The sequence below is a fragment of the Lynx canadensis genome, chromosome A3, assembly GCF_007474595.2.
Source record: "Lynx canadensis isolate LIC74 chromosome A3, mLynCan4.pri.v2, whole genome shotgun sequence".
NCBI lineage: Eukaryota > Metazoa > Chordata > Mammalia > Carnivora > Felidae > Lynx > Lynx canadensis.
Genome location: NC_044305.1, coordinates 14893095 through 15035989, shown reverse-complemented (window position 1 = coordinate 15035989; position 142895 = coordinate 14893095). Strand labels below are relative to the sequence as shown.

At 44.5% G+C, this 142895-nt stretch overlaps 6 protein-coding genes across 6 annotated transcripts; 2 read left to right on the top strand and 4 right to left on the bottom strand.

Moving 5' to 3' along the window:
• Nucleotides 1-13780: 13780 nt before the first annotated feature.
• On the top strand, nt 13781-20005 carry WFDC2 (WAP four-disulfide core domain 2). The gene is made up of 4 exons (XM_030309509.1): nt 13781-13879; nt 14444-14587; nt 17371-17523; nt 19841-20005. The coding sequence occupies exons 1-3, from the start codon at nt 13801-13803 to the stop codon at nt 17520-17522; spliced, it is 375 nt and encodes a 124-aa protein (XP_030165369.1). The 5' UTR covers nt 13781-13800; the 3' UTR covers nt 17523; nt 19841-20005.
• An 18799-nt stretch (nt 20006-38804) lies between these two features.
• On the bottom strand, nt 38805-43636 carry LOC115509628 (WAP four-disulfide core domain protein 6B-like). Its single transcript, XM_030308960.1, has 4 exons — nt 43076-43636; nt 41521-41652; nt 39721-39888; nt 38805-39070 (listed from the first exon to the last, which is right to left on the bottom strand). Coding segments are annotated over exons 1-4 (393 nt in total). The 5' UTR covers nt 43167-43636; the 3' UTR covers nt 38805-39068.
• Nucleotides 43637-45453: 1817 nt separating this feature from the next.
• On the bottom strand, nt 45454-52396 carry LOC115510042 (eppin-like). Its single transcript, XM_030309508.1, has 4 exons — nt 52072-52396; nt 50016-50147; nt 46245-46412; nt 45454-45761 (listed from the first exon to the last, which is right to left on the bottom strand). The coding sequence occupies exons 1-4, from the start codon at nt 52154-52156 to the stop codon at nt 45754-45756; spliced, it is 393 nt and encodes a 130-aa protein (XP_030165368.1). The 5' UTR covers nt 52157-52396; the 3' UTR covers nt 45454-45753.
• A 7676-nt stretch (nt 52397-60072) lies between these two features.
• WFDC8 (WAP four-disulfide core domain 8) lies at nt 60073-80324 on the bottom strand. The gene is made up of 7 exons (XM_030309100.1): nt 80307-80324; nt 74774-74865; nt 68430-68539; nt 65461-65601; nt 64008-64175; nt 61192-61332; nt 60073-60212 (listed from the first exon to the last, which is right to left on the bottom strand). The coding sequence occupies exons 1-7, from the start codon at nt 80322-80324 to the stop codon at nt 60073-60075; spliced, it is 810 nt and encodes a 269-aa protein (XP_030164960.1).
• A 9771-nt stretch (nt 80325-90095) lies between these two features.
• WFDC9 (WAP four-disulfide core domain 9) lies at nt 90096-92134 on the bottom strand. The gene is made up of 3 exons (XM_032592738.1): nt 91981-92134; nt 90888-91035; nt 90096-90376 (listed from the first exon to the last, which is right to left on the bottom strand). The coding sequence occupies exons 1-3, from the start codon at nt 92069-92071 to the stop codon at nt 90346-90348; spliced, it is 270 nt and encodes an 89-aa protein (XP_032448629.1). The 5' UTR covers nt 92072-92134; the 3' UTR covers nt 90096-90345.
• Nucleotides 92135-99555: 7421 nt separating this feature from the next.
• WFDC10A (WAP four-disulfide core domain 10A) lies at nt 99556-100904 on the top strand. Its single transcript, XM_030308959.1, has 2 exons — nt 99556-99828; nt 100759-100904. Exons 1-2 carry the CDS (start codon nt 99732-99734, stop codon nt 100902-100904), a joined length of 243 nt encoding a protein of 80 aa, XP_030164819.1. The 5' UTR covers nt 99556-99731.
• The last annotated feature ends 41991 nt before the right edge of the window (nt 100905-142895 follow it).

Sequence of the window (142895 nt, the reverse complement as noted above, 5' to 3'; positions counted from 1 at the left end):
TCAAAGGTCAACTGTGAGTGCCAGGTCAGCTCTCAGAAGTGAGCCAGGGGCTGCTTTGTTCTGTCTTGTATCAATCTCATAGAATTATGGGGAGGATTAAAATGATATGACGTTTGTAAAATGCTTTGTACAAGTGGCTGGCAGAGTACGAGAGCTCTGATAACAGCAATAATACTGCTATTAATAAATGCATTATTTAATTGCTAATTTAAAACTGTGCAATAAAAAACAGATTTGATACTAACGAGGAGTAGCTCTGGATGTTGCTGTGTGATCTTGGGCAGTTGCTTCACCTCTCTGAGCCACAGTTACTTTCTTTGTCAAACAGGGTGGTGGGATCTGCTTTCTGACATTCATGAGTTTGGTTATTTTTTTTTTTTAATTAAAAAAAATTTTAACGTTTATTAATTTTTTCAGAGATAGAGAGAGCACGAGCAGAGGAGGGGCAGAGAGAGGGAGACACAGAATCTGAAGCAGGTTCCAGGCTCTGAGTTTTCAGCACAGAGCCTGGCTCCAGGGGCTTGAATTCATGAGCCGTGAGATCATGACCTGAGCCAAAGTTGAACACTTAACCGACTGAGCCACCCAGGCGCCCCGCAAGTTTGGTTATTTTTGAGGACTATGATGATTATGGTGCCGAAGTGCTCTGAACACCACACACCAAAACAACTTACCCAAAAGCACATATGTGTTTAGTTTCTTTGGTTCTTGACTGCTTTTTAAATGTGCCATTGGTGGCATTTAAGAAAGGAACAAATAAACTTTTTTTTTTTTCATAGTGTCACCTCCCGGAAGTCTGCCCTTGGAAAGTCCCTCCAGTGCCCAAGGAATGTCACAATCTCTCTTCCAAATGGGTCCCAGGCTTCCTCATGGGGTAACTAAAGCCCTCTTGCTTCAGTGATAGGCCTCACCCAGGTCTATTCTCGCTCTCACCCCACCTTGCCTTTAATTTGACTTTCCGGTCTCTCAAAAGTGTGAGCAGGAGGTGGAAGATACCTCTGATTTTCTTTGGGATCAAGGACACCTCATCTTCAGCGGGTAGGAACCTCTCTTTGAGGAAAGCTCTGCCTGCCCCCTGGTGGCAGCAGGAGGAAGTGCCGCCCCTCCCCTGTGACAGGGAAGATTTAGCTCTTTTGGTATCTGCTTTGAAAAAAGTGTGTTTTTTTGTAGAGAAAGTGAGTTCATAAATCATAAATTAGTAGGAATAATTAATATACAATACTTGTTGTGCATCTGCATGCAGGACAATCTCTACTCTCACGGTCTTCACCTTCGAGCAGGAATTCCCGTGAGACATTGAACAAGTGATTAACAATGAATGTGGTGACCATTTGTGAAGGGGAAGGGCAAGGTGTGACGGGAAAGTTAGCAAGGGACCTGGTCAAGTGTGGAGGCTGTAGTGGTGGATGGGAGAGATGCCCTGGGGACGTGAACTTGCAGCTGAGACCCAAGGGGTGAGCAAGAGTTACTTGGAGGAAGGTGTGTGTGATGGGGGAGAGTGTTCTAAGCAGATGGGAAAGCAAGAGGTGGCTTGCAGAAGAGAAGACACTGTGAGAATAAGCAGGAGGCCAGGATGAGATGGTAATGGGAGTAAAAGTAGGGACCCAAGGAGTCTTGCAAAACAAACTAAGAGTTTGGGGCTTTATCCAAAGGCCAGAGAAAGGGCCTGGGCATCTCAGAACCTGTTGGCTGGATGGGAGGAAGGGTGGGGCCTGTGGTGTGGGGGCATGACAGTTGTCTAGACAGCAGAGGAGAGTGGCCTGCACTCAGCAGAGAGCAATGGCCTGGGGAGGAGATGGTGAGAAGTACAGTCAACAGGCTTTACTGATGGATTTCTCACAGGGGAGGTTAGGAAAAGGAAGAATCAAGGACAAGAGTCTGCTTTCTGGGAGAATGGGGAAGCAGGTCTTTGGGGGAAGGATGTGAGTTCAGTCTTGTAAATGTTGAGTCCGTGGTGCCTGTAGAGCATTGAGGCGAAGATGTTGAGTCGATTTTGATTCAACCATTCACTCGTTCAGCAAATGTTTATTAGGGAGAGTATATGTGGTGATTGAAAGCAAAGACCAGACTCCATGGCCTCAAACTCTGGCTCTGCCAACTCACTAGCTGTGCGAGCAAATAAACCACTTCACTTCTCTGTCATCGTCTGACTCACCTGCAAAGCAGGACGGGTAGTAAGATTACCTACCTCATTGGTTCTTAGTGAGGACCCAGGGAGTTAATCCATGTAAAGACATCAGTGTCTGCACTCAGGAAGGACTCAATAACCGTGTCCTAACTGAGTGCCCACTGTGTGTGCCAGGCACTGTTCTAGGCTCTGGGTCATAGCCATGGAGCTGACCTTCTAGGTGGGGCTGGGGGATGGTACACAAGTAAATGATAATGAGCAAGATACGTTTCAGATAGTGATAGCTGCTAGGAAGAAAGGGACACGGAGTACAGGGCCAAGAGGGCTACATTAGTCCAGGTGGTTCTGGATGGAGTGAGGGAGGAACCATGTGAGTACTGGGGGGATGCGGGTGGGAGAAGGAATGCAGAGATCCAGGATGGTCGAGGAACACAAAGGCCTGCATAGAGACAATACAGAAGTAGGCAGGGGCTCGCTCACAGGCTGTGGCACCACGTTAGATTGTGATTCCAGGTGTGGTGGGCAACCACTGAAGGGCTTGGAGCATGGGAGTGTCATGGCCTGATTTAATTTTTTCCAAGTCACCCACTGGCCACCAGGAAGAGAATATAATGCACCAAGAATGGAGACAGGTCCGGGTTAGAGGTGAATATTGGAGATTCTTCTAGATGGAAGACGGTGTAACAGGGGCCGATGATATGGCCTGGGGACTGAGTTGAACAACAGCAACAACAGGGAGAAGGCAGCCCTGTTCTTGCCGTGTCAGGTGACCCTGGAGACGGGTCTATTTACTGTGGAGGGTGGTGCTAGGTGCCCCCATGAAATAACATGAAGAACAACCACCATGAAAATATGCTGTACATGTCTGCTCCTTCCTTAGACGATTCTGTGAAGCCTCCCCCACGGATTCCTGGACTAGTGGCTGTGTATGTAGGCTGCCCTCAGGACCTGTGTGGTGCTGCCTGACCTCGAGATGCCAATTCCTCCTTAGTTCTCTCCTCTATGAAGTGGGTGTGATAAAACCTGCCCTGCCCACCTCCCAGGAATACATGGAGGATATGATTAGATAAACCCTGGGGAAAGATGTTGAGGGGAGGAAGGGAGGGTTTCCTTCTTCCTCTCTTTCTACTTCACATCATGGATGTTGCGAAGGCAAACAATTTTTAGGTGTCGTGACCTAGTGCGGAGTGAGTGCACAGAGTATCTTGGTCCAGAACTTGAGGCTGTCTGAGTGTGACGGAAGATAACATTGGAGCCCGAGGGGATGAAGCAGAGCCAGCTATAAAGAGCCCAGGGCACCTACATGGCATTTTGACAAGAGCTCTTGCTCACATGTTGGTGCTATCTTGGTTGCTTTGCAAAAAACTATCCCTTAATCCATGTTGACCTTATGAGGCTAGAACTATTATCTTCACCTTAAAATGAAGGAACTGAGGCCCAGAGAGGTTACAGAACTTGCCCAAGGTCACAGAGCGAGGAAGTGGTAGATTTGGACTTCAAACCAGATCTTGACTCCAAATGGCCGCCTCTTAACTATTCTCAAGGGATGGGGAGTAGATGGCCATTTGCCGATGATGAGCCCACTTGCTGGGTGTCTCTTCTTCACTTCTGCTGCAGAATGATTTCTGTGGGTTAACTTCAGTAACTGACAGAGAGCCTATTCTAATTCTACACAGTTCACTGACAAGGCCAATAGGATTATAAAAAACCCTACCAACATTTTTCACCTGTTCAGTTACCTATTGGCATGGTAAACAATCCTAAAGCTAGTGTAAAATAACAATCATTTTACTACGTTCACGGATTCCATGGGTCAGGATTTTGGACAGGGCACAGCGGGAATGGTGTCTCTGTTCCATAACGCTTCGGGCCTCAGCTGGGAAAACTCAAACGGCTGGAGGTGACTCCATACTGGGGCTGGAATCATGTGGTAGAGGCTTCTTCACTCGTGTGGGCTCAGATTACAGTAAGGCTGGGCTAGCTGGGATGGTGGCCCAGAGTGCTTACATGTGGTCTCTCCATGTGCCTTAGGGTTCCTTACAACATGGCAGCCTCAGGATAGTCAGACCTCTTCCATGGCAGCTCAGAGCTCCGTGAGCTAGTATTCCGATAGAAACTTCCAGGAGAAAAGGTAGAAACTGCATGACATTTTATGACCTAGCCCCAGAAGTCCATAGTATCACTTCTATTTAGACTATTGATTGAAGCAATCACAAGCCTGCCAAGATTCAAGGGAAGGGGACATAGACCCTCACTTCTCAAAACAAGGAGTTACAAGGAGTGTCAAAAATGTTGCAGTCGTGTCTAAACATTGCCACGTTACTCTTAGTCTCGAGGTAGGAATATTTCGTGGTTCTCCAACATGCTTCCATTTGGGATGCCCATGACATGCATGACAATTATGTGGATCTCCATCCTTTCTGTCCCAGGAGGGCCCAGAAAGAGCAATAGATTGATTGTTTATGTCTCTCCCAAATTCATATGTTGGAAGTCTGATCCCAGTGTGATGAAATTGGAGGTTGGGCTTTTGGGGGGTAACTTGGTCATGACGGTGGGAGCTTTCGTGAATGGGATTAGTGCCCTTCTAAGGAGAGGCCAGAGAGCTAGCTAGCTCTTTCTACCACATGAGGCTAGAATGAGAAGTTGGCGGTCTACAACCTGGAAGAGTGTCCTCACCAGAACCTGGTTGTGCTGGTGTCCTGATCTTGGGCTTCCAGCCCCCAGAACAGTGAGAAATACATTTTTTTTGTTCATGGTACTTTGTGATAGCAGCTTGGAGGGGCTCAGACAAATAACGGGCATCCCAGCAGATGAATCGGTCACCACACAGCACCTCTCTGTGGCTTTGTCTTCCTTTAGGGTGACAAGTCTAATAAATCAGCCCTGTGTTCTGGATGTTCTGGATGGACTGACCACCACCAAGTGATTCAGGATCCTTTGCCTAGTATAAGGAACAATTACCATTGATACTTTGCTCAGTCGACTGCAAACAAAATAAAACAAAACGAACAAAAAACCTCACACTGTATCTCCAGTTTCCACAGCTGCCCTCTGACAATCCATTTGTTGAGAGCAGCTGGAGTGATTTTCCTGAATTATAAGTCAGATGATCTCATCCCCCTACCTCCTAGCTGAAGTTAGCCCATGACTTCCCATTGTGCTGAGAAGACATCCTGGATCACAGGGCCCTGCACAATTTTGTCTCTGCTCCAGCCACACTGGTTTTCTTACTGCTCTTGGCATTCATCAGGCATGTTCCTGCCTTAGGGTTTTTGGATTTACTTTGGACTTTTTTTTTTTTTAAACAATGGAATTTTATCTTGTTGAAAAACTCAAGTTTACAATCCCTTAGGAAATGGTGAACAAACACTTCATTTCTTACCCCATGACTCTTTTAAACATCGTTGGTAGATAAATATCCATGAACAGATGAAGGGTAAGGCAGACTGATGAACGGCTCTGCACACGACTCACTCCACAAGGGTGAAAACGGCACTGGTGAGAAGTGATATGGCACAATATGGGCATTGGATCGCATGCGAATCATTCAGATCAAGCCGGTGATAAATACTCATGTTTTGCTCATCCTGGGCAGCCAACTATACATGTTTTACTGAAGAAGTATTTTGAGAGTCCTTATTTCAGTTATATTGTGAAGCACAACTATAAACATGGCTTGAACCGTTCCATTTAACCATCATCTGTAAAGTACAACTATATAACATTCTGCATTAGATCTGAGGTGTGATGAGTATCAGTCTAGATGGAAAGTACCCCAGCTGCCGATTTCCACCATTTCTGAAAAGATCTAGATGTGTCAAAAAGGACTGTCCCCCACTCAAAGAGGACTGTGTCAGGAATTTAAGCTTTTTTTTTTCTTTCTGTTTGTAGTGCCCATTCGAGGGAGGAAAAGAAAATTTCACACAGTGCCTTCTTTCCAAATCCAGACCCATTGGCTATTGATTTTTTGTCTCCAAGAGATAGCTACTGTCTTCTTGCCTCGTTGTCACTGGGCTTGGCTTTCTGCCTGCCTGTCTGGGACGGACAGGTGCCTGGTTCTTTCTTTTGGCTCTCATTGGGACTGACTCTGGATTTCAGAAAGGTAATACTCTCTGCACTCTCCTTTGGGGACCCTTCTGACGCCAAAGGGGGGGCTATTCAACACTGCCAGAAATATTTAAAATGACAACTATGTTCTCAAAGGGAAAGAAGCAAGGTGAGGAGATTGGAGCTGGAAGAGGCGGATCAACTTACGATGGCATTTAAGTTACGAACCAGTTCTTTGAGGGTTGAAAGCAATTTTCCATATTTTACAAATTTTACAAAACTGGAAATACAGGTCTGAAGGCAATTTAGGGTTCCCCTTTTCCTTTCCCAATCCCTGAACTTGACCCATTTGTCTTGAATTTACAGCTTGTAAGTTACAGGCTTTAGAAAACCAAAGTCCTTAGGAAAACTTGCATTCTTTCTCCGTCCCTTAAAATGATACATCTTATCATGTTTTTTGAAATGTGAACACAGCTCACAATCACTGAAGACTGGAGGAAAAGAAAGGGAGGGGAGGGGAAGAGGCCTCTTTAAAACACGAACTGCTAAAAGGTCTCTTGTGCCCAAATTCTCCTATATATATCTCTTTAAGAAGAATTTTAGGGACAAGTACAAATTTTAAAAATCTTCTTCACAAATATTAGTAACTACAAAGACTTTAAATCAGTGTGTTCATGTGCATGTTGTACATGTGAGATACTGTTCTACTTTGGGATGATATTGCTAAAATTAATTTGTAAAAGAGCCCTATTTAGTATGTTCGAAAGTAAGCACTTGTAAGGATTGGACATTCTAAAACTCTTAGAAAAATAGAAACTAACCCCTATTTTTTTTTTCAAGTTCACCTGATCTGGGAAAACATTTTGATTGTTTGTTTAGTTAAAGTAGACATGGCTCAGGGTGCCTGGGTGGCTCAGTTGGTTGGGCAACCAACTTCAGCTCAGGTCATGATCTCACGGTTCGTGGGTTCAAGCCCCATGTTGGGCTCTGTGCTGACAGCTCAGAGCCTAGAGCCTGCTTCAGATTTTGTGTCTCCCTCTCTCTGCCCCTCCCCTGCTCATGCTTTACGTCTCTCTGTCTCTCAATAATAAATAAACATTAAAAAAATTAAAAAATAAAATAAAATAGACATGGCTTAAGCCTGGCTGGCTCAGTCAGGGGAGCATACAGACTCTTGATCTTGGGGTTGTGAGTTCGAGCCCCATGTTAATGTAGAGATTACTAAAAAAAAAAAATAAAGTTAAAAAATAGACATGTCTTCAGAGTTATCAGCATCAAAATTAAAACTTTTATTCTGCCTGGGTTTACTTAAGTTAAATAAGTTGATATGATCTCTGTTACCCAAAAAAAAAAAAAAAAATTTTTTTTTAAATAGCTTGGGAAAATGACGGACTTTGATGTCTTATAAAGTTTCTATGGGTAATCTAAGCACAATTGTTAGTAACAAGTATGTAGGGGTAAATCAAATAAAACAATTTTTAAGTAAACTTTAAACAATCTCCCAAATCTTTTTGGTAATCTAACACCTTCAAGTTTTGCTGAGTTAGGTTAAGCAATAAATTAAGTTAAATTCACTAAATATCTAGATAATTTCCAAATAAGATGAAATGCTGCAACATTAATTACTGAACTTAAGTTTATCTACTTTTGGCTTCCTTATTACAGGGAAACTAAAGATAAACTTGGGTCTGTTAGTAAACATGTTTTGTGCTTTATTAAAAGACTATATGGGGCACCTGGGTGGCTCAGTAGGTTGAGCGTCTGACTCTCGACTTCAGTTCAGGTCATGATCTCACGGTTTGTGAGACTGAGCCCCACATCAGGCTCTGTGCTAACAGCATGGAGCCTGCTTGGGATTTTCTCTCTCTCTCTCTCTCTCTCTCTCTCTCTTCTCTCTCTCTCTCTCTCTCTGCTTCTCCCCTGTGCACACTTTCTCTCTCTCTTGCAAAATAAATAAATAAACTTAAAAATAAAATAAGACTATACTATGAAAAAGTACATGTCTAAAAATTATGAAATGTATTCATCAATTTGCCAATCTTCAGAATGCTGGTATACAGGTCACAGCTGCTTACTTATTAGCTTTCACTAGAAATGAAAGTTTCTAAGAGTTAAAAATTTTAATAAGGGAAACAGCTCTCTATGCAAGAAAGTAAGATGTGTGTTTTTGGTAAAAAAGAAAGTATGAGGAATAGAAATTCATTTTTGTTGAGGAAAAAGAAAGTAATTTTGTCCTGAAGTGAGGCTCTTATTTAAGGAGAGAAAGCTGAAGACAACATCTGGATGTGAAAAAAGAAAGTTGTAGAAGTTTCATGAAAAAAAAATCGTTGGGAAGGAATTTTATGTGTGGTCAGAACTGAGGAAGATTGGAATGAATAAGGTGGGGGTTTTGAGGGTTTTGTTTGGTTGGTTTTTTGTTTTTTGTGTGTTTTTTTTACATTACTTACTGGTGAATTGCTTATTTGTATCCTTTGCACAATTTCTTTTGGAATGAGCTGAGTTTTAATATCAAAAGTAAGCTGGTGCAACATTAGAATTTGGTTTTCTCTCTGTTAAAAGGACAGTGTTTTTTGTTTTTTGTTGTTTTTTTTAGACTTGTGTTCTGCGTAAGTCTTTTCGACCTCAAACATTCCAAAAGATTTGCTAAACTCATTAGGCTTACTTGTCGTGTTCAATTGCTTGGGGAGATTTGTCCAATAAGAAGTGACACTAAGTTTTCTTTATGTTGTATTTGTAAGATTGTGGCACCTCCATTCTGCTTCTATAATGATGGTCCCTCATTGCCAGACCTTTGGACATCCTGATGTCCTGGTAACATGGCAATAGTCAGCAACCCAAGCAGAGAAATTGAGGTGGGGAAACAATGGCTGTAAAATTAAGCAGACAGACAGGGCTATGGGAAAACCCAGACAACTGCTTGGTTCTTCCTAGCTTTCTGACAAACTTCTTTTTTTGGTGTTTGCATTCCTTCACCCATCAGAGGCCCTTTAAGATGACTCAAATTATAAACGGACGTTGGTGCAGAGACTTGTATAATATAGCAAAAAATAGTCTACCAGCAATGTCTGACTTGTCGGGTCCATAATCCTGGAAAAACTCTCTTTGTCTCCAGAGACCTCAGACCTCCTTCTTCCAGACACTTTGAATACTTACAGCGGGATTTCTTTTTAACTGCTGCCAAGTATGGGTTACCGATGCATTTTTGTCATTGTTTGTATGTTTTCTGGATGGGTTGAAACTTTTCCCTCTTGCAAGGCTGATGCCCTCACTATGTAGGGAGAAAACTGTTAAAAATGTGTTTCCCACTTGGGATATACCTTCTATAATTTCCAGTGATTGGAGCACCTACTTCATTGGACAAATCATACAACCCTTAATGAAAATCTTGCAGACTTCTTGGAATCCCATCTGTGTATAACTTTCTGCCAATCCCTTGTCTCATGCCAGTATGCCCAGCTGCTGTAAGCTTCTAAAGTCTTATGCTCAAGCCTATCATCAACAGGTTAAGGGAGACTTCCCAGATCCCAATGCAAAGGAAATTGCTGGTCACATTCTAAGGCCTGGTAACTGGGTATTTTAGAAATGTCAGCAGAGGAAGACAGCCCTCGAGCCCTGTTGGAAAAGACCCTACCAAGTGTTCCTGATGACTAACACTATTGCAAAACTAGAAGGCATTGACCCTTGAGTCCACATTACACAGCTAAATGAGACTCCACCTGTCACCTGATCCTGTGCAGACACCGGAGATCTCCAAATCAGGTTGGCAGAGGAAGAGAAGTAACTCTAGGTAGACTACTTCCTCCCAAGATGACTGATCGACTTCATACTTTTTTTTTTTTAATTATTTTTAACGTTTATTTTTGAGACAGAGAGAGACAGAGCATGAATGGGGGAGGGTCAGAGAGAGGGAGACACAGAATCTGAAACAGGCTCCAGGCTCTGAGCTGTCAGCACAGAGCCCGACGCGGGGCTCGAACGCACGGACCGCGAGATCATGACCTGAGCCGAAGTCGGACGCTCAGCCGACTGAGACACCCAGGCACCCCTCGACTTCATACTTTAATTAAACGCAACACTCTTTCTCCTTCTTTTCCTTTCCTTTGCTCTGGCATTGGCCTGGAAAGTAATGCCCTCATCTGTATCTCCCAGGTCACTGCTAAGGGGATTAGCATCTAGTTTTTACCTCAGGATAGCAGAAAATCTAACTGTGCTCCTAATGTTTCATAAGCAAAATAAGACATTCCCTAAATTTACATCATGAGTTACAAGGACCTACCAAGAGGCTTTCATGACTCAGGACTCACTCCTTTTGGCAGGTTCCTACCTCCCTGGTTAAGGATAAATATAAATGAGGCTGTGATCAAGAACGTATTAATTCTTCACTTGATCTTAGCCAAAAGGCCGAGAAGCGATGAGAACGTATTAATTCTTGAAATTGTTGCAAAATCTGCTGCTAAAGCAACAGCTGCCCAATGAAGATCCCTTAGACTCTCTGCCCAAAGTTGTTCTTGATAATAAAATAGCACTTGATTATGTTTTATCTGAACCAGGGGATGTCTGCTGTGGCCGACACCACCTGCTATACCTGGATTAACACTACTGGGGAAGTTGAAATTCAATTACATAAGATCACTGAGTAAGCTACTTGGCTTGAAAGAGCGATTCCTTCAGTGGGGTCTTTCTTTCACTTATTTAATTTTGATTGGCTTGAGTCTTGGGGACCACGGCTTCGAAGGGCAGACCAAATATTGGGAATTATCCCGTTTATAGTAATCATAATCATACTCTCTCAAAAGCTTTAAATGTGTGTTCATAGCCACTAACCACCAAGCAAATGATCTCTCTGAGACTGAAATGTCAAAAAAGGAACAAAGATGACCAATTGAAAGCATGTGAACCTGAAGTCATAACCTGTGAATATCATAGCGATCGACCAAAAACATCATGACCTGTGATACCACCCAAGGAATCAGCAGAAGCTGCAAGAACTATAGAGTAGCCGAGAGTAGAGCTAATGCCTTAAATTTTGAGCCCATTTCTCAGTTAAGCTGAGATTCTGGTCAAAAGGGAGTAATTTTAAAAAGAAAACCACAGGCCCCAAGTGGCTTCACCTAGGTTCAGGCCCCAAGTCAGTAAACCAGGACTTAACACCCAACCTGACTGCAGTCTCAACCCCCTAGAAATGTAACTTTTCACTAGTCAACATGGGAATTTCCTGCTCAGCCCTAGGAAACTGACCGATTCACCCCTTCTACTTCTCTTAGGAGGGTGACCCTTGCCCAAGACAATAAATAGATACTTTGTTAATGATTTCCTTTTTTCTGCTCCTTCTTTACCTTTAAAAACCTTTCCTTTTCTGTAGCCCCCTTTGGAGCTCCCCTCTACTTGCTGGATGGAATGCTGCCCCATTCATGAATCAATTAGCAAAGCTAATTAGGTCTTTAAAATTTACTCCATTTAACTTGTGTTATTTAACACCAGGAAGTGGCCAACCCCTGACTCAGACCCAAATGTATTGGCTCTAAAGCCTCTGCCCTTATTACCTTTTACGGAGAAGGGAAATACATATATGCATGCCCTTAGCACAGAGCCTAGGATCACAAAAGTGAAACATCTTTTCATGCTGTGGGCCATTGGCAGAGGAAACTCTTCTCCATCTTCTGGCCTACCCAACCCCCTCAGCTTCAGACTAAGTGGCATTCCTGCAAGCAGCCGGAGCCAACCAGTAGGGAAGGTGGGGCGGGGTTGGGAGGTGGGGGGTGCAAAGGCTGGGGAGGAGCATGGCTGGGCAGTTTCCCTGCCTGGGTAGCTGTGTAAGAAAGAAGCTGTGCCCAAGGCTGAATACAGCCCAGTAGCCAACTGGGTCCAAAGGCTTTTAGCCTTTGGTATGCCCTAGACTGAGTTTCAGGAGTGTGCCTAGTGCTGTCCCCCCCTGGCTCCTGCCTCATTGCTGCTGACTGTTCTCCGACCTCAGTAAGCAGCCCTGGCCCCTTGCAACCATGGCACATCTCTATTCCCCAGGACGGGCATGGGAAGGTGGGGGAGGCATTCTCGGCCTCTTTTAGCAGGGGACAGTGGCCTGATATATTCATGTCACCAAAGCCCTACTCACCGGTCATCCCAATGGTCGGTGCCCCAGATACCCTCTAGCCTCCAGCAGCAAAGACCTCCTGGGGCTTACAAAGCCTCAGATTGTTGGTGCAGGTAGGGTCTTGTCTAATGCCCTGGCTAACCCTAACCTTTGCCAGCCTGGATTCTAAAGCTTGGGTATATACTTATCAGGCTCGTTGGTTACAGGAGACACCATTTATCGAGCTCTCACACTCGCTGATCTACAACGTGCTGTGTGTCCAGGCTGGAGTTCCTATGTCAATCAAGTGGACCCAGCCCTCAGTGAGTACACAGCGGGTCCATGGCAGTAACATTACATTCATGTTCTCCCTGAATTCTTATACGGTCACCATCTTTGTGGATGACAGAGTGGAAGCTCAGAACAGGGAGGTGATTCATTCAAGTTTCCTCAGCTGGGACATAATGAAGATGAAATCATACCCAGACCCCACCACCGCGCAGTCAACGCCAGATGGCTCCTTCCATTTCTCTGCACCAACTGTCTTGCCCGATATGTGTCATGTGGTAGGCACCTAGTGAATATTTATGATGGAATGGGAAAAAACACAAGGGCTTGAAGGGAAGGAGATGTGGGTCCAGAACCTTGTCTCTAGAGCTTTGCATGGGACCTTGAGGGAAAGGTCGAAATCTCTGACTGGCATATACAGCTGATGATAATAGTAATTCTCGATTCATAGCTCTGCTGGGAAGATGGATGAGACTCCATGAGACCATGAGTACTGATCCTGGCACACAGTCAGCCCTGACAGAGTGTTGGTGTGGAAAAGGGATGGAGAAAAGAAAGAAAGAAAGAAAGAAAGAAAGAAAGAAAGAAAGAAAGAAAGAAAGAAAAAGAAAGAACGAACAGACAGGACAAGACAAGGTGAGGGAGAGAGAAACATGTCCAAAATGGTTTGAGGCTCTTAAAAGGGGTTTCACCTTCATGGGCCTCAGTTTCTGTGCCAAATGGGTTCATTTACTTAAAACAACTGCTTTTTCTGTAGCCCCTACGGTGTGCTCTGTATCACTACACTAGCCCTCCATCACTAACCCTTCAACCCTTCAACACGCTGATCTAGCTGCCCCAAATCTAACCACTTAATCCCCAGGCTCTACTGCTTTTCCTGTGGGCCCTGCCCTTCCCTCTCCGGGCATTACAGGGAGACTCAGGAGTCAGGGGCCCGGCCCTCGCCACCGCAGCCCGGTGCTCAGGCCCCAGGGGGTAGGGGGAAGGGAGGAGAGGGACAAGGGTCTGGCCGCAGCTGGTCTATAGCTGCGCCAGGCCTGGAAGCTGCTCAGGTTCCTGGTTCCCACCGGGGCCAAGAGTGACATCTGATCCTGGGGGATTGTGAAACGGAGTGAGGTGGCAGCCCGCCCGCGGTGGCCGCTGAGCCCTCTCCCCCCCCCCCCCCCCCCGGCGTCGCCCCACCCCTGCCCCACTCCTCCCCGCGCGCGTCGTTAAATCCCCGCATCCCGGCGGCGGCTCACACTTGCACCCCGCCCGGCGCAGCACCATGCCTGCCTGCCGCCCCGGCCTTCACGCCGTCCCCCTCCTCCTCGGCCTGCTGCTGCTGGGCCTCTCCCCTGTCCCAGGTGAGCCGGGCGGGGGTACCCCGGCGCCCAGAGGGGCCGCTCCCGGAGCGCCAGGACAGGCCCGGGGCTAGCTGCACGTAGCCTGAGAGCTGGAGGAATGGGGATTCCTGGGGGCGGAAGTGGGGACACCCATGAAGACCAAAATTTGAGGATTCCCTGGTGCCTGAAGGTGGTGACCCTTGGAGCTGAAGGTGTGGGGTCCAATGTGCTGGAGGTGGGGGAGACCAACGAAGACTGAAATTTGGGGCAGAGGCTCTGTGCCGAAGGTGGAGACTTAGTGGCGGGTGGGGGGACCCTCTGCCGACAGACACATGGGAAGCTTCTAGATGCTCAGCTGTGCGGGGGGGTGGTCCCCCGAGGATTGAGGGCTCTGAGGACAAGGGTTAGGTAAACCCTGTACTCACAAGTGTCGGGGACCCCGGGCCTGGAGGTGGGGCCCTCTGAAGGCTGTAAGGGGGGCGCCTAGGGCCAGAGACTTAATTCCTAGGAGCTGGAGATCTGGGGCCCCAGGTGGGCGTCTTCCGGGACTAGGGCTCCTGGCCCCACTGACCGTCGGCCTCCCAGGCAGAGAAGCGGAGAAAACGGGCGTGTGCCCCCAGCTGCAGGAGGACCTGAACTGTACGCAGGAGTGCCAATCTGACGCCCAATGCGCCGACAACCTCAAGTGCTGCCAGGCCGGCTGCGCCACCATCTGCCACCTGCCCGACGGTAACCCCGGGGCGCCCCGTGCGGGGCGGGGAAGGGCGCCGTGCGCTGGAGGAGGCAGAGCGCCGGGATCGGGGCAGGGGGACGCTCCCGCCGCACCCAGGGACCCCTGCAGAGTGGAGACGGATGGAACCCGATCCGCCTTGCGCTCCCTCTCGGGGCCCCGGGCGGGGAGGGACAAAGGCGTCGCTGAAGCGCAGCGGGGGAGCGGGGGAAGGGAGGTCCCCCACCCCTGGCCGGATTCCATTCCCCGGTGCGTGACGGATTTGCCGGCAAGCACAGGCTGGAAGGTGTTTCCGGAGGTCAGGGCACCCGGTTCGCAGTTTCCTCCGCGGTTGGTTGGAGCCGCAGGGAAGCCCGGGGCAGGCGAGTGGGCTGGGTCCCAACACCTGGGGCGCTCGGGCCTCTCGGAGTCCCTCCCCTGGGGCGTCCCCCAGCTCTGGCGGAAGGACTTGGAGCGCCTGGCCTGGCAAGACTCCCCTGGCTTCCCCTGTCCAGACGGAAAGACACTTTACAGAATTAGCGGAGCGCCGAGCCCATCTTAAAGATGTGGTTGTGAGCGTCAGAGAAAAGCTCTTGCCCAGGCCGCACCGTCACTCCGTAGCTCCGCAAGAGTCATAGCGAAGTTCAACTTTTGCCCCTTCTTGGAAGGCTGGTTTGAAGGAAGTTGGGACTCCTCCCAGAGCACCCCTTCCCCCTTCCTCCTCTTTAAAACAATCTCTTCCACTGTAAGGAGAGAGAGGGAATTATGTGAAGACCTGGGGGGTCCACAAAAGGTCCTTGCTAGAGCTTACCCTCCCACCAGGCTATGGGGACGGTCATCAGAGCAGGGAATGGGCTTAGACAAGGTGGAATCCAAGCTTCTCACTTCTCAGAGGGAAAACTGAGGGCTAGAAGCAAGGATATGACCTGGGGTACCCAGGTATTGTGATTACTGGTCTTTATCCAGGATACAACCCCTGTGATCTTCATGGTCTGTTATTTCTCCCAAGATACCAGTAGTGGCTGGGACTGTTTATAATTAGAGACCTCAGATTTATGAGCAAGGAAGCGGAGAGGTGGAGGGACGACTGGCCCATCAGCTGGCTGATCAGCTGCCCATCAGCAGCTCCTGGGTCTGGAGGCCTCTAACCTGGAGCACAGAGAGGAGGACCAGCAGGAGAGGTGGAGCTTGAGAGAGAGGAAGCACGAGGCAGACACACAGACAGACAGACAGACGAGAGAGGTCCTTGGGGACAGAAGGAGTGCCTGACTGTTAGGTGCCGTCTTCTCTGGTCCCTTGTCTCAGATGGACAGACTGAGGCAGGAAGAGGGACGGAGCCAGATGGCCTCCTGGACTAGGATCTTAGTTCTGCCATCTGCTAGTCATGTGATCCTGAGAAAGTCGCTTTACCTCTCCAAGCCTCTGCTTTCTCTTCGGCAAACTGGGGATAATAATCCCAAACCCTGTAGGATTAACATGAGGGCTAAATGAAATAACACACTGAAGATGTGTTTGTGGAGAGTAGATACTCTATACACAGTGGCGCAATTTGTCGGTAACCCTTTCCCGACTCCCTTTTGTCCCAGAGAAGCCCAGTATCCAGATCTCCTGCCCTTTGCAAGGGAATGGATTTCTTTGTGCTAGGAAATCAGCCACTCCTGTCCTCCGCAGCTAATCAGCCACTTCTGTGCCTGTGTTTGACTTTTGGCTGGGCTCGCTCCTGGGGCTTCTGGGAATTGAGCCCAGCTCCCTTCTCCTTGACCCAGGAAGTTGAGCATAGGGTGAGTGTGTGTGTGTGTGTGTGTGTGTGTGTGTGTATGTGTGTGTAAATGGGTGGTGACAGGCTGGGCTCAGGTGTTGGTTTTGCTTCTTACCAGCGGTGTGGTGTTGGTGGCACCTGTCTGTGCCTCACTTTCCTGGTCTGAGATAGGAGCAGGGTTAGAAACAGCCCCGACAGAGGAAATACTTGATGTGAGGATTAGAGGAGGTAATGGATCTACACCAAGAACACTGTCAGCAGCACTTCTCTGCGGTGTTGTCTGTGAGTGAGCCATGGATGAGTGAGTGTATGTGGGGGGGGGGGGCGTGGAGTGAGTGAAGAGACCGTGGGTATGCAAACCCTCACACGTGCACAGCTTACGAAGCAGCAGGGTGTCTGGTGCGCAGACTCTGAAGCCCGATTCCTGGGTTTCCAGTCCTGCCTCCATGGGTGGAGTAATAGACAAATTACTTAACCTCTTGGTGCCTCAGTTTCCTCATCTGTAACCTGAGGAAATATTAACAGTACCTCTCCCTCTTGTAGAATTATTGTGAGGATTAGAGGGGTTAATATATGTCGAGTGCAGAGAATAATGCCTGGCACACGGTAGGAGCTAAGCAAGTGCTAACTCAGCAGTGCTCATTCTCATCACTGTGGCAAAGCAGTTTGGTTCTCGGTGAGGAGTGCATGTGCATGGCCCCCATGGCTTCACAACAACCCCATGATGTGGGCAGCGGTGATTTCATGTAGCACCCGAAGGCACAGCGGCTCTGGGACATTTCTGCTCTCCACGTTAGGCCGCAGAGATAGGAAAAGGCAGAGCTGGGCCTCGACCTCACGTTCTGTGTTTTCAAAATCGCGGGTGGAGGGAGCAGGAGGAGGAGAGGTCTGCAGACGGTCTTGCTAGGCGACTCTGGGATCAACTCAGACAGGCGGGCAGCTTTACTGTTTGTGACACGGGGGCGGGGTGGGGGGGTGCTGGGAGGGGTGTTCATCTCCCGGCATCCCCTCTGCCCACTTCCCGTTGCTCCTTTTTGTCCCCAGAAAAGCAAGGTTCCTGCCCCCACGTGAACACTGACTTCCCCCAGCTCGGCCTCTGCCAGGACCAGTGCAAGGTGGACAGCCAGTGTCCTGGCCTGTTGAAATGCTGCTACAATGGTTGCGGGAAGGTGTCCTGCATCACTCCCGTCTTCTGAGGTAGGTGGGGGGCGGGGGGGAGGAAGTGCACCGAAGCCTATGGGTAAAGATGGTTGAAAAGGAGGACCTGGCGAACACAGCTCTGTTCATGTCTGTCCATTTACTTGCTTTCATCCAGTCAGCAAGTATCTGTTATCTGTCATGTGCCATGCACGGCTCTGGGTACTGAGGGCGGCCTATGAGTGAGCAAATCAGACAAAAACTCTGACTGGTTTTATGTGCTAATGGGCAACAAAGAAAAATAAATAAGGAAGTAGATTCTGTAGAATGTTCGAGGGAGAAAAGTACCCCGGAGAAAAAAAGAAACAGAAGGGGAGTAGGGGTGGGGCAGGGTGGGCAGGAAGTGGGGTTGCCGTTTTTTTTTTTTTTCCCCCCACAGGAATGCTCAGGGAAGGTCCCACCCAGACGGCATCACTTGAACAAAGACTTGCCAGAACTTGAGGGAGGGAGCGTGAGGATATCTGGGGGGAGTGTCACAGGCAAGGGGCAGCAGGTGCAAAAGCAGGAGCATCCCTGGTGTTTCATGAAAAGCCAGGAGGCTGGGTGAGAGCGAGGAGGGCACAGGAAGAGGAAGGTCGGTCAGGGGTAAGTGGAGCACGTCTTAGGGGCCTGATAGGTCATTACAGGACTTTAGTCTTGACCCAGAGATGTGGCCGCCATGGAAATGGACGTGCTCTGACTCAGATTTGGAAATGATTGCTCCGACTGCCCGGTGGAGAATAGGCTGTAGAGGGGCAGTGGCAGAAGCAGGAGACCAGCTAGGAGGCTCCTGCAAGAGTCAGCTGGGAGGTGATAGACCAAGGGAGGCAGGTGGCTATGTTTGGGACGTATGTGAAGGCAGAGGGGACAGCTGATGAATTGGGCTATGAGGGAAAGAGATTTCCTCTGTTGCCTTAGCATGCACTTAGAAAGTCAGCAGTTGGGGGAGCAGCTGTGCCCTGGGAGAGAGGACAGTGGACAGTGCCAGGAGCAGGTGGGGAGGTGAGAAGCTCTTTGCATGTGGCCAGTGGGAGGCCAAAGGCTGATCCTTAGTTTCGCCCAAAGCGTGGCTTCTCAGGACACACACGGCAGACATCAAATGTATATTTGAAGTGTGAGGGGACTTGCTCTGTAGCAGGCCAGGGCCACATCTGGCCACCTCTGGTGGCTCTGCCCATGTAAGGAAAGGATTGTGGAGCCTCTCTTCCTCTAGTAACAACTAAAAATAAAACAATATCAAGTCCTAGAGTAAGTGTGAGGAAGTAAATACAAGACCCCAAGCTCGTGTTTGGTTGGCCCTTGGGGACGTCGGGCACTGTGACCAGGTCTCTGTGCCAGGTGCTGGGGCAGAAGGTGTCCACTGCCCTTCCTCACAGGGCTTGCAGCCCCATGGCTGAGGCAGATGGATGGACGGACACTCCGAGAGCCTGTCATCAGTGCTGCACTGGGGGAAGGGTTGAGCGCTGCGGGAACAGAGGAGAAAGCCTCATGGGGTGGGAGGTGGCGTGGTGGTGGGAGGGAGCAGGCTTGGCAGAGGGATGATCCTGGCCAGCCCTCAGGGACGACTGGAAGGTCGGTTGTGGGGTGAGGTGCAGGGGGAGCAAGAACCTGGAAGTGCCCTTTGGTTGACATCTCAGTATTGATGGTGGGGCTGCCTTGATAAGCCCTCACCCCGGGGGATTGACAGGTCACTGGTGGGGCCCGGTATTGCCCAGGTGAGAGGACTGAGGCTACAGAGAGGGGAGGGTGTGCCCGAGGCCCTGTGGGTGCTATTTCAAGGTGTCCCTTCAGTGCCTGGGAGGGAACCACGGTCTCCAAGGGCCCAGAGCTCTCCAGTGATGCCAATCATCTCCTGCCTCCCTGACTGCCAGCAGGTGGCTGGACTTGGTGGCCAGGAAGACCCGGGTGTGGATTTCACTTCACTAGCTTTTTACCTCCCGGGGCTGCAATTATTTTGCTTGTAAAATGAGATCAATAAGATCTCCTTGACCAGCGAATCCCAGCTTAACCCAAGGAATGGAGACATTCTAACTTCCTGGCGGCAGAAGGGCTTTGAGGGAGATAAATGATGGCTGTCCCTCAGGAAGGCCCCAGCGGTCAATTGGGCCACGGTTACCCAGGTATGTCCCAGGCAGGTCTGAAGCAGAAGAGGTGAGTCCAGGACCTGCAGAGAAGTGCAGGCAGAGCCCCAGGGCCTCAGGAAGGTGAGGCTTTGCTGTGCGTGTGTGTTGGAAGGGGGGAGTCGGGGGGGGGGGTTGGTCCAGAATTTAAGCTCTGTCTTCTTGTCTAGTATTTTGCGTATTGCTGTTGATGTATTATTATGGTTTTCTTCCTCCAGCTCTAGCCACCACCACCCGAGGAGTGGGGGAGTGGAAGTTTCTGCCCGGCTCTGCCTGGCTCCAGCCCAGCTGGGCTCCCCTCTTTCTGGCCTCTGCACTCCCTCCAGAGCCGAGCACAGCTTCTGTCTTTTCCAACCAATAAAGTGACCGTTTCCAGCACTGGGGGAAGGGCCATGGCCTCCATTCTTAACCTTTCTGTCCCTGTCTCTCCTGACTCTGGATTGATGGGGGGTGGGGTGGGGTGGGGGAGGGGGTGGTGGTGACCAGGTCATCCTGGCATGAAGTCCAGGGAGGGATCAACTGTGAGACAGTGAACATACACTCAGGGCTTGGCTCGTGTACTACTCGTATAATAGCGTTTTCTTTGGGAGGTTGGTGGTTGTCCTTTCGGCGGGAGGGACGTGGAAGAGAGAACAGGCTCAGAGATGGGATGGAATGCTTCCAAAGTCACTCCCATTCATTGCCGGGGCCTGCAACACTTCTCTGTGCCCCGGACCCAGGGCTGGGAGACTTGTTTGCGAGATCTCCTGGAGCCACAAAACAACCCTCGATGTAGCTGATGACAGTCCCGTGTTCTAGACCAGGAGTCTAGCAAGTGACTTGCTTGCAGCCACATGGACAGAAGTTGGCAAAACTGGGGTCCTTTGATTGGTCCTTTGATTGTTTTTCATTATCTATCTGTTTGTTTGTTTATTTATTTTAATGTTTATTTATTTTGAGAGGGGGGAGGGGCAGAGAGGAGAAGAGAGAATCCCAAGCAGCACAGAGCCTGACACTGGGCTTGAACTCACGAAACGTGAGATCACGATCTGAGCCGAAATCAAGAGTCAGATGCTTAATTGACTGAGCCACCCAGGCACTCCTTAACTGGTTTTTTTAAATCAAACCATTATTTCGTACAAGTAATGCAGTCACATGGACCAAAATCCAAAAGGTGAAAACAACAACAACAAAAAGGGTCTTTCACCCTTGACCTCCTCCCCCTGCCCCGTGCCCTATGGAGGCACCAATTCTAGCAGTTTCTTCTGTGTTCTTTCAGAGACCTAGCCCTCAGTCCTCACCCTCTCTACCCCTTTTCTTTCCCTCTCTCTCTCTTTCTCTTTCCCTGTTTTCCTCACCATCCCTTTCTCTTTTCTCTCTCTTCCCCTTGCTCTCCCTCTGCCCCTTTCTGTTTCCACATTGCCTTTTTTTTTTTTCTGTTCCCCCTCCATGCCCCTCTCTCTTTATCCCCTTCTCTCCGTGTTCCTCTGCTCACCCCAGGACAGCTTTTATCTCCTTCTCTGCTCTACCCACCATTGGATGTGAGAGATCAGGGCAGCTTGAGGGCAATTGTCTGGAGACAGAAGAGCTTGGTGGTTTGGTGTTTGGCCAGTCTTATCCTTCTCATCCTCTTGTGAGTCCCTGCCCCAGGCCATGAACCAGGAAAGACCCAGGGCTTCTCCATCCACCCCGTTAGGGATGCAAGGTGAACATGGACCTGTGGGTGCTCAGTGCATAAGACTGTCCCTTGGCGATAGATGGCAGTGTAGCCTTCTCTTTTCTGATTTCTGTCCCTGCCCAGGCTTGAGTCGCCTGAGCCCTTGCGGGCAGCAGCAAAGGCATCCAGAGGTGGGCTCGGTAGAAGCCCCATGATGGGACCAAATGTGTGGCTGCCACCCCCGCCACTCTCTCCTCACTTTCCCCAGGTTTGTACGGGGAGAGAGCCCTAGGCAGGGTCCCGTCTAACCCAGGGATGGCAGAGGTATGCCTTTTGTATGCATGCCATCTTTCCCCTCCAGCACCCACTCTGCAAACCTGCTTCGCTCATGCTCCCTCCTCCTTTCCCTAACCCAGGCCTCCAGGCAGCTGCTACCAGCTCCCCACTGACTAGGGCCAGCGGGCAAATTTGCTGCTCCCGATTTAACTCAAATGAAGTGCCACCAACAGCATATCAGACCTGGTGGCTGAGATTTTACTGCATGAGAAGGCTGCCCGGGGCCACTTGGGGTCTGAGGGAGATGGACCCTCAGGGCCTCCACCAGAAACTTAAGTGGGGGTGGGACTTTTTCAAGGGGGTCCCGGCCCACGGGCCTCCTGGGGAAGATGAGGTGGAGAGAACCAGGGTTCCTGGAGTTACCAAGGATCCCAGTGATGAACAGGAAGAACTCTGCTGGAAAAAGAGGGTTAAGGGGTAGAGTGGGTCACGTGAGAAAATGGGTGGGTTTGGAGGAGCCCCCAGCCTAGGACATTCTTCTGATCAACTTTTGCTGCCGAGTGGCTGCTGCAGGCCAGGGACTCTGAGGGTCTTTGGTTGAGGGGTGTGAAGAGGAAAGAAGGGGGGACTACTCTGAACTGGCCCCTTCCTCCCCTCTTCCAGGTCTCGATGAGCTATGTATTATGTAGCCAGACCACAGCCGTGCTTAGTTTGGCTGGGGGGGGCGGGGGGGCACAGGGTGGTGGTGGCTCCCAGGGCCAGGAGTCCTGATAAATTGCTGGCTCCAGATGGGACTGTCACTCTCGTGGAACCTCCCAGAACCCCTCAGTCCTGTTGACCCCCCCCCCACCCCCAGAGTTCAGGGCAGAGTTTCTTCCCGCCTTTACTTTCTCTTACTTCCAACAGCAAACTGCTTTGCTGATGCCTCTGCGCCCCATCTCCAGTCCCAAGGGCTGTTCTGCGGAAATAAGCATCTGTTCGGCAGGAAAGCGCAGGCTTCGGGTTGGATGGATGATAGGAGGTTACACACAAAAAACTGAAGTTCTAAAAACAGGCCAGTAGAGGATAGCCCTGACTGAGGAACAACATAAGCAGAGGCATTTGCTCACCCAGGAAATATTTATTGAGTGCCTACTATGTATAGATGGTGGGAGGTTGGTACCAAGGAGGTTGTGTGCGTGTGTGTGTATTTGTGTCTGTGTGTACGTGTGTATGCATGTGTATGTGTGTTCGTGTGTGTGTGTGTGTGTGAATGAACTCATGTTTACCATGTATATCATGTCAAGTGATAACTCAAAGATGGGTAAGAGGACTGGTGAACCCCAAGGTGGGGGTTGAGGTGGGTGTGGTTTCTTTGCAGAGGGTCAGGGAAGGTCTTTCATTAAGCATCATTCAAGTACTGAGTTGAGTGAAGGAGGGTATGAGCCATGTGACAATCCATGGGAAGAGCGGTCCAGACCTAGGAAACTTCCAGGACTAAGGACCTGAGGTCAGAGTGTGCTCTGAGTATTTGAGGATGGTCCAGGAGGCTAACGTGGTTGGAGTAAATGAGGGGTCAGGGGCACGAGGGGCGATGAGCTCAGGGAGGTAGCGCGGGCACAGATTATGGAGGGCGCTGTGGTCACCGCAAAGACTTTGCCTTTTATTCTAGGGAATTTAGGAGCCACGGGAGGGGTCTGAGCAGAGATGTGCCCTGATCTGACTTGTGTTTGAAACGATCTTTCAGGTTGTTACGTTAAGAATAGACTCTAGAGGGCGATGTGGGAGCAGGGAGAGCGGTTACAATACCGCCACGGGGCAGGGAAGAAATGCGTTTTTGTTCCTGCGTCTTCATCTAGTGTCTTGAGTTCTCCCCCCACCCCCACCCCCACCCCACCGCTCCGTGCAACTGCCGACCGATGCTTCAACAGCTGGGGATGTACCAGCTGTGCTGTCTTCTGTGGCTGCTGCCTGGATCCCTCTGCCTTCTGCCCGTGGATGCATCTTCGGGAAACTAACTTGTGAAATAATCACATTGCAAACACAACAAATACCCACCTCCTGCCCCAGCTGATAATTCTACCACAGAGTCATGGCAAAAGTGAGAGGGTGAGGAAGCTTAAGAACAGAATGACAGCTGACAGAATGCCAACCCTCCATTCAGTGCCACAGCGTGTTGGTGAGGGTCTTGGTTTGCTCAGCTCTGAAAGGTGGTACTTAGGCGAACTGCTGCGACCCCCTCAGCCACAGAGCAACTTGGCATTGGTAGGTCCTGCCTGCAGAGAGAAGAGGTCCTAAACTCAGAAGTCTCTGTATTTCCCCCGCAGCAGAGACATCAACCCCTAGGCCCAGCCAGACCAGACCTATTGGGGTGAGCTCATTACACACAAAGATGGGACCCCTTGAGCTGCTCTGTCCCCAGTGTTTGTGCCCCTCATACCTTAAGCACCCCTCTGGAAATTTTTCATCAGATGAGCAATCCAAAGCCTGCGGTTTCTTATGGGTTAGGGTTAGTTTTGGTTTCCTCTTTAACTTCTTGGTTATAGCCCATTCATTCTTTAGTAGGATGTTCTATGGTCTCCAAGTATTTGTTACCTTGCCAAATTTCTTCTTGTGGTTGTTTTCGAGTTCCACAGCGTTGTGGTCTGAAAATATGCACGGTATGATCTCAATCTTTTTGTACTTACTTAGGGCTGATTTGTGTCCCAGTATGTGGTGTATTCTGGAGAACATTCCATGTGCATTGGAGAAGAATGTATATTCCGCTGCTTTAGGATGAAATGTTCTGAATGTATCTGTTAAGTCCATCTGGTCCAGTGTGTCATTCAAAGTCATTGTTTCCTTGTTGATTTTTTGATTAGATGATCTGTCCTTTGCTGTGAATGGGGTGTTGAAGTCTTCTACTATTATGGTATTACTATCAATGGGTTTCTTTATGTTTGTGATTAATTGCTTTATATATTTGGGTGCTTCCGCATTTGACACATAAATGTTTACAATTGTTAGGTCTTCTTGGTGGATAGACTCCTTGATTATGATATAATGCCCTTCTGCATCTCTTGAAACAGTCTTTATTTTAAAGTCTAGATTGTCTGATATAAGTATGCCTACTCTGGCTTTCGTTTGTTGACCATTAGCATGATAGATGGATTTCCATCCCCTCATTTTCAATCTGAAGGTGTCTTTAGGTCTAAAGTGGGTCTCTTGTAAACAGCATATAGATGGATCCTGTTTTCTTTTTTTTTTTTTTTTTTTTTTTTATTTATTTTTGGGACAGAGAGAGACAGAGCATGAACGGGGGAGGGGCAGAGAGAGAGGGAGACACAGAATTGGAAACAGGCTCCAGGCTCTGAGCCATCAGCCCAGAGCCCGATGCGGGGCTCGAACTCACGGACCGCGAGATCGTGACCTGGCTGAAGTCGGACGCTTAACCGACTGCGCCACCCAGGCGCCCCTGGATCCTGTTTTCTTATCCATTCTGTTACCCTATGTCTTTTGATTGGAGCATTGAGTCCATTGACGTTTAGCGTGAGTACTGAAAGATATGAATTTATTGCCCTTATGATGCTTGTAGAGTTGGAATTTCTGGTGGTGTCCTCTGGTCTTTTCTAATCTTTGTTGCTTTGGGTATTTATTTATTTACATATATATTTTTTTCATCTTTTCTCCCCTCAGAGAGTCCCCCTTAACATTTCTGGCAGGTCTGGTTTAGTGGTCACAAACTCCTTTAATTTTTGTTTGTCTGGGAAACTTTTTATCTCTCCTTCTATTTTGAATGACAGCCTTGCTGGATAAAGAATTCTTGGCTGCATATTTTTCTGATTCGACACGTTGAATATATCCTGCCACTGCTTTCTGGCCTGCCAAGTTTCTGTGGATAGGTCTGCTGCAAACCTGATCTGTCTTCCCTTGTAGGTTAGGGACTTTTTTTCCCTTGCTGCTTTCATGATTCTTTCCTTGCCTGAGTATTTTGTGAATTTGATTATGATATGCCTTGTTGATGGTCGGTTTTTGTTGAATCTAATGGGGGTCCTCTGTGCTTCCTGGATTTTGATGTCTGTGTCTTTCCTCAGGTTAGGAAAATTTTCCATTATGATTTGCTCACATAGCCCTTCTACCCCTATTTCTCTCTCTTCCTCTTCTGGGACCTTATGATTCTGATGTTCTTCCTTTTTAATGAGTCACTGATTTCTCTAATTCTTAAATCGTGCTCTTTTGCCTTAGTCTCCCTCTTTTTTTCTGCCTCATTATTCTCCATAAGTTTGTCCTCTATGTTACTGATTCTCTGCTCTACCTCATCCATCCTTGCCACTGCGGCATCCATCCATGATTGCAGCTCAGTTATAGCATTTTTTATTTCATCCTGACTAGCTTTTACTTCTTTTATCTCCACAGAAAGGAATTCTAGTCTATTTTCGACTCCAGCTAGTATTCTTATTATCGTGATTCTAAATTCTGGTTCAGACATCTTGCTTGTATCTGCGTTGGTTAAGTCCCTGGCTGTCGTTTTTTTGTGCTCTTTCTTTTGGGGTGAATTCCTTCGTTTTGTCATTTTGAAGGGAGAAAATGAATTAATGAGGTAGAAAAATTGAAATTAAAAAAATTAAAATTAAAAATTAAACACACACACACACACACACACACACAAATCAAATAGATGATGCTAGATCCTAGGTGTGTTTTGGTCTGGGTGTTGAAAGTGGTTTGACAGATTAGAGAAAAAAAAGGGGGGGAAGGAAAAAAAGGAAATTGTTTGAGAATTTTAAAAAATGGATATACTGAAGTAGTCTAAAATGAGATGATGGGGTAAAATAGAATTTGAAAAAATATACACAAAAGTAAGGAATATAGTAGAAAAAACATTAAAGAAAAATATTTTTAATAAAAATTAAAAATAAATATGAATTTTTGCTTTTTCTGTATTTAAGAAAAAAGAAAAGAAACAAAAAAGAGAAAAGATAAAAAAAGAAAAAAAGAAATCGTTTGAAAATTTGAAAAAGTGAATACACTGTAGTAGACTAAAATAAAATGGTGGAAGTAAAATAGAATTTGAAAAAATATACATAAAAGCAAAATTATAGTTAAAAATTAAATTAAAATATTTTCAATAGAAATTGAAAGTAAAAATGAAGTTTTTCTCTTTCTGCATTCAAGAAAAAGAAAAGAAACAAAAAAGAGAAAAAAAAAGAAAGAAAAAAGGAAATTATTTCAAAATTTGAAAAGGTGAGTACAATGAAGTAGACTAAAATAAAGAGATGGAAGTAAAATAGGATTTGAAAAAATTTACACAAAAGTAAAAAATATAGTAATAAAAATTAAAGAAAAATATTTTAATAAAAATTGAAAATAAAAATGAATTTTTTCTCTTCCTGTATTCAAGAAAGAGAAGTGTAAAAGACAAAAAGAAAAAAAAAAAAAGAAAGAAATTGAATAGATGGACCTGCTAACAGATTGAAGTAGGACTGAAATTGCTTCGTTTTCCCCTAGAAGTCAGTCTATGTAGCGCTTCTTAGTCCATAAACTAAGCCGGCAGTGAGACTTGTGTTCTTGAAGAGCGAAGTTGGCCCAGTTGGGCGGGGCTCAGTGTAACAGCTCCGCTCTCCACTAGATGGTGCTGCTAGCCTACTGGGGTGGATTGTTGCCGCGCTTGGAGGTGCGTATGCGCATGCGTGGAAGTGGTGAAATGGCGCCACCCAGCAATTTCTGTTCTCCCGGATCAACAATCGCGCACCCGTCCTGTCTTCAGCTCTCATCCACTCCCCGCTTTTTCACTGTCTGTGACCAGGCCCCAGGCAGTACCTCTCTCCCAAGTTTTGTCTCAGATGCAGCTGTTTTCCCCGGCCCCTTACTTCTGAAGGACTGCGGCTTTCACCCGTTCTGCCCCTCTGTGGGAGGGACTTACCGAGCAATGGCCGAATGAGCAATGGCCGAATGTCGGCTGCACCCAGGAACGCTTGCTGGACCCTGCTGCTGCCGGTGCCCCGAGACTGCGGCCAGGTGCCAGCCCGGCCCAGAAAAAGTTCGCAAGACAGTGTAGCAGCAGCGTTTCAGGGATTATGGAAAATCACAACACACATCTGGCACCAGTCTTCACCCTTAACGACCTTGCCCCAGCACCAGCGAATGTGGCTGCCTTCTGGGGTCTGCTGGGACCAGGTGGCTTCAACAGTCTCTACCAAATGTCCTTCCAGCAGTGGAACCACTTTTCCCCGTGTGGCCCGAGAACCTCCCGGACCCGACTCTCTTCCTGGGAATTCACCCTTCCCACCAGAACACCGCCAGGTATCGAGCTGTGGAGTTGCAGCCTTTGCGCTCCCCTTGTTTACAGTCTTAATGGAATTTAAACCCTCTCCTTTCTCCCTTTTTTAGTTTAGTCCCTGAGGCTGTTTCTAATTTTCCACTTTCTCTCCAGCTGCTTTTGGGGAAGGGTGCTTTTCCCGTATTCTCCCCCACCCAGTGTCCGTCCTCTCTCCGCCTGCAAAAGCGTTTCCTACCTTTTGCAGCTTCTCGCTCCCCAAATGCACCTCTCCGTGCTGCGTACCTGCTGAATTCTGTGGTTCAGGTTGTGCAGATTGTTGTGTTAATCCGCCAATCAGTTTTCTAGGTGTGTAGGATGGTTTAGTGTTGGTCTGGCTGTATTTCAGGAACACGAGACATACAAAAAACTTCCATGCTGTTCCTCCATCTTGGCTCCTCTCCTGGAAGATAATATTTTGACTTTGAATTTTTAATGTTCTCCCTTAGAGTTTTGTATGTTTGACTTTTCTAGAAAATGTAGGCATTACTTTTATAATGATTTATTATAATAAGATTTTTTTATTTTTTTTACTTTTTAAAATTTACATCTAAATTAGTTAGCATATAGTGCAACAATGATTTCAGGAGTAGATTCCTTAGTGCCCCTGACCCATTTAGCCCATCCCCCACTCCCAAAACCCCTCCGGTAACCCTCAGTTTGTCCTCCATATTTATGAGTCTCTTCTGTTTTTTCCCCCTCCCTGTTTTTATATTATTTTTGTTTCCCTTCCCTGTGTTCATCTGTTTTGTCTCTTAAAGTCCTCATATGAGTGAAGTCATAGGATTTTTGTCATTCTCTGACTAATTTACTTAGAATAATACCCTCCAGTTCCATCCATGTAATTGCAAATGGCAAGATTTCATTCTTTTTGATTGCCGAGTAATATTCCATTGTGTATATATATATATATATATATATATATATATACCACATCTTCTTTATCCATTCATCCATTGATGGACATTTGGGCTCTTTCCATATTTTGGCTACTGTTGATAGTGCTGCTGTAAACATTATAAGAGTTTTTAAAGGGAATCTTACTGGCTGCTCAAAAATCTTGGAAACTACTGCTAACTGTCCTCATTTCCAGTAATCTTAGATAGAGTGCATTTCATCTCCCTCAGTTCCATTTGCAGATTTTAAGATTCAGCAAAGAAGCATTCTGAAAGTCCAGAAAGGAGCATTCTGCTACAAGTAGGTCTGACTTGGCTAAGCCCCTCACCTTCAAATTTTGACTCCTATCTCCCCCTTCTTCATCTCATCTTGCTTGCCACCAACCCCATTCCGGACTTGAATACCCCTCACCCTATTCTACTTGTTCTTTTCTCTATAGCACATTTACCATCTATTATGTGTATTATGTATTGTCTGTTTCTCTCCCACTGAAATATGAATTCCACAAAGGCAGGGTCTTTGTTTTGCTCATTGCTTTAGCCTCAGCACCTAGGACAGTGCCTGGCATAGTGTACACATATATTTGATGAACATATATTTGATGAAGTGAATTGAATTGACTCCCTATCCTATAAGTTAAGAAATGGACTCTCTCTGTGATGCTGGACCCCTGCCCTATTCCCAGGCTATTCTTTTTTTTTTTTTTTTTTTTTTTCCTCAAGTTCGCTGACATACAGTGTAGTCTTGGCTTCGGGAGTAGATTCCAGTGATTCATCACTTACATATAACACCCAGTGCTCATCCCAACACATGCCCTCTAATGCCCATCACTCATTTTCCCCAACCCCCTTCTGAGGCTATTCTTGAAGCTCTAACATTCCATACCAACTTTGTCCTAATGCTGATCGAGGTTCTTGGGAGAGGGTGAGAAGCAGGAGGAATGGGAGAGAGACCTGGAGCTGCAAGCTGCCACCCAGCCTGTGGCCCTACCTGGGACTGGCATTTTAAGGGGAAAGGGGACCAAATGGGAGTAGCCTAGCTCCATGTTCAGCTAATTTACCCCTAACTTCTGCTATTTACAAGGTTGGGCCACCCCTAGAACATAGTGTCCAGCCAAAGCACAGCTCTGCCTTTCTCCTTAGGCCTTACCTGATCTGATTTTATCTAAGGTCACTTTACTACACTTCAGGGTGGAAGCCCCTTTAACAACAATAAAACAACTGCTACCATTTGTTGAGTGCCTTATCTTTCCAGGGACCATACAGAATACTTTTCACACATTACCTCTCTTGAATCAACATAGGATTCCCACAAAGCTTAAAACCCATCTTATACACAAGGAGAGGTTAAACTACTTTGACTGTTGTCACATGGATAGCAGGTTTCAGTCAGGACTGGGACCCTGGCCTGTCCAGCTCCAATGTTCTTGTATCATACATTCAATAGACACCTATTGAGCTCCCATAATGTGCCAGGCATAGTCTTAGGTGCTCTCTCCCTTCCCTCTGGGGATGTCAAGGAATTGTTGGAACAACACATACATTGTCCAGAGGTCAGAAACAATCACTTACTTGGAGAAGATGCAGACTCAGTATATCTAAACAGAAATATCAAAAGCACAGTGTTCAAAGAGGGCCCAACTTTGTTTGGGTTAGAGAATCATTTGTCTAACCACATGTCCAATCACCAGAGTCCAGCACATTCCCCACCCAACTCCTTTCCTGGATCCTCCAGAGATTTGATTTTTCAGAAGACAAAGCTGGCATGCTTTAGTGGGATTTAATGAGCCTTGGATTTGAAGTCTGAGGTTGTGCTTTTGAGTCCAGAGGCTCTTGAACTTGGGCAAATTATTTAACCTCTCTGACCCTCAGTTTTCTCACATATACATTGAAGTGAATTATGCTGGTTTGGCTTGCTTCCCAGAATCTGGCACAAGTATTCAATGAACATGCAAATGTAATTGCACCATTCATTGCAAATGCACACAAAGGCACATGCCATTTGCAGGTGTGTGTGGGGGGTCATGAAGCCTTTCTGGAAATGAGGTGCTAACCAGATCAGGACCATGCTTGGTCCCTAAAGACAAGTGTTACACATTTTTCTTATCACTAGTAGCTCTTCCTTCTCTTGAAATGCGCTGAAGCTATGATACTCATCCTTTGGGCACTGCTTCTCCCAACTGTAGTTTACAAAATGGTTGGTAAACTCCCTCCACCTGCCGATTTTCACTGCTTCCTCTACCTTTATTTCCTATTTATCTCCTCTTCAGAGGAGATGCATATCTACATATCAACATCTCTGGGATTCATCTTCTTTTGTACTTTGGTGGTTCGCCAGCATTGTTCCTGGGATCTCTTTCCTTAGCTCTGTCAGGTGGTTAAGTCAGTTCATCAGAAACCAAAATAATGGCAGAAGGAGGCGCCCAGGGAGTGCACAGCCTGGCATTCGCCATTCAGGCAGAGGAAAGGCAGGATTGCTCCTTTGTGAGAACTTACCAGGGTGCTCCCACTTCTAGAGTTGCTGGCCTAGACATAAGAATTGGTCATTTAACATACTATACAGAAGAGCAGTTTTCATCTGGGGAGGGGCAATTCTGCTCCCTCCAGGGACACTTGGCGATGTCTAGAGACTTTTGGTTGACACAACACCGGGGTGGGAAGGGACCTACTGGTAAAGGCCAGGCATGCTACTAAACATCATCCAATGTACAGAATAGCCCTACCACACAGAATTGTCTGTGCCCCAATATCAGTACTGCCAAGGTTAGGAAACCCTGCAGAAGAATTATGGACGTAAGTACTTTTTAAATTAAAAAACATTTCTAACATTAGCAGCATGATAAGAACTCCATGCAGTGAGGGCAGTACTTGACAAGGTGTACCTGTAATTTTTTTGCTGTACAGCCTTTGTGGGTGGGTGTGGGAGGCACTGGGCTTTGAAAAACAGGCACACTGTACCTGCTTGTCCTGGGGGATCTTTGACCATGACTCAGTAACTTGGCCCTTTCTCAGGTGATTGGGTGCAGGGTTACTGTGATTCCAGAAGATGGAGGGCAGGTTTAAGATTTATTAAGTGCACATTAGAGAAGCTGGCAGGTTCTTGCTGGTTATCCACCTCTTATACTTATCAAAGGACTCTTACTAACCCCACATCAACTGTATGTGCATGTATGCATGTGTGTATGTGTATGTCTGTATGTGTGTAAATAATTAATTAAATTACTTTTGACTGAGACCCATTTGATTTGGGTGGTATGGGGATAGGGGAAGTAAACTGGATGGAATTTTAGAAGAATGAAGTTTCCCCATTTATATTCTAACCTCCAATATAACCTTTCTCTTATCTAGAAAGGAAAGGAGACTAACAACACTTGAGCACTAACTATATGTCAGGGAGATTTCTACCTTGTCTTGTCACATTCTCATGAAAAGTCCTTGGAATAGATTTTATTGCCATACTCATTTTATAGAACAGGGGAACCAAGGCTTAGAGAGAAGACATGCTTGTATATATAATGAATACATTTATCATAAGCATGCACATACCAAATGAGTTGATTTCTATTTTTACCTTATTTATGTCCCAAATAAATGTCCAGAGGGCAAAAATAAGGTTAATCACTTTTAGAGTCAATTTATGTCTTAAGAAATCCAAGAGGAAGATTTAGGAGACAATGACAGTTATATGGACTCTGTTGATCCTTCCCGATATGTTATCCCCACGGAGTGCAACTCATTTGGTGAGAGGAAGACGTAGAACAAGGGCTTGGAGCCTCAGGTCTTCCTGGGAGGTGTGTGGTCTACAGTATGTTTTACTGAATCCTCTGTGGCTCTGCACAGATCCACCCTTCTCCCATCAATACCACCACTAATATGTTTTTGAACATCACTGGAGGTGGGAAGGATGAGATCCTCAGGTGAGTCTATGGGGGGAGATCCTTTCTTTGTCTTTCCCAGTGGTTCAGGTGTGGTAACTGGGGCCCAGAGAAGAGACTGATTGGCTCGTTATTGCACAGAAAATAAGGGCTGGGGTCAGCTTTACAGAAGAGTTCCTCAAGTCCAAAACTTTTCTACTGTTTATGGAACTAGTCTAGCTTTACGCTGTTATTTTGGAGAGAATGTTCTCTCTGTTTCTCACTCAAGCTCCAATTCTTTCTGATAATTAGATCCTTCCAATGAGAAAGTAAGATAGTAAATGACCTCGGTGTTGCACACTTCTGGACATCCATGTTCTAAAGGGCACCTCTTCCAAGGTAAAATTTAACTCAGAGGAATATGGGGTCCACAGCATATGATGACAAGCCTCAGGAACCAATAATGGGGAAGGACTCCATTGGACACATCACATAAGGGTGACAAACTCTCTGGCAAGAAAAAAGGTCTCTTGTGCTCATTCAGACTTTTAGGCTCAAAGCCCCCTCCAGGTACCATCTTCACCGTATCCATCAGCATTTCTAATCGCAAATGCAACTCTCGTTATTTTGAGCAGGAAGGAAATTTATTTTTAAAAAATTTGGGTAGTTCACAGGATCACCATCAGGACTGGAAAATAAGACTAGGAGAATGGCTGGGAACAAGGAAGGCTGCAAAGTTGAAGCCACAGTGAACAGAACACTGAGCACTTGTACTGTCTTGCCCCATCAATGCCATCACCATCATCCCTGCCAGTACTGTTCCCAGAAAAAGGATGAGGCTGTCTGTTGTCACTGTTGCCATCAGAATGAATTCTCCATTGGCCTTGCTTCCTTGCCTACTGGCTCCTAGTTCAATGTCTGCTCAATGTGGGAGTGTCTGATTGGCTGAGCCCACGATAAGTACCTACTTCGTAGCTGCAAGAGAGGCTTCAAGGGAGAGTGCCTATGCTAGTAACTACCTACTGTCTCTCAGCTGTAAGCCCATCCTTTCACACTCTTCTCTGTGATGCAGCCAGTGGGACTGTGAAAACTGAGTTTTCCCTCATTCTTTTGCCAGTTGCGTCTAGTTAGACTCTGCATGGGAGACACATAGAAGAAACTGAGGGGAAAAAGTAAAATGAGGGGAGATGAGGCAACAGAAAGAGACATCAAAGAATCAATCACAATTGAAAATAGAACTACCCTAAGAACCAGCCATTGTACTACTAGGTATCTATCCAAAGGATGCAAAGATGCAGACCTGAAGGGGCACATGCACTCCAATGTTTATAGCAGCGCTATCCACAAGAGCCAAATTATGGACAGAACCCAAATGTCCATTGACTGATGAATGGATACAAAAGAACCCAAATGTCCATTGACTGATGAATGGATACAAAAGAAGTGGTATATATACACACAATAGAATACTACTCAGTGATCAAAAATAATGAAATCTTGCCATTTGCAATGATGTGGATGGAACTGGAGTGTATTATGCTAAATGAAATAAGCCAACCAGAGAAACAGTTATCATGTGATTTCACTCATATGTGGAATTTGAGAAACTCAGCAGATGAGTATAGGGGAAGGGAAGGAAAAATAAGATAAAAATAGAGATAAGGCAAACCATAAGAGACTCTTTTTTTTTTATTTTTATTTTTTATTTTTTTTTCAACATTTTTATTTATTTTTGGGACACAGAGAGACAAAGCATGAATGGGGGAGGGGCAGAGAGAGAGGGAGACACAGAATTGGAAACAGGCTCCAGGCTCTGAGCCATCAGCCCAGAGCCCGACGCGGGGCTCGAACTCACGGACCGCGAGATCGTGACCTGGCTGAAGTCGGACGCTTAACCGACTGCGCCACCCAGGCGCCCCTATAAGAGACTCTTAAATACAGAGAATAAAGTGAGGGTTTCTGGGGTGGGGGCCTGGATTAAATGGGTGATGGGCATTAAAGAGGGCACTTTTTGGGATGAGCACTGGGTGTCATATGTAGGAGATGAATCACTGGGTTCTACTCCTGAAGTCACGAGTACACTGTATGTTAGCTAACTTGAAAATAAATTTTTTAAACGAATAAATAAATAAATAAATAAATAAATAAATAAATAAATTTTACCTGGTTTAAAAAAAAGAAAGAAAGAAATGAGGGGAAATGGGATTTTTCTTCCTGTTTCTGGCTCCAGTCAGCACGTCTCCAACAGCAAAAAACAGTTACACCTCCAGCTTCTGGATCCTTTTGGCAGTTTTCAAGCCACATGTATTGCACCTCCCCAGACACACCAGCACCAGCTGCATGCACCTCCCAACCCAGTGGGCCCAGCACTATCTGAGCCAGGTTCCCCTCGGAGGTCTGAACGCCAGTCACAGTGCATTTTAGAAGACTGAGCCCCAGCCACACAGCCCCCGTCTCTCTGTCCTGCCAGAGGCGTGAGCTCCAGCTGTGCCTGGGCCCCTTTTATGAGCGCCTAGGTCTGAGATTCCCAAATAATTTATTCTCTCAAATCTTGGAGTCATGGACGCACTCCCTACCACTGCCAGTGCTCGTGTAACCAATTCTCAGCATTAAATCCTCTCTGTTTGAGATACTGAGTATAGTTTCTGTGACCTTTACTGAACCTTGACTGATAGGGGGTCTAGCTCTTTCAACTTTTATAGTGGAATTCTGGTTTTACCTCATATCAAGACTCCCTGTAGGGACTTCTTCAATTTAGGAATGGGATTAAGATGTAGGAATGGCTAACAAAGAGCCATTATACACATCCTGATTTCCAACTAGGCCGTAAAATCTGGCAACACCTTGTTACTCTTCAAACCTGAATTTTAACTTCAGTTTTGCTATTGATTTGCTGTGAGGTCTTGGACGAGTCTATTTCCTACTAGAAGCTTCCATTTGTACACGTGTGAAAATAAAAAGGAAAGTTATTGGGGCTGCGGAACTCAACATTTCCTGAGTTTCCAAATCATCTCCAGCTTCCTCTGGGCATTTTTGGCTCTGGAGACAGCTTCCAAGAGAGAATAAAGAGAGGGAAGATAAGGGGTCCTGGGTCTGTATGACACCATGAGAAACACTCAAAGATTCTATTTTGAGGTGTCCTCTGGGTTCTAATGGGCAGAGTAATGAGAAAATCGTTGATAACAAAAAAACACAGCATCTTCCACTGAGGACCTTGTAAGGTAGAGTGTTCCCTCCGCTCAGCCCCTGAGGGCTTTGAGTTCATTCCTGAGGACAGCAGGTGAGAAGACACTGTCAACTGCAAAGCACACTCTGGCCATTTCCAAGGACTGCTCTGGTCCATGGACCTTCTAGGGCAGAATTATTTTGTTCCAGTCATTCATGTATGTAAACGTAATCAAGAACTGAGAGGTACTAATGGGATGGACAAACTTCAGGTCCTTATCAGATTTGGCTGGGTACCTGAACAGCCATAGTTCTTCAAATTGAGAAGTACTCTTTGACATTATTAATCCATCACCCTCGACTCATGGACAGGAAACTGAGGTCCTGAGAGGAGCATCCCTCCACCCTACCCTGTCTCAACCAGGTCATACATTCAACCAGGGGCAAAGTTGGGATTTGTATTTGGATATTTTTATTCCAAGATAAGTGTTCTTCCCACAGGATGTCGACCAGTGATGACTTGAAAATTTGGTCTGAATCATAAAGATGTACAAAGAGGTTTCCCAGGAAAGGAGACTAACTCTCACAGATGTGTGCAGGCAAGGGCCACGTAAATGTGGGAGATGCCACACACAGGAGCCAGTTGGCTAGATGGTCACTCTGCAAAACTGCCAGATTAGCAGGGCTTGGGGGTCTTCCACACAATCTTTCCCCAATGCTCCCACTGTTAATGATTCTAACATTCATCTAATGATTTTAATATTTTCTCCTGATCTCCTTCTGTAAAAGGAGCAAGCACCAAGATACTTCTTAAGCCCTTTTCCCACCCCTATCAGTGGATTTGCCCTTAACTATCATCCAATCCACAAATTCTGAAACTTTAAAATCACTTGGCACTACTTGTTAAAAATGCGTATTTATGGTGTCTTGAGGACCCAATTTTTATTTTGTTGTTGTTATTGTTTAGTTTTAATTTCATAATCATAAACTTAACTCTGCAACCCAGCTAGACTTGGAGGAGAGTAAGGAAAATACGGAACCCATAGAACTGCAACAAAAGAACAAAAAGCTTATAGGATATTTCAAGAAGATGGGGGTGAGGGGATGCTCTCCTGATCTAAAGAAGGAATGGTCTGGTAGTTAAGATAAAACACAAGTCAAATTTATTAGATTTATCCACAGTCAGCAACAGTGACCTTCTTGCTGTTTGTGCCATTCCTGGGCCTAAAGCGCCCCATGGCTTTCACAATATTCATGCCTTCTTTCACCTTGCCAAAGATCACATGCTTGCCATCTAACCACTCAGTTTTGGCAGTGCAGATGGAAAACTGGGTATTGTTTTTGTTGAGTCCAGCATTTGCCACGGATGAGATGCCAGGACCTGTATGCTTCAGGATGAAATTCTAACCATCAGATTTCTCCCCTTATAGACAGACTAGCTGCCAGTGCCATTATGGCATGTGAAGTAAAGTCTCCACCCTGGCCAATAGTCCCAAAATAATCCAGTGAAAGAAGAAAATTTTATCACCTATTTTTTTCCTCCCCAGTGTTCAGAGCACAAAAGTTCTCTGCTATCTTTGGTACTGTGTCTGCAAACAGCTGGAAGGACATGTGGCCCAAAGGGTTGCATTCCACCTTGATATCGAAGAACACGGTGGGGTCAATTGTGGCTGGATGGTGTCTGCAAGGCCTGAAGGACCTGTATTTTAGACAGCCCCTGCCCACCCCAAATGACCTAATGTAAGTGTTTGTCAATAGCATTTTCAGAAATACCCAACAGTTTAACCAGCCCTTTTTAAAGAGGGTGAAACTGAGCGATGTGGAGAGGAAAGGAACTACTGAACAGTAAGTGGACCCCAGACTTTCATTAGAGCTTCTTGATTCAAGTTGTACAAAACAATGCACTTACTCAAAAGATACATCCAGGTTTTGGTGTGCGGTGGTGGCCAAACCTCCTGCTGTGGGGCTCAATCCTCAAGCCTGGCACCTTCTTATCTTGCCCAGTCCTTTGGGGACCCCTGTCCTTCTTCCCCATGCCTTTCCTCTCCCCCATCCCTCCCCTCCTTAACCTTCCTCCTCCTTCTACTTCCTTTCCATATGTTCCAGTTATCTACCTATTGCAGCGAACGAAATTTCCCAAAACATTTTCTATTTCTCACTATTTTGTGGGTGGGTACTTTGGGAGGGAATCAGCCCAGTGGTGCTCTCCTGGGGTGTTCACCTGGTTGCAGCCAGATATCTGCTGGGACCACAATCACCTGAAGCTCTGCTTGGTGGAAGCTCATTCATGTGGCTGGGACGTGACACTGATTCTCAGGTAGAGCTTTTCTGGGGCTTTCGGCCAGAGTGTATGATTGGGCCTCCCCAGCATGGTTGTCTCAGAGTAGCTGAACCTCTTACGTGGAAGCTGCTTCACACACACCCCCAACAAGCATCCAGAGAGGATTGAGAGCACTTTTCCTGGCCTATCCTTGGAAGTCACACAGCATCATCTAGCTTTACTCTCCTGGTCAAAACAGTCCCAGCATTTGCCTGGACTCAAAGGGACAGGATGTGGACTCTACCTCTAGACTGAAGTATGTGAAAGAATTGTGAGTCCCTGCTTTCAAACTGTGTCTTTCCCTCCTTCATCCCTCCTTTCTTCCTCCTTCCTCTGCATCTTTTCTTTGCTTTTCCTAAGTCTTCCTCTCATGCCTCTCCCCAGTTACCTTCTATTTGTAGTGACTGTGCTGGACTCTGGAAGTGTATCCTTTATTGAAAGCTCAGGGAACGAGTCTATGAGCCTTTTTGGAGATGGATCTACCATGAAGTTGATGGAGATCAAGCCTCATGATCCCTCATCTGAGCAAACCTACTTCCATTCCTAAGCATCTTATGACAATTTTCCCAGGGCCACAGGGTCACCAGAGTTCCCATTTTGCAGGATTTCCATACTCCTCTCTCTTTCTTTTGGTGTTCCTGGAGGACCCAATGACTTCTTGTTCTCCGAACACTGCACAGGAGTAGATGTGAATTATTCATTCTCACAGATACCAGACCTCACAGAAAACTTTATTGGGAAAACTGGTGGCTTCCGAAGGATACATGGGGGCCCCGAGAGTTGAAGAGATAGGATCTCACACTGAGAAAGGGCCAAAGGGTAAAGGGCATTATGTTTGGAAAGAAGCTGAGCTGGAGGAAAGAGAGTAAGCAAATGCGGGGGTTCGGTTTTGGAGCAGCCAATGTCTTGGCAGCTGAGGAAGCCAATAAGAAGCATCAGTCAGGCACACATGGAGAGAGGCCTGGAATACAACCAAGTTCTGGAGGTTGTTCTACTTCTCTTTATCCTGCCCAGGGAGTTGGTGACTCTGCAAGATAACAGAATAGAAAAGGATGAGATGCTTGGGCCATACTCACCTTAGGAACCAAATCCTATAGTTAATGGAGAGAAGGAGATGGGGTCATATTTATATCTTTTCACAGGAAGAGAAAACAGAAGTGGAGTGATTTTGGGGGCTCATAGGGTGATCATGTGCTCCGTCTTTTCCTGTCAAGACCCAGTTTAAGCCTGTTATCCCAATGTAGTAACGAATGGCATCCCCTTTCACTGTCAATTTTCTCTGTTTGGTCAATAAAGCGTGTGGTTGTCCTAGCTATAATCACCTTAAAAAGGAAAATGAAGAGGACGGGTGATGGTGCATGGTGGCCAGCCCTGGGCTCTGGGCTGGTTCACTGGGCCTCCTTCTGACATGGTCTTGGGCACTCCACCACTTGTGCTTCCACTTTCTGCATCCCGTTTCCATCTCCTACTTGCCAACTTCCCTTTGACTACTGCTTCTATTCCCACCTTCTCTTTCCCAAAACGTCCTCTATTTACCCTTTGCAAGGTGCATTCTTATCTCATGATTGGACTGATTCTGTCAGCTCCAGGCCTGCCAACTTCCTGGAATGGACCAGTTAACACCCAGACCTCCCACTGGTGCAAGTGAGCTTGGGAGATGGGACCCCTGGGACTTACACACATCTGGGCAGATGGACCTGCAGACAGCTTCAGACTGGAAGTTGTTGTTGTTTCCAGCACAACCACCATAGGTGAATTTGGAGCAACGTCTGGTTTCCTTGTTGTACCACCAGCGTGGAATGAGGGCCAGGCAGAGGCCAACTTCCTTGGGCAAACTGCATACGTCTGCAGGGAGATTGCAGAGCAGTACTCTTTGGGTTCTGCCTTGCTAGAGAATATTCCAGGCTTGTGGATAGGCTTGGAACAATGTAAGGCATGATATTTTTAGAGCTACATGAACATGCTAAAAATATTATGCCGCTATACTCCTCCATGCTTTTGCACATGCCTGGAGTGCCATCCCTCTTTTGCTTACTAGGTGCAATCTTATTCATTCCTCAAAACCATCCCTAGACATCAAACTCTTTGATGTCTTTCCTGGCCCTATTCCTCACTCTTTGCTTTTCTTTATTGCTTTTTTTAAATTTAAATTTTTGCTCTTCTTGTTTTCAATCTTGCACACATAGTGATCACTTCTGTGTAATTATTTGTTCATATTTTCTGACTCCTCCATCAGAATGTGAGGTTTGCACCTTATGTTATTTTGGTACACCAGTTCCTAGCAGATAATTTGGCATGGAGAGGATGCTTTAGGAATATATATCTTGCACTTCAAGAAATACTTATTGAGTAACCATTTTGTTCACAATACTACAAAGTACAAATAGAGTTCTTTAGAACCTCATAGTCTAAAGCATAACAACAACAGTATTTATTAAAGTTCTTAGCACTTGACACATATTAACCTATGACCTTATGAGGTAGGTCCTCTTATGGTCCTCATTTTGCAGATGAGGAAACTGAGGCTCATAGAGGCTAAGTAACTTCCCTAAGGAAGATGACATAGGGATTTGAACATAAATACTCTATTGCTTGTAGGATCAAGACAAGATCCCTTACTCTGGCTGGCAAAAACCAACGTTGTCAGAGTCTTGCCTACCTAGCCTGGCTTTACCATCCTCATATTTCTCTCTCTTATCACGGGCACGCTTGCTCTCTGGTCTCTAGACTTTCTAGACTTGAGCATGCTATCTCCTCACACAGGACCTTCGCACATACTATTACCTGTGCCTGAAAGCTGTTCCCTCCAATTTTTGCCTACTTACAACCCATCTTTCTGATCTTATATCTTGGATCTTTTCCCATGAAAACCTTCTTGCTTCCCTGGATTATACTGAGTAAGCAGAGACCATCATGGGTGTAAGAGGCACCAGCAAATACTTGCTGAAAGAAAGAATGAATGAATGAATAGTCCTTGATGGTCCTCTTTAGAGCTCAATCATATGGGCACAGCAGAAAGAGTGTAGGAGGTCAAAAATGGTTAGGGAAGGCATCCTGGATTTATATAGACAAAGAGGCCTGGAAAGATACTTGTTTCTTAGAGCTATCATATCTCCTGATGCCATGTTGGCATTTGATAGGACCTCCGTGGTTCCTTGACATCTCAGAGGATCGCAGAAGAATAGCCAAGAGACCATGTGGTCTAATGCCTATATCTTTCTTACACATGGGGAAACTAAGGCCCATAAAGGAAAATCTCTGTTACTCACACCACATACCTAAATAGGGGAGAAAAGAAATAAACTCCATCCCAGTCCAGCACTGCTAGGATTTGTGTCAGGCAGAAGATGCATCCAGACTCTTGGTCAGAGACCAGCCATCATTCAAGGGGAGGGGTCCAGCAATGCCAGTGCTGATGGGCAGAGAGTGCGGGTCAGGAGTGAGGGCACTGGATAGTTCAGGGGGTTTGTGTGTTACCTTCATCGGGGTCTACACATTTCTTTGCACAGTTAAACTTGCAACACTTCATCTTCCCCGAGCAACGTTTTTTCCTCCCACAGTGGTCGATTTCTTTGAAACTGCATGGTGGTTTGTTTTCGGGACACTTCTCTGAGGGAGAAAACAAGGGAAGAAGGGAGGCCAGAACCCTCCATTGCCAGGCCCAGAGCACCACTGCAGAGTTAGAGAAGCCTTTTTTCACTCCATCGTCCCCAGAAGGTAGTGACCTTTAGATGGCTCAGGATTTTCACATCACTGTCCCCACTCCCAACCCGATAACGACTCACCATGTAGTACCTACACCCAGCCCTACCCCCAACCCCACCACTCATAGGATGCTCTCCACTAGGACTACTCTGGTCACTTGGCTTTCTTGTATTTGGATGTTCCCTGGGTGGGGGCAAGAGTGCTGTAGCTCCTCCAGGTGACTGAGATCTCCATTTGTGGAGTCAAGTGGCTGGACTTTGAATTCTGTGCAACCCTTAGTATGACAGGCATCATCTCTGGACCTCCACCTCTGGACCTCTGCCTATAGAGTTGGTTTGAGGATTAGGCGACAAATCTTGTAAGCCATCGTCAAGCTGCCTGGGGCATAATAATGATAACTAATATTAACGAGATGCTTACTGTGCCCTTGTCCCTTGTCCTTTTCTCCTTAATTCTCATGACACCTCTATGGGTGAGTCCTATCAATATCCACATTTTATAAACAGAGGAATCTGCAGCACAGGCAGGTCACACACAGCTACTGAGGAGAGGAACCGGGATTTGAACCTGCAATGTATGGCTTCACTGCTGAGTGCTCAGTGTATTTTAGCTGCTACTTAAGGGATCTTCATATTTCCGCATTTCAAGGGACTTCCAGAGACCATTCTTTAACTCCAGAAGCAAGGACCTTCTGGGGGTGTGGGTATGGGGTGACTTTTGGGGCTGCAACTGGGAGATTTTTTTTTTTTTAAAACGTTTATTTATTTTTGGGACAGAGAGAGACAGAGCATGAATGGGGGAGGGGCAGAGAGAGAGGGAGACACAGAATCGGAAACAGGCTCCAGGCTCTCAGCCATCAGCCCAGAGCCCGACGCGGGGCTTGAACTCACCGGGCGGTGAGATCGTGACCCGGCTGAAGTCGGACCCGGCTGAAGTCGGACGCTTAACCGACTGCGCCACCCAGGCGCCCCTGCAACTGGGAGATTTAAAGCTGCTAAGGGTGGTGCTGGGGGCGGGATCTTTCTTATAGGAAAGGTCCATAAGGTTCCAGCACCTTTTTAGTCCATCTTATGGCCCCCTGGTCTAGAAGGAATCCCTCTCATAATGACAGTGGGGGAGTCCGTTGCTACAGACTCAGGTCCCTGTGCTCGTGGAATGCATCTGACCAGGAGTTTGGGGTCTGAGAGAAGGACTGAGAATATCTCCCATTTCTCCTGCCCAGGGTCCCAGGCTGAAGGTGGAAGTGTTCCTCCTCTGTAGAATTCTTTGTTTCTCCCTCCCAGAAACTTCCGTTTTTCCACTGGGAGGGCTAGTCCCTGATACTTACTGCCAAGCAACCCCTCAACCAGCTCAGGCTCCTGAACTCTCCCCAGGAGGATGAATAGTACCAGGACTGGCACAAGTCCCAAGGGCCCCATTTTAAGAGCTACTGGCCTGGCTGCTGGCACGAAAATTAGGAACTGCTCCGCAGTAGCTCCTGCTTCTGATCTTTGGCTGTCCTGGCACAGGAGCCACACTTCCTGTGCCGGGGAACACCAAGTCCCCGAGGCCACCGGTGGGAGTAGCTGGCACCCACAGCGCCAACCCTGGGGGAAGGAACTCTTGAAAAGCAGCTCCTACTCCTCAGCTCGCTGCGGCTCTCTGGCTCTCTGGTCAACCAGGGAGAGAGGCAAAGATTGTCTGGGACTTCTAGACTCCCTTGGAGAAAGGGAAGTTCAATTCCAGCATCTTCCATTTTCCAGTGGAGTTTAGAGATCAAGAATATTCCAGTTTTCTTTCCAGTCTTACCCTTCTCCTGACATGTCTATTTGTCTCCTTATTTTTCTCACACTTTATTTTTCTTCTTTCTTTTTTTAAAAAATTTTCCTTACATTTATGTATTTATTTTTGAGAGACAGAGAGAGAGACAGAGCACAAGCGGGGGATGGGCAGAAAGAGGAGACACAGAATCTGAAGCAGGCTCCAGGTTGTCAGCACAGAGCCCAACGCAGGGCTCGAACTCACAAACCACGAGATCATGACCCAAGCCGAAGCTGGACACTCAACCAACTGAGCCACCCAGGCGCTCCTATTTTTCTTCTTTCTGTGCTTCCTCCTTTTGCTGTGTGCCTGCCTTTTTCTCTTTTCCTGTGAGTCTCCCTCCGGGTCTCTTTCTCCCTGCCCTTCATTTCCCTTCTGTCCTTCTCCTTTTTCTTCTTTTTGGGCCATCCCTTTTCTTTAACCATCGTCAAAAAGTAAAGGTATTACCATGTGTAGCATGTGGGGAAGGAGACCGGTTTATCTCAGGTTGGACCAAATCTTCAGAAAGTATTTGTCAAGATCATGCTGCTTTGAGAGCAGGAGAGGATGCCAGCACCAACAGAAAGCCTCTATTATTGGGTGCAATTTGGAATGGTTGATGCAGGAGGGAAATAATAACTATCAGTTATGACATCAGAACCAGCAGCTATGGGGTGTGAAGATTCTTCCACTGGGTTCTCCAACTTAAGGTTTGAAGGTTTAATAAGGCATGTTCTTGGCTTGCCTCTGATTTCACCTGTAGCTACAGGAGACAGACCTGGTGCACATTTTTGTTTTTCCTAACCCACTTTTAGAAAAATTGAGGTGGGATTCACATCAGATAAGATTAACCATTTTTAAGAGGACAGGTCAGTGGCTTTTTAGTACCTTCACAATGTTCTGTAACCACCACCGTTGTTAGTTCCAAAATATTTTTATCACTCCAAAAGAAGGCACCTTGCTGCCTCAATTGGAAGAGCATGTGACTCTTGATCTCGGGGTTGTGAGTTCAAGCCCCACGTCAGGTGTAAAGATTACTTAAATAAATGAAACTTAAAAAACAAAAGCAAAAACAAAAGAAAACCTCATACCTACTAGCAGTTGCTATTTCCCCCCAGCCCAATCCCATCCCTGGCAACCACTAACCTACTTTCTATTGCTATGGATCTACCTATTCTGGATACTTCATAAAAATGGATTCATACTGTAGGTGACCTTTTGTGTATGACTTTTTTTGCTTAGAGTAACGTTTTCGGTTTTTGTGGCATATGTTAGTGTTTTGCTCCTTTTGTGGCCGAATGACACCCAATGCTTAGAGACAGCTTCCAACTTCAAGTGTCAGAGTCTCTACTTCTGTGCTATGGGTTTTCTCTGGCTCCCTGACATCTTGCTAAGCTTGCATGTGGAACAGTCTGGAAGAGCAAGGGCTTTAATACCCCCAGGCATCCAGGAAGGAATGGGAATCAATGACTAAATGACTCAACTGCCCCGTCACTGGAGATGAATGCAGACATTTGGACACATGTTTTACAGCATTCCTTACAAGGCCCCTGGGAGAATAAGCTGCAGTTTCCCTCCACGGTAACCAGCTTATAGTCGACTCCTCTCTTGCCTGTATCATTTACCCGATCCCCACCTTGTGTGTCTTGAGAGATCTCCCAAGTAAACTGTTTTCACGCATGTCCTTGTCCCAGGATTAGTTTCTGGGGGATCCAAACTAAGGCAATGCCCAAAGACCTTTGTCTTAAAAGGATCTTACAATTTTTTGAAGAAACAGAGGGGGACAATGTCCCTGGAGCTCTCAGCTCTCGAGAGCTGACTGTTTCCCCTCCCTTTCATTGTGTCACAAGAGGCCTCAGTGACCCTTTATTCTCTGCAAAGTGTAATGTACCAACAGATGTGAATTATTCAGCCTCAGAGGCACAGGACTACACAAAGTACTTTATTGGGGTAAATTGGGAGCTATGCAGGGGGCTCTAGACATTGGACATAAAGAAAAGAAGCATAGAGATGGGTCAAAACAGAATGATACCATGTTTAAGAGTCTGAGATAGAGGAAGGCGAATGCAGATCCTGGGGCTCCGTAAGGGGAAGAGCTGAGGTCTTGGAATGTGAGAGTAGAACAGTGGAAACCAGCGTGGACCATTGGTCAGGCACACAGACAGAGCCTTGGATCATGAGCCAAATCCTGGTGGTTGTTCAGGTACATCCTTAATGCAATGAGGATTATAGGCCTGGAGAGAATGTAGGACAGGATCAGTTAAGCACTTGGGCTCAGCTTATCTTCAGAACAAGTCTTGAAGTTATGCTCGTATATCTTTGCACAGCAGGTTAAAACAAAGTGGGTTTGCTTTGGGGAGCTATGGCTTCCTCCTTAAAAGCGGAATTGGATGTGGTTGGGAGCAGATTGCTGGCAATCCAGCACTAATCTGGATGTCTTGTGACCTCTCTGAAGTTGGTCTCTGGGATTTCATCATGTCTGCATCCTCCTTCCATCCCTCATACTTGCCAGCTTTGATTCATGACCATGTCCCTTCCCAAACTCAATTCCCAGAAAGCTGCTATCCAACCCTCTGCCAGGTGCATACTTACCCCCCAAGTGGAGCTGGCTCTGCCAGCACTGGTCTGCCAAGGACGTAGCCAACCCTGAACAAAGCAACCAACACCCAGACCTTTCAGCATGGCCCTAATGAGGTTGGGAAGCCCCAAGGACTCACGTTTTTTGGAGCACATGTTCTGGCACATGTCTTTGGTTTGGAAGTTGTTATTGTTTCCTTTGCAGCCACCATAGATGAACCTAGAGCAGGTACCCTTTTCCTTGTCATACCACCAACGATGAAAAAAGGCCATGCAGGGGCCAGTTTCTTTGGGCATATCACATATGTCTGTAGGGAGACCCCAGAGTTGAGAAATAAGAGTGCCCACCCCTCAAAAAAGGAGCTGTTACTGTTACCCCTGGACACCACCAGAGATGAAACTGAGCAGGCTCCTTTCACCTTTTCACACCTCAGGAACCCAGACCCATTGGTATATTGTGCACATTGTAGGGAGACCCCAGAGTGGAGCTGTTTGGGTGTCTGCATCCCCGGAGAACATCGGTCTCTCCCATTCCTTCTGGTCACTGTCCCTGTTATCTTCCTGAGAGTGAGGACACTAATTTGAAGGCTCTGCTCCCAAATCAGTGTGTGTATTGACCTCCCACATTACCTGTCTTGTCCTTGACTTCCTCTTCTGTACAATGGGAATGCAAAATCTCACCTTGCTTGTGGCACAGAGCCATCCTGAGGTACAAGTGAGACTGCCTTCATGGCACTCGAGGTTGTGAACTCCTTGATTATATCTGAATGTGCAGCTTCTAGCAGTGCCTGGCATAGAGTAGCTGCTCAGTAAATACATCCTGAATGGATTAAAGATATGGAAGTGCCTTGGAAATGGCAAATTATAAACCACATACTCTGCCCCCTAAACCACGCCAGGAAGAGAGAATATGGGATCATGAGTAAAGGGGAAGTCCACTCAGGGAAGCCAGGGACTAGTATTTTAGATGGTCCAGCACCTTTCCTCCCTCAGTTAGCTTCAGTCCTGTTATGGTTTGGATTGTGTCTCTCCCTACTCACCCCGCCCCCATTTGTATGTTGAATCTTAATCCTCAGGATTTCAGAATGTGACCCTATTTGGAAATAGAGTTGTGGCAAATGTAATTAGTTCAGATGAGTTATACTGGGGTAGGATGCATCCCTAATCCAACAGGGCTGGTTTCTTTATAGAAAGGGGAAATTTGGACACACACACACACACACACACACACACACACAGAGAGAGAGAGAGAGAGAGAGAGAGAGAGAGATGAAGCTGAAGGCAGAAGTCTACAAGCCCAGGATTGCCAAATATTGCCAGCAAACCATCAGGAATTAGAGGAAAAACGTGGAACAGACTCTCCCCCTCACAACCTGAGAAAGAACCTGCTTTGCCAACACTTGACCTTGGACTTGTAGCCTGTAGAACTGTCAGACAATATATTGTTGTTTAAGCCACCCAGTTTGTGGTCCTTTGTTGCTGCAGCCCTAGCAAATGAATGTAGATCTGAACTCAACTCTGAGTTCCATGAGGGAAAACTTCCCATAGCTGAACAGGCAAGTCCTGCTGATTTTTATCCTCCTCTTAGCTCACCTCTCTGACACTCTCTTTAAATCTTGGTGTCTCATGCCTGGGCTGTTGGGATAGCCTGGAACTGATCTTCCTGGCCCTGTCTCTGGCCCTTCTAATCAGTCCTTCATTCTGCCTGCCAGAGGGAAGCACCTACTGGACCTGAAACAAAGCTGATCATGTCATTCCACAGCTAGGACCTTACTTCATGGCAAAGTCTTCCACTGACCCACAAGCCTTTTGTAGCCTGGCTCCCGCTTGTGGTTCTGCACCACCACCTGACACCACAGTACCATTTGAGGTACATGCTCCTGCAACCTTCAACACCCCATGGTATCCCACACCTCCACACCTTTCGCTTTCATTTCCTCTGTCCACCCCGCTGTTGTTCATTAGCGACAGTCCCACTCTCCCTTCAAAACCTTCCTCAGACATCAGCTCTCTGTGATGTCACTGACTCCAGTCTAAACCCCACACCCCCATAGCTTCCTGGACCGATCCTTCATTGTTCCACCATGCTTCTGAATCTCTTGTGCATGGTTGTCAATGGATTCCCTCCTCAGTCTTCTCCATGAGGTCATGAGCTTCCAAGGGAGCAGAGATTGTGTCTGATTTCATCTTGGAGCCCCATTCCTAGCAGGTGGTCTGGCATAGAATAGGATCTTGCAGAACGTTGAGGGTAAAACAAAATGCACCCTGACCTGAACCGAATAAGCCATTCATTGAGCACCTACTATGTGCAAGATGCTTATTAAAATAAATATTTATTTATTTTTGAGAGAGAGACAGACAGACAGGAAGTGCCAACATGAGCAGGGGAAGGGCAGAGAAAGAAGGAGACAGAGAATCCCAAGCAGGCTCCACACCATCAGCACAGAACCCCATGTGGGACTCGAACTCACGAACCTCGAGATCGTGACCTGAGCTGAAACCAAGAGTGTGACACTCAACTCACTGAGCCACTCATGTGCCCCTCAAGATGCTTTAAGAGACAAAAGGCATGGCCTCTGCTTTTTAGGAACTCCCTAAACAAATAACTTAAGCTAATATGTGTCACTTGGCTAAATTGTGTCCAGGAATTGCTCTAAGCACTTCCTGTGCATCATCTTGTTTGATCCTCCAAATAGCCTTTAACATTGGTTCTTTTCTTATCTGGGGAAAGTGAGGAACAACAGGAGAAAGTTGTTAATTTGCTCAGGCTGGTGACAAACTAAGACTTGAACTCAGAAAACCTAGATTCAAAAACCCTCACCTTTAGGCAAATGAACAACTCACCATCCTCTTGCCCACTCTGCCCCATTGTTCATTGTCAAGTCCTGCTTACTTTACTGCCTAGACATCTTTCAAACACAGCCCACTCTTCTCCATCCCCTCAGCTACCTCTCTGGTCCAAGCTACCATATCCTCTTTTCCTGAAATCCTTCAAGACATTCTGTTTCTCCTCTGTTAGTGATAAAACCCTGATCGCATCACTGTCCACCTCAGTGGATTTTCATTGCTCTTGGGATCAAAGTGAGATGTCAGCCCACCAGACCCTATCTCACCAGATCCTTTCCCTCATGCCGTGCTCATACACATTCTTGCTGTCTGGCCTCTCTAAGCCCCACCATTGAGCCTTTGTGCATGTTATTCTCTGTGCCTTGAAATCCCTCCCATCCACTCTTTGCCTAAATTTCCTACCCATCCTTCTGAACTCAACTTCAGGTTTGCTTTCTCATGGAAGCCTTCCTTACCTCCTTGACCACACGAGTCAAATCCCATTATGACTCTCAGAGATACTGAATACATATTTGTTAAATAAATGAGTAAAGAATCTTTGATAGTCTTTTTGGAGCCCAAGAAGATGGGCATGGAGTTAAGATCGCAGGAACAAAGGAAAAACCCTCTGGTCTGCAGTAGTCGAGGGATGTTTCCTGGTGCTAAATTGAACTTAGAGAAGCAGAGAGGCAGCCCCTCAGCAACAAAAAGCTGGTAAATACCAATAGCTTACTTATCACTTGCAGCAACAATGTGCCAACAATGGCCACGTGGAGACTAAGAAAATCATGAGTTAGAAATAAACAAAAAAAGAAAACCATAAGAGTGAAAGCAGCCAAGAGACTATCTGCTTCAATCCTACACTCACATTCTGTTTGGGGAAATCAAAGACCAGATTGGATGAAGATACTACCTAATGTCACACATAATATTAGGGGCAGTGATGGATGTAAATTACAGGTCTCCCCGTCCAGCAATCTTGCTGAAAGACCAGCCCTTAGTAAAGCAGGGATGATGCTACACAGGTGGGCAGAAGGTGAGGGTGTGGGCAGAGGGGCTGGTTATTCTGAGGCTCCTAGTATTACCTCGGTGGAGGTCTAAACACTTTTTTCCACAGCTGAAGATGCAACACTTCTTGTTGTCCAGACATTGTCTGTCCTTCGTACATTCATCCCTTTCTTTGAATTCACATTTCTCTTGGATTCTGGGGCATCTCCCTAAAGGAAAGGACAGTTTTACAACCGTGAATCTTAGAGGGCACAGTGTCCACTCTTCTCCCAACCCAAGGCAACTCTGTAAAGTCAGGGATGTTTGCTTTCTCTTTGCTCATCCACAGGAGTCCTTTTCCTTAGGGTGCTCTCATGTATTTCCAAGCACTGCCTACACTGACTTCCCTTCTGACCACTCTCTACCTTCTTACCCCATCCCTAGTTCCACCCCTTAGCCCCATCCCCTCTAATGCAGGATTTCTCAAACTTGCCAGTCTTTATGATCATTATTTATGGGAGGAGGAGGGCTGTCCTGTGGGTGTTCAGCATCTCGGGCCCCTATCAGTAGGGTGTTCAGCGTCTCGGGCCCCTATCCACCAGAAGCCAATAGCACTCTCCAGTTTAACAATCAAAAATATCTGCAGATATTGCAAATGTCCCCTGGAAGGCAAAATCGCCCATTGAAATCCACTGGTCTAAATTAATCTGGTCATTTTGGCCTGGTTGAGGAGTCAGTGTTTTGGAGTTCCTCCCAGGGGCGCTATTGCACAATGATTAATAACACTCACCCTGGCGTCAGAGAGTTGGGTTTTTAAATTCTACATCTTGGTTTACCACTCACCTCTCTGAACCTTGGTTTCTTCACTTGTAAACTTGTTTTAGCCTTACAAAGTTGTTGAGGAGGAAATGAGACAAAGTGCGTAAAGTTACAATCATAGGAACTGATGCATAGCAATGTTAACTAACGTTTATCCACTGTTTACCATACACCAAGGACTTTTCTGTGCATTTTAAATGCTATCTCAGGGCGCTTGGGTGTCTCAGTAGGTTAAGTGTCCAACTTTTGATTTCAGCTTAGGTCATGATCTCACAGTTGGTGAGTTCGAGCCCTGCATCGGGCTCTGTTCTGACAGTGCAGAGTCTGCTTGGGATTCTGTCTTTCCCTCTCTCTCTGTCCCTCTCCTACTCCTGTTCACACTTTCTCTCTCAAAAATAAACTTAAAAAAAAATTTAGGGGCGCCTGGGTGGCGCAGTCGGTTAAGCGTCCGACTTCAGCCAGGTCACGATCTCGCGGTCCGTGAGTTCGAGCCCCGCATCAGGCTCTGGGCAGAGCCTGGAGCCTGTTTCCGATTCTGTGTCTCCCTCTCTCTCTGCCCCTCCCCCGTTCATGCTCTGTCTCTCTCTGTCCCAAAAATAAAATAAAAAAAAAATTTAAATGCTATCTCCCATAATCCTCCTAATACCTCTAAGAGGTCAGTTCTACTGACATCCACATTTTGTGCAGGAGGAGACTGAAGCACATGGAATCTAACTAACTTGCCCTAGTTTATGGCTACTGAACAGTGAAACCAGAGTTTGGACCCACCATGCCTGACTCCAGATCTCTCTAACTCCCTACTTTCTGAATGTTGACTAAATGGTAACCAATTGTCATTATTACTCTATAGTCATGGAGGATTACTGTCTTCAGTTCAAAGAAACTTCTGGATACTGTCTTTTATCCCAAAGGTAGGGAACCCCTGGGGATGCAGGAATACTTTATAAGACTACATTTGAAAGAATGAGGAGTTGATAGAGATAATATCCTGAGAAAGGAGGCTATTTTTTGTGGGGTAAGGGGAAGATCCCCTAGACTTCCCAGATTCTTAAAGCCCCTCCCATAAATGCAAGATCCTGTGACTCTTCCTTCCACTCCCAATCGACCCTCTACTTCAAAGGGGCTGAAATTGGGGGTTGCCTCAGGTCCAGATTCTTGCATTCAGAGAGGGCATTTCCATAAAGGGGGAAATTGGAAGAAATATTCCAAATACCTCCCAACCTTGGACCAGGGCTAACATGGTGGGAAGCAACTCAAGTCTTAGCACCTGTTCTTGTTTCATTCTCCCAGCACCCTCCCTCTCTTCAGCGTGAAGGCTGAGGCCCCACTACTTACTGGGAAAGATCCAGTCACCGAAACCCTGGACGTTCACTAGAAAGGCGGATAAGACCAGGATGCTCAAAAGTCTAGAAGACGCCATTCTGAAGAAGAGCTGGCCTGTTCAGTGGTTCCAGAATATGAAAATGTCTGGCCAGCCTATTTCTTCAGTAGTCAGTATCTTGGATGTGAGAACTGGAGTCAAGCCAGACACCTCTTATCCTGCTGGGAACGCCAAGTTCCTGAGATCGTCAATGTGGCCAGCTGGCATCTACAGCCCACAGCTCTGGGGAAGAGTCTTTTCTTGGATGGTTCATGATGCTCAACAGCCCGGGCTAGGCTAGGCCCTCTGGTCTACCGTGGGGTGTGGACAAAGCTTATCTCACTTTCCATGTGAACTTAGGAGTACATGCCACCACCAGGGGTCTTGATAACTTTGAGAGTTACGGAATGTCCTCATTCTCCATTCATTTTCCACTTTATCTGCACATTAACTGCTATGCCCCTTTTGTTTATCTCTGACAATGTATCTCTATGGATGTCTTGGTATCTCTTTGTTTAGATGTGCTTCTCTGTGTTGGTGTCTGCCTTATTCTCTTTTTCTGTGGGCTTCTCATGGTCTCTGTGTCTCTTTCTCCCTCTCCCACCATTTCATCCAACCTTCTCCCTTTTCTCTTTGGGTAGTTCATATTCTTTGACAAAGGCCGAAGAGTAAATATGTTACCACAGAGTGGAGTGTGAGGGAGGAGGAGCCTGTCAGCAGAATTTTCAGATACTGTTTGTCAAGGTCATATTGCTTTGAGAGCAGTGGAGAATGTCAGCAGAGTTTATAGTGAGTGTCCTCCATCTGGTGCATCTTGTTGTCTGAGGAGGAACTGTAAAATGGGGAGGCCTGCCTGAGAGACCACACCCCAGTTAAAGTGCATAGACAGTAGAGTTGCTGGCTTCTGACTGGACTGGTGAAAGGGCCCTGGAGAGGGTGCTGGAGAATTTGGCAGCATTCCTACATGGACTCCACAATGCCTGCCAGCCAGCCAGTCAGTCCCGGTAGAGGGAGAGACTCTCCTTAGAGAGTAAATGTTGTCTGTAGGGTCCCTGTTTCTTTCTTCAACTAGCTGTTGCACTTTGGGTCAAGTTGTTCTCCATTTGTGCTACACGATGGGCAGAAGCCAGACAAAGCCAGCTGTATCATCAGTGAGTGACTATATGGTCACAAAATTTAGGATCACAGACAGAGCCCCCTGTGGGAATCTGTGGTGTGTGTCTCAGCCTATTGACAGTGATATTCTCAGCTAGGAAGGCCCGAGACACTCTTGGGGGCATATTTACTCAAAGTGAGGCCCACAGGCATTCCCTTGACAGACATGCCTCCACCACCATGGGGAAGCATTGTGGTTGGACCAGCCTTTGTGGTTCTTATTGTTATCACAGGACTTACCTCTGCCACACCATCAGGGAACTTCAGAGCACACAATTTATTATTACTCACAAGCCCTGGAGGGTATATGGCATGCCAGAAGGCCACACAGAAGGTTGTGGACAAAGAGAAGGGTAGGAAGTGTGGACCTGGGGCTCTCTGCCTTTATTAGGGTCCAAGGGTGGAATGTCTAGGGTTTCATGGATTCACTTTTTATTGGCGAATTTAAAGCATATAAAAGTGGGAATCAGGGTGTGGGGAGGGAGAAGAAGGGTCACTCGGGTGGTCTGTTATCTGGGATCCTCGAGGCCTTTCCAAAGGGGGAACTTCATGGGTGAGGACAGCCTGGTTCCTTATCTAGCTGTGTTGTTAATATCTGTGTTATACAGCTGGTGCTGCATTTATTCGATATGGATGTCTTCGAAATGGATGCCTCAGCACTCAAAAGCTTAGTGTCAGGCACTTACATTAAAATAAAAAAGCTGCATATCAGGCACTTATACCACGCAGTCCAATCCCATCAGTTTCTGGATCCCACTGAACCCCACAAAGGGAGCAGGGAATAGAATTTCTAATGAACCACCAAGATGTCTTGAGCAGTGCTGTCCCTCCCCTCTTATTCTATGTCCCTCCTATACTCAGGCCAGGAGAGAATACAAAGCTGAACCACCTGGTGCAAGGACTCTGAGGGCACACGTCCATTTCTTCATCTTAGAGGGGTCATAAGGCCCAGAGGAGTGCAGATTATGACTCCATGTCACCGAGTGAGTGAGTGTCTGAGATAAAGGTAAGAGGGAAAGGAGTATCTGAGTTCTTGTCAGAGGTCACTATGGAACCTTCTGATATTGGTGTGAACATATCTTACTATGGAGTTGCAGGTAGGGAGGAATAGTGCACACAAAGGGGATGAAGGTGATGTCCATAGTGGGGACAGAAGCTAGGGACCCACAGAGACTAAATGTCCAAATGGCTCCCAGTGCCCCCAGGGAAGGCTGAATTCTTCTCTAAATTTTCTTGAAAGTAAATGAAAACTCAGAATTTCTAGTTGTTCTATCTATTCTGCCTTGTCTAATTTCAAGTCCCACCCAAGGGTCTCACTTTTCAAGCAGATGAGATGAAATTTATGTCTTGGGGGCCTAGGATGAATGACCTCTTTTACCCCTTCCTTACTCAATTTCTTGAAGAAGGCTGAGTAAGGATCCATGTGGATCTTTGCCCTCCTTCCCTTATCTCCTCTCACCGATGGTCAGTCATGGTGCCCTCCCTCTACCTCAGCCACACTTCTATTCTAGCACCAATCTGCTGGTCAGAATGAGGGACTCCAAGGGGTACCAAGGTAGATGGCCTCTACCTGGAGATTTCTGCTTGTAATTAGGCCAAGACATTGATCAAGCTTCCTGTGCTTGGCTTTCTGTGTTGTTTTCTGTGCCTCTAAGTGTGTTACTGAGTTTCGTGTTTGTTTCCTCAAATAAACCCTGAGCTCCACTGAACAGGTCTGTGTCTAGGACCCAGTGTTTAGAACATTAATAGGGCCAGAATAAACACTCGGTGCAGACTACTGGATGAGCAAGGTAGCTATGTGGATAGATGGATGGCTCATAGTATGATGAATGGGAATACAGTTGGAAGAATACAAAGGATGGGTGAGGGTATCATGGATATTTGGGTGCATGAATGCTTGAACATGGCTGGGGGGATGAATGGCTGGGTGAATAAATGGATTGGATTGAACATAAGGATGGATAGGTTAGTAATGGGACAAACGGGTAATTGATGGAAACTCTGAATGGCAGGTAAATGAGTGAATTGTTAGGTGGATGGAGGGGAGATGGGTGTAGAAATGATGGAGACCTATGTTGACAGGTATGAGAGAATGTGTTTGTATGAAAGATGAGTAAAGGCTAGATATAAAACAGGCAGCTGGATATGTAGAAAGAAGGTGGGTGAGAAGGGTAAGTGGGTGGATATATGAGTGAGAGAATGGGTGGAAAGATCAATAAGTTTAAAGGTATTTCAATGCAAGCTAGGTGAGCGGATGGATAGGTGGTAAATGCTTTGAATGATTGGTGGATAGTGTGGGTGGGGTGGAAACATGAGTATATTGAAGAAAATATTAAACAAAGTTAAAGACAAAAAAAGAATTATGTACAAAATCAGTTATATACTTTAAGGTAATACATTTGAAAATAGAAAATGGATCAATTTTAGCAACATATAAAAGACCGAAATTTACGGAGGAGGAGGTAGAAAGCCTATATACACTGTAAGGTAAAGTACAAGAAAAAAATTAGTAAAAATAGGGTTTCCCAGGTGGCTCAGTTGGTTCAACATCTGACTCTTGATTTTGGTTCAGGTCATGATCTCACAGTTTGTGGGATCAAGCCCTGTGTTGGGCTCCAGGCTGAGTGTGGAGCCTGCTAGGGATTCTCCCTCTCTCTCTCTCTGCCTTTCCCCTGCTCGTGCTCACTCTCTCTCTCAAAATAAAGAAATAAACATTAAAAATTTATAAAAAATTATTTAAAATATACCACTATACAAGAAACCTTACCTAGTTGCTTTTGGAGCTCAATTTTGTGTAGCCCTAAAAAATAGAGAATATTATTAAAATATTATTATGGAAATTTTTATTTAAAATATTACAGACCATAGGTGGTGCCTGGCTGCTCAGTAGGTAGAGTGTGCAACTCTTGATTTCAGGGTCATGAATTCATGCCCCACATGTTGGGCATATATATTACTTGAAAGAAAATAAAAATAAATTGAGATATTAAAATATTACAAATCATAGGAAAAATAAGTAACCTCCCAATTAGTTTTCCATGCTAGTTTGTTGAAAGTAATATGATTCCAATAGCAAAACATACAAAAGTAATAGGCCTATTTTTCTCTTGATTGTTGATGTGAAATTTCTGAATAAACTATTTGCTTAAAGTACCTTCGGTGTATTAATAGAAGTATACCCTCGATATGATTAAGGTCAGTCCTGGAGTGCAAGGATGGTTCAACATATGGAAATTTAATAATATAAGTTCTTATACTAACAAATTAGAAAATTATTACATGATTAGATGCTTAAAGTGTATTTGATAAAATTCCACAGTAATATCCAATAACAATAGTAAATGTATAAAAAGAAAACCATCCAAGTGCAGTAAAATCTATTTATCCCAAAGCCCACAACAAATGACATTTCATACTGCAGGAGACACTGATTTTAAGATAAAGAACCAGACAGGGATAGATGTCATTACCTTTATTTTCAACATTATTTCAGAGGCTCTACATGATACAAAAAGACAAGAAAACAAAGTCATGACATTGGGAAACAAGAGAGTCAAATTACTCATCATTTTCAGATATGATTATATATAAAATATAAGTAAACTCATTAAATATTGTTATACTTCTTTTTTTCCCCAACAACAATTTTTAAAATTATCTCAAATGCTTTGTTTTAATCAAGAATATTTTCTTAGAACCTGTCGTGTTTTTTTTTCCATTTCATTGCTTCTAAATATACTATTGTTTTTGCTTCACAAATGATATTTCTGAATCCATTCTTCATATTTTAATCCAACCTCATTTATTTATTTGTTTTTATTTTTTTATTTAAGTCCAAGTTAGTTAACATGTAGTCTAATAATGATTTCATGAATAGAATTTAGTGATTCATCACTTACATGTAACACCCAGAGCTCATCCCAGCAAGTGCTCTCCTTAAAGTCCATCACCCATTTAGCCCATCCGCCTACCCAACATCCCTCCAGCAACCCTCAGTTTCTTTTCTGTATTTAAGAGTCTCTTATGGTTTGTTTCCCCTCTCTTTTTTTCAATCTTATTTTTGCTTCCCTTCCTCTATGTTCATCCCTTTTGTTTCTTAAATTCCACATATGAGTGAAATCATATGATATCTTTTTCTGACTTATTTCACTTAGATTAATACACTCTAGTTCCATCACATTGTTGCAAATGGCAAGATTTCATTCTTTTTGATCACCAAGTAATATTACAGTGTGTGTGTGTGTACACACACCACTTGTATGTGTATCTATGTATACCACATCTTTATCCATTCATCAGTTGGTGGACATTTGGGCTCTTTTCATAATTTGGCTATTGTTGATAGTGCTGCTATAAACATTAGGGTGCATGTGCTCCTTAGAATCAGCACTTTTGTATCCTTTGGATAAATACCTAGCAGTGCAATTGTTAGGTTGTAGGGTAGTTCTATTTTTAACTTTTTGAGGAACCCCCATATTATTTTCCAGAGTGGCTGCACCAGTTTGCATTCCCATCAGCAGTGCAAAAGAGTTCCCCTTTCTTAACATTCTCACCAACATTGGTTGTTTTCTGAGTTGTTAATGTTAGCCATTCTGACTGGTGTGAGGTGGCATCTCATTGTGGTTTTGATTTGTATTTCTCTGGTGATGAGTGATGTTGAGCATCTTTTTATGTGTCTGTTAGCCATTTGAATGTCTTCTTAAAAAATTTTTTAACGTTGATTTATTTTTGAGAGAGACAGAGACAGAATGCGAGTGGGTTAGGGGCAGAGAGAGAGGGAGACACAGAAGCAGAAGCAGGCTCCAGGCTCTGAGCTCTCAGCACAGAGCCTGACGCGGGACTCGAACTCAAGAGCTGTGAGATCATAACCTGAGCCGAAGTCGGACGCTCAACCGACCAAGCCACCCAAGTGCCCCTGAATGTCTTGTTTGGAAAAGTGTCTACTCATGTCTTCTGCCCATGTCTTAACTGGATTATTTGTTTTTTGGGGGGAGGGGTGTTGAGTTTGGTAATTTCTTTATAGATTTTGGATACTAACCCTTTACCTGATATGTCTTTTGCAAATATCTTCTCCCATTCTGCCAGTTGCCTTATAGTTTTGCTGATTGTTTCCTTCACTGTGCAGAAGCTTTTTATCTTGGTGAGGCACCAATAGTTCATTTTTGCTTTTGTTTCCCTTGCCTCTGAAGACATTTCAAGTAAGAAGTTGCTGCGGCTGAGGTCAAAGGATTTGCTGCCTGTGTTCTCCTCTAGGATTTTGATGGTTTCCTGTCTTAAATTTAGGTCTTTCATCCATTTGAGTTTATTTTTGTGTATGGTATAAGAAAGTGGTCCAGGTTCATTCTTCTGCACGTCTGTCCAGTTGTCCCAACACCATTTGCTGAAGAGACTGTCTTTTTTCCATTGGATATTCTTTCCTGTTTTGTCAAAGATTAGTTGGCCAGATATTTGTGGGTCCATTTCTGGATGCAAAAATTCCCAACAAGATATTACCAAACCAGGTCCAATAATACATTAAAAGAATTAGGGGCGCCTGGGTGGCGCAGTCAGTTAAGCGTCCAACTTCAGCCAGGTCACGACCTCGTGGTCCGTGAGTTCCAGCCCCGTGTCAGGCTCTGGGCTGATGGCTCGGAGCCTGGAACCTGTTTCCGATTCTGTGTCTCCCTCTCTCTCTGCCCCTCCCCCGTTCATGCTCTGTCTCTCTCTGTCCCAAAAATAAATAAAAAATGTTGGAAAAAAAATTTAATAAAAGAATTATTCACCACAATAAGGTGGGATTTATTCCTGGGATTCAGAGCTGGTGCAGTATCCACAAATCAATCAATGTGATACATCACATTAATAAAAGAAAGGATAAGGACTACATGATCCTCTCAATAGATACAGAAAAAGCATTTGACAAGATAGAGCATCCTTTCTTGATAAAAACCCTCAAGAAAGTAGGGATAGAAGGAACATACATCAAGATCATAAAGGCCATAAATGAAAGACCCACAGTTAATATCACCCTCAATGGGGGGAAAGGGAGAGCTTTCCCCTAAGGTCAGGAACATGACGAGGATGTCCATTCCCACCACTGTTATTCAACATAGTGTTGGAAGTCCTAGCCTCAGCAACAAACAACAAAAAGAAACAAAAGGCATCCAAATTAGCAAGGAGGAAGTCAAACCTTCATTTTTCACAGACAACATGATACTCTACATGGAAAACCCAAAAGACTCCACCAAAAAAACTGCTAGAACTGATTACATGAATTCAGCAAAGTTGTAGGATATAAAATCAACACACAAAAATCAGTTGCATTTATATACACCAATAATGAAGCAGCAGAAAGAGAAATCTAGGAATCAATCCCATTTACAGTTGCACCAAAACCCATAAAATACCTAGGAATAAACCTAAGAGGTAAAAGATCTATACATGAAAAACTAGAAAGCTTATGAAAGAAATTGAAGATGCAAAATAAATAGGAAAACATTCCATGCTCTTGAGTTGGAAGAACAAATATTATTAAATTGTCAATACTACCCAAAGCAATCAACATATTCAATGCAATCTCTATCAAAATAACATCAGCATTCTTCACAGAGGTAGAACAAACAATTCTAAAATTTGTATGGAACAAGAAAAGACCCCAAATATCCAAAGTATTATTGAAGAAAACCAAAGCTGGAGGCATCGCAGTTCCAGACTTCAAGCTGTATTACAAAGCTGTAATCATCAAGACAGTATGGTACTGGCACAAAAACAGACACATAGATCAATGGAATAAAATATTGTTATACTTCTTAAGACAGCTTGGCAAGGTTTCCACTTACTATTCATTTTTGAGGTTCCAGACACTTCAGTCCACAATGTGAACAGCACTTCTGTGACACTGGGCAATCATTATCCTGAAGGCACTTGGGTCTATCAAATGTGGAACACGCCACAGGCTTGTGTGGGCAGAAACCTGATTTGGCTTTATGGGATAAAATAAGACACTTGATCTTGAAATACTTGATTATAGTTTGAGACAAAGTTGGGAGATTTGGGGAACCCTAAACAGGGCTTTCTTCTGATGAAGTCTCTTACCCTTCCCCCTAGAGTAACAATAGATTGTACAAGGCAGAGTATCAACTTTCTATGGCTAATAATTTGAGGAGTATCAAAAAGGCTTGACATCTCTGAGTTACAAAATCTGATAGGATTCCTGCTGGCCCTCAAAGAGCTAATGGATTTATTTGGGTTATCTGATCCCAGATTACCAGAGATAAAAGGAATATGGGAGAGCACCCAGAACTTCCTTTTTAAATATAAACTGTACAAATTGAGGATCATGTAGGGAAAATGAGTTGTCTACGGCCATAATGAAAATGAGTAGAAGAGTTGAAGTCAGTTGAAAGGACTTGGATTTCTTCCACCATACTGTGCTGTACCTCAAAACACTAGCAATCTCTGGGACAAGACTATACTAACTCAGCACTACATGAAGGAGTGAGACCTAACCTCAGAAACTACAGAGTTCACTTCTGCCCCAACAACATTTTGCTGCCAATCATTACTCCAGCATACCTACAGGATGTGGATATGCTCTACATGCTCTGAAGTTCTACGCAGACATAAGGGCTTATTAGGAATGTACCTAATGGTTATCATTTTTTTTTGTACAAATAAGTGGGTATTGTCACCTGTCAGCCATTGAAGATGCGACTTAGAATAAATAAGTTCTCATGGGGAAAAATAGGGAGTGATACTATGCATGATTGTCTTTGAAGCCTAGCAAATAAGTTTCCTGAGATCAGCACGACAACACAAGAGCAGTGATTGGGCATTAAAAAAGGAAAAGTTCCCAAGAGACCCCTAAGGTCAACTGAAGGGGTATCTCCTATTCCATGGGACAACATGACATCCTTAGCATATGCCCCGGAGACTTTGGGAGGTATACCCCCAGTCCTCACCTGTCCAGGCCATGGCACAAACAAAGCCACACATGGATTCACAACATTTGTCACTTTGGGGGCAATCGATGTCACTCTTACACAGAGATGAACACTCCATACGGTTCTTGAAAGGGAAGAGTGGGCAATGTCCTTTCTTGACTAAAACAAGAGCAGATGTGAGTTCTCTCAAACCCCAGCCCATCTCACTGTTTTAAACAGCTTTCCCTTCCCCTCCAAACTAGTATCTCTTTCTGCCACTTGGTTCACTCTACCCTGATGACCTCTGGTAGGCTGTGAAGGAATGTAATGCCTCACCATCTCCTGGGATGTAGTAGAAAGAGAGTAAGGCTGGGTGTTTGAAGCCCCAGGTGAGAAGATGACTCCCCAGACCAGGGTGGCAGCTGTTGATGTGGTAAGAAGTGGTCAGATTCTGGATCTATTTTCTTTTTTTAAAAAAAAATTTTTTTTAACGTTTATTTATTTTTGAGACAGAGAGAGACAGAGCATGAACGGGGGAGGGTCAGAGAGAGGGAGACACAGAATCTGAAACAGGCTCCAGGCTCCGAGCCATCAGCACAGAGCCCGACGCGGGGCTCGAACCCACGGACCGCGAGATCATGACCTGAGCCGAAGTCGGCCGCTCAACCAACTGAGCCACCCAGGCGCCCCTGGATCTATTTTCAAGGTAGATCTAAAATGATTTCCTAATGCAATGGATGTGGATTGAGAAAGCGCAATGCTGATTCATCAAGGGTTACTTAGAAGTTTGTTTTGTTTTGTTTTGTTTTGTTTTTTCTTTTTAAAAAAAAAATTTTTTTCAATGTTTTTTATTTTTTTGGGACAGAGAGAGACAGAGCATGAACGGGGGAGGGGCAGAGAGAGAGGGAGACACAGAATCGGAAACAGGCTCCAGGCTCTGAGCCATCAGCCCAGAGCCTGACGCGGGGCTCGAACTCACGGACCGCGAGATCGTGACCTGGCTGAAGTCGGACGCTTAACCGACTGCGCCACCCAGTCGCCCCTGTTTTGTTTTTTCAACCAAGCTGGAGAGAAGTATGGACAGAGCAGGTTTGAGATGGGAGAGCAAAGATGAGTGGTTCTTAAACAAATGAAGTGTGAGATGTTTTTGAGATCCTGATGGAGGAGAAGACAAGGCAGTTGGAGTTTGGGAATCAGATTCAGGCTGGAGATACAACTGTGTGAGTCACTAGGGTAGAGATGGTATTGAAATGAATTCTTTAGAATTTTGTTCATGTTTTCTGTTGTCCTTATCTGATTGCAAATTCTATGAGGGTAGGAGGTGCTTCCTTTCTTCTTCCCCTCCACCTTCTTCTTCTCTTTCCTTCTCTTTCTTTTTTTTTTTAAATTTTTTTTTTCAACGTTTATTTATTTTTGGGACAGAGAGAGACAGAGCATGAACGGGGGAGGGGCAGAGAGAGAGGGAGACACAGAATCGGAAACAGGCTCCAGGCTCTGAGCCGTCAGCCCAGAGCCCGACGCGGGGCTCGAACTCACGGACCGCGAGATCGTGACCTGGCTGAAGTCGGACGCTTAACCGACTGCGCCACCCAGGCGCCCCTCTTTCCTTCTCTTTCTACCTCTTCTTCCTCTTCCTGTTCTCCTTCTCCTCCCTCTTCCTCTTCTTCCTCCTACTGCTTATCTTCCTCCTCCTCCTCCTCTTTCTTCTCTTTCTCCTTCTTCTTCTTCTCCCCTTCTCCCCTTTTTCCTTCTCCTCCTTGTCCTTCTTCTTCTTCCTCCTCAGGTCAGATTCTAACAGACCATGGTGTGTTTGACTCTCAAAACTATTGTTAGGTTCTTTCTGAGGTCTAAACATAAATTTCCCCCAAACCAGCTCAAACCAATTTCCCTGGCCTCTTCTTCTGGTTTCTGAGAGAGAGCCAAGGTCTAGTTTATAGTGCCATAATTCCTTACAGCCTCCCACAAAGGGTCAGGCCACAAGGTTGCCTTGGCCATTCAGGCTCACTAGGCCTATAGAATTAAAATTTCAGATCTACCCCTGACCCACTGTGAATCCTTGGGCAACTAAATTTACCTCTCTGTTTTCTTGTCTGTAAAATGGAGGTGATGGTATACATTTCAGCCTGCATTGCAGAATCTGAGGTCAAAGTTCTAGTGCTGCTTTGTAAAGTCACACAGTGCTGTGCATTTTGAACATCAACGGCCACCACCTCAGTTATTACCATTTAGCAAACCGACACTACTGAACAGCCATCATGTCAAATATTTGTGTCCTGATCACATATAATCATACCAACAACTCAGCAATGACTTTTGTTATTCCAGTATTATGGGGGAGGGAACTGAAACTCAAACAGGTGAAGAAATTTGCAGTAAGTGGGAAAAGGGGGATTTTTATCCACATCATTTGTCACTTAAGCTCTGTAAGACACTGTCTCCCAACATTACTGCTAATGGTCATTATAGTAAGGAATTAATCCACAGCCCTCACCTTCACTCCACCCTATTCTTCACCTACTCCATGCTCTATCCCTACTTCTTGGGAAACCAGAGCTGACCTGCTTATGTTTCATTTTTGAGTAAGTACTTAGGTAACACTCAACAGGTATGTGCACTATCTCAGTTTCCTGGCACAACAACTCCATCAGGTCAATACTATCATGACCCCCCATTTTGTAGACAAGAAAACTGAAGCTCATGGAAACAGGAAACTGACCCAAGACCACCTGTTCAGTGAATGATTGAGCTAAGAGTTGAACAAAACATTTTAACCTTAAAGCCTGAGCATATGAATATTCTGATGTACTATTTCCAGTTACACTAGGCCCTCAGATGGCCAGGCATATAAGTCTTACCAATTAATGTGCAAGCCATTATGCAGTGTTCCTTGCTGATGAAGTTGTTAGCATTCCCATAGCAGCCTCCATAGGTAAAGGGTTTGCAGAGGTGATGTTTATTGTCAAAATACCAGTGCATGATATTACTGTTACAGTTTCCTTGGTCTGAGGGTAGCATGCAGGGTTCTGAGGGCAGGAAACAAAGAGGGAAGAACATAAAGGGTAGCAAAAACAAAGAAGGGTTCAGGCCCTCACCTTTGTGCAGTTCTTGGTATTAGATCCAAGTGATTAGGAGACCATCATCAATAAAATTTCTAGCCTAGCTCTACTACAAATACTCTATGTTGCATTGAATCTCTGAGCATCATTCACACCTTTCAAAAGTCATAGTGAAAAGCATATGAGGTGCTTTGGAGCTGATCTTTCTTCTCTACTGCCTGAGCTTTGGGAGGACAAGACTTGTTCAATGACTATATCCAAAGTGCCTAACAAAGTGCCTGGCACATAGATAGAATGAAACATCAAGAAGGAAAAAAAAAACCAATCTCTCATGTTTGGAAATTGATCAGAGCTCACAGCTGAGCCATGGTGTGCCCCTGTCAGATATTAACCAGCTCACCAGACAGCTACATCAAACAAGGTCACTCTGGGAACATGATAAAGGGAGACCAAAAACAGTAATTGTGAAAGCCACAGAATACCCAACATCTGTGAGTGATTTATGTTTCTCTACATTATGGCTTTATCCTCAGTCTAGCCTCCCTTCTCTGTAGATAAGATCACATGAGATAATCATAAAATTGCCCCACTTTCTGACAACACCCCATATAGACCAAATCCACCCCTGCAAATTACTCAGTCAAAGCCTCAATCCCATAGTAGATTCTTTCCAACAGCTACTTACTGAGATCTCTCAGGTTGTCTATGGTGAACATTCTCCCTCACTGCAATGAGTAGTAAATCCAACTTGTTCAAATACATATGTGTTCCTGGTGGTCTTTGGCCAAAGGACACTAACAGTAGATATTTTTTGAGTGAATAAATGGATATCTATATCTATAATGCACAATTTCCTCTTATGAGATGCTCTATACTTTGAGTTACCAGAAAACCTCTTTGAAGGCCAAAGAGTCCAAAAATAAGACCAGCATCTAAGCTGACTGGGGTTTACATTTACCACAGTGGCAACAATAGCTTCTTGACACATAGGAAGCGTACGACAAGTATTAGTTATTTGTGAATGCTTGAATGTTGAACCAAGAAGACTAACATCAATATTATCCAGTTGCCATCCACCATGCTTAGACTCACTGTTTGTACTTGAGGGTTGGAATATAATTAGAAAAAGAGAAAATCATGAGCCCTGGCCTCTTTGTCCTACCATTCAAGGGAATCATTCAGCAAGTTCTAGACGGGGCAGGAAGTAAGACACCTCAAAAGGCACCTGTGCCCTCAGCCTTGGTGCCACTACCTTGGAGTGGATCCATGCACTTCTTCCCACAGGCAAATGAGCAGCACTTCATCTGTTCCACGCAGTGCCCATCAGTTTGGCACCAATCTGGAACTTTAGTTTCACAGGTGATCCTCTCATGGGGGCACACTCCTGGTTTCTCTGCAAGAGAACAATGTTCACATTCACATCCCTTGAGAGTTTCAGCTCTCCCCCCGCCCCCCATGGCAAAGGGGAATAGTGACATTCCCTCAGCCCTCTCCTCTACCTTCCATCCTCAGTGCTTGCTTTGCTTATCTTATGGGCTGGGTCTGCCTCTCACCACTTGTAGCTCATTTAGATTGATCTGAATCAGGAAACTGTGTTTCCTGGAAGAAGGAAAGGGAAGGGAAGCATCTCAGATTCTACAGCAGGGACCAGGAGACTTACCTTAAGTTTGGGAACTTCTCTCTCCTCTTAAAACTTAATATTTTAATGTCTAATCCCTCTGCCTCCAGTATCTCAGTTGACAGGGAAATTAGTGAGGAGTGGTGTAAATATCATGGAAATAGGAATATTGTGGTCGCGATACCCGATTTGGGCCCCTGACTCCTTGTGAGCTCGAGAACAATCTGAGTTCCACAATGTAACTTCACAGTTATCTTTAAAGTGGGCAGGAATGGTGCAGTGAGAGGAGCACTATAAGACAGACCTGGCGTGGGAGCCTGACTCCAACATGACTAGCTAAGTTATCTTGGAGAAAAAAGTCTTCCTTCTGAGTCCTAAGCTTTCCACCTATAAAATGAGAATTTCAATCTCTTCCTTACAGTCTGCTTATAAGAATTAAGGAAGATGATGTCCGTAATGCACTCATCACAGTACCTGGCACATGGGAACAGCGTGGCAGATATGGGATTGCTTCCTCCCTTTGTAGGGTTAAACATGGCTGCCTCATATCCGTCCCGGTAGGAGGCAGAATCTTAAAGTTGCACCCCCCAGATTCCCATCCTCTGGTTATTGAATTAAACATGAATTTAGGTACTGCTGTGGAGAAATTTCATAGATGGGAGCAAAGTCCCAAATTAATTGACCTTAAAATACAGAGATTATCTGAGTGGGCCAGACCGAAGCTGTCGAGTCCTTTAAAAAGGAGGGGTTTTCCCCTGATTAACAGAGAAGAGGTAAGAGAGATTCGAAGGGTGAGAGGAATCCAACATGCTATTAGTAGCTTTGAGGATGGAAGAAGCTAATTGCCCTGGACTAAGGGTGGCCTCTGGAAGCAACCTCAATAGTGCAACTGCTACAGCTAGTAAGCATGGACGAGGACCCTGGGTCCCAGATGGAAACTGCAGCTTTGGCTGACACCTGGATGTCAGCCTGGTGACAACCTGAACAGAGACAGAACCTGAGCCAGACGCACCACACCAGACTTCTGAACTACAGGTAGTGTGTTACACAGCCATAGATAGCTACTACCCTGTGCCGGGGGCAATGAGGCTCTAAACTGAGCATCCCTCCAGTGAGATCTACTGGAGAAGCATGATCCTTTTGGATACCACTGACTTGGAATTATAGAAGTTTAGCATTGGAAAGACCATATTTATCACTAGTATCACCCTCTTACTTTCTTAGGTTAAAAAATATGAGGTCAGATGAGAAAATATAGTGGATGAAGGATGAATTGAAATTGTTAGTACTTTCCAGTTATATTTCTTAGCCTTCATACCACCCTTCATGCACCCTCCAAGGATGCCCTGAGGCTGAGTATATGGTTACTAATGTTGAGTTGTGTATTGAAAACACCTGTGCATCTTTTAGAAAATATAGACCATGTCCTGAATCAGAATCTCAAGAAAGTGAAGCCGAGGGACTCAACTTTTTAAAAGTGCCACTGGTGACACCGAAGCAGTTAGGCATCATGATGTAGGCTACTACTTGGGAATCCCTGTTCGAGGTTTGGGCACAGCGAGAGCAAAGCAAATCAAAGAGGGACACATCCAAAGAGGTAAAAAGGCATAGAAATCTTGGAATTATAAAGACAAATGTCTCCTCCCTAGTGTTGACTTTACCCAGGCCCACCTCTCTCCTGCTTCTGGGGGCATTTAAACCTTTTTTGGGTTCTACACTTTAGCTCCTTCCCCCTCTGTCAGCTTCAGCTCCCACTTAGAATCCTCCTCCCTCCCAGCCAGCCTTCTCCAGCCACTTAGCTTGTCCATGTGGTCTCCCCTGAAGCACACATACTGGGGATTCCTCTGCAGCTACTGGGAATGCTCCCCAAAGTTTGGGTCTTGCTCTCTGCTGTCATCCCTTGACACATACTTCCCACAGACCACATCCATTCCCACGATGCTATCTGTGGTTCCTATGCCTCCCTCCTGACCTATCCCCACTTCCCAGCTAAGACACATATCCAACCACCTGGCAACATACATCTGGGCATCTCATAAGACCTCTTTTCCCACATGTACAAAACTGAACTAGCATCTCCCTATGCCTTAGCAGTGCCTCCTTCTCTCTGCTCCCATCTTTATATTGGCATCAATATGCCCCCAGGCTATCAAGAGAACGCTGAGATTCACTCCGCCCTCTCTGTCACCCCAGCATCCTGTCAGACATGGACTCGGGTCAGTTCCTCCTCCTAATCTCTCTCCAAGTCCCATGGCTTCCCCTCTTGGCCACCACTTCCAAGACAGCTCCCGACCTCCGCTCATGTCTCTCTTCCACTTGTGCCACCTCCTCCTCACTGTCATCTGACCTCAGGTCCTCCCCAGTGTCTGATTCACCTCCAAAAAATTAACTTGGAAAAGATACAAATGAGGCAAAGTTAAGGAAATAATTTGGGGGCTCCAGTCAGGGAAGGATTCAAAGGTCCCAGGGTGGGTGAGCAGGGCTAGTCCTCTGAAGCCACAGTAGAAGTTCCTTCATCCGACATGAGTCCTTGCCTGCTGTCTGACCCTCAGTCCCAGGAAGGCCTCCTGAAGAAGGGGCAGCCGTAGCTTCCCTCAACCCACCTTTGACTCTTTTCATTGGCGATGAAGATGTCTCCTCCAAAGAGAGAAGAAGAAGCAGCAGGAACACTACATTCCTTGGGGAGAAGACTGAACTGTGGACAGGAAGGTGCCTGTGTGGGGTGACAGGAGGTGTGGGGATTAGGCACAAGCCAGACAGAGATACAGAGGGTGTGCTGAGAACCATGCAGATGGTCCACATTTCCCTCAGTTCACAGATGAGGAAATCAAGATACACGGTGGGGAAGGGGGTTGTCTGAGGTCACGTGGAGAGTAAGGCAGGCCCTTCAAGCCCAGGACCCTCCTGTTGGCCCCACTCTCTGTCCCGGTAATGGTCTGTGTCTCACCAGGACACTCGAGCATTGTCTTTCTCCTACATGAGAGGTCACATATCAGTGATCACAGGGATTTGTCTGGAACAGTTGCAGGGCTGGTCTGCCCACTGTCATTCCCAGGGCAACCCCAGACACGAGAGAACACCTTTTTCTTGCTCCACTGATGGCAAGAAACTGATGGTAGGAGACTTTCAGGAGGGCCTTGACATGTTCCATATGGTCCAGGAGCAAAAAAGTCCCAGATGACCGAGGGTTAACCAAAGGATCCCTCATTTCCTTTCTGTTGCTATCCAAGCCTAGCTTCTGATACTCCTAGAGCACCTCATACATAGACGACCCTCCCCCACTCACTCAATCCCATTTCCATATGTCTCTTCCTGGTCCTTATATACTTTTTCATTTTGTGATGTGAAGAACTGATAAGGCCATACAGTGTTACCTCTCAAACTAAGATGCGTTTTGAGGGGCACTTGTCTGGCTCAGTTGGTTGAGCATCTGACTCTTGATTTTGGCTCGGGTCCTGATTTCACTGTTTGTGAGATTGGTCCCCCGCTGTCTGTGGAGAGAATCCTGCTTGGGATTCTCTCTCTCCCCTCCTGTCTACCCCTCCCCCACTCGTGGGTGCTCACTCTTTCTCTCTCTCTGTCTCTCTGAAAATAAATAAATAAACTTAAACAAATTAAATTAAATTAATAAATACATAAATGCAATTTGAAAACAGCAAGAGAGGAGGGAGGCAGACAGGAAGAGAAAGAGAGAGACAGAGAACGTCATCATGTCCAGAATGCACCTATATTATTGGTGGAACTTCAGACCTTGCCAGGAGTCCTTTCCGGATCTCCTGAACCGTATTACGTGGCTGCCTAAGGGGAAAGACTTGTAGCAATTTATCGTGTCCCACCCCCGCCACCAGAATTCTAATCCTGTATCCTCTCTGAATGTTACAGCAATGCCTGGACTGTTCGCAATGGCAATTATGGCCCCAAACTCAGTGACAACTGGTTTTGGGTCCTGGCTTGGTAACTTACAGGTGTAGCTGTATGCGGATCCTCAGTTTCCTCATCTAGGAAATGGAAATGATACACCTACCTGGCAGCTTTGTTGTCACTGTGAGAATTAGATGAGATTGTGTGAGATTACTCCTGAGTGGTATGGAATGGTCAAAAGCAGTGCTTGAGGCTGGACCTGAGTTCGCATTGTGGATCCCCCGCTTGCCAGCTATGTGGCCTTTGGCTCAGCCACTGAACCTCACTGAGCCTCAGTTTTACTTTTCTTTCTTTCTTTCTTTCTTTCTTTCTTTCTTTCTTTCTTTCTTTCTTTTCTTTCTTTCTTCTTTCTTGATTTTATTTTTAAGTCTCACCCAATGCTGGGCTTGAACTCACAAGCCTGAAATCAAGAGTCGCTCATTCTGCTGACCAAACCAGCCATGCGCCCCCAAGCCTTTGTTTTCTTTAAAGGAAATAGTAACACAACTACTTCATACACATTAGAACAAATTGAAGCATGTGGAAAGCATGGTGACTGGCATATAGTGCTTAATATATTTTAGTCAATAAAAAAATAATTCATGAATGAAAAAAAAAAGTTATTACCTTTTCAGCTTTTGAGTGTCCTGTAAGACTGTGTATATCATTGCTTTTATTCCCCCAAAAGATTAGCCAAGGCCCTAGGGTGCCTTAAATTCTTATAATCAAATCACCCTTTTGGTGTGAAGTTTTACACCTGTTAACCCAGTCTTGGGAATTCATTGGTTAGATTAGCCTGTAGTCAGTTAGTAGGAATCAGAGCTCCGGGGTGGGGGTGGGGGGTGCAGGGCGAGATGCAGACCAAAGGTTGCCAAATATAATACAGCACGTCCGGTTAGAATTTTTCATTGAAGTATATCCCATGAAATACAAGGACCATCGTTATACTAAAAATTATTTGGTGTTTATCATTCAACTTTAGTTGGTCAGCTTATATTGTTATTTGCTAAATCTGGCAACTTTAAAACAGAGTGGATTCATTTTGATTTGAGGAGGATCTGTTTGGGCAAGAGACTACAAAACATGGGTCCTATGGGGAATGAGCAAATGCGTGTGGGGGACTTGCCCAGTGGCCCTAGGCAACGGGACAGACGTGGGAGGCATGGGCACTAGGGTGCTGTAGGAACAGCAACGAACCAGGAATGAAGAGACTTTGAAGCCATGCCATTTGGGGCTACTCCTATGTCAGTCTACCCATGTGAAAATGACGAGATTCAACTCAGTCCTGATCATGCTGGCGCACACGTACCCCTGAGGGCACAGGAAGGTTTTTCCAGAGGGTACACAGGCACGGACAGATTTAAGGACATGATGTCCTGCTTCTCAAATTCCGCATTTACTTCTTCCTGAAGTTGGTCTGCCTGAGAAAGAGCCTGCAGTCCGCCTTTCTCCTTTTCTGTCTCGCACAAAGCCCCGTGCTGCTTCCAAAAAAGGAGGGGTAGGGACCATACTTCTTACCTATCTCTTGCATGTGTCCAAAGTGTAAAAACTGAGTTACAAACAAAGGAACACTTTGAGAGTGCATTTTCCTGAGGACGCTTCCCAAAGAGCAAAGCAAAAATGTGTGGGGAGGAAATACTAAGAGGTTGGTCAGTACCCTGTTTCACTCAGGTGACAAAGTCATAGTATGTCACTGTGCCTTTAGCTCCCTCTTCTAGAGTTAGAAATCCCAAGAGTCGGGGCGCCTGGGTGGCGCAGTCGGTTAAGCGTCCGACTTCAGCCAGGTCACGATCTCGCGGTCCGTGAGTTCGAGCCCCGCGTCAGGCTCTGGGCTGATGGCTCAGAGCCTGGAGCCTGTTTCCGATTCTGTGTCTCCCTCTCTCTCTGCCCCTCCCCTGTTCATGCTCTGTCTCTCTCTGTCCCAAAAATAAATAAACGTTGAAAAAAAAAAAAAAAGAAATCCCAAGAGTGATGGCACATATCCACAGGGACGTGTATGAAAACATTAATTTCAATTGAAAAATGAAGTCAGCTGTATTGTGGGAGAAAGTGGCCTGATTTGGCCAATTGAGGACTGACTTTGCCAATTAGTTGATTTGTTTAACATTTTCCATAAATAGAGTTAAATCTGTGGCATAATTTTTTTAATGCTTATTTGTTTATTTTAAGAGACAGAGAGAGAGAGTGAGAGAGAGAGGGCCAGGGGTGGGGTGCAAAGAGAGGAGACAGAGAGAATCCCAGACAGGCTCTGCACTTATAGCTTGGAGCCTGACGTGGGGCTCAATCCCACGCGACCATGGCCTGAGACAGAGTCAAGAGTGGGATGCTTAACTGAGCCACTAGCTGCTTCCCCCAACTTTAAAATGTATTTAAAGCATGCAATAAGATAAAAGCATTTTATAAAATATATATTATGGAAGGTCTATCAAAGCTAGTAGTATTCAAACTTTCCAGTGCTTACAGTGTATCAGATTAAACAATATGTCTACATAAAAGAGTAACAAGTCTAATTAATAACATTATTGGTCATTTGGTAAATACTGGTAAAGCCTTTTTGGTAAACTTTCCAGAAATTGAGAAAGTCACGTGTGATTTGTGATCAGTATCCTAATTCCTAGGAAACAAATTCCTTTCAAGTATAAGGTTTCCAGTTCTATGCCTTGTAAACATAGAAAGGGGATTTAAGTAAGCTTATATGAATATTTAGATTAGATCATTAAAAATAGTGTTTGATTATAGAATATTACATGATTGGGGGGCAATGATCTGGAAGTTTGAAGAACCACATGACCTACCTATAACAAAACTCCTTTTGTTCCCATGCACTTACATATCACCAAGAGATGCATTACCTATAGAATTTTGTTTATCAATAAAATTTTGCCAATCGATAATTTCAATGTATTTACTTATATGGTCACTATTATAATGTTATCGAAGTAACAAATGGAATGAAAAATCAGTCCATAAGAAAACATTTTATTCCTAGAGTCTTATGGTCCCAGGAATTGAAAACTTTACATTTTAATCTATATACATGTGTTTATGGCATAGCAGTATGAAAAGGTCGTGATTAAAAGGCTTTTGAGCATAAGATTATATTGCATTAGATTGTGAGTCTGTGGGGCAATAAGAATGGAAATATGAGTTCTACGAGAAGGAGAAGTGTTTTGAAATGTCCAACTCTTAAAGAAATGCTTTCCATATTTTTTTCCTCTTTGTTTTTTAAATTTTTTAAATTTTATTTTTTTAAATTTACATCCAAATTAGTTATCATATAGTACAACAATGATTTCAGGAGATTAAATATATATATATATATATATATTATATATATGTATATATATTTGATATGAAATTTATTGTCAAATTGGTTTCCATACAACACCCAGTGCTCATCCCAACAGGTGCCCTCCTCAATGCCCATCACCCACTTTCCCCTCCCTCCTACCCCACATCAACCCTCAGTTTATTCTCAGTTTTTGAGAGTCTCTTATAGTTTGGCTCCGTCTCTCTCTAGCTTTTATTTCCCTTCCCCTCCCCATATATATATATATATTTTTTTTAATGTTTTATTTATTTTTGAGACAGGGAGAGCATGAACAGGGGAGGGTCAGAGAGAGGGAGACACAGAATCCGAAACAGGCTCCAGGCTCTGAGCTGTCAGCACAGAGCCCGACGCGGGGCTCGAAACCATGGACCGCAAGATCATGACCTGAGCCGAAGTCAGCCATTTAACCGACTGAGCCACCCAGGCGCCCCTCCCCCATATACTTTTTAAGTGGATGATTGTGAGTATCAAATTAGGATGGTATTTTGGCTCCAAAGGATTTGTTTTAAAAGTTATGTTGCTGTATTGACTAAACATTTTAAAACAGAGGAAAAAACAGTTTAGTAGATAGCCTAAAAAAAACATCCATGTGCTCAGCTACAACCTGCCTTCCCCAGAGTAAATTCCACATCCTCAGAAAGTAATAATGGTATATAGTGAGGAAAACTGTGTTTCTATTAGAATTTGTTTCTATGTAGTTACATAGTTTTTGTAATTATCATTTTCATGGCTCATTAAGTTACCTCCTGCTGATATTCTACAATTAATAAACCATTCTTTTATTGTTGAAAAAAAATAAAAATAAAAAAAAAAATAAAAGTTATGTTGCAGGGGCGCCTGGGTGGCTCAGTTGGTTAAGCGTCCGACTTCAGCTCAGGTCACGATCTGGCGGTCCGGGAGTTCGAGCCCCGTGTCAGGCTCTGGGCTGATGGCTCAGAGCCTGGAGCCTGCTTCCGATTCTGTGTCTCCCTCTCTCTCTGCCCCTCCCCCGTTCATGCTCTCTCTCTCTCTCTCTGTCTCAAAAATAAACATTAAAAAAATTAAAATAAAATAAAAGTTATGTTGCAGTGTTTAAAATATTAACGTTCACAACATGTTTTCATAATGCATTTGAGATTCCCTCATGTTGTTGTGTGTTGTCTGGACCTTCTTATTGCTGAGTTATGTTTCATCCTATGGAGGCACCACAGGTTGTTTATCCATTCACTAGTTAACGTGCACTTGGGTTGTTTCCAGTTTGTGGTGATTATGAATTAACTCTCTACAAACAGTTTCATACAGGTTTTTGTATGAACGTAAATTGCCATTTCTCTTGGGTAAGTACCAGGGAGTAGGATTGTTAGGTTATGTGATAAGTATATGGTTACAAGAAACCACCAAAATGTTTTCCAAAGTGGCTGTGCCATCTTGCATTTCCACTAGTAGTACAGGAGAGCTCCACTTGCCTCACTTACTTGCTAGCATTTAAGATCGTAAATGTTTTATTTTAGGCATTCTAATACATGTGTAGTGGTACAATTGTGAGAAATTTTAAGAGATGAAAGGAATTTGCTTGAATTTCTGGGACCATAAGATTCTAAGTCACTTAAAACGATGGTGGAGATATTATTCCTATTTCCCAGCTGTCCCTTTGACAATGTTCCAAACCCAGTGGGCTCCTCATTTCTTGAGCCTGGGTAGTCAGAAGCTTCCCCAGAACCCCATCATTGAACCTACCTCTTTGCCCAGCTTCCCCACATGGCAGAGGTTGCTCTTTGCAGTGAATGGAGGAGCGTTTTGCAACTGAAAGGTCTACAGGTGGTCAGGAGCTAGGGGAACAGTTGAATTTCCAGGTTACCATTTTCAGAAACTACAGGTAAGGCCTCACTATGATTCTATCACATCCCATAACCCCCTACTGCTCCCCCCCACTCCCACCCCATGCCGGGAGTACACCCAGCCTCAGGTCCCACTTCCATGGCTGAGAGCTCCTTCCTCACATCTTCCTCCTCTCAATGGCACGGCATGTCTCCTGCTTGGCTACTCAACCAACAATGTGCCTTTTGCCTCAGTCACTTGGCAGACCTTGAGGAGGACAATTAGCTCCATGGATCTCCTTCATACACCTTGTCCCACGCTTGGGCAGAGTAAGCAGATGCTTCCTCCAAAGATGTGATCTTCTACATAACTCCTATCCAGCGATCTACATTCTGATACTGAATCTCGCTAAGTGTGGCATGCAGAGCACTGCCTATCTCCACAGTGTGTTGTTTAAATATCTTAAATCTTTGTAATTTTTTGTCTCTTTGACTGTCAATAATTCAGAACGGTGTGTGGAGGGCTCTCACTACAAAGATTTCTCAATTTATGTCTGTAATTGCATCGGTGTTTGTTTAATAGATCTTGATTCTATTGATTTAGGTAAATGCAAACATTCCTGGTGAATGGAATCTTTTATCATTATACAGTGACTCCTTCTCTATCCTGACAATAAACTCCTCTTACAGTTCTGCATTTCCTGATATCTAACTATACCATCTCTTTTTTTGTTTGCATTTGCCTCGACTTTTCCCCCTCATTTTGCTTCAACCTTTCCATGCACTTGTGTTTCATTTTTGAAAGTGTAAATCTACATTTAAAAAATCTACATTTAAAAATCTACAATCTTCACCTATTAATTGATATTTATGGGATTTAATGACATGTGGGTTCATTTCTACAATCTTATTTTGAGTTTTCTATTATCTATCCTTATTATTTGGAGATTCTGTATTTGCAAATTGGTTTTGTGTGTTTGTCAAACAATTCAATAACAAGAAAACAAATAACCTGATTAATAAATGAACAAAGGACTTGAGTGGACTTTTCTCAAAAGAAAACATACAAATTACCAACCATATATGAAAAGATGTCAACACCACTAATCATCAGGAAAGTAAACACCAAAACCACAATGAGATATCACCTCATGTCTTCTTAGAATGCCTATCATCCAAAAGTCATAAGATAACAAGTGTTGGCAAGGATGTGGAGAATGAGGGGTCTTATGTGTGTTCGGTGGAAATTTAAATTGGTGCAGCCACTATGGAAAACAGTCTGGAGGTTCCTCAAAAAAATAAGAAACAAAACTACTATATGATCAAGCAATCCCACTTCTGGGTATACTATATACAAAGGAAATGAAAGCAATATTGAAGAGATATCTGCACCCCCAGTTCACTGTACCATTATTCACAATAGCCAAGATATGGAAACCATCTAAGTGTCCATGGATAGATGAATGGATAAAGAAAAGGTGATATACATGAATATTATTCAGCCTTAAAAAAAAAATCCTGCCATTTGCAACAACATGGATGAATCTGGAGGATATTATGCTAAGTGAAAGAAGCCAGACACAGAAAGGCAACTACTGCAAGATCTCAAAAAGTGGAACTCTTAGTAGCAGAGAGTAGAATAGTGGTTGCCAGAGACTAGGGGATGTCTAAGTCTTCTGTTGAAAGATGGGTAAGTTCTGGGGATCCAATGGATAGCATAGTGACTATAATTAATAATACTGTGTTGTGTACTTGAAATTTTCTAAGAGAGTAGGCCTTAAGTGTTCTCACCACACATAAAAAGGGGGGGTGACTATTTGAGGTGATAAATATGCTAACTAGCTTGATTATGTTGATCATTTCACAATATGTACCTATATCAAAATTTATTATACCCACCTTCAATATACACAATTTTTACACATCAATGTACCTCAATAAAAGCTTACAGATTTTTTTTAAATAAAAAGAAGGTTCCACTGGGTATTCAGAACTAGATTAATTGCTTTAAGCCAGCATGTTGAAAAAAATTTTTTAATGTTTATTTGTTTTTGAGAGAGAGAGACAGAGTATGAGCAAGGGAGGGGCAGAGAGAGAGAGGGAGACACAGAATCCAAAGCAGGCTCCAGGTACTGAGCTGGCTCCAGGTACTGAGCCCACAGAGCCCAACACGGGCCTTGAACTCACAAACTGTGAGATCATGACCTGAGCTGAAGTCAGCCACTTAACCAACTGAGTCACCCAAGCACCCCTAAAAATTTATTTCTACTCTCTCTATGCTTCTGGTGCTACTCTTGAGTAATCCTCGGTGAGTCAAACAATCTCTTTCTTTTTGCTTTTTACTTCAGGTATATGTTGTATTTCTAGATATTCTACTTGGTACTTTTTCAATATTCTGGTGATTTTTTTTTTTTTTTAGATTTTATTTTTAAGTAATCTCTACACCCGACATGGGGCTTGAACTCACAACCTCAAGATCAAGAGTCATACTTTCTACCAACTGAGCCAGCCAGGTGCCTCTTAAATTCTTCTGCTTCCCAGTCCCTAACAAAATCTACAGTAGTGATGGGCAGCAGCTGGAATAAGATTGGAAGGAGCCAAAACTCTGAGAGAAGTGAAATCTTCCTCCGTTGGGTCAGCTGTAATTCTTTTTTTTATTTTTTATTTTTTCACGTTTATTCATTTTTGAGAGACAGAGAACAAGTGGTGGTGGGGTAGAGAGAGGGGGAGACACAGAATCTGAAGCAGGCTCCAGGTTCTAAGCTGTCAACACAGAGCCTGATGTAGGGCTTGAACCCAAGAGCGATGATATCATGACCTGAGCCAAAGTCGGACCCTTCACTGACCGAGCCATCCAGGGGGTCAACTGTAATTCTAAGAGAGTCGGTGGACCCCTGTTGTCCTTGTTTCTCTTTTCTCTCTTTGGTTTGTTCTCCGCCACTTGGCTCTGGATATGGAGCTGAAGTTGCGGAAGGGCCTGGCAATGCAGGGTAAACAAAGCCTAAGTTGTTTGGAGACTTGGGGAAAACAGAAGGCACTGGGGAGATCACCAAGGGAAGGAGTTGAGAAAGCAAACGCATACAGTTGTTTATTTATTCCTGGGTTCACCTCCAAGCTGTGCATGCTGACATGCATCGAGAAATGAACTAACAGATACACCATGACCTAGGTCCCAGACTAGTCACTTGGTGGTGCATATGCAAGGAGGCACTAAATGAACTGCAAACAGAGGCTTTGAAAAGCTAAACTGACATTGGAACACAACCCACCCAAGACAGATTGAACTTTTCAGCCTGAACCTAATCATTTAAACTACTTTTCAAAACACAATGTCAACCTTCTCCATTCGATGTAAGCAAGACCTAGAGTCTTGTAAGTTTCATAATGTCCAGGATATAATCCAAAATTATGTAGCCTATGAAGGAAAAGGAAAACATCAACTCCTATGGCAAAATATCAACCTATGGCAAAAAGCTACCAACAGACTCCAGTTTTGAGATGAAATAAATGTTGGAATTATCTTTCAAAGATGTTAAAGCAACTATTATAACAATTCTTTTTTTTAATATTTATTTTTGTGAGAGAGAGAGAGAGGCAGAGAGACAGAGTGTGAGCTGGGGAGGGGCAGAGAGAAGGAGACACAGAACCTGAAGCAGGTTCCAGGCTGTGAGCTGTTAACACAGAGCCTGACACAGGGCTCGAACTCACAAACTGTGAGGTCATGACCTGAGCCAGAGTTGGATGCTTAACCAACTGAGCCACCCAGGTGCCCATATAACAATTCTGAAGCAAGTTATCATGAACACCCTTGAAACTGATGGAAAAATAGAATGTCTTGGCAAAGAAACAGAAGACATAAAGAAGAAGGAAAAGGAAATTTGGTAAGAACATAACAACTGAAATTAAACACTCACTGGATGGGCTTGATATCAGAATGCACATGACAGAAAGAGGAGCAGTGACCTTGAAGACTGACCCATGGAAATTATCTAATTTGAACAACAGCAACAAAAAATATACTTAAAAAAGATACACAGAGCCTCAGGGACAATAACCAAAGTCCTGACATCTGTCACAGTCATGGAAAGAGAAGAGAACGGTACAAGGCTGAAAAAACATTTGAGGAAATAATGACTTGAAATTTCCAAGTATGTTGGAAGACACAGGCCTATAGACTCAAAAAGCTTGTGATGAACATGTAAGATTGACTCAGCAGCTTGTAAGTATGCACTACACTATTATTGACTATAATCAACATGCTGTACATTAGAGCAGGTCACTGTTTGCCACAATCAATGCCACTCTGTGGCTGCTACTGTTTTTATTTCCTGTTAGTAGTTGTCTCTATATGTTTCAGCTTAGTTGGTCTATGTGGGGTGAAACAGAAGCCCACCCTTTGTGTGATACCCAAGAAAGCTGGTGGGGCACTGACCCACCCTGCTCTCTCCTTCCATGGTGAGGGGACTTTAATGGGAGACTTCCCTTTGGCATGCAGCATGCAGGGATGGGATGATGCAGGCGAATGTAGCTGCCCTTTCTTCTCTTCGTATGCAATTATTCTCAGGTGTATGTTCCATTTTGCTGAAGTTTCTATGTGGACTCCAGAGCTTGCCCAATTACACCTGTGTAATTGTTGATCTTTGTTGTGGGACAGAGGCTGGGGTCTCATGTGTTGTCATTTGGTGAACATCCCTCTGTATGCATATGTTTTGAAATGTCATATTTTCATTTTTGGTTCAAAATATTTTCTATTTTCTATCATGATTTCATTTTGACCCATGATCCCTCAGAATTGCTTTGCTTAATTTTTAATCATATGTAAAATCTTTCTAGCCATTTTACTTTATTTATTTCTAGCTTAATTCCACCGTGGTCAGTTTGATTTCAATTTCTTGACATTTGTTGAGAATTTTTTTAAAAAAATGTTCCATTTGCTCTTGTTAAGAATGTATGTTCCACAGTAATTCTGAATTCTTTTTGATAGGCATTAGTCACTTATTATTTGTGTTGTTCAAATCTTTTAGATCGTTACTGGGTTTGCTGTATTTTGTTTTGTTTTTTCTTCCTATTCTGTAAGTTACTGGGAAGTATGTTCAAATTGTCTCTTGGTCCATAATGCTTCTGGCAATGGCAGACCAGTTTACTTGGGACCTTGAGATCCTTCCAGGAAAGCAAAATACGATTCCTTGAGGATTGTCCAGCAGCATTTTGGATACAAATCACCTCCCACTTCTGCTTTCAGAGTAGGTTAGCTCTGGGCTTTGAAGTGAGACACCCACAAGCAAAAGCTCATCATGTTCCTTAATGCCCCTGCAGGTTAAGAGTGTCCTATTGCTTGGTGGTTCCAGAGTTTTTCTCAACCTCTTTTTTATGCTAATTTCTTAGCAGGAAACAGTTCACTGGTTTTGTCCTAAGGCAATCACCCCCTGCTAGTCCAGAAGAAAACTACAGACCTGTCCTCCTTCATCCATCTCAGCTAATACTCTTTCTGCAAAGCACCCCTCCCAACCCTATTCCCTACTAGAACCCCTATTTAAGTATATCTCTGGCCCTTAACTTGTATGTATTTCAGGAAATTGGCACAGGGGCTTTTAGACGATGAAGTCTACATATCTATTTGTAATAACCTGCTGAGTGGACTATGGTAGTTTCAGCCACCTGTCTGTGCCTGTTCGTTTTCCTTTGTTAATTTTAGCAAACAATACTTGTGCTCTGCAGGTTTTATGGGTATAACAACAGGGACCCAAAAGGAAAAGTTGGCAAATTAGAATATGTGAGGGTCATAGAGCTTAATACCAAATTGATAATCCAACCTTGTCTGCAACTTCATCTGTTGGTGTTGGGACAGTAGAAGGTAGGATATCAGCCTTTTATCTCCTTCAAGTTCTCATTCTTTTTCCCCCAGTCTGTATTTAATTCCATCATGGAGGAAAACTAACTTTCCTTCTGAGCTATCCCAATTCCTCTCTATCCCTCAAGGACCAAGCATCTCTTCTTCCAGAAAAATGACACGGACATGTAGCAACCCCTCTATATTTATAACTTAAGGCACTGTCTCATTCATCCCTTCTTGCCTTTTCCCATCCTGGTTTCTGTTTGCTTGGATCATAAGACTTAACCCTTCTTTGGACTATCTGCCAAAAGATAGAGTTAGCCACACCTGCACTCATGAGGAGTGGCCCTTGCCACAGCCTGAGCACAGTGTAGGCTCTATAACCCTCTAAAGCTTGCCTATTCTTTCTAGGAGTATTTATATTTGAAAAAATTCCTCCAGATTCCAAGTGACTGAGTAAATAATGATAACAAAAGAGGCATTGTCTGAGAGGACAGCTTGGAGAGGTCAATGGCATTTCTTTCCAGTTGCAGACCATGGGTGCTGCCACCTTTAAGGAAGATTGTACTTCCCTGGATTAATTAAAAGGGAGGCCACTTGTGGGAACCTGCTAGAATCACAGGCCAGAAATAAGAAAAGAAAGGCTGCACCAAGGTATGGGGAACCCAGAGAGATGGTGTTTCCTGTAACCATAAGAACATCCCACACATAAGCAGTTTTCCCCAGGTATGTTAGTCAGTGAACCAAGAGAGTCCAGGAGTCTTGGCTAAGAAGAACAAACTTCCAAACGTTAAGAAATCAGGGAAATGCACTGGGAGACAGGGTTTGGGGGCTTAGGGAAAGGTGGAGACAGTGAATGGTCCTGGGATTATAGAAGAAGAGACAGAGCTTCTGAATTACTTCCACAGTTTATTTGTCAAGGAATTGAGATTGATAATATAATGGTTCAGGGAAGAGGGCTGTCAGGTAGGAGACATTGCCCTGGGACCCCTCTTCCTCCCTCCCCCTACTTTCCAGCTGGGACAAGATGATGGTCCCACTGGACATCAAGTAGTATTATTCTGATGCCCCATATCCATTTATTAACCAGTCAGGGTGGTGGTCATGGAAAAAGTAAACGCTGGCGTGGTGGTGGTGGTGACGGGTGTATAGTCCTCAGTGTCAGCCTCTGGAAGAGAGAATGGGTAGGTATTCAGTGGCCACACAGTCTGGTGAAAAACATTTCTTTAAGTATAACAGATCCTCCCAAACTCTGGTGGTAGGCATATTTTCTGTGATTTAGGATATTCGCACACCACGCTTCTCTCACGATGTTTTTTGTTTGCTTGTTTGCTTTAAGCAAGACTCATGCTCAGCACAGAGCCCTATGTGGGTCTTGAACTCACGACCCTGAGATCAAGACCTGAGATGAGATTAAAAGTTAGATGTGTAAACAAATGAGCTACCCAGGCACACTATAGATGTTTTAAGCCCAATGAGTAAAGACACATAAATGTCAGACCTATGGGGTTTGGATAAATCAGGTAGGCCTGCAAGTGGCTTGGAATGGAGGGAGGACAGGGATTGGGGATGGGAGGAAGGGGTGGGGTACCTCAAGTTGGACTGGGTACCAGGACTAGGAAGACATATTCTGTCTGTCCCCTCAGTAGGGAGTCCACGGTCTTAAAAACCAAATGGCAAGAGAGGGGTGCTTCTGAGGTCCTACCATGTTTTCTGACGTTCATGCAGATAGGACCACAGAGAGAATAGCAGCATTCGTAGCCCACACCGCATTGCCAGGCATACTTGCACCTTCTGCCGCACTCGTAGTTACTGGGAAGCCTCAGGCAGTGTCTCGGTTTCAGTTCTACTATAACTGAGAAGGAACACATGAGCAGTGGCTCCAAGAAGATGACTTTTTCTCACTATTATCCACCCCTTTAAAGCCACAGGACTCACTCCATTGGTTTTTCGTCTTCTTCTCTGTGTCCAGGGATCTGGGTGGGCTTTTTTGTTCCTGGAGTCAAAATCCAGCTCCCACCCCTAACAAATCCAGCAACCATAAAATCACCTGCATGCAACTTAACATCACAGGACCTGAGTCCTGAAACCCAATTCCCAGAACAAAGAGTCCCAAGAGATCCTCTTGTCTCTTGCCCTCATTTACAGGGTAGGGGAATGGATCACAGAGAAGAGGAAGAACTGTCTTGTACTTTTCCCTGTCTCATTGAGACAGCCCTCCAAACCTAGCTGCTCCCCAGAAACCTCTGCCGCCAGTTATGGACCCACAACTCCCCCCTCAATTCTGCTGATTTCAATTTTTTACCCCAGTGATTCCAGACTTCTCTTGGTCAAGCACACATTTAACTTCTCCTCTACATGCCCAATGGTCTAAAATACCCAATTCCCTTGACAAAGGGCATATTTCAAGAAATAATTAGTACCCCATTCCCAATTTGGTGCTCATGCTTGGAACTCCTAACTGGAGTCATAAACTCCTAGTGGCTCAGTCTAAGCACCTTCCACCTGGGTTTTGAAACCTGTGGAGGTTTCCACTGCTAAGATCCTCTTTAAAAAAAAAAAATGCCACGTAGCCACCACTGTCCCCACAACACACATAAAAACATCATTACTTGTAACATCAGGAGACCCTCAAACTTGAGAAGTGCACATTCAACTTTCCTCATATCCTGGCTTTAAAAAGGAACCAATGCTTTTATATATGCCAGTCAGTCCCTTTGTTCCTTTTGTTTTATACCCCTTCTTCATTTTGAAGTTCAACCAGAATACCTACCTGAATAAGGAGACTGAGTCTCAGATTTTTCTCTCAGTGTTCCTGCCACTGACATGATGATCACCACACAATACAGTGTGAACATCTGGAGAAACAACCCCTTCATGATGTGAACTCTGGATGTCTGAGTGTGAGCCTGGCAGGAGACCCAGGATTTCACCAGGTCCTGCTGGGGGTAGCGAAGGGCTTTGGGGTGTGGAGTAGAAAACACGTGACTGGTCTCTCACTGCCCCCTCTGGTTCTGCCTCCTCTCCTCCACACACCACTCCTTGGCTGGGCACGGGTGTCTCCTGAGCTACTTGCCTTCTCCTTATGCTTTCTCCTCCTCTCATTGCAGAAATGAATTCTTCATAGCATTATCATTTATTTTAAAATTTGAAAAACAGTGCAAAGTACAAAGAAAAGTATTAAGATATGATCAGCTATCTATTAGCTAGATAGATAATAGTCATCTAGCTTATCACGACAGATAGCTTTAGAGTTTATCTCTCAATAAAAAAAATCATACATATTTCTTGTATTAGTATTTCACTGCATTTTAAAAGCCATTTAAACTATGTGGCAACGAGAAATAATGAAATCTGGCCTTTGTAGCAACGTGGATGGAACTGGAGAGTGTTATGCTAAGTGAAATAAGTCATACAGAGAAAGATATCATATGTTTTCACTCTTATGTGGATCCTGAGAAACTTAACAGAAGACCATGGGGGAGGGGCAGGAAAAAAAAAAAGAGGTTAGAGAGGGAGGGAGCCAAAACATAAGAGACTCTTAAAAATTGAGAACAAACTGAGGGTTGATGGGGGGTGGGAGGGAGGGGAGGGTGGGTGATGGGCACTGAGGAGGGCACCTGTTGGGATGAGCACTGGGGTGTTGTATGGAAACCAATTTGACAATAAATTTCATATTTAAAAAATAAATAAATAAAAGGACTGAAAAAAAAAAGCCATTTAAGAACATAAGCACATGGAAATGCCTTGGAGGCTTAGTTGGTTAAGCGTCCCACTCATGATTTCAGCTCAGGTCATGATCTCAGGGTTGTGAGATTGAGCTGGGAGTCAGTCCCCACCCTGGGCATGGAGCCTCTTAATATCATCTCTCTCTCCCTCCCCCTCCCCCTACCCCACCCCCCTCCATAAAAATTACAACAAAAACAAATCAGTAAATATTAGTAAAAAAAATTTTTTAATCTCCAGACTTATAAATTGATCACAAAATTTGAAGTGGAACAACTTTTGCTAAGCCTGAATTTCCCGAATATTTCCTGTCTTTCATAAGAATTAGGTCCTAATGATACCAGCATATTTCCTATTTAAAGCATAATTAATTTACAATTTTTGTAGATGCACTAGCTTTCTATCACTCGATTCCATTACAGTGATTTTGGGGAGTGAGAGCAGCAAGATGGCTGAACAAGGGCCCCCTGCTTGAATCCTCCCTCTACAACAATTTGGCATCCACCCACACACAAAAGTACCTCTGTGGAAGCTTCAGGATCCAGCTCCTTGCACCAGGGGACCTGGGAGGAATATCCCCCGTGCGTTTGGCCACAGGCATAGAGACCTCAGTCTTGTTACCAGGGACTCTGAAGTGGCCTGTGGACTGGCTGTGTTCCCTCCTCAGCCACAGTCCAGGAGCCAGGGGAGAAGCCTCATTTAGACCATCACCCACACATGACAAGCTTTGTGGAAGTCCAGGCGTGAAACAGAGATGTCCCATCACATTGTTGGAGAGAAAAAGCAATCCAAGTGTGGACACATTGGAGAGGTTAAAAGTCACAGTTTGACTTTACCTGCATCACATCCATCCAGGTTTTTTAAAAAAATCCTCTAAGGAATTGTGCCTGCAAGAATGTTGACATGTCCTCCGTGAACCCAGGCAAGAGGAAGTATATATAGTCCCTGCGGCACACTTTTGCTTGTTCCATGCTCACATTATTTACACATATTGTGCACTATCGATTCATCTTCTGCACATTACTAAGTGAAGACATCTTCTACACAAATTAAACCTTATGAATGAGGTTGGCATGAGCCAAGGGGGACTGGAAAAGCCCACCATATTAGAAGAAAAGTTGCTAAGTGTTCAGCATTTGAGAATGATGAGCACATAAAAGGCCACATGATTCTTCTGTGCACAAGAAAATAATTACTAAAGCTTTGTAGGCTCTAGAAAGCTAGGTGAGTCACCGGAGCATGGCATGATATTTTTGAATGCTGGCAAAATGGCTTCAGTTCTCTTTCCAGTTCTTTGGCTAAATCAGCTCTATTTACATTCCTCACCCAGCCCCGCCCAAATTCTCAGGAATCCGTACAAATCCTCCAGGCAGTTTGGGTTTATCTTTTCTAATGAATTAAGATACTTACTAGTTAAGCCATTGCTTTCCAGCTTTCAATTTCTTGAAAATGCTTATTTCCCATTTCCTCTCCTATTCTCTTCAACCTTGCATATTAGGGTGAGTTTTTTCTTTTATGTCATTCTAGTGAGGTTTTAAGTGTAAGCAGAGAGAAAAAGGATAAAGGTCCCTCTAAATATGCCTATGTCTTAGTTCCAAGAACCAGAACTAGCTGACCTGGAGTGGTGAAGGGGCTTTGCAAATGAGATGAAGGGTAGTGACCTTGAGATGGGGAGGCTGGTGGGTCCAGTGTGACCATGAGTGGATGAAAGCACGGATGTTTCCTGACTGCAGTGGGTTAGAGACCCACAGAATAAGGCGAGACGTGAAGCATGAGGACCCAGTTGGCCTTTGCTGGCTCTGCAGATGGAAGAATGCGGCCCACGCCAAGGAATGTGAGTGGTCTCTAGAAGCTGAAAACAGCCCTCAGCTGACAGCTGGCAAGGGAATGGAGACCTCAGGCTCATAACATCAAGGACCTGAATTCTGCCGACAATCTGAATGGACACAGTCTTGGGTCCTTCCGTCTAGAAAGGAAACGCAAAAAGTAGCACTGCCCTGCTGACATCTTGATTGTAATTGGAAGAGACCCGTGTGGCACTTGTGACCTACAGAGCTGTAAGGTAATAAATTGTGTGGTTTAAGCCCCTAAATTCATGACTTATTACAGCAGCAACAGGAAACAGATATTCATATTCAAATACCCTGTTTAACTGGCAGGCCCAATTTTGTGTTGGGATATCCAGCCTATCTGGATGTTTCTGTTTCTATCCTAACCCACTCCTCCAGCGTTCACCTTGCCCTCCAAGTGTTTATACATTCACAGTGGACGAGAGCCCTTCTTACATATTTACCTTCATTCCTAATTCTGAGGTTGTGGAATGAACTCCATCCTCGTGAGAGCCAAAGCAGAAGCTTTGCCATCTCAAACACAAGACAAACACGGAGAAACAACTTTTCTCTCTCAGTGACCAGTAATGGCTTTGAAAATACTCCAGCCCTCAGATTCATGAGCGTGACTCTGTACTTGCTGGTTAATTTTGTGACCTCTTTTCCCTGGGGAAACAAACCTTACCTGCATGTTCTGGTTTCATGGTCAAAGGGCTTGATGGAAAAACAAGGAACTGCAGAGGAAGAAAAATTGCGACTCGGTTAATATTTTTCAAAATGCTGCACCACAGCACCATTTTATTATTAAGGCCACAAAGTCTTTCCTCATCCAGTTTTGAGCAACACAACATTCCATTTTCCTCTAGTTTGGCTATGGTTCGAATGTTCTTACTTGGATTTGACATTTGAAGTAATTGTCTGAATTTTATTCTTGGGGGAGGGGGGTGTTTCATATCTTGCTTAGTCCTTGTGGGTCATGAGGTGATCTTAGAAGTGGAAACTTCATGTCAAGGACAATGGATCAAAGAGGTGAAGCGGCCTGGATCTTCTATGGTTTGTGGTGTCCCTACACTGGTTCGGGACACCTAATCCTCAGTCTTCCACATGAACAAATATTGACCCGTCCTACTTTAAGCCGCTATTTTCTTTGTGGTTGCTGTCATCATGCATTCGAAACGAATCCGAACTGAAACACCAGCTGAAGTGCATATTAATGGAGAATGGTGGCTTAAGAAGTCTCTATTTTTTTTATTTCTCACGTGCTCTCTCAGGAAGCCTGGTGAGTTGTATGTTACCAAAATGAGGTCGTTAAGAAAGAGAGAGGGGTCGGATCTAGGAACTGGGTGCTCTGATCTTGGAGGAACTGAAGTGCCACCGTGCTGGTGAAGAGAAGTCCCAGTGCTGCTGTGTATGGCCCTGGAGCACAGCATGTTGGTGCAGAGGCTGAAGACTTTCGGAGTTTCCACGGAGGAAAAGCAGCTACTTCCAGGATGCTTAGGATGAGTGACTTCAGCTGCGGGTGCATTCTTTGGCTCTACCCTTGTACCGCCCGATGTGCTCCCATTCTGTCCCAAGTAGAAAGAGGAAAAGGTGACAAAAAGTATACAGTTCTGGTATTCTGATTGTCAAGGAGCTAACTGTCCCCCTTAAAAGGATTTCCTTTTTGGAATGCCCCGGATGAACTGAATGAAATTCCTTCCAGTAGTCAAAGGGAGGAAAATAGGAGATGAAAGCCAAAGCTCCAAATGTAAGCAACTGCTCGCCTGGGGCAACACATCTTCTCTCCCTTCCACCTCTCCACGACTCAGGATTGCATTAAGCAATCTCTTGCAAAAAGGTATCTTCTATTCAGTTTTCAGAGCTTCACCTGTGTCTGCTGTTTCTTAAAAATAACCAGTTTAAAATAATGAATATGCCATAGAGGCAGATCTTTCAGTTGGCAAAATTTTCTCCCCTTCATAAGAGACATTTACACGCATGAGGGAAGTCTCCATTTGTAAGCCTGTCCTCCTCTCTGGATGTGGAAGAGAAGGATGACTTTCAGCCCCTAGAAAGTCTTTATCAAGGGAGCCTGCAGCAGAAATCTGCATAACGACCATGCCTTTGTCCACTGTGCCTTTCCTGGTGACTTCCCATAACGGGCCTTCCCTTTCCTTTCCACATCTTTTGTCTTCAGCTGAAGATGTCATTGGAGGAGATGGCTTGGGCCACTTGGGGGAGTTCCTAAGTTTTCCTGGTCTCTCCCAGGTATACTGGAGGTATACATGTTGGGAAACTTGTTTGTTTTTCTCCTGCTAATCTTTGATTGCAGTGGCAGGGGGGGTCGTGGGGGGGGGTCTCAGACAAGAACCCAGAAGGGGAGAGGAAAAGGCACTTTTTCTCCCTATACTATCCTGGATACCCAAGAGGACAATACCTTCTTCCTTCCCTCATCCTTCTGTTGGGTGTCCCTAACCTCTTGTTTTTCTTGACTTCTTTTGTCATGAAGGAATAACCACTTTCACTCAATCGAGCTCCAGGTCACCCTTATCCCTGAACGTCAAGACGAAGCCCCACTCCTGAAGGATGTTTGCCTGAGCCGCTGAGTCCTTGTGCCTTTTCCTTACTCTGAGCTCTAAGGCACTAACCAGTGTTCTGTTAGGCCTTAATCCTTGCTGGCCTCAGTCTTTGCTGTATCACATCGTGGAACCTTTCCTTGGCCTCCACCGCTGATCAGTGTGATCTGCTGACTCAGCCCCTCTAAATGAATATATACTGTCCTCTGGATCAGGAAGAGGCACAGATATGAATACATCCTAGGGACTTTATAATCCCCTCATCCAAGGGAAGTTATATCTCTAAACGATCTTCAAGGGGAGCTTGGATGGCTCAGTCATTTAAGCATCCGACTCTTGATTTGGCTCAGGTCATGAGTTTGTGGTTCGTGAGATCGAGCCCTGCCTTGGGCTCTGTGCTGGCAATGGGGAGCCTGCTTGGAATTGTCTCTCTCTCTCTCTCTCTCTCTCTCTCTCTCCCTCTCTGACCCTGAAATAAATAAATAAACATTAAAATGGTCTTCAAGATACTAATGGCAGAATATAATATGACATATATTATATTTGAATTTAATCTAAGGGAACACTATGGGCCAGAAGCCTGCCTGGCATTACCAGACATGTCAGGATATGACTCATATTACCCACGTAAAACTACCATGCAGACACAACAGGCAGGAATAAGAGGATATAAGGAGGCAGAAGGAGGGACGATTCTGGAAGCTGAGTGCCCGCCTTGAGGGCAGGACCACCTTCTCTAATGAGAGGAGCCACCAGCTTTCCAGGGGGCGCTTGTTCCATTTTGCAGTGATGTGGAGGCCAAGGTCTTGGGTCTTGCTTGAGGAGTTTGGCTTTGCCTAAGTAGACAGGTCAGAGACCACCCTGTGTTCACGAACTCCTGCTTTCTGTTCTCCTTGGGCATACAGCGAGACTATATTTCCCAGTCTCCTTTGCAAATAAGGGACCACATGACCACATTATGGCAAATAGCACGTGGATGGAGCAGAGCTCCACTTCTAGGCCTGGCTCTTAAAAACCTTCTGCAGGAGCTTCCACGCAACCTTCTCCCATCTGTTGGCTGGATGCAGAGGAGGCTCTGGGAGATGATGGCGTTATAGATAGAAAGATGTATGGTGCTTGAATCATGCATGGCATGGGGGTGTTCGCCAACCACCCGCAGTGAAATCTATTGTGAATGAGAATAAGCTTTGTGTTTACTGACATTTTTCTAAATCTCTGCATTGTTGCTACAGCCGTGAGTCTACTGAATAACTGGGAAGGCAGACTAACTGGGTTGTCTATAACCCGTAGTGGGGTGGGAAGAACAGTTCGATCACTGTGAAGAGACAAATGGAACCACAGGAATGGAGTATAACACACTGCAGAGCCCTCGGGTTGGTTGTCAGTTTATTTGGCTGAGACTTGAAACTTCTCAGGACAGAGAGATCAAGGGGAGAATAGAATGGTCCTCAGCCAGGGCAAGGGAATAACTCAACAGGTAGCCAGGCAGCACTCTTCTTAGACTACATAGGCATCCTCTAGCCCACATCAGTGGTGGGGCAGCTAGAGCCTAGAGGTTTAGCATGGATTTAAAGGGTTCTCTGGAAGAGAAAAGTCAGGTGGTTAAAAGTCAGGGAACACCCATTCCCAAACTTAACAACACCCCTGGCCCCGGTTAATGGGAAAAGGAATTTGTTCTGTAATTCAGGGGTTACCCACTTTTAAGCAATTTCTCCCAAGAAGTTTGCCAATTCATCACACAGGTGGAGACTGGGTCTTGTGGGCCTGCCTGAGACAAGGGGCCCACACAGAGGCCAGACTAAAGAGTCCATAATCGGGGCCTTGGACAAAGGAGGGATGAATAACTGATGGGTGACCTTTTGGGGGAACTGAATGAGAAGGGAGAAAAGTAGAGCCCCCCATGTTTGTGTCTTGATTTATTTTGCCCTGAATGTCAGCCTAGGTACAGAGATAGTAGGGCATGGACTTATGCTGCCTGTTTCTTTGTCCGGGATTTGGGTGACTTCTGTTCCAGGTCCCACCTTCTGAATGAGGGTGACCAGTAGTGAGGAAGCATATCTAGGCCCGACCTTGCCACTCCAAACAACTCACTCATTGTCCAAGCAGATGTTTCCACAGAAGGTCCAGCAGCATGTATGATTGGGAGATAAACACTCCTGTAATCTAGTGCACCTCTTCTCACAGTACTGTAACAGAGGCTGTATCCAGCACTGCTCGACCACTGTTCTTCCAACTGAAACTGAGACGATAGATGTTGGCAGATCCACCCACCCACAACTTAGAGAAGAAACCCTTCTCAAGCTTAACTATCCCCAAGCTCTGGAACCTGAGCTTGAAGTCACAAACAAAACATTTCTCTGCATTTTAAGAAAATCCTTTTCTTGAGTTCTAGTTGTGTCTGTTCACAGGAGACCATTCTTGCATGCCATGCCTTCCCTCTCTCCCCACATCCCTACAGCACTGCAGGCATTTGGGTCCTCCCCAAGCTCCCTAAAGATAGGACCCAGGACAGCCTCATCATCTAATGGCACCACTTCACCAAGTCTATTCTCATGGGACGTTGGATTTCAGGGCCTGCAATATACTGTAGCTCCAATTTCCACACCCAGTTTGCAGAATGGAAGACTGAGCTGGAGGAGAATAGGCACCTATACTTCCTCTTGTCTATTTGCTTCCTTGCTGGTACCACCTAAGCACTCAGCCTCTCCCCAGATTCCCAGTACCCTCCTTTTACTATCCCCATTTTATCCTCTGACCCCAAACTTAGACTCTAAGGATCCCTTATTAGTTTTTTCCAGTTTTCATATTCTAAGGAAATAATATTGCCCTTTTGGTATTCATCAAAGGCACAGAGATTCCGAAAAGAAGGGCTCAGAGGGAAGCTCTGTGTTGGTGCTTCCCCTACCTAAGGTAGTCTACCTTTGTCAAATATCATTTCCCACAAGCTTATGGAATGGACTTATGGACTGAACTATGTTCCCTTTCCATATACCCATGATGGTTGCTTTCAGAGATGAGAGGGGGAGCATGGAGGGGCACTTGATTGGCAACATCCAACCAAAATCTTTCTTGGGTGTCTCAGCTCTAAGGAGGGTTGGGATCCGGGAAAGGTGGTCCCTGAATCAGCTACACCAGACATCCCGGACCTGGGCAGAGACCCCTCCTCCCTTGCCATACCACCTACAAAATGTCTTGTTCCTGAGGCCTCCCAGCACAGGCAGAGGCATCACAACCCCATAGATGATCACGTTGAGTAGGAGAACCCAGGGCTTCATGGTAGTAGTCTCTATGCGTGTTTGGGTTAAGTTCTGGTCTTCTCCCAATGCTGCCAGAGGTACAACAGGAATTAAAGAGAGTAGGATCGGAAAGAGAGAGAACATGCTTATGAATATTGGGTTATTCTTTCTCCTACTGTCCCTTTACACCCTCTGTCACCCAACAACATATCAAACTAGCCATTGGCTTCGCAAGGCTACTTCCCCATCTCACATTACAGCTACTTCCTTTGCAAAATTTTTTCGTTTAAAAGTGCATTGCGAGAAAGAATGAAGTCTGGCCATTTGTAGCAACATGGATGGAACTAGAGGGCATTATGCTAAGTGAAATAAGTCAGGCAGAGAAAGACAGATACTATATGTTTTCACTCATATGTGGATCCTGAGAAACTTAACAGAAGACCATGGGGAAGGAAGGGGAAGGGGGGAAAAAAGTTACAGAGAGGGAGGGAGGCAAACTATAAGAGGGTTGTTGGGGGGTGGGGGAAAGGGCAAAGTGGGTGATGGGCATTGAGGAGGGCACCTGTTGGGATGAGCACTGGGCGTTGTATGGAAACCAATTCAACAATAAATTATATTTAATAAAAAATAAAAATGCATTGCGTTTTCTGATTAAAAATCGATAAATCTTCAGTTTGTATAACTAGTCAAACAACAAAAAATATAAGAAGGAAATAGATAGGCATTCGTAATTGCACCACCCAGAGATAACCAGTGTATGTGTATCCTTTTTGTTGCCCTCAATATTTTTATGAACCTGGATAATAGAACCCACCAAGTGTCCTGAATATTTTTTTTTTTACTTCAGAACATATGTAATAGGATAATATAATGGAAGTGTTAGTCTAGACGCTATGACAGAGTGCCAGAGTGAACTCAAAATGAGTTAAGAGAGATGGGTTACTCAGTAGGTCTTGAGAAAGTTGACAGCCAAGAACGGGTCAGGGACCTCTTAAACTTTGATCTAATCAGATGACCCAAAGTTAAAGGAGTTGTAGAGAGGCCTTCAACGATTTTATTGGTACAAAGCTCTGCTCGGGAAGCAGGGAAGCTGTCTTCTAATTCCAAGTTGAGAGAAAAGGCTTTGTGGATACTACTCATAGAGCTTACTGTGTGTCCCAGAAGTTTGTAGGGATACCATAGATCTGAGTCATGATTGAAGGCTCTAAAGGGTGAGGGATCTGGCCAGAATGGCCTTTAGTAGCAGAGAAGAGGGCTGCAGTTGGGGCACATCTAAATTGTAAATGGCCAGATAGTGTTTTGTGTCTGCAGCGAACCCTTGGAATCTCCCACGAAAAGGCGCCAGCAGCACAAAGCCAGCTTAGGATAGCATCTACTGTGTGAGAGCTGTCCTACTTCCTCCTGTTGGTTCTCCCTGCCTCTACTCTCTAAGAAGCAGAAAAGTTTTTTAGCCAGATGGGGGTGACAGAACAGAATCACAAAGAGCCCAAGCTAGAGCTTCTGAGGGAGGAGCGAGTTCACAGTTCTCAACAATTGGTGGAGTTGTGGTTCGTTACATGGATCTGCACATTTAACTATTAGGTTGAGATGTTTTGTGACTGAGCAGTCACACAAAAGGTGGGGCTCCTGCCTACATTTTCCAGGAGGAGAAAAGAAACAACTAGCCATTCTGAATGAAGAATACACACAAGGGAGACAAAATAATATGATCACATCACACAAGTCATGCCAACAAGCCAACTATAAATATCACGATCAATCCCCCAGAGATGGTTAAGGAAACTGTTAAGGAAAAAAGAGTGAAGCAGAAGATGAAAGAGCCTGCTGACAACTGGCAGCTGAGGGGTGGGGGGAAGATAATTACCAGTCAATTTTCCCAGTGCTCTACTGTCTGCCCCCTTTAACCTTTATCTTCTGCTTTGCCGTCCTGAAACCAGAAAGGAAGGAAAACAAAAGAGCCCAAGGAAAGATCAAAATTCTAATGTTATGATCGCATCGTCACAGGTAATGATTGTCCTTGTCCCTGAAAGTCTTTATATTTGCTCAGAAGTTTTCAACCAAGCAGAAGAGAGTCCTCTGCACTGTCCAGTATGGTGGCCCTTCCCATATGTGACTATTTTAAGTCAACTTAAAATTCAGCTTCCAGTCCTTTCAAGCATTCCGTAGCCACACGTAGCTAGTGGCTATTACATTGGGCAGCTCAAACATCAAACATTTCTATCATCACATAAAATGCTACTGAAAAACGCTGCTCTAGACGAATCAACCAAAATGCCTCTGCTCAAAAGCAAGCGTAAGTCATACAGATCCTTTAAAAGGTGCAAAATGTTTCCAAGGGGCCTTTGAAAACTTACTCTCCTTTCAGAATAAGTGAAATTTAGAAGCTGGAAAAATGCAAGTTTTAGGCATGTGAATCTTTGGCACGCTGACTTTGAGCAGGTTGGATTTAGGAGACCTGAAGGGAAGAGGAGAGAAGGAGATTGTGGGGAGAAACAAAGGAGAGCAGCTTTAAATGTAAAAGATCAGATGCTGGGGGGACTTCCACCCTTAGGTGCTTACATCTGCGCTCCCACATTCTCCATTCAGAAACTGTGTCCCTGCCAGCCTGCCTCAGCACGGCTTGATGAAGGAAAACTGCCAAGGGAAGGCACTGGGGCTCATTTGCCATGGGGCAGTGTTTACCAGAGGATACAACCTGACTGGTGAAGCTCCAGGGCAAAGGCAAACTATCTTCGAGCACGACAGGTTTCCAGAAATCCTATAAATCACTCACGTTGTCTGCACAAGCACGCCAGCTCAAGGTGGCGGGCTGTCCGATTTTGAGCCTGGCTCAGGCTGTTTCTGTGGTCCTCTGAGGGCATCGGCACACGGCAAGAGAAACACGCAATGCGACGCTCCGTCCTCCACTTACAGGTGGGGATCTGAGGTAGGAGGTAGCTGGGTGAAGGTGAGCACGCACTGGGGTAGAGCTGGGGTCCTGGAAACTGCCTTTTGCACAAAGAAGGAGGAAGACTGGTGCACAGTAAATCCAAAGCCATGGGTTCCATGCAGCTATTTATTTGTATCTAAAAAAGCACTCTCCACCTAAGTTTTCCAGAACTTTGAGATCTGTTCATTGACGAGGCCTTGCGCTTAGTCCAGTTTTCTGCGTTCCTTACTTGCCCTTAAAGGGTGTTGACGATCCTGGGGATGTCCTATCCCTTCTTCGCACACCTCAGGTGCCCTCACTGAGCCAGAGAAGAGAAATATAATCACGCCCAGGCTGGGCACTACTCACATAGAGAATTCTGGGCGACTCTTTGGGCATCTTTTGAGACAGAGTGTAGGGTGATGACAAGGCCCCTGGGCATCGCAAAGACCCAGAACTACTGCGCCCCTCGGAATTCAGGGTCCTCGGCTTTCCAGATAATGTTTAAGAGGAGAAAGTGTTAGATTTAGTTAGAGTCAGCGGTACGGGTGTCTTGTTTCACATCTGCCCCTTTTATTTGTGTGACCTCAGACAGGTATGTCACCTCTCTCCCAATTTTCTTATTTGAACACCAGAGACAACATCCCCATCTCACAGAAATGGTGTCGACACCACGTGGGCCGGGAACTCCTCCAAGAAGCCACAAATAAAATGTCATGCCTCAAGGCCCTTACCCCCACCTACCTCTGAAGGTGTCTGAGGTGAGTGTCTGCAGTAACTGGCTGAAAGCTCTTTTATGTGACCACTTCCACCCGGGGAGCGGGAGGGGAGGTAGTGGCTTGGAATGGGGGGAGAGGAGCAGGAAAACAAAGTTCAAAGGCCCGGAACTTAATGGTGATTGGGTTGTGGCAGATCTGTAAGTTCTACCCAGGAACTACACGGTGGCCGTATCACAGACTCTTTCCTCTGATATTCTCCCATTCCAAAGTATCGGATTTTCTTTGATGTGAGCAGCACCTCCTGTAAGCTGGGAGGAACGCTGTGTACCCGAGTCAGCTCTGGCCACCTAAGCAGACCCAAGTCTAGACTCTTTCTGTGGCGCATCTGATTCTACCCAAAGGTGGGGAGTGAAGGGCAGTTTGTACAACTATTTGCCTTGGACTTGCTTTGTGCTAATAAGGTCCCACCCTCCTCTGTATTGATTCTCTTTTGCTCTTTCAGGCATCACACTGTCTCCCACCAAATGCCCTGGGGGTCGTATGTGGATACAAAGAGACTGTGTAGGAAGGACTTTAGGAAAGACAGATGACCACCCAGCAAATGAGGGAAGGGAAGTGACGGAATCTTGGCAGTTTGTGAGGTGAGGGGTGGGGGGATCTGCTCACCAAATATCAGAGAGGAGCAGTATATTGGGCACTCGTACCCATGACTTGGAGCTGATTAGACAAAAGAGAAGAGTCAGGTGGGCAGGGGCCAGGGCTCCCGAGGAGCAGACCTCCTTCTTGCAAACTCTGTCTCCAGGAATATTTCCTACACTGTCTGGAGACACCCATATACAAGTGATGTGCCCCAGGATGTGTCGGGTGCATCGAGCAGTGGGATTCCAGGGACTTGGCTGAGGAGGGTGGACTGTATAGAGACAAAGGGCAGAATTTGGGGACCTGGGTACAAATGTGTGGGAGCAAACTGAAGGGAACTTTGAGGGGGACTGCAAATGGTGCCAAACCTAAAGCTACTGAATTATGGATTCCCAAGTCCTTGCTTTCTATGGTAGGAAAACGATGTTCTGTACAGGGCAATCACAGCCCTGCCCTGGGTCTGGCCCAGATGTTAGGGGCCCTTCGGGGTCTGTTTGAGGAGCACCGTCGCTGAGAGTGCCAAGGAGCTTCCTCCCAGGATTCTTGCCACTCTTGGTTCCGGATCACGCAGATGGGTATGCAAAAAAGCTGTGTAGAATTTAGGAAAACAGCAGGCTCTGGCTGTCACTATCCGTATATTTTATACACACAGGCACACATACGCACAGTGGATATACACACACATATATAAACACACACACATTTTTACACACATATATAAACACCCCTCATATACATACACACATGCACACACAGACGTACAAACACACATATGTTTACACACACCCATATGGGCACAGATGGATGTATAGGTACACACACGTTATTATGTATGTATACATATTATTATACGATTATATATACACATATACACACATATATTACACCTGTATATAATACTTGCTCATGTATTTCCGATCCATAGTGTGCCTATGTTTTCTTCTACAGCTGCAAGGTTGTGTTGTTGGTGCCTGCTCTCATAGTCTCCGTTCCCGAGCTCTCCATATATCCTAGAAATCGATTACTCCACATGCATTTGCATTTTCAAATGGATATATAATTGACATATAACATTATGTTAGTTTCAGGTATACAGAATAATGATTCAAAATTGGTGTAGTGAAATGATCATCACAATAAATCTAGCTAACAGTCATCACCACACTATTACACATTTGTTTTCCTTGTGATGAGAGCTTTTAAGATCTAGTCTCTTAGGAGTATTGTCTACACTGTCTACACAGTATTGTTAACCACAGTCACCATGCTGCACAGTACATCCCCAGGACTTACTCATTTCATAACTGGAAGTTTGTGCCTTTTGAACACATTTTGTTCACACCCTACCTTCCACCTCTGACAACCACCGAATTGTTCTTCGCACGCGTGAGTTTGGGCTGTCTTTGTTTTCTACTCACATATAAGTGAGATCATACAGCGTTTGCATTTTTAAAGGGATCCAGTCTCCAGAGAAAAAAATGGCTGCTCGTGGAAATGTAAGCATCACTTAGGAATTCTTTTTGGATAGGAATCCTTTTTGGATAGTTGGCCTCAGGGTTAAGGGTGAGGGTTGAGTGTCTTGGGCTAAAACTATCCCACCCAGGAAAAGTTGAAAGAGGACACAGTTTGTGGAGATCTTCCCGCAGCCACTAGGATGAACAAGTAGAGAAGAGGAGGCAGGTGAGAAAGGAAAGGCTGAGGGACTCCCCCTAAGGGAGTAGGTCGTGGAGCCTATCGACAGGAAGAAATAAGTTGAAGGACAAGGTAGAGTAATTGACTCTCAACCTCATAGGATGAGAAAAGGTCCCTGGAGCAGACTTCACCTCCTCCCTGCAGAAAACCAGAACAAATTCCCCCACATTGTCTGTTCTTTAAGAGCGTAGACATAGTTCATTTGAAATGGCTGTTTTGGGGTTCCTGTACGTCTACTCCTGGCTATGCCTCCAATCCACGTGGAGTCAGCGGATCTGCTTGCATAAGCATGAGAGTCCCACTGACTCCTGGACCAAAAGGTTTTTCTTCTAAGAGTCCAATTCCAAGGCTGGGTCTTAATACCCAGTATAAACTAAGAGGTAAGAGACTTCTTTTGGTCCTTGTTTGTGCGGGGCTTGCTATGTGTGGTTGGGAAGGGAGAATGGAGAGAAGACCAATGTTACATTGAGCACTTGCTGTGTGCCAAGTAGTATGAAGGTGCTTATAGATGGCATTTTATTTCATCCTCACAGCGGAGGTGCCAAGAAATAATGAGTAAACGAAGTCTATAAAGGTCATAGTATAGTCCCAGTATTACAAAGCTGGCAAACATTGGAATCAGGATTCCACTCCTCATCTGCTTTAGCACAAGCACAAAACCTAAGGACATTCCTCTGCTACTCAATTTTTTATAGCCAATAGAGGGCTGATTCCCCACAACATCTCCTGATTTACGCTGTGGTGCCTTTCAAAGTTTGAGGAAATTGACAGTCATCCTCTGTTCAGTTCAACATGATGCAAACATGTTTAATTACAAATCTCATTCTCCTTCTGTTTGTGTCTCCAAGTATGTGTGTGTCTATACAGGTAAACATGTATATATATGTGCATTTATTTATTTATACTTGAAATAACTCTTATACCCATAAATTCTACCTCTCTTATATTAGTCTAAAAACTAAAAGGTTTATGGTTGAAAATGCCCAACATAATATTGTCTAGATAATCAGTAATTAGAACAAGGCAAATGCTTGACAATAGACAAGTTTTTAAAATTTTTCAATGTTTATTTATTTTTGAGAGAAAGACACAGAGCAGGAACAAGGAAGGGGCAGAGAGAGGGAGACACAGAATCCAAAGCAGGATCCAGGCTTTGAGCTGTCAGTGCAGAGCCTGACCTGGGGCTTGAACCCACAAAACTGTAAGTTCATGACCTACACTGAAGTCGGACACTTAACCAACTGAGCCACCCAGGCACCCTGACAATAGATATTTATCTTAAGTTAGACATGTGTAATTATGGAAAACCACACTGGGGAATACTTTCCTGATTAGATGAGGGTGGGACCAGATGGGTAACAAAAGGTCAGTTGTTCTAAATGTGAGAAAACAATAGATACTTTATGTTAAATATGCAAAAAAATAGAATGGTAATGCAAACAGGCACAGGTTAATTCTCTGCAGTTAGATTATGACAATTCTTAAAAATTATACCTTCTTCCCTCTTTCTGTGAATCATCTTATCATTAGAAAGTAGGAAATATTGTTTGCAAAGGAGAGAGTAAATCATGTAAGAGGAGGAGTCATCTGAAGAGTCTAAGTCCCAGAGAACAGGCCATGGTAAGGGCTGGCAAAGAGGAGGAGGGTAAAGCCTCCTTGTCTGGCCAGTGGAAGCAGGGAGGAGCCCAGGACAAGCACCCAGAGACTCCCAAACTGAGAGCTGTCCACTCCGGCCAGAGTCATGCCAACCCAGGCTCTCCTGCCCATCCTGCTCCTCTCTGTGTTGCTGCCGCTGCTACAGGTCCAGGGAGGGCACCGTACACTGAACAGGATGCAGAGTAGGTGATGGACTAAGGGGGTGGGGAGAGAAAGGGGCCAGGAGAGGCTGTGTCCCGTCTGGGGAGGACCTGGAAATTGGAACCTTAAATCACACCCTACTCTGACCACAGCACTATGAAGATTCTGGGTCTTTCCAAACGATAGCCCTCTGGCCCCTTTACCCAGCACCGGGAACACTGATGGGGGTGGAGGGGGAAACTTTGTCTTTTGATTCACCATTCGAAGTACCCAGACACAAATGGTACACAGAGCAGTGTACCCTCATCAGGGCTGAGAATCACTTGGGGACACCGAACCACTATTCTTGGATTTCTGCCCATATGTGACCTGTAAGCATCCAGAGATATTGATGGGGGTGGGTACAGAATGAAAGGGCCCTGGGAAAGTAAGTTTTGGAGTGTCCAGGGTCAAGTCAAAGTTCTCATCAGAGGGACCAGGATGATGGCAGTGGAAGGGAAATAGTGCAAGTGGTATTTTCTGGGAAGGGGCAGGGGTCCTGGACACAGTGACAGGCACAGGAGAGGGGGGGAAGGTGACAGGTCATCTTCCTCTCTGGACCCTGCAAATTCTGGGGAGTGAGTGGCTCTGCAGGATGTCTCAGACTTTGCTGAGTTTCTTATAGTGTAGATTCTATGGGGGTGACTTCACCAAGACCATGACTAACTTGGGAGACAGGTTCCTGGCTGCAGAGAATGCAGAGGGCCCAGGAAGGCCAGGCATTGATCTGTTGGCTAGAGTGGAGGGATATAGGATTTAAGATACTACCAATCACCAGGATTGGGTGTAAAGGGCAGAAAGTGAGTGCCTTGAAAAGTCCAAGAGCTTCATAAATGGGACCTGGGTACTGGGGTCTTTGGGGAGGCTTTAAGCTTGAGACACAGGATCTCTAGGGGTCTGGTTCCACTGACTCTGCTCCTGCTCTGTTTCAGAAATAGAGCAGTTCAATGAAGTCAAGGTTTGTGAAAAGCACACCAACATATATATGTGCAGACGTCCATGTGAATATCACCAAGATTGTCAAGCAAATAACATATGCTGTTCAACCTTCTGTGGGAATATCTGCATGACACTCTAGGGAGTGGGTGAGGGGGATGGGCTGTGCACCCTGCTCCCCTAACCCTCTAGGCAGACCAACACCAGGACCGCAGATCCCTGGCACCAGGATGTCAAGAGGAATGCACCCTCCCTCCTGTCTGAACCGCTTGTTCCTGTCAAATAAACCAGCACAAATGTTCACAGACCTGCCTGTTTTACTCCCTGTGCCTGTAAGCATTGAGGACCCAGTGCAGACCCTTTCTCTGAGTCCGGGGCTCTGATCTCTCTCCCCTTGTCATGCTTCTCTATTTTCTCTCCCATCGGCCCCTGCTCCCCTGCAGGCCCCTGAGGCCCAGCCTCATTGTTGATCTGCTCACTGAAACAGTCCCGCCAGGGAGAAACTGCTCATTTATGGTATCTCCCAGTGCTAACCAGAACACTCCTCAGCCTGGAGTCAGAAGGGCCAAGTTAAAAATGAGGTAGATGGGGCTACACTCTGAGGCACAGAGTAGGAGACCCCAAGGGGGCCGCCTCTTAAATTTAATCTACCTCCATTCTGTTCTCCCCATTCTGTTCCCTTAGGGGGAGCCCCTCGGCCTTTCCTTTCTCACCTGCCTCCTCTTCTCTACTTGTTCATCCTAGTGGCTGCGGGAAGATCTCCACAAACTGTGTCCTCTTTCAACTTTTCCTGGGTGGGATAGTTTTAGCCCAAGACACTCAACCCTCACCCTTAACCCTGAGGCCAACTATCCAAAAAGGATTCCTATCCAAAAAGAATTCCTAAGTGATGCTTACATTTCCACGAGCAGCCATTTTTTTCTCTGGAGACTGGATCCCTTTAAAAATGCAAACGCTGTATGATCTCACTTATATGTGAGTAGAAAACAAAGACAGCCCAAACTCACGCGTGCGAAGAACAATTCGGTGGTTGTCAGAGGTGGAAGGTAGGGTGTGAACAAAATGTGTTCAAAAGGCACAAACTTCCAGTTATGAAATGAGTAAGTCCTGGGGATGTACTGTGCAGCATGGTGACTGTGGTTAACAATACTGTGTAGACAGTGTAGACAATACTCCTAAGAGACTAGATCTTAAAAGCTCTCATCACAAGGAAAACAAATGTGTAATAGTGTGGTGATGACTGTTAGCTAGATTTATTGTGATGATCATTTCACTACACCAATTTTGAATCATTATTCTGTATACCTGAAACTAACATAATGTTATATGTCAATTATATATCCATTTGAAAATGCAAATGCATGTGGAGTAATCGATTTCTAGGATATATGGAGAGCTCGGGAACGGAGACTATGAGAGCAGGCACCAACAACACAACCTTGCAGCTGTAGAAGAAAACATAGGCACACTATGGATCGGAAATACATGAGCAAGTATTATATACAGGTGTAATATATGTGTGTATATGTGTATATATAATCATATAATAATATGTATACATACATAATAACGTGTGTGTACCTATACATCCATCTGTGCCCATATGGGTGTGTGTAAACATATGTGTGTTTGTACGTCTGTGTGTGCATGTGTGTATGTATATGAGGGGTGTTTATATACGTGTGTAAAAATGTGTGTGTGTTTATATATGTGTGTGTATATCCACTGTGCGTATGTGTGCCTGTGTGTATAAAATATACGGATAGTGACAGCCAGAGCCTGCTGTTTTCCTAAATTCTACACAGCTTTTTTGCATACCCATCTGCGTGATCCGGAACCAAGAGTGGCAAGAATCCTGGGAGGAAGCTCCTTGGCACTCTCAGCGACGGTGCTCCTCAAACAGACCCCGAAGGGCCCCTAACATCTGGGCCAGACCCAGGGCAGGGCTGTGATTGCCCTGTACAGAACATCGTTTTCCTACCATAGAAAGCAAGGACTTGGGAATCCATAATTCAGTAGCTTTAGGTTTGGCACCATTTGCAGTCCCCCTCAAAGTTCCCTTCAGTTTGCTCCCACACATTTGTACCCAGGTCCCCAAATTCTGCCCTTTGTCTCTATACAGTCCACCCTCCTCAGCCAAGTCCCTGGAATCCCACTGCTCGATGCACCCGACACATCCTGGGGCACATCACTTGTATATGGGTGTCTCCAGACAGTGTAGGAAATATTCCTGGAGACAGAGTTTGCAAGAAGGAGGTCTGCTCCTCGGGAGCCCTGGCCCCTGCCCACCTGACTCTTCTCTTTTGTCTAATCAGCTCCAAGTCATGGGTACGAGTGCCCAATATACTGCTCCTCTCTGATATTTGGTGAGCAGATCCCCCCACCCCTCACCTCACAAACTGCCAAGATTCCGTCACTTCCCTTCCCTCATTTGCTGGGTGGTCATCTGTCTTTCCTAAAGTCCTTCCTACACAGTCTCTTTGTATCCACATACGACCCCCAGGGCATTTGGTGGGAGACAGTGTGATGCCTGAAAGAGCAAAAGAGAATCAATACAGAGGAGGGTGGGACCTTATTAGCACAAAGCAAGTCCAAGGCAAATAGTTGTACAAACTGCCCTTCACTCCCCACCTTTGGGTAGAATCAGATGCGCCACAGAAAGAGTCTAGACTTGGGTCTGCTTAGGTGGCCAGAGCTGACTCGGGTACACAGCGTTCCTCCCAGCTTACAGGAGGTGCTGCTCACATCAAAGAAAATCCGATACTTTGGAATGGGAGAATATCAGAGGAAAGAGTCTGTGATACGGCCACCGTGTAGTTCCTGGGTAGAACTTACAGATCTGCCACAACCCAATCACCATTAAGTTCCGGGCCTTTGAACTTTGTTTTCCTGCTCCTCTCCCCCCATTCCAAGCCACTACCTCCCCTCCCGCTCCCCGGGTGGAAGTGGTCACATAAAAGAGCTTTCAGCCAGTTACTGCAGACACTCACCTCAGACACCTTCAGAGGTAGGTGGGGGTAAGGGCCTTGAGGCATGACATTTTATTTGTGGCTTCTTGGAGGAGTTCCCGGCCCACGTGGTGTCGACACCATTTCTGTGAGATGGGGATTGTTGTCTCTGGTGTTCAAATAAGAAAATTGGGAGAGAGGTGACATACCTGTCTGAGGTCACACAAATAAAAGGGGCAGATGTGAAACAAGACACCCGTACCGCTGACTCTAACTAAATCTAACACTTTCTCCTCTTAAACATTATCTGGAAAGCCGAGGACCCTGAATTCCGAGGGGCGCAGTAGTTCTGGGTCTTTGCGATGCCCAGGGGCCTTGTCATCACCCTACACTCTGTCTCAAAAGATGCCCAAAGAGTCGCCCAGAATTCTCTATGTGAGTAGTGCCCAGCCTGGGCGTGATTATATTTCTCTTCTCTGGCTCAGTGAGGGCACCTGAGGTGTGCGAAGAAGGGGATAGGACATCCCCAGGATCGTCAACACCCTTTAAGGGCAAGTAAGGAACGCAGAAAACTGGACTAAGCGCAAGGCCTCGTCAATGAACAGATCTCAAAGTTCTGGAAAACTTAGGTGGAGAGTGCTTTTTTAGATACAAATAAATAGCTGCATGGAACCCATGGCTTTGGATTTACTGTGCACCAGTCTTCCTCCTTCTTTGTGCAAAAGGCAGTTTCCAGGACCCCAGCTCTACCCCAGTGCGTGCTCACCTTCACCCAGCTACCTCCTACCTCAGATCCCCACCTGTAAGTGGAGGACGGAGCGTCGCATTGCGTGTTTCTCTTGCCGTGTGCCGATGCCCTCAGAGGACCACAGAAACAGCCTGAGCCAGGCTCAAAATCGGACAGCCCGCCACCTTGAGCTGGCGTGCTTGTGCAGACAACGTGAGTGATTTATAGGATTTCTGGAAACCTGTCGTGCTCGAAGATAGTTTGCCTTTGCCCTGGAGCTTCACCAGTCAGGTTGTATCCTCTGGTAAACACTGCCCCATGGCAAATGAGCCCCAGTGCCTTCCCTTGGCAGTTTTCCTTCATCAAGCCGTGCTGAGGCAGGCTGGCAGGGACACAGTTTCTGAATGGAGAATGTGGGAGCGCAGATGTAAGCACCTAAGGGTGGAAGTCCCCCCAGCATCTGATCTTTTACATTTAAAGCTGCTCTCCTTTGTTTCTCCCCACAATCTCCTTCTCTCCTCTTCCCTTCAGGTCTCCTAAATCCAACCTGCTCAAAGTCAGCGTGCCAAAGATTCACATGCCTAAAACTTGCATTTTTCCAGCTTCTAAATTTCACTTATTCTGAAAGGAGAGTAAGTTTTCAAAGGCCCCTTGGAAACATTTTGCACCTTTTAAAGGATCTGTATGACTTACGCTTGCTTTTGAGCAGAGGCATTTTGGTTGATTCGTCTAGAGCAGCGTTTTTCAGTAGCATTTTATGTGATGATAGAAATGTTTGATGTTTGAGCTGCCCAATGTAATAGCCACTAGCTACGTGTGGCTACGGAATGCTTGAAAGGACTGGAAGCTGAATTTTAAGTTGACTTAAAATAGTCACATATGGGAAGGGCCACCATACTGGACAGTGCAGAGGACTCTCTTCTGCTTGGTTGAAAACTTCTGAGCAAATATAAAGACTTTCAGGGACAAGGACAATCATTACCTGTGACGATGCGATCATAACATTAGAATTTTGATCTTTCCTTGGGCTCTTTTGTTTTCCTTCCTTTCTGGTTTCAGGACGGCAAAGCAGAAGATAAAGGTTAAAGGGGGCAGACAGTAGAGCACTGGGAAAATTGACTGGTAATTATCTTCCCCCCACCCCTCAGCTGCCAGTTGTCAGCAGGCTCTTTCATCTTCTGCTTCACTCTTTTTTCCTTAACAGTTTCCTTAACCATCTCTGGGGGATTGATCGTGATATTTATAGTTGGCTTGTTGGCATGACTTGTGTGATGTGATCATATTATTTTGTCTCCCTTGTGTGTATTATTCATTCAGAACGGCTAGTTGTTTCCTTGCTTCCGCAGGAAAGCTTAGGTAAGTCCCCCAAATTTTGTGAAAGATATGAATCTGTGGAGAGGCTGATTGCTTAGGTGGTATCAGCACAGAAGAAAACACACAAGGGGAAAGATCAGTACCTCTTCTTCTCCAGCTCAGCTTTCCAGTCTGCACATGGGTATGGAAATTAGAGTTTCAGAATATTATAGGCCCTGAAATCCAACATCCTATGAGAATAGTCTTTCTGATGCCTATGATGGTGAGGTTGTCCTGGGTCTTAACCTTAGGGACCTTAAGGAGGGCCTGAAAGCCTGCAGGGCTATAGGGACATGGAGAAAGAGGGAAGTCATGTGATGCCAGAATGGCTTCCTGTGAAAAGACACAGAATTCAAGAAAAGGATTTTCTTAAAATACATAGAAATGTTTTGTTTGTGACTTTGAGCTCAGGTTCCAGATTTTGGGTTTGTTAAGCTTGAGAAGATGCCTATATAGTCTAAGAAGAGTGCTGCCTGGCTCTCTGTTGGGGTTTCACTTGCCCTGACTGAGGACTCATGTTCTCCCCTTGACCTCCCCACCCTGAGAAGGCTCGAGTCCTTGACAAATAAACTGATAACCAACCTGAGGACTCTGCCTTGTTTTATACTTCATTCCTGTGTTTCAATTTCTCTCTTTACAACAATCAACAGTTGTCCCCCTCCCACCATGGGTACTAACATATGTAAGTAGACTCATGACTCTGGCAAAATGCAGAGATTTTTAAAAATATCAGTAAACACAGTAAAGGTTTATTCTCATTCACAATAAATTTCTCTGAATGTCGTAGGTGAACAACCCCCATGCCATGTCTGATTCAAGCTCCCTGCATCCATCTATCTGTAACTCCCTCTGTTCCATCTCTGTTACATGCCTGGACTTCCACAAAACTCTCATCTGCGGTGATTGTCTATGAGGGTTCTCCGGTGGCTGCTGGATTGTGGCTGAGGGAGAAAACAGTCAGCTCACAGGCCACTTCAGAGTCTCTGGTCTCAGAGACTGAGATCTCTAGGTCTATGACCCACACATGGGGGAGACTCCTTCTGGGTTCATTGGTGTACGGAGTTGGATCCGGCAGCTTCCACAGAGGTACTTCTGTCTGTGGGTGGATGCCAAATTGTTGTAGGGGGACGATTCAAGCAGGGGGCCCTTATTCAGCCATCTTGCTGATGCTACTCCCTAAAAATACCTTAATGGAATTGAGGGATAGAAAGTTAGTGTATCTCCAAAAATTGTAAGTTAAGTATGCTTTAAAAATGAAATGGGCTGGTATCATTTAAGAGTTAATTCTTGAGAAACACAGGAAAAGTAGGGGAAATTCAGGCTTACTAAAAGTTGTTCCACTTCAAATTTTGTGATCAATTTTTAAAAGTCTTTGTTGTATGGAAGCCAATTTGACTGTAAATTATATTAAATAAATAGTCTTTGGTGATTTTTAAATTTTACTTTACTTACATTTTGATATTCTTTAATGGCTCTTAAAATACAGCAAAATACGTTTACAATAAATATATATATATATATATATATATATATATATTTCTTATTGGACATCATTTCTAAAGCTATCTTTCATGAAAAGCAAATGACACTATTACCTATCTAGCTAATGGATATCTAATCATATCTTATTATTTTTCTTTGTAGTTTTCTGTGTTTTTCAAATTTCTAAAATAAGAAATGATAAACTTATGAAGAATTCATTTCTGCAATGAGAGGAGGAGAAAGCATAAGGAGAAGGCAAGTAGCTCAGGAGACACCCGTGCCCAGCCAAGGAGTGGTGCGTGGAGGAGAGGAGGCAAAACCAGATGGGGCAGTGAGAGACCAGTCACGTGTTTTCCACTCCACACCCCAAAGCCCTTCGCTACCCCCAGCAGGACCTGGTGAAATCCTGGGTCTCCTGCCAGGCTCACACTCAGACATCCAGAGTTCACATCATGAAGGGGTTGTTTCTCCAGCTGCTGATACTCTACGGCCTGGTGATCTCGCCAGTGGCAGGAAGTCTTAAAGATAAAACTAAGACTACAACTAAGCCTCCAAAATACAGTAGGTATTCTGGTTGAGCTTCAAAATGAAGAAGGGGTTGAAAGCAGAAGAAATAGGGACTGACTGACATATATGAAAGCATTGGTTCCTTTTATAAGCCAGGATGCTGAGGAAAGTTGAATGTGCACTTCTCAAGTTTGAGGGTCTCTACTGTTTCCTGTAATGATGTTTTTATGTGTGCTGCGGGGACTGTGGTGGCTACATGGTGTTTTGTTGAGGAGGACCTTAGCGGTGGAAAGCTCCACAGGGTATAAAGCATGTATGGAGGGTGCCAAGATTGAGCCACCACGAGTTTGTGTCCTCCAGTTGGGAGTTCCAAGGGTGAGTACCACATTGGGAAAAGGGTACTAAGTATTTCTTGAAATATGCCCTTTGCTTGGGGAATTGGATATTTTGGAACATTGGGCATGGGGAGGAGAAATAAAATGTGTGCTGGATTAAGAGAAGTTTGGAATCCTTGGGTAAAAGAATTGAAATTAGCACAATTGAGGAGAGAGTTGTGGTTTCATATCTGGTAGCAGAAGTTTCTGAGGAACAGCTAGGTTTGGAGGGCTGTCTCACCCAGACACAAAAAGTACAAGACAGTTCTTTTTTCTCTGTAATCCATTCTCCCAACGTTGTAAAATGAGAGCAGGTGGCAAGAGGATCTCTTGGGTCTCTTTGTTCTGAGAATTGTGTTTCAGGACTCAGGTCCTGTGATGTTAAATTCCACGGAGGTGAGTTCACAATTGCTGGGTTTGTTAGGGGGTGGGAGATGGATTTTGACTCTAGGAATGGAAAAGGCTACCAGATCGCTGTACAGGTAGAAGAGGAAGAGAAACCAATGGAATGGGTCCTGGGGCCTTACAGGGGCTGATAATAGTGAGAAAAAGTCTTCTTCTTGGAGTCATTGCTAATGTGTTCCTTCTCAGTTAAACCAACACTGAAACTATCAATATGCATGGAAGTTCCCACCTACTCTGGTTGCCAAAGAAATTGTGAATATTACTCAGAGTGTGGTTTCCACTATGAATGCTGCTATTCCGGTTATGGAAAAATCTACATGAAAATTCCAAACACTGATAGGATCTAACAAGCACCCCTCTCTCGCCATTCAGTTGTCAAAAACTATGCACCCCCTAACTGAAGGGATGGACAGAAGGAGAATATGCCTCCCTCGTCCTGTTAACCAGTCCACCTGGGGACCCCCACTTTTTTATCACACCCCAAGCCCCAGTTCTTTACTTGCAAACTTACCTAATTCAGCCAAACCTCAGAAGGTCTGACATTTATGTGTCTTTGCTCACTGGACTTAAAACATCGGAGAGAAGCCTTGTGTGGGCATCTCCTAAGTCACAGAAAATATTCTTGCCCCCAGGGTTTGGGAAGATGTTACACTTAGAGAATGTATTTCGCCAGACTGTGTGACCACTGACTACCCTCCCCTTCTCTCTTCCAGAGATCAGCACTGAGAACTATGCACCCAACCCTTGGCCGGAAGTTACTATATATCCCATAACCATCCCTGAAAGCCAGGAACAGACACCAGAGGGCCATCAGAATAATACTGCCTGATGTCCAGTGGGACCTTCTTCTTGTTGCAACTGGAAAGCAGGGAGAGGGTGGAGGAGGGTGGGTCCCAGGACAATGTCTCTCCTACTTGACAGCACTCTTCCCTGAACCATTATATCATCAGCCTCAATTCCTTGACAAATAAACTATGGCAGTAACCCAGAACCTCTGTCTCTCGCTCTTTCGTCCAAGGACAATTCACTACCTCCACCTTTAACCTAAGTCCCCAATCCCTGCCTCCCAGTGCATTTCCCACCTTCACAACTTTCAGAAGCTTGTTCTCCTTAGCCAAGACGACTGAACTCTCTTGGTTCATTGATTAACATCCCTGCGGAAAACTGCTTATGTGTGGGATGTTCTTTTGGCTACAGGAAACACTGTCTCTCTGGGTTCCCCATACCTTGGTGCAGCCTTTCTTTCCTTATTTCAGGCCAGTGCTTCTAGAAGGGTCCTACAAGTGGCCTCCCTTTTAACTAATCCAGGGAAGTATAATCTTCCTTAAAGGTGACCATGCCCATGGTTTACAATTGAAAGGAAATGCCATCGGCCTCTCCAAGCTGTTCTCTCTGACCTCATTTGTTAACATTATTTACTCAATCACTTGGAACGTGGAGGAATTTTTTTCAAATGTAAATACTCCTAGAGAGCCTACACTGTGCTCAAACTGTGGCAAGGGCCACTCCTCATGAGTGCAGGTGTGACCAACTCTATCTGTTGGCATATAGCCCAAGGAAGGGTTAAGTCTTAGGACCAAGGAAGCAGAAACGAGGTGGGGCAGGCAAGAAGGGATGAGTGGGGCATACAGTCAGTGCCTTAAGGTATAAATACCCTGAGGTTGTTACATGTCCAGGTCATGGTATCAGATTTCCTGGAAGAGGAGATGCTTGGTCCTACCTTGAGAGATAGAAAAGAATTGGGGTAGCTCAGAATGAAAGTTAGTTTTCCTCCATGACAGGGTTAAATATGGACTTGGGGAGAAAGGAAGGGAACTTGAAGGAAATGAAAGGTTGATACCCTATCCTCCTCCTGCTCCCAAAACCAACAGGTGAAGTTGCAGACAAGGTTGGATTATGGATTTGGTATTAAGCTCTATGACCCTCGCATATTCAAACTGCCAGCTTTTCCTTTTGGGTCCCTGTTGTTATACCCATAAAACCTGCAGAGCACAAGTATTGTTTGCTAAAATTAACAGAGGAAAACAAACAGACACAGACAGGTGGCTGAAACTACTCAGTCTGCTCTGAAGGTTGATGACAAACAGATACGTAGACTTCAGTGTCCCAATGCCCCTGTACTCAAGTTTCCTGAAATATATACAAGTTAAGGGCCAGAGATGTGCTTAAATAGGAGTTCTAGTGGGGAATAGGGTTTGGAGGGGTACTTTGCAGAAAGACTATTAGCTGAGATGGGTTAAGGAGGACAGGTCTGTAGTGTTCTCCTGGATTAGCAAGGGATGATTGCATTAAGACAAAACAAATGAACTCTTTCATGCTAAGCAATTAGCAAAAGGGAGCATTTGAAAAAACTCTGGGGCCTCCAGGCAAAGAGGACACTCTTACCCTCAGGTGCATTACGGAACACACTGAGCCTTTACACTCTGGTGGCTCACTTCAAAGGCCAGAGTTAACTCACACTGAAAGCAGAAGTGGGAGGTGATTAGTATCTAAATGTTTGGTGAGGAGACACCCAAGGGATCTCATTTGGATTTCCTGGAAGGACTGTTCCCAAGGTAATGGGCCTGCCATTTCCAGAAGCATTATGGACCAAAAGACAATTTGAACATGCTTCCCAGTAGCTGATAGGAAGATACTACAAACCAAGGTACAACAAACCCAGTAACACAAGTTTGAACAACGCAAGTAAGAAGTCTATCGAAAAGAATTCAGAACTACTGTGGAACATACATTCTTTACAAGAGCAAATGAAACATTAAAAAAAAGGAAAACTAAAAAAAAAAAAAAATAAAAAAAATAAATAAAGAAATAAATAAAATAAAAAAAAAAAAAAAAAAAAAAAAAAGAAAACTGAGGCTTGGGGCCCATGGCTAGCTCAGTCGGTAGAGCCTGCAACTCCTTATTTCTGGCAAGTGAGTTCAAACCCCATGTTGGGTGTAGAGATTACTTAAAAATAAAATCTTTAAAAAAAAAAAAAAAGAAAGGAAAACTGAGGCTCAGTGAGGTTCAGTGGCTGAGCCAAGGCCACATAGCTGGCAAGCGGGGGATCCACAATGCGAACTCAGGTCCAGCCTCAAGCACTGCTTTTGACCATTCCATACCACTCAGGAGTAATCTCACACAATCTCATCTAATTCTCACAGTGACAACAAAGCTGCCAGGTAGGTGTATCATTTCCATTTCCTAGATGAGGAAACTGAGGATCCGCATACAGCTACACCTGTAAGTTACCAAGCCAGGACCCAAAACCAGTTGTCACTGAGTTTGGGGCCATAATTGCCATTTCGAACAGTCCAGGCATTGCTGTAACATTCAGAGAGGATACAGGATTAGAATTCTGGTGGCGGGGGTGGGACACGATAAATTGCTACAAGTCTTTCCCCTTAGGCAGCCACGTAATACGGTTCAGGAGATCCGGAAAGGACTCCTGGCAAGGTCTGAAGTTCCACCAATAATATAGGTGCATTCTGGGCATGATGACGTTCTCTGTCTCTCTCTTTCTCTTCCTGTCTGCCTCCCTCCTCTCTTGCTGTTTTCAAATTGCATTTATGCATTTATTCATTTAATTTCTTTAAGTTTATTTATTTATTTTCAGAGAGACAGAGAGAGAGAAAGAGTGAGCACCCACGAGTGGGGGAGGGGCAGACAGGCGGGGAGAGAGAGAATCCCAAGCAGGATACTCTCCGCAGACAGCGGGGGACCAATCTCACAAACAGTGAAATCAGGACCCGAGCCAAAATCAAGAGTCAGATGCTCAACCAACTGAGCCAGACAAGTGCCCCTCAAAACGCATCTTAGTTTGAGAGGTAACACTGTATGGCCTTATCAGTTCTTCACATCACAAAATGAAACAGTACATAAGGACCAGGAAGAGACATATGGAAATGGGATTGAGTGAGTGGGGGAGGGTCGTCTATGTATGAGGTGCTCTAGGAGTATCAGAAGCTAGGCTTGGATAACAACAGAAAGGAAATGAGGGATCCTTTGGTTAACCCTCGGTCATCTGGGACTTTCTTGCTCCTGGACCCAATGGGACATCTCAGGCCCTCCTGAAAGTCTCCTACCATCAGTTTCTTGCCATCAGTGGAGCAAGAAAAAGGTGTTCTCTCGTGTCTGGGGTTGCCCTGGGAATGACAGTGGGCAGACCAGCCCTGCAACTGTTCCAGACAAATCCCTGTGATCACTGATATGTGACCTCTCATGTAGGAGTAACACAATGGGCGAGGGTCCCGGTGGGACATGGACCAGTGCCGGGACAGAGTGTGGGGCCAACAGGAGGGTCTGGGCTTGAAGGGCCTGCCGTACTCTCCACGTGACCTCAGACAACCCCCTTCCCCACCGTGTATCTTGATTTCCTCATCTGTGAACTGAGGGAAGTGTGGACCATCTGCATGGTTCTCAGCACACTCTCTGTATCTCTGTCTGGCTTGTGCCTAATCCCCACACCTCCTGTCACCCCACACAGGCACCTTCCTGTCCACAGTTCAGTCTTCTCCCCAAGGAATGTAGTGTTCCTGCTGCTTCTCTCTCTCTCTTTGGAGGAGACATCTTCATCGCCAATGAAAAGAGTCAAAGGTGGGTTGAGGGAAGCTACGGCTGCCCCTTCTTCAGGAGGCCTTCCTGGGACTGAGGGTCAGACAGCAGGCAAGGACTCATGTCGGATGAAGGAACTTCTGTGGCTTCAGAGGACTAGCTCTGCTCACCCACCCTCCCCTGCTCCCCTAAATTACTCCTAGAGCACCTAATAAACTGACAGCCCTCTCCCATTCACTCAATCCCGTTTCCATATGGCTCTTCCTGGTCCTTATATACTTTTTCATTTTGTGATGTGAAGAACTGATAAGGCCATACAGTGTTACCTCTCAAACTAAGATGCGTTTTGAGGGGCACTTGTCTGGCTCAGTTGGTTGAGCATCTGACTCTTGATTTTGGCTCGGGTCCTGATTTCACTGTTTGTGAGATTGGTCCCCCGCTGTCTGCGGAGAGTATCCTGCTTGGGATTCTCTCTCTCCCCGCCTGTCTGCCCCTCCCCCACTCGTGGGTGCTCACTCTTTCTCTCTCTCTGTCTCTCTGAAAATAAATAAATAAACTTAAAGAAATTAAATGAATAAATGCATAAATGCAATTTGAAAACAGCAAGAGAGGAGGGAGGCAGACAGGAAGAGAAAGAGAGAGACAGAGAACGTCATCATGCCCAGAATGCACCTATATTATTGGTGGAACTTCAGACCTTGCCAGGAGTCCTTTCCGGATCTCCTGAACCGTATTACGTGGCTGCCTAAGGGGAAAGACTTGTAGCAATTTATCGTGTCCCACCCCCGCCACCAGAATTCTAATCCTGTATCCTCTCTGAATGTTACAGCAATGCCTGGACTGTTCGAAATGGCAATTATGGCCCCAAACTCAGTGACAACTGGTTTTGGGTCCTGGCTTGGTAACTTACAGGTGTAGCTGTATGCGGATCCTCAGTTTCCTCATCTAGGAAATGGAAATGATACACCTACCTGGCAGCTTTGTTGTCACTGTGAGAATTAGATGAGATTGTGTGAGATTACTCCTGAGTGGTATGGAATGGTCAAAAGCAGTGCTTGAGGCTGGACCTGAGTTCGCATTGTGGATCCCCCGCTTGCCAGCTATGTGGCCTTGGCTCAGCCACTGAACCTCACTGAGCCTCAGTTTTACTTTCTTTTTTTTTTTTTTAAGATTTTATTAACTTTTTTTTTGTAAGTTTATTTAGAGAGAAAGAGAGAATGGGGGAGGGGCAGAGAGGGAGAGAAAGAATCCCAAGTAGGCTCCACACTCCCAGTGTGGAGCCCAAATCTAACTCAATGATTTGTGAAATCATGACCCCATCAGAAACCAAGAGCCATTTAACCGACTGAGCCACCCAGGCGCCCTTAAGATTTTATTTTTATGTAATCTCCACATTCTATGTGGGGCTTGAATTCACAAGCCTGAAATCAAGAATCGCATGCTCTACTGACTGATCCAGCCACAAGCCCCAAGCTTCAGTTTTCCTTAAAACAAATATAACACATCTACTTCATAGACATGAGAATTAACTGAACTATTGTGGAAAGCATGGTGACTAGCATATTAGTGCTTAATATATTTTAGTCACTAAACAAATAATTTACTGAATGCAGAAAAATATTTTTAAAATATTTTAAAATATATTTTAGCTTTTGAGTTTCCTGTATAAGACTTTGTATATCATTACTTTTGTTCCCCCAAAAGATTAGCCAAGGCCCTAGGGTGCCTTAAATTCTTGTAATCAAATCACCCTTTTGGTGTGAAGTTTTACACCTGTTAACCCAGTCTTGGGAATTCATTGGTTAGATTAGCCTGTGGTCAGTTAGTAGGAATCAGAGCTCCGGGGTGGGGGTGGGGGGTGCAGGGCGAGATGCAGACCAAAGGTTGCCAAATAGAATACAGCATGTCCGGTTAGAATTTCTCATTGAAGTATATCCCATGAAATACAAGGACCATCGTTATACTAAAAATTATTTGGTGTTTATCATTCAACTTTAGTTGGTCAGCTTATATTGTTATTTGCTAAATCTTTAAACAACTTTAAAACAGTGGATTCATTTTGATTTGAGGAGGATCTGTTTGGGCAAGAGACTACAAAACATGGGTCCTATGGGGAATGAGCAAATGCGTGTGGGGGACTTGCCCGGTGGCCCTAGGCAACGGGACAGACGTGGGAGGCATGGGCACTAGGGTGCTGTAGGAACAGCAACGAACCAGGAATGAAGAGACTTTGAAGCCATGCCATCTGGGGCTACTCTTATGTCAGTCTACCCATGTGAAAATGACGAGATTCAACTCAGTCAGTCCTGATCATGCTGGCGCACACGTACCCCTGAGGGCACAGGAAGGTTTTCCAGAGGGTACACAGGCACGGACAGATTTAAGGACATGATGTCCTGCTTCTCAAATTCCGCATTTACTTCTTCCTGAAGTTGGTCTGCCTGAGAAAGAGCCTGCAGTCCGCCTTTCTCCTTTTCTGTCTCGCACAAAGCCCCGTGCTGCTTCCAAAAAAGGAGGGGTAGGGACCATACTTCTTACCTATCTCTTGCATGTGTCCAAAGTGTAAAAACTGAGTTACAAACAAAGGAACACTTTGAGAGTGCATTTTCCTGAGGACGCTTCCCAAAGAGCAAAGCAAAAATGTGTGGGGAGGAAATACTAAGAGGTTGGTCAGTACCCTGTTTCACTCAGGTGACAAAGTCATAGTATGTCACTGTGCCTTTAGCTCCCTCTTCTAGAGTTAGAAATCCCAAGAGTGATGGCACATATCCACAGGGATGTGTATGAAAACATTAATTTCAATTGAAAAATGAAGTCAGCTGTATTGTGGGAGAAAGTGGCCTGATTTGGCCGATTGAGGACTGACTTTGCCGATTAGTTGATTTAACATTTTCCATAAATAAAGTGAGTTAAATCTGCAGCATAATTTTTTTTTAATGCTTATTTGTTTATTTTAAGAGACAGAGAGAGAGAGAGAGAGAGAGAGAGTGCCAGGGGTGGGGTGCAGAGAGAGGAGACAGAGAGAATCCCAGACAGGCTCTGCACTTATAGCTTGGAGCCTGACGTGGGGCTCAATCCCACGAGACCATGACCTGAGCCAGAATCAACAATGGGATGCTTAACTGAGCCATCTAGGTGCCCCCCCAAATTTTAAAATCTATTTAAAGCATGCAATAAGATAAAAGCATTTTATAAAATATTTATTATGGAAGGTCTATCAAAGTTAGTAGTATTCAAACTTTCCAACACTTACAGTGTATCAGATTAAACAATGTCTCTACATAAAAGAGTAACAAGTCTAATTAATAACATTATTGATCATTTGGTAAATACTGGTAAAGCCTTTTTGGTACTTTCCAGAAATTGAGAAAGTCATGTGTGATTTGTGATCAGTATCCTAATTCCTAGGAAACAAATTCCTTTCAAGTATAAGGTTTCCAGTTCTATGCCTTGTAAACATAGAAAGGGGATTTAAGTAAGCTTATATGAATATTTAGATTAGATCATTAGTAGTTTATATAATCGCTTCTTGGCCTTTTGGCTAAGATCAAGTATAAAAATAGTTTTTTATTATAGAATATTACGTCATTGGGGGGCAATGATCTGGAAATTACAAGAACCACGTGACCTACCTAAAACAAAACTCCTTTTGTTCCCATGCACTTACATATCACCAAGAGATGCATTACCTATAGAATTTTGTTTATCAATAAAATTTTGCCAATTGATAATTTCAATGTATTTACTTATATGGTCACTATTATAATGTTATTAAAGTAACAAATGGAATGAAAAATCAGTCCACAAGAAAACATTTTATTCCTAGAGTCTTATGGTCCCAGGAATTGAAAACTTTACATTTTAATATACATACATGTGTTTATGGCATAGCAGTATGAAAAGATCATGATTAAAAGGTTTTTGAGCATAAGATTATATTGCATTAGATTGTGAGTCTGTGGGGTAATAAGAATGGAAATATGAGTTCTATGAGAAGGAGAAGAGTTTTAAAATGTCTAACTTTTCAAGAAATGCTTTCCATATATTTTTCCTCTTTGTTTTTTTAAATTTTATTTTATTTTATTTTTTTCAATATATGAAATTTATTGTCAAATTGGTTTCCATACAACACCCAGTGCTCATCCCAACAGGTGCCCTCCTCAATGCCCATCACCCACTTTCCCCTCCCTCCTACCGCACATCAACCCTCAGTTTATTCTCAGTTTTTGAGAGTCTCTTATAGTTTGGCTCCCTCTCTCTCGAGCTTTTTTTTTTCCCTTCCCCTCCCCCATATATTTTTTAAGTGGATGATTGTGGGTATCAAATTAGGATGGTATTTTGGCTCCAAAGGATTTGTTTTAAAAGTTATGTTGCAGTGTTTAAAATATTAACGCTCACAATATGTTTTCATAATGCATTTGAGATTCCCTCATGTTGTTGTGTGTTGTCTGGACCTTCTTATTGCTGAGTTATGTTTCATCCTATGGAGGCACCACGGGTTGTTTATCCATTCACTAGTTAACGTGCACTTGGGTTGTTTCCAGTTTGTGGTGATTATGAATTAACTCTCTACAAACAGTTTCATACAGGTTTTTGTATGAACGTAAATTGCCATTTCTCTTGGGTAAGTACCAGGGAGTAGGATTGTTAGGTTATGTGATAAGTATATGGTTACAAGAAACCACCAAAATGTTTTCCAAAGTGGCTGTACCATCTTGCATTTCCACTAGTAGTACAGGAGAGCTCCACTTGCCTCACTTACTTGCTAGCATTTAAGATCGTAAATGTTTTATTTTAGGCATTCTAATACATGTGTAGTGGTACAATTGTGAGAAATTTTAAGAGATGAAAGGAATTTGCTTGAATTTCTGGGACCATAAGATTCTAAGTCACTTAAAACGATGGTGGAGATATTATTCCTATTTCCCAGCTGTCCCTTTGACAATGTTCCAAACCCAGTGGGCTCCTCATTTCTTGAGCCTGGGTAGTCAGAAGCTTCCCCAGAACCCCATCATTGAACCTACCTCTTTGCCCAGCTTCCCCACATGGCAGAGGTTGCTCTTTGCAGTGAATGGAGGAGCGTTTTGCAACTGAAAGGTCTACAGGTGGTCAGGAGCTAGGGGAACAGTTGAATTTCCAGGTTACCATTTTCAGAAACTACAGGTAAGGCCTCACTATGATTCTACCACATCCCATAACCCCCTACTGCTCCCCCCACTCCCACCCCATGCCGGGAGTACACCCAGCCTCAGGTCCCACTTCCATGGCTGAGAGCTCCTTCCTCACATCTGCCTCCTCTCAATGGCACGGCATGTCTCCTGCTTGGCTACTCAACCAACAATGTGCCTTTTGCCTCAGTCACTTGGCAGACCTTGAGGAGGACAATTAGCTCCATGGATCTCCTTCATACACCTTGTCCCACGCTTGGGCAGAGTAAGCAGATGCTTCCTCCAAAGATGTGATCTTCTACATAACTCCTATCCAGTGATCTACATTCTGATACTGAATCTCGCTAAGTGTGGCATGCAGAGCACTGCCTATCTCCACAGTGTGTTGTTTAAATATCTTAAATCTTCGTAATTTTTTGTCTCTTTGACTGTCAATAATTCGGAACGGTGTGTGGAGGGCTCTCACTACAAAGATTTCTCAATTTATGTCTGTAATTGCATCGGTGTTTGTTTAATAGATCTTGATTCTATTGATTTAGGTAAATGCAAACATTCCTGGTGAATGGAATCTTTTATCATTATACAGTGACTCCTTCTCTATCCTGACAATAAACTCCTCTTACAGTTCTGTATTTCCTGATATCTAACTATACCATCTCTTTTTTTGTTTGCATTTGCCTCGACTTTTCCCCCTCAGTTTGCTTTCAACCTTTCCATGCACTTGTGTTTCATTTTTCAAGCCGTGTAAATCTACAAAAAAAAAAAAAAAATCAGGTCTGCCAGTCTTTATTAATTGACATTTATGGCCTAATTACATATGTGGGTTCATTTCTACAATCTTATTTTGAGTTATGTATAATCTATGCTTATTTTTTGCAGACATTTGCAGTATTTGCAAATTCATTTTGTGTGTTTGTCAAACAACTCAATAACAAGAAAAAGAATAACCCGATCAATAAATGGACAGAGGACTTGAAAGGACATTTCTCAAAAGAAAACATACAAATGGCCAATTGGTATATGAAAAGATGCTCAACAACACTAATCATCAGGGAAATGAAAACTACAACGAGATATCACCTCATATCTTCTTAGAATGCCTATCATACAACATTCATAAGAAAACAAGTATTGGCAAGGATGTGGAGAAAAGAGGATTCTAGTGCATGTTTGGTGAGAATTTAAACTGATGCATCCACTATGGAAAATAGTCTAGAGGTTCCTCAAAAATCAGAAGCAGAACTACCATATGATCCAGCAATCCCACTTCTGGGGATATCATATCCAAAAGAAATGAAAGCACTATCTTGAGATATCTGCACCCTCATAGTCATTGTAGCATTATTCACAAAAGCCAAGACACGGAAACTGTCTAAGTATCCATGGATGGATGAATGGATAAAGAAAATATGATATACATGAATATGATTCAGCCTTAAAAAAAAAAAATCCTGCCATTTGCAACAACATGGATGAATCTGGAGGATATTATGCTAAGTGAAAGAAACCAGGCACAGAAAGGCAAATACTACACGATCTCACTTACATGTGGAATCTCAAAAAGTTGAACTCATAGAAACAAGAGAGTAGAATAGTGGTTTCCAGGAATCAGAGGGTGTATGAAAGGGAAGATGCTGGTCAAAGGAGACAAGCCTTCAGTTAAAAGATGGGTAAGCTCTGGGGATCCAAAGGATAGCATAGTGACTGTAATTAATAATACTGTGTTTAGGAGAGTAGACCTTAAGTGTTCTCACCACACATAAAAAAAAAAGAGGTGATTATCTGAAGTGATGAATATGCAAACTAGCTTGATTTTGGTGATCATTTCACAATATGTACCTATATCAAAATTTTTGATACCTACCTTTAATATACCCAATTTTTATTGGTCAATCTACCTCAAAAACCTGGAATTTTTTTAAGTTTATTTATTTATTTTGAGAGAGAGCAAGTGGGGGAGGAGCAGAGAGAGAGGGAGAGAGAGAATCTTAAGCAGACTCCATACCCGGTGCAGAGTTAACGTGGGGCTCCCTCTCGTAACACTGAGATCATGACCTGAGCCCATATCAAGAGTCCGTTGCTTAACTGATTGAGCCACCCAGGTCCCCCTGACAGAATTTTTTAAAAATAAAAAGAACGGGGGTGCCTGAGTGGCTCAGTCAGTTAAGCGTCTGACTTCAGCTCAGGTTATGATCTCACGGTTCATGGATTCAAGCCCCACATCGGGCTCTGTGCTGATAGCTCAGAGCCTGGAGCCTGCTTCGGATTCTGTATCTCCCTCCCCTGCTCACGCTCTGTCTCTCTCTGTCTCTCAAAAATAAATAAATACAAAAAAAAAACTTAAAAAAAAATAAAAATAAAAAGAAGTTTCCACTGGGTATTCAGAACTGTTTAATTGTTTTAAGCCAGCATGTTGAAAATTTATTTCTACTCTCTTTATGCTTCTTTTGCTGCTCTTGAGTAGTCCTCAGTGAGTCAAACAATTTCTTTCTTTTTGCTTTTTATTTCAGTTATATATTTTATTTCTAGATATTCTACTTGGTACTTTTTCAATACTCTGGTGATTTTTTTTTTTTAAGATTTTTTTTTTTAATTTTTTTTTTCAACGTTTTTATTTTATTTTTGGGACAGAGAGAGACAGAGCATGAACGGGGGAGGGGCAGAGAGAGAGGGAGACACAGAATCGGAAACAGGCTCCAGGCTCTGGGCCATCAGCTCAGAGCCTGACGCGGGGCTCGAACTCCCGGACCGCGAGATCGTGACCTGGCTGAAGTCGGACGCTTAACCGACTGCGCCACCCAGGCGCCCCACTCTGGTGATTTTTTAAAAGATTTTATTTTTAAGTAATCTCTAGCCCCCAACATGGGGGATTGAACTCACAACCCCAAGATCAAGAGTCACGCTGTCTACCAATTGAGCCAGCCAGGTGTCCCTTAATTCTTGTTCTGCTTCCTAGTCCCTCACAAAATCTATAGTAGTGATGGGCAGCAGGTGGAATAGGATTGGAGGGAGAGAAAACTCAGAGAGGGGAAATCTTTCTCTGTTGGGTCAGCTGTAATTCTAAGAGAGTGGGTGAACCCCTGGTGGGTTGCCCCTGTTTCTCTTTTCTCTCTTTGTTCTCTGCCACTTGGCTCTGGATATGGATATAGTTGCGGAAGGGCCTGGCAATTCAGGGTAAACAAAGCCTAAGCTGCTTGGAACCTTGGAGAAACAGAAGGCACAGGGGAGATCACCAAGGGAAGAACTTGAGAAAGCAAACACATACAGTTGTTTATGTATTCCTGGGTTCACCTGTAAGCTGTGCATACTGACATACTTTGAGAAGTGAATTCACAGATACACCACCACCTAGGTCCCAGACTAACCACTTGGTGGTGCATATCCAGGGAGGCAATAAATGAACTACAAACAAAGCTTTGAAAAGCTGAACTGACATTGGAATACAACCCACTCAAGACAGGTTAAGCTCTTCAGCCTGAACCTAATCATTTCAACTACTTTTCAAAACACAATATCAACCTTCTCCATTCGGTGTAAGATTCAGTCTTATAATTTTCAGAATGTCCAAGATATAATCCAAAATTATGTAGCCTATGAAGGAAAAGGAAATATCAACTCCTGTGGCAAAAAAAAAAAAAAAAACTACCAACAGACTCTAGTTTTGAGATGAAATAAATGTTGGAATTATCTTTCAAAGATGTTAAAGCAGCTATTACAACAATTCTGAAGCAAGTAATCATGGTTTCTATCCATTGAAACTGATGGAAAAATAGAACGTCTTGGGAAGGAAACAGAAAACATAAAGAAGGAAAAGGAAACTTAATAAAAACATAATAATTAAGATTAAACACTCACTGGATGGGCTTAATATCAGAATGCACATGACAGAGAGGAGCAGTGACCTTGAAGACTGACCCATGGAAACTATCCAATTTTAATAACAAAAAAATATACTAAAAAAAGATACACAGAGCCTCAGGGACAATAACCAAAGTCCTGACATCTGTCACAGTCATGGAAGGAGAAGAGAACAGTACAAGGCTGAAAAAACATTTGAGGAAATAATGACTGAAAATTTCCAAGTATGTTGGAAGACACAAGCCTATAGACTCAAAAAGCTTGTGATGAACATGTAAGATTGACTCTCTCAGCAACTTGCAAGTATGCACTACACTATTATTATCTATAGTCAACATGCTGTACATAGGTCCCCAGCACCTGTCAGTGAAGACCTGTGGTGGGGGTGGGACCAGGAATGTGCAGCTGCACAGCTAGAGGGCCATCTGTAGATGAGTGCTGTGGTACAGGCCAGTGACCGAAGACAGGGCCTGATCCAGGACCACAAGCAGCTGCAGGGGCCGTGGGGGTGAGCATGCCCTCCTGGACTTCACAGTTTCCCCCAGCCATGTGCATTACGTGGTGGCCTGTGACAGGTGGAAGGGCCAGCCCCAAGTATGCACCCGTTGGTGGGAGTCAGCCATGGGGGTCTAAACTGGCATCTTGCAATTGCACAGCTGCAGAGGTCTGGATCAGCTACCAGTGCAGTTACTGGACTCCAGGTGGGCAGGGGGTAAGGAGTTGGGAGAGACTCAGGTGGTTGATGACAGTGGATGCAAATAATCGTGTGGCAAAAGCTAGTGAAATCCGCAGGAGTCTATGGTGGCCATGCTGGCCATTGGTTTCTTCAATGGAAAATCTGCTGGGTTTGTTTGCAGGGCAGGTCACTATTTACCACAATCACTGCCACTGTGTGGCTGCTACTGCTTTTCATCCCTGTTCCTAGCTGTCTCTAAACGTCTCAGCTTTGCTGGTCTGTATGGGGTGAAACTGAAGCCCAACGTTTGTGTGATACCCCAGAAGGCTAGGGGTGGGGGCAGTGACTCACTCTGCTTTCTCCTTCTGTGGTGAGGGGAGCTTTAATGGGAGACTTCCTCTTGGTATGGAGCAAGGCCAGCTGGGGGATGGGATGACATAGGCGAATGTAGCTGCCCTTCCGTCTCTTCGTACGCAATTACTCTCAGGTATATGTTTCCTGTTTTGCTGAAGTTTCTACGTGGACTCCAGAGCTTTCCCAGAACTATTTCTGTTCCTGGATACTTGTGTAATTGTTGATCTTTGTTGGAGGAGAGAGGCTGGGGTCTCATATGTTGTCATTTGGTGGACATCCCTCTGTATGCATATGTTTTGAGATGTCATATTTTCATTTTTGGTTTGAAATATTTTCTATTTCTATCATGATTTCATTTTGGCTCTTGACTCCTTTTAATTGCTTTGCTTAATTTTTAATCATATGGAAATTTTTTCTAGCCATTTTACATTACTTATTTTTATTTACTTCTACCATGATCAGTTTGATTTCAATTTCCTGACATTTGTTGAGACTTTTTAAAAAATGTTCCATTTGCTCTTGTATATTCTGAATTCCTTTCGAGAGAAGTTAGTCCCTTATTATTTGTGTTGTTCAAATCAAACAACATAATTTAGGCAATTACTGGGTTTGTCTTATTTTGTTTTGTTTTTTTCTTCCTATTATATAAGTTCCTAGGAAGTATGTTCAAATTGACTGTTGGTCCATAATTCTTCTGGCAATGCCAGTCTAGTTTACTCGGGACCACTTCTTCCAGGAGAGCAAAAGAAATCCCTTGTGGGTTACCCAGCCCCATGGCTGGATACAAATAACCTCCCACTTCTGCTTTCAGTGTGGATTAACTGTGGCCTTTGAAGTGAGACACCCAAGTATAAAAGCTCAGTGTGTTCCTTAAGCACCTGTGGCTTAGAGTGTCCTCTCCACCTGGTGTCCCCAGAGTTTCTTTCAATTGCCTTTTTTTTTTGCTAATTGCTTAGCATGAAACAGTTCATTTGTTTTGTCCTAAGGCAATCACCCCCTGCTAGTCCAACACTACAGACCTGTCCTCCTTAACCCATCTCAGCTAATATTCTTTCTGCAAAGCATCCCTCCCATCCCTATTTCCCACTAGAACCCCTGTTTAAGCACATCTCTGGCCCTTAACTTGTATATATTTCAGGAAACTTGAGTACAGGGGCATTGGGACACTGAAGTCTACGTATCTGTTTGTCATCAACCTTCAGAGCAGACTGAGTAGTTTCAGCCACCTGTCTGTGTCTGTTTGTTTTCCTCTGTTAATTTTAGCAAACAATACTTGTGCTCTGCAGGTTTTATGGGTATAACAACAGGGACCCAAAAGGAAAAGCTGGCAGTTTGAATATTCGAGGGTCATAGAGCTTAATACCAAATCCATAATCCAACCTTGTCTGCAACTTCACCTGTTGGTTTTGGGGGCAGGAGGAGGATAGGGTTTCAACCTTTCATTTCCCTCAAGTTCCCTTCCTTTCTCCCCAAGTCCATATTTAACCCTGTCATGGAGGAAAACTAACTTTCCTTCTGGGTTACCCCAATTCCTCTCTATCCCTCAAGGTAGGACCAAGCATCTCTTCTTCCAGGAAACCTGATATCATGACCCAGACATGTAAAAACTCCTCTGTATTTATTATACCTTAAGGCACTGACTATATGCCCCACTCATCCCTTCTTGCATACCCCACCTGGTTTCTGCTTGTTTGGATCATAAGACTTAACCCTTCCTTGGGCTATATGCCAATAGAGAGTTGGTCACACCTGCACTCATGAGGAGTAGCCCTTGCCACAAACCTGAACACATTGTAAGCTCTCTATAACCTCTAAAGGTCGCCTATTCTTTCTAGGAGTATTTACATTTGAAAAAAATTTTCCAGATTCCAAGTGACTGAGTAAATAATGGTAATAAATGAGGCATCATCTGAGAGGACACTTTGGAGAGGCCAAAGGCATTTCTTTCCAATTGTAGACCATGGGTGCTGCCACTTTTAAGGAAGATTGTTAAAAGGGAGGCCACTTGTGGGAACCTGCTAGAATCACAGGCCTGAAATAAGGAAAGAAATGGGGCCCTAGGTGGCTCAGTCAGTTGAGTGTCTGACTTCAACCCAGGTCATGATCTCACAGCTCATGAGTTCGAACCCCATGTCGGGCTCTGGTGCTGACAGCTCGGAGCCTGGAGCCTGCTTCAGATTCTGTGTTTCCCTCTCTCTCTGCCCCTAACCCACTCGCATTCTGTCTCTGTCTCTCTCAAAAATAAATAAACATTTAAAAAAAAAAAAAAAAAAGGAAAGAAAGGCTGCACCAAGGTATGGGGAACCCAGAGGGATGATGTTTCCGGTAGCCATAAGAATCTCCCACACATAGCCGCCTTCTTCAGGGATGTTGGTCAATGAAACAAGAGAGTCAAAGACTCTTGGCTAAGGAGAATAAGATTCTGGATGTTGAGAAGGCAGGGAAATCCACTGGGAGGCAGGGGTTTGGGGCTTAGGGAAAATGTGAGGGCAGCGAATGGTCCTGGGATTATAGAAGAGACAGAGGTTCTGGGTTACTGCCACAGTTTATTTGTCAAGGAATTGAGGATACAATGGTTCAGGGAAGAGGGTTGTCAAGTAGGAAAGACATTGTCCTGGGACCCCTTCTCTTTTCTCCTCTCATTTTCCAGCTGGGACAAGACAATGGTCCCACTGGACTTCAGCTAGTATTATTCTGATGACCCTCTGGTGTCTGTCCCACAGCTCTTAGTGGTGGTTATGGGATGTCATGTAAGCACTTCCCTAGGGCTGGGTGTATAGTTCTCAGTGCCAGTCTCTGGAAGAGAGAAGGGGTAGGTAGTCAGTGGCTACATGGTGTAGTGAAATACATTTCTCTAAGTGCAACACCCTCCCAAACCCAGGAGGCAGGAATATCTTCTGTGGCTTAGAAGATGCCCACACAAGGCTTTTCTCTGATGTTTTAAGTCCAGTGAGCAAAGACACATAAATGACAGACCTTCTGAAGTTTGGATAAATCAGGTAGGCCTGCAAGTAGAGAAGGGGGTTTGGGCTGGGATGAAGAAATGGGGGTCTCAATGTTGGTTTGGGCACTGGGACTAGGGAGGCACAGTCTCCTTCTGTCTGTCCCCTCACAATTAGGGGGTCCATAGTCTTTGAAAACTGAATGGCAAAAGAGTGGTGCTTTTAAGATCCTACCAGGTTCTGGGTTTTTCATGCAGGTATTTCCATAGATAGAAATGCAGCATTCATAGCCTATATCACAATTTGAGTTAAGCTGGCATTTTCTTCAGCATTTGTAGGCATTAGGAATCCAAGTGGCATTTTCTCAGATTTGCCTTTACCATAACTGAGAAGGAACACATGAGCAATGACTCCAAGAAGAAGACATTTTCCCATTACTATCAGCCCCTTTAAGGCCCCAGGACCCATTCCATTGGTTTCTCTTTTCCCTGTCCAGGCATCTGGTGGCCTTTTCCATTCCTCGAGTCAAAATCCAGCTCCTATCCCCTAACAAATCCAGCAACCATGAAGTCACCTCCATGGAACTTAACATCACAGGAACAGAGTCCTGAAACCCAATTCTCAGAACAAAGAGACTCAAGAGATCCTCTTGCCACCTGCTCTCATTTTACAGGGTTGGGAGAATGGATTACAGAGAAAAAAAGAACTGTCTTGTACTTCTTGTGTCTGGGTGAGACAGCCCTCCAAACCTAGCTGTTCCCCAGAAACCTTTGCCATCAGTTATGGATATACAATTTTCCACTTTATTGCTGATTTGAATTCTTTACCCCAAGAATTCCAAATTTCTCTTCAATAAGCATGTGTTTTATTTCTGCACCCCACGCTCAATGTTCTAAAATACTCAATTCCCTAAGCAAAGGGCATATTTCAAGAAATACTTAGTACCCTTTTCCCAATGTGGTAGTCACCCTTGGAACTCCTAACTGGAGGACACAAACTCCTGGTGACTCAGTCTAAGCACCTTCCACGTGGGTTTTGAACCCTGTGGAGGTTTCCACTGCTAAGCTCCTTTTTTTTTAAAAATGCCATGTAGCCACCACAGTCCCCACAACACACATAAAAACATCATTACATGAAACATCAGGAGACCCTCAAACTTAAGAAGTGCACATTCAACTTTCCTCAGTATCCTGGCTTATAAAAGGAACTAATGCCTTCATATATGTCAGTCAGTCCCTATTTCTTCTGCTTTCAACCCCTTCTTCATTTTGAAGCTCAACCAAAATACCTACTGTATTTTGGAGGCTTAGTTGTAGTCTTAATTTTGTCTTTAAGACTTCCTGCCACTGGCGAGATCACCAGGCCGTAGAGTATCAGCAGCTGGAGAAACAACCCCTTCATGATGTGAACTCTGGATGTCTGAGTGTGAGCCTGGCAGGAGACCCAGGATTTCACCAGGTCCTGCTGGGGGTAGCGAAGGGCTTTGGGGTGTGGAGTGGAAAACACGTGACTGGTCTCTCACTGCCCCCTCTGGTTTTGCCTCCTCTCCTCCACGCACCACTCCTTGGCTGGGCACGGGTGTCTCCTGAGCTACTTGCCTTCTCCTTATGCTTTCTCCTCCTCTCATTGCAGAAATGAATTCTTCATAAGTTTATCATTTCTTATTTTAGAAATTTGAAAAACACAGAAAAGTACAACAAAAATAATAAGATACGATAAGCTATCCATTAGCTAGTCAGATAATAGGGTCATTTGCCTTTCATGAAAGGTAACTTTAGATTTGATGTGTCAATTAAAAAAAATAGATATTTATTGTAAAAGTATTTTGCTGTATTTTTTTTTTCAACGTTTTTTTTTTGTTTTTTTTTTTTTTTTTGGGACAGAGAGAGACAGAGCATGAACGAGGGAGGGGCAGAGAGAGAGGGAGACACAGAATCGGAAACAGGCTCCAGGCTCTGAGCCATCAGCCCAGAGCCCGACGCGGGGCTCGAACTCACGGACCGCGAGATCGTGACCTGGCTGAAGTCGGATGCTTAACCGACTGCGCCACCCAGGCGCCCTATTTTGCTGTATTTTAAGAGCCATTAAAGAATATCAAATGTAAGGAAAGTAAAATTTAAAAATCACTAGTGACTTTTAAAAACAATTTTTTTTAATGCTTATTTTTGAGAGACAGTGAGAGATGGGGAGGGGCAGAGAGAGAGAGGAAGACACAGAATCTGAAGCAGGCTCCAGGCTCGGAGCTGTCAGCACAGAGCCCAAGGCAGGGCCCAAACCCACAAGCTGTGAGATCATGACCTGAGCCGAAGTCGAACACCCAACCGACTGAGCCACCCAGGCGCCCCAGGCCACTTGGGGAAGTTACTCAGTTTTCCTGGTCTCTCCCATATATATTGGAGGTATACATGTTAGGAAAATTCAGTTTGTTTTTCTCCTGCTAATCTTTTACTGCAGGGTGGTTTCAAACAAGAACCCAGAAGGGTAGAGGAAAAATTGCTTTCCTCCCCTGTAATATCCTGGATATCCAAGAGGAAAATGCTTTCCTTCCCTGATCCTTCCTTTGAGGGTCCCTAACCTTTTGTTCTTCTCTACCTCTTTTGTCATGAAGGAATAACCACCCTCACTCAATCCAGTTCCAGTTCCAAGTCCTTCTTATCCCTAAGGGTCAAAACAAAGCCCAGCCCTGAGCCCCTGAGTCTTTGTGCTTTGGATAACTCTGAGCTCTAAGGCACTATAATTAAAGTAGAAAATAATTGTTTGCAAGGGAGGGGTTTAGTCACATGAGAGGAGGACTTGTCTGCAGAAGCCCAAGTCCCAGAGAACAGGCCATGGTCAGGTACAGGCATAGGGGATGGGGGAAAAGGCCCCTTGCTTGGCCAGTGGAAGCAGGAAGGGCCCAGGATAACCACTCAGCTCTCCAGAGAAGCCTGTGCCAGACTGAGAGCTCTCCTTTCTGGCCAGAGTCATGCCAACCCAGGCTCTGCTGCCCATCCTTCTCCTCTCTGTGCTGCTGCTACAGGCCCAGGGAGGGCACCGTAAACTGAACAGGATGCAGAATAGGTGATGGACTAAGGGAGTGGGGAGGGAAGGGAGCCAGGAGGGGCTGTGTCCCTTCTGAGGGAGACCTGGGAATTGGAGCCTTTCAGCACATTCTGCTCTTGATGAGGTTTTGGGGTGATGGTGGGGTTCGTAGGGTCTGGAGCCGACAGCCAAGAAAGAATTCTTGAAGATGTCTTTGGTGCAAAAAGGTGATTTTATTAAAGCACGGGAACAGGACCAGTGGGCAGGAAGAGCTTCACTGGGGTTGTGTAGAACCATGGACTTGGGAGAGGTAAAGTCAAAAGGGAAGTTTCCAAAGAGACTTTCATAAGCTAAAGACTCACAGATTACTGGAGGCCTAGCTATTGTCAAGCTAAGGTTGTTTTTCCTTCTAGCAAAGCATTAAGGTGGTAGGGCCTTCTAGGACAAATGTTCCTGGAGAAATGTACTACTCTATATTTGCCTCAAGTACTTGTTGATGGGCTGCAGGTTATAAAGAAATTTAATTTTACCTGCCATTTCCTTCTTGCCTTTAATCCTTCCCCACATCACTATGGAGGGGAGGGTGATATTAGGGACTCCAGGAAACTGGGTCTATAGGTTTCTAGAGACTAGGCTATTGATAAATTTGCTAAATTTTTAAAATTTATTTAAATTTTAATTTACTAAGATATTTGTAAACTGATGGAGACCCATGTCCTGTATGACTGTGATCTTTATCAGTTAGTCATTTGTTTTCTGTCCTTTCCTTTGTACTTGTGCAGTTAGGAGTGTCTGAGGAATATCTCATATCCCACCTGGGGGTGGGGGGTAATGCTAGCTTGTGTTTGGCCCTCAGCCTGCCTTATGGTCCCTCATCACTCTGACCACAGCACTATGAAGATTCTGGGTCTTCCCAAACGATAGCCCTCTGTCCCCTTTACGCAGCACCAGGAACACTGATGGGGGTGGAGGGGGAAACTGTCTTTTGACTCTCCATCCCAAGTACCCAAACACTAAACAGTACACTCAGTAGTGAAAGGTACATCAGGGCTGAGAATCACTTGGGGAAACCAAACAATTATTCTTGAATTTCTGTACTTCTGTGACCTGTAAACATCCAAGAATATTGATGGGAATGGGTACAGAAAGAAAGGGCCCTGGGAAAGTAAGTTTTGGGGTGTACACAGTCAAGTCGAAGTTCTCATCAGAGGGACCAGGATGGTGGCAGCGGAAGGGAAATAGCGCAAGTGGTATTTTCTGGGAAGGGCCAGGGGTCCTGGACACAGTGACAGGCACAGGAGAGAGGGGGGAAAGTGACAGGTCATCTTCTTCTCTGGACCCTGCAAATCCTGGGGAGTGAGAGGGTCTGTGGGATGTCTCAGACTTTGCTGAGTTCTCAGAGTGTAGATTCTATGGGGGGTAGCTTCGCCCAAGCCATGACTTACAAGGGATACAGGTTCCTGGCTGCAGACAATGGAGAGGGCCCAGGAAGGCCAGGCATTGAGATCTGTTGGGGCGGTGGGCTAAATGGGTAAGGGGCATTAAGGAATCTACTCCTGAAATCATTGCTTCACTATATGCTAACTAATTTGGATGTAAATTTTAAAAAATAAAAAATAAAGTTAAAAAAAAAAGTAGTGAAATGGAGTTGAAAAAGCTAAAAGCCACTGTTGATAAATGAGTTTATTTGTCAAGGATTTGCTCCTGCCCAGCCCTCAGTGAGAACAGACTGGTGTCCAGCTGGGAGATTAGGGTTTTAGATGTCTTTCAAAGATTTCCTGTAAGACAGAAAGGTTATATACTCAGAGGTTAGGGAACTCTGAGGAACAAGCATTCATTCCCAAGCTTAATATTACCCATCTATGGCAGATCCTGGGACAGGAGTACTTTTTGTAACAAGAAAAAGTCCACTTCTGAGGTGGGGAGGTGGGTTTGGTTCATTGAACAGAGAAACATAGAGATTTGGGGCCTGGCTGAGCCAAAAGGGCTCATAGAAAGGTCTGACTATAGAGGCAATGGTTAGAAATTTGGACAAAATTCAGGAAAAGAGCAAACAAGTGAGCAATATAATGAGAACAACATAGGCATTGATTATATAATGAACAATATGCCCCAACCTGGTATCTTGGTTTATTTGCCAGTGAACTGCTGTCCAGGTTTAGGGTACATTGTCTTCCCCTATTTTTGTGCCTAGGATTCAGGGTGCTTCGGTCTTCTGTTTATGAATAACAGCATCTGAGAATCAGTGAAGATCCATGCCCAAACACACCTCCCAACTCACTTTATTTTTCCAGCAGATGTTTCCACAATAGGTCCAGCAGCATGTGTGATTTTTGTTTATACATTTAAAGGTTCCAGAACACTTCTTGGTGCATTCAAGGACATTTGGCTGTCCCCAGCACTCCTCAAGTAACATTTCAGCCCCTGTAATTGAGATGAGATGGGAAGAGGCTCACAGGGGCTACATAGCCAAGGTGGGAAGAGAAGTCCTTCATGAGCTTAACAGCCCCTCCTAGAATCAAAGCCCCACCAAGCCCCACCTGACTATCTATCTGCCTTATGAGAAAATCCCCCTGCTGAGCTTCCTCATTGTGTCTTCACAGATCTCTGCCTTCTCTGCTCCCACAGACCTCTGGGCCCTCATCAAGCATCCTGGAGACAGGACTCCTCATACTCCCCATGTTCATGTGTCATCCTATAAAATCTACATTTCTGTAATAGGAGGGGCCCAAGGTAGCCTCTAGCCTTATTACCATACTTAATTCCTAGTGGGGGAAGCCAGACCAGGGAGAGTAAGGAACAGATTCTTTCTCTTTTTCTTCTCTTCCTTGCTGACTCCACCTTTAAGAACAGCTTCTCACCAAATTCTCTCTCTCACTCAATTTTCTTGGTACCCTTGACTGATTCCATTTTCTCATCACATGGCCCCCAACTTTGCCCCACTAGGGCCCCATCTCATGTCTCTTCTCTATCTTTTCATATTCAGAAAGATCCTGCCACTGAAACTAAGTGTATATATTAAGAAATCCCCATATGGGACTCATTAAAGTACACACAAGCTAAGACACAGAGCTTCTGGAAGTACAAAAAGTTATGGTAGCCTGACATGGGAAAATATTATATCCTTATAACATATGAAATGTACATAAAAGGTGACAGGTACCCATTGCCACTTTCAAGGTTGGAGAGGAAGCATCAAAGGACCTCAACTTGGACACTTCTTGGACTCTGTGCATAAGAAAGTCTCTGAATCTCCACTAGGTGTTCCAGGGAATGTCCTGAGTCCTGAGTCAGATGTGCCAGACACAATACCCCTTCACTTATCCAGGAACAAGCACAGTACCCCCCACCCCTTTGACTCCCCAGCCCAGCCTAGTCACCTACAGCTGTGTTTTTCTTTTATCACTCCCAGCACAGACAGTAGCACCATACAGAGGAATGTCATGAGTTGAGGCGTCCAGAGCTTCATGATGCTGACCATATGTGTCTGAATATATACTGTCAGGATGTTTTTCCCCTTTCCAGTTGCTGCTGGAGACCAAGAAGTATAAACAGAGTTGTGAAGCAAGAAGACGTGCTCATAGAATTTCTTTACTCTTTGTCTACTCATTCCTCCTTGCCTCTACCCACTCGGCAAAAGGCACACACCTAAGCTGAACATTGGCTTTGCTAAAAGGTTTCTCTCCATCTCACACTTCATGCCTTCCTTTTGCAGAAAAAAAAAAATTATTTTGAAAATGTGTTTTTAAAAATGTGCTGCCTTCCCTTGATTAGAAGATAATTTAGATCCAGCTTACAAAATTCTTAAAACATAAAAAAATACAAAGAAGACAATGAAATATTTCTAGTAACCCCACTATATTGGTGTATGTTATTCTATCTTTTATATGTGCACATAAAGCTGAAATCAGGCTATCTGGCTTGACTTTATATATATATATATATATATATATATATATATATATATATATGATATATATATATCTTATATATATATGATATATGTATATATTATTTATTTATATATCTTGACTTTTTATTTAAAAATGTATAACTTGGTATTAAAATTAAAGTTTTGGCCAAGACCTTCAGAGAGACCCTAAAGTGAGCATGTGAGACCAATCAACTTGTACTTTCAAGAAGATGTGCTCAAAAATCACCTGCAAAAAAATATGTCAAGTTCCTAGTCATTTTCTACCTTTAAAAAAGTCAGAGTTTTAAGAGTCACCAACCACTTTTTAGCCATTTTTCTCTCTCATTTTTAAAGAATGCTGTGCTCTTTTATTTTCTTTTTTAAAGTTTATTTACCTTGAGAGAAAGAGAGAGAGAGATGAGGGGGTAGAGAGAGAAAGGGAAAGAGAGAGAATCTTAAGCAGGCTTCGCACTGTCAGCACAGAGCCCAATGCAGGGCTCAAAATCAAGAATCGTGAGATCATGACCTGATCTGAAATCAAGAGTCAGACACTTAACTGAGGGAGTCACCCAGGTGCCCCAACAGCTGTGCTCTTTTCATTCCAAGTCACCAGAAAGGCTTTAAGAATACCTCCCATAGAGCTTTTTATGCACCCCCAAGGTTTTGTGGAGACATAGTAGCAGGTGTCTGAGTCACCAGGGAAACAAAGGGTAGGACACTGGCTGAAATGACCTATGGCCACAAGCAAGAGACTACAGCTTGTGCTATGGCATTTGATAAGGCAACATATGGAAGAAAGCCAGTGTAGGTTTGCACTAGCTTCATGTCAGGCGGGCTGCCTGGGAAGGCCAGGGGACCTCAGCATAAGGAAGTAGAAAGTGAGTAGCCAGATGCCTAGGGCCTGGGAAAGGTATCAGAAAGGAGGTAGATTCCGCCATATCAAGAGAACCACAGGTGAGAAACTTGCATCAGTTGGGGTGGGGGGAAAACTCAAAGAATCCTTGAAACCACCCACAACAGAGTAAACTTTAAGCAATACTAAGCCCAGAAAGCACAAAGCACAAAGGTGCAATCCTCCCTGCCAGAAAGAACCATCCTGACCCCCTCTCCTCCTCTCCCTCCTCCCACCTCCAAAATGGCACTTAGCCAGCTGCAGGAGAAGAGGAAACTTTCCACTCTCTTCCCCAGTTGCAGGTTTCTTGGTGTGGGGGAAGCCACAATTTCAATTCAATTTTAGTATTTTGACTATTGCATGGGCTCAGACTCTTTTTATATATTCTAAAGTCTAGAAAAGTCAAGTTCTACACCCAAGGTCTCACAGGGAGGTAGGGAAAAAAAGTAGCTTTTATAAATAAATTTAAATGAGACAAAGGACAAGCTTTTCACCATACTATCAATAACACTCTCTGTGAATATTTTCCCAATATTCTAGTTACATATAGCATTCATACTTCCCCATTGATCATAAGGTATCTGAAAATTTGTAATATCTGAAAACTTCTCTTCATTAGGAAAAAGTGTCAGTAGGAATATTGCAACTGAAATTCAGTTAAATCCAGTATTAGCTTCAGAGCACAAATTTCTAGCTCCAGAAGTCCTGAGTAAAGGGTACTGCCTATTACGAACCCTACATAGTTGTTGCCAGTTTTCTTCTCCATTAAAATTGGTTTATTCTGCAAATAGGATGCTCATCTTGTCTCACCATAAAAGGGAAATTCCCTCCCACTTGTTACCACACTGAAGACTGTCAATATCATATAAGACAGAACAAAACATGCACATTGGAATCAGAGAGACCTGGGCTTGAAACCTGACACCAACGCATTGACCTTAATTGAAATTTTGAAATTGGCCTACCACCTAACTTCTCAGAGCCTCAGTTTCCCTACCTGTAACATGGAGGTGATATTATAATCCACATTGCAAATGTTGAGTATAGAAAGTACCACGCATAGGGTCTGGCACATGGATGCACAAAATAAATGGCCGCTATTTTGATTATTAAGCTCAGACTCTCTTTTCTTCTCCAGAAGAGTAAACATTGACCTCGTTGACTTTATTGTGGTCTTTTTTTTTTTTTTAACTATTTGACCTTTTTGGAATTAGTTCTGGTGAGTGATCATAGTACAATTATCAATTTCATTAAATTTAACATTGACAAAATATACTTTTATACACTTATCTAAGCTACTATCAGTATTCCATTTTACAAATTCACCCAGTAATGTCCTTTGTCTTATACAACATTGAAATTTTTGAATAGCAGAGCCAAACTTTTCTTTTAGTTGAACATTCCTCATTTTGGGCTTTGTCTGAAATTTCTTATGATTAGACTCAGGTTATACATGCTCAGTGGGAATATTACGTAATCAACACATAGTATCCTTGTCAGGGTATCATGCATGAAGGGACACAGTGTCTATCCACGTCATCTTTCTCTCTCTTAGTTTCTCCATTTGAACAAAAAGGACAATAATTTCTTCCATATAGGCATAGGGTTGGCGTGATCTGGAGGCATGATTTAGACCGGGAACTCATCCAACCAAACCACAAACAAAATTGTTTGCAAGTTCCCAATTCTAGCCCCAAGACTCTGACCTCTACCTACCTCTGAAGATGTTCGAGTTGGAAGCTGGTAGCTATTTGACTGGTGGCTCTTCCTCCTGGTCTCTGGGAATGCCAGAGCCCCTGCACAGGGCAGACGATGAGCAGAATAGATTTCAAACACTCAGAATGTAATTATCGTTCTGGCTGTGACAGATCTGGGAGTTCTGCCCCAAGCCATAAGTTGGGTACATTTAGAACATTATGACTGAATTCCTATTCAAGTGGTACTTTCTTTTTCCCTTTCTTTTTGCTGCAGGTAGCATAGACAGAAGCAGATCACTGTGGAATAGCAGGAGCCTCCTGCACTCCACCAACACACACATTTCTGGAAGGCTGGGTGATTGTGGAGGTGGGAGAGGATCTATGTATCTAATTTTCTGTAGCATCTATGTGAAGATTTTTGTAAAGCCCCATTCGTCTTTGATATTAATTCTCCATTGCTAGGATCAGCCTACATTACTTTATCACCAATGTCTTGTGACTTTTGTGCTGATGAGAAGAGAGAGGTCTGCCAAGAGAGCTTGCAAAAGTCCACATAACATAGAAATTTAAAACACAGACTTAAGCCCCTCTTTGGGTGAGCTCTGCTTCCCTCTCTCTCTCTGTCTCGCTCACTTGCGCCCACTCTCATAAATACATACATTTGTACACACACACACACACACACACACACAGACTTTATCTGGATCCAAATCCTAGCTTCCACTTACTTGGGCAAGTCACTAATCTTCTCTGCACCCTAATTTCCTCATTTGCTAATGGGGATAATAATAGCACCTTCCAACCAATCAGGTTGTTGTGAAGGCTCCAGGAGTGATTATGTGTTAAGCACTTAGAGCCAAAGTCTGGCATAGAGTCTATGTTTGTTTGTTAAATAAACAAATGAAACACTCGCCCAATGAAGTGTTGAGAATCATTCAGTTTAAGAGCAAATTTACTATGTGTCAGATATGTAACATGTATTAATTAATACATACTTTCAATGACACTATGAGTTTAGTACTACTATTATTCTTATTTTACAGATACAGAAACTGAGGCACAGAAGAGTTAAGCAACTTGCCCAAGGCCACACAGCTAGTAAGTGCCAGGTACAGGATTTAAAAGGAAGTGAGTCTAGAGCCATGTATGCCAGATGGTCAAGTCCCCAGTTTCTCTTGAGATAGAGAGAGAGAGAGACTGAGCACGAGTGAGGGAGGGGCAGAGAGAGAGGGAGACACAGAATCCAAAGCAGGCTCCAGGCTCTGAGCTGTCAGCACGGAGCCCAACACAGGGCTCAAATTCACGAACCTCAAGATCATGACCTGAGCCGAAGTCAGATGCTCAACTGACTGAGCCACCCAGGTCCCTTACCTATAACTAATTTGAAAAACTGAATCAGGGGCGCCTGGGTGGCGCAGTCGGTTAAGCGTCCGACTTCAGCCAGGTCACGATCTCGCGGTCCGTGAGTTCGAGCCCCGCGTCGGGCTCTGGGCTGATGGCTCGGAGCCTGGAGCCTGTTTCCGATTCTGTGTCTCCCTCTCTCTGTGGCCCTCCCCCGTTCATGCTCTGTCTCTCTCTGTCCCAAAAATAAATAAACGTTGAAAAAAAATTAAAAAAAAAAAAAAAAGAAAAACTGAATCAAAAATCTCAGCAAAAACCTCCACCAAAGAGAAGTTCTGGACCTCAACAAAATAATATCAAACTGAATTGAGCAGTGTACTAAAAGGATTATACATCACTCACGATCAAGTTAAATTTATTCCTGAAATGCAAGAGTACTTTAATATATGAAAAATGATTGACATAATATACCACATTAAAAGAATGGAAGGGAAAAAAAACACATGATCATCTCAATTGATGCAGAAAAATCACTCAACAAATCTCAACAGCCTTTCATAATAAAAACAAACTAGGAGTAGAACACCACCTCAACATAATTAAAGCCATATATAAAAAACCTGGGAACACCATGGAAGGTTTTTTGTGTGTCTCGCATCCATGAAATACAACCAGATCAACACTAAACCATTCTGCACACCTAGAAAACTGAATTGAGGATTAACACAACAATCTGCACAACCTGAACCACAGAACTCAGCAGGTATGCGGCGCAGAGAGATGAACTGGGGGAGAGAGAAGCCGCTGAGGGCAGGGAGCTGTTTTTTGCTTGTGGAGAGAGGACAGAGATTGGGGGGGGAGAATGTGGGAAAGCACCCCCCCAAAAGCAGCTGGAGAGAAAGTGGAAAAGTGGAAACAGCTGCAGGGACTGAACTAAAAAGGAAGAAAAGAGAAAGGAGAGGGTTTAAATTCCATTAAGACTATAAACAGGGGGGGCGCAGAGTCTGAAACTCTGCAGCTCGATACCTGGTGGTGCTCTGGTGAGAAGGGTGAATCCCCAGGAGCAGAGCGAAGTCCGGGGGTCTTCGGGCCACAGGGGAGAGGCGGTTTCCCTCTCTGGAGGACATCTGGTAGAGGCTGTGTGCCCCAGTGGACCCGGGTGAACAACCACATTCGCTGGTGCTGGAATAAGGTCGCTGGGGGTGAAGCCTGGTGCCAAATGCGTGTTGTGATCTTCCATAATCCCTGAAGCGCTGCTGCTACACGATCACGTGAACTCTTTCTGGGGCGGTCTGGCACCCGGCCGCGGTCTCTGGGCTTCGGCAGCAGCACGGTCCCGCCAACGTTCCTGGGTGCCGCTGGCACCCGGCCACTGCTGGGTGAGACTCTTTCGCAGAGGGGCAGGATGGGTCAAAGCCGCAGCCCTTCAGAAGTAAGGGGTCGGGAAACACGGCCACATCTGAGAGAAAACTCAGGAGAGAGGTGCTGCCTGGGACTTGGTCAGGACTGTGTAAAAGCGGGGAGTGGATGGAAGCTGGAGACAAAGGACCGGTGCGCAATTGGGGGTCTGGCAGAACAGAGTTACAACACTAGAGACTGGGTAGCTGGGTGACGCCATTTTCACTGCTCCCGCGCATGCGTGTACACACCTACAGGCGCCACAACAATTCACACCAGTAAGCTGAGCAGCGCCATCTAGTGGAGAACGGAGCCATTACACTAAGCCCCACCCACTGGGCCAACCTCGCTCTACAGGAACACAAATCTCTCCACCTGCTTAGTTTACAGACAATAAAGCGCTTCATAGTTTGACTTCTAGGGGAAAACGAAGTAATTTCAATCGTATTTCAGTCTGCTCGCAGGTCCATCTATTCACTTTTCTTTTTTTTCCCCCTTTGTCATTTCATTTCTTTTTCTTGAATACAGAAAGGGAAAAAAAATTTATTTTTATTTTCAATTTCTATTAAAAATATTTTTCTTTAATTTTTTCTACACTGAAAACTATAGAAAGCTTATGAAAGAAATTGAAGAAGACACAAAAAAATGGAAAAAGATTCCATGCTCCTGGATAGGAAGAACAAATATTGTTAAAATGTCAATATTAACCAAAGCAATCTACATATTCAATGCAATACCTTTCAAAATAACACCAGCATTCTTCACAGGGCTGGAACAAACAATCCTAAAATTTGTATGGAACCAGAAAAGACCCCGAATAGCCAAAGCAATCTTGAAAAAAAAAAAAAAAAAACCAAAGCAATAGGCATCACAATCCCAGACTTCAAGCTGCATTACAAAGCTGTAATCATCAAGACAATATGATACTGGCACAAAAACAGACACTCAGATCAATGGAACAGAATGGAGAACCCAGAAATGGACCCACAAACATATGGCCAACTAATCTTTGACAAAGCAGGAAAGAATATCCAATGGAATAAAGACAGTCTCTTTAGCAAGTGGTGCTGGGAAAACTGGGCAGCGACATGCAGAAAAATGAACCTGGACCACTTTTCTTACAGCATACACAAAAATAAATTCAAAATGGATGAAAGACCTAAATGTAAGACAGGAATCCATCAAACTCCTCGAGGAGAAAGCAGGCAAAAACCTCTTTGATCTTGGCTGCAGCAACATCTTACTCAGCACATCTCCAGAGGCAAGGGAAACAAAAGCAAAAATGAACTACTGAGACCTCATCAAAATAAAAAACTTCTGCACAGCAAAGGAAATAAGTAGCAAAACTAAAAGGCAACCAACGGAATGGGAAAAAATATTTGCAAATGACATATCAGATAAAGGGTTAGTATTCAAAATCTTTAAAGAACTTCTCAAACTCAACACCCAAAAAACAAATAATCCAGTGAAAAAATGGGCAAAAGACATGAATAGACACTTCTCCAAAGAAGATATCCAGATGGCCAACCAACACATGAAAAAATGCTCAACTTCACTCCTCACCAGGGAAATACAAATCAAAACCACAATGAGATACTACCTCACACCTGTCAGAATGGCTAACATTAACAACCCAGGCAACAACGGATGTTGGCGAGGATGCAGAGAAAGAGGATCTCTTTTGCATTGTTGGTGGGAATGCAAGCTGGTGCAGCCACTCTGGAAAATAGTATGGAGGTTCCTCAAAAAGTTAAAAATATAACTACCCTACAACCCAGCAATAGCACTACTAGGTATTTATCCAAGGGATACAGGTGTGCTTTTTCAAAGGGGCGCGTGCACCCCAATGTTTATAGCAGCACTATCAACAATAGCCAAAGTATGGAAAGAGCCCAAATGTCCATCAACTGATGAATGGATAAAGAAGATGTGGTATATGTATACGATGGAGTATTATTACTTGCCAATCAAAAAGAATGAAATCGGGGCGCCTGGGTGGCGCAGTCGGTTAAGCGTCCGACTTCAGCCAGGTCACGATCTCGTGGTCCGTGAGTTCGAGCCCCGCGTCAGGCTCTGGGCTGATGGCTCAGAGCCTGGAGCCTGTTTCCGATTCTGTGTCTCCCTCTCTCTCTGCCCCTCCCCCGTTCATGCTCTGTCTCTCTCTGTCCCAAAAAAAAAAATAAAAAAAATAAAAAAATAAAACAAAAAGAATGAAATCTTGCCATTTGCAACTACGTAGATGGAACTGGAGGGTATTATGCTAAGTGAAATTAGTCAGAGAAAGACAAGTATCATATGACTTCACTCATATGAGGACGTTAAGACACAGAACAGATGAACACAAGGGAAGGGAAGTAAAAATAATATAAAAACAGTGAGGGGAACAAACATAACAGACTCTTAAATATGGAGAACGAACAGAGGGTTACTGGATGGGTTGTGGGAGGGGGATGGGCTAAATGGGTAAGGGGCACTAAGGAATCTACTCCTGAAATCATTGTTGCCCTATATGCTAATTTGGATATAAATTTTAAAAAAATAAAAAAGAAAATTAAAAAAAAGAAAAATGGTTAGATTTATGTGTATTTTATCACAATAAAGGTAGAAAATTTATAGTGGAAAATCCTGTGACTATTTTAAAATTTAACATTTATATTGAATATTTTCCCATAGTCTTAAATATTTTCTACAACTTCATTGATTAAGAGATTGGTCTGCCAATTAATCACCAGTTATTGACATATTGGTTGTTCCAGTTTTTCCCTATTGTAAGCAATCATTTCACTATTATTAGTTACATTCTTATAACTAAATCCTTGAGCATTTCTTTATTCCTTGGGAAAGCCAATGTGAGAAGAAATGAAAATACACACAATTTAATCTGCGCATAAATGTTGCCAATTCTCCCTTCATAATGTTTGGGTTATACTTGCACCAACAGAATATGGATCAACCCATTATCCCTCATCCTGACCCTGAACCATAGATGATCCAGAATGTCATTCAGAGGAGCCAATGTATTATTGATTGGAAGTGCACAGTTGTATAGTGTCATACTCACAGACCTTAGGTTCATCAGACAGATTTGAAACTCACCTCCATCACTTGCTGACTGAAAGACTTTAGGTAAGTCATCTCATTTCTCTGAAACTTCATTTACTCACATGTAAGAATGGGAAGAATAGAGTTCATCCCATCAGGTGTTATAAGATCTTTTTCCTAAAAACAAAACAAAACAAAACAAAACAAAAAAATACAGCTCAACAAGGAAAGCAAATAAATCAATCTATAACCCATAGCCACAGCCTAATGAGCAAATAGAGAATGCTACAAATTTCAAACAATCTGTGAGCAGAGAAATAAAACACTCATATCCAGCAGATTTGGATTAGTAGTGTTGGCATCCACATAGATGCAATGTGAAAATTAATAAAGGGAAACCTCACTGAAATGGAGTTGGGAGGCCACCAGGGGGAGTGCTCCTACCACACTACTTGTTATCAATTGCTGACCCAACAGGAAATGTTCCCAGAAAGTGGATAGTACCTTAGCTTTGTTGTCACAGCAAGACGAAAGGTGTTCCTCCTCCCGTGGCAATAGCCCACCCAATAAGAGACTATCACAACCAATGAAAAGCCATTCTAGTTGGAACTCCCTGTTAATTCCCACTTTCCTCTATAAAAGAACCTTCCTCTCCTTTCTTCTCTGGACTTGCCTATTCTTCTGTTGAAGCTTGTTAGCCCTGATTTGCAATTCTCTGCTATTCCCAGGTTAACCTATTCTTGCTGGTAAAAATAACTGACAGTTTTATATTTTAGGTTAATGGCAAAGACATACACAGATTGTATGGAAATGAGATATGAGCAGGGGGCTTAGCCTAGAACACAAGGCTGATACCTGGTAGATCAGGTCTCTCTGGTTCCTAAGAAACCATAAGGAAGGGACCCAAGGGACCCAAATAGGCAGATATTAAAAGATCTTCTTAGGGAATGCATGTGTGGAAAGCGGAGCCCCTGTTGGAGACTTAGTGGCAGCAGGCAAGAATGAAGCAAGAGGAGGTATCAGTGGGTCTTTGGAGCCCAAATACCTGATTACATAGGTTACTCATTTCCAGAAGAAATTATCTGATCAAGCCCAGTCTCATTTATATCATTTCTATTTGACAATGGACTGCCTCTATACACATCCCATTTTAAGACTTCATAGGTCGGATAGCTTCCAATTTGTGATGGATAATTCCAGTTTCAAAGTGACTCGATGTCCCAAGGTCAGGCATTCGGTTTTTTTACTGGGGTCCACTAGCGAGTAAAGAGATGCTTCTCAAATGGAAAGCACTTGTCAACAGAAGAGGACAAGGCTTGACCTCAATACTCCAAGTATGTGTTCTGTGATTCTCCTACTTGAGTATGCAAATGTTCTATCCAGCATCTTAATCCACCAGAGACACATTTAGTAAAATGCATAGGCTAGGTGCTAAGACCCAACTGGCAGGCAACTTTCAACATACCCTGGTCATGCTGCAGAATCTTTTCTTAATGTGGGTC

Bases quoted from the DNA above. Each gene is read 5' to 3' on its own strand.
- WFDC10A (XM_030308959.1), top strand. From the start codon at position 99,732: ATGCCAACCCAGGCTCTCCTGCCCATCCTGCTCCTCTCTGTGTTGCTG. The intron at 99,829-100,758 runs GTAGGTGATGGA...GCTCTGTTTCAG, and splicing joins TACACTGAACAGGATGCAGA to AAATAGAGCAGTTCAATGAA.
- WFDC9 (XM_032592738.1), bottom strand. From the start codon at position 92,071: ATGAAGCCCTGGGTTCTCCTACTCAACGTGATCATCTATGGGGTTGTG. The intron at 91,036-91,980 runs GTAGGTGGTATG...CTATCGTCTCAG, and splicing joins CCTCAGGAACAAGACATTTT to TTTCAGTTGGAAGAACAGTG. The intron at 90,377-90,887 runs GTGAGTTGTTTG...TTTCTCTTCCAG, and splicing joins AACATCTGCTTGGACAATGA to AGAACCCTTTAAATCCATGC.
- WFDC8 (XM_030309100.1), bottom strand. The intron at 65,602-68,429 runs GTGGGTTGAGGG...GTTCTCTTGCAG, and splicing joins GCCAATGAAAAGAGTCAAAG to AGAAACCAGGAGTGTGCCCC. The intron at 61,333-64,007 runs GTAAGACTTATA...CTCTTGTTTTAG, and splicing joins AATGGCTTGCACATTAATTG to TCAAGAAAGGACATTGCCCA.
- LOC115510042 (XM_030309508.1), bottom strand. From the start codon at position 52,156: ATGGCGTCTTCTAGACTTTTGAGCATCCTGGTCTTATCCGCCTTTCTA. The intron at 50,148-52,071 runs GTAAGTAGTGGG...CCTTTCCTTTAG, and splicing joins CGGTGACTGGATCTTTCCCA to GGAGATGCCCCAGAATCCAA. The intron at 46,413-50,015 runs GTAATACTAGGA...GTCTCCCTACAG, and splicing joins GTGTTTAGACCTCCACCGAG to ACATATGTGATATGCCCAAA.
- WFDC2 (XM_030309509.1), top strand. From the start codon at position 13,801: ATGCCTGCCTGCCGCCCCGGCCTTCACGCCGTCCCCCTCCTCCTCGGC. The intron at 13,880-14,443 runs GTGAGCCGGGCG...TCGGCCTCCCAG, and splicing joins GGGCCTCTCCCCTGTCCCAG to GCAGAGAAGCGGAGAAAACG. The intron at 14,588-17,370 runs GTAACCCCGGGG...TTTTGTCCCCAG, and splicing joins CATCTGCCACCTGCCCGACG to AAAAGCAAGGTTCCTGCCCC.
- LOC115509628 (XM_030308960.1), bottom strand. From the start codon at position 43,166: ATGGGGCCCTTGGGACTTGTGCCAGTCCTGGTACTATTCATCCTCCTG. The intron at 41,653-43,075 runs GTAAGTATCAGG...TTTCTCCCTCAG, and splicing joins GGTTGAGGGGTTGCTTGGCA to AGAAGTGTCCCGAAAACAAA. The intron at 39,889-41,520 runs GTAACACACAAA...ATCTCCCTGCAG, and splicing joins ATGTGTAGACCCCGATGAAG to ACGTATGCAGTTTGCCCAAG.